This window comes from Poromitra crassiceps (genome assembly GCF_964638095.1).
Source record: "Poromitra crassiceps genome assembly, chromosome: 12".
Classification (NCBI taxonomy): Eukaryota; Metazoa; Chordata; class Actinopteri; order Beryciformes; family Melamphaidae; genus Poromitra; species Poromitra crassiceps.
The window spans coordinates 23,877,331-24,021,509 of record NC_139632.1 but is presented as its reverse complement, the minus strand read 5'-3'; the positions used below and the strand labels follow the sequence as shown (position 1 = coordinate 24,021,509).

The window sequence follows — 144,179 nt, the reverse complement described above, 5'->3', positions numbered from 1 at the left end:
TTAGCTTGTTGGCTTGTTGGTTTGATTTTCTGACAAAATAGCACGTGAATGCAACGCTGTTCAGCAGCCGACTTGGAAGTCCCAGATGTGGGACCTTCCCAGATGTGGGACCTTCCCAGATGTGGGACCTTCCCAGATGTGGGACCTTCCCAGCAGCATGTGGATGTCCAATCAGACTCTGCCCTTGGAAGAGATGTTGCATTTATCTTATCCAAGTAAAGCCTGAAGGCGCTGTTTGTGTAGTCATGGCTGAGCTCATCCTTTATCTACTGTGAGCTTTTGGATGGCTCATATTCTCAGATAATATCGTGACCGCTCTTCCTCCCACAGCTTTCCCCCTAGATAGTGTTTAGTATTCAGCCATACCTCCACACTCAAACACACACTGTTATTATGTCACCCACTCAGCAAAAGCAGGCAGGATGCAAGCAGGAGAAGGGAACGTGACTTACAGTTAGTGTGTTTTATTACTTTGCATGTGTCCTAAATATTTTAGAAACATACATTTCAGCTAAGATATTCCTTCCCATTTCAAGCTCAATATATTTGATCTGTTTGATCTCTTTTTGAGTGGAAAGTACAAAGTGAACCTAAATGGTCTGCATCATGTCTAAAATAATCCTGAACAAAACAGTTCATTGAAATATAAGTATGTGTATATGTGCATTCAGTGTATGAATACAATAAACAGTTTTAGATGCAGTAACATACAGGCAAAATGAGGGATTTTTTTAATACCCATTTTTATACAACAAAGTTACAAGACACTTTCCAGTAGCTACAGTATATATACAGGTAATTGGCAAAGTAAATAAATGAGGGTTACAAAGTATATTGAAAGCAGGTGGGGTGCATTTTCCTTAGGTGGCAAGGATGCCAGCGATTCTGAATGTGCCTTCTCATCCTAGGTGATGTTTCCAGGATGACAATACAAACACTGGACCCAAGAGGGTCACCCAATGGTTTTATGAACATGTAAACCATATGGTCATCGCAGTTATGTCATCTCAACTGAGATATATTGGTGTGGTTTTCCACCATAAAGCAAAGTAACAAATAATGCAATGGAAAATTGCTGTCACATGTTTCCAAAAGACTTCAAGCTCTGAAGCTGACTGAAGCTGCCGAATGTGGCTTGTGGAGTCCCAATCCCCTGTAAGGACACCTCATGTAGAAGTTTGCTTTATTTTGACGGTTACCTTTATACAACAGTCATTGTGCATGGTCAACTGGTAACATTCAAACAACACTGATTGTATTGATATACTGTATATCAAAGCTGATACATTTATCAAAAACAAATGAAAAGTTCCCACAGGGTTATGCATAATGTCAGTAATTGTTTTTCCTCTAAATGGTTAGAACTGGCTAGGTGATGGTAAAAATGCTGCTGAAAAGTTTACGGATCTATAAATTCTCAAATTCACAGTCAAAGTCTGTCATTCTGCACAGGATGTACTTCCACTGCCGATCTCTGCAACAAAGCACAAGACAAGATTCAACAATCATGAATTAGTGGATTATTTTGTTTTCTTCCTCTGTCTTTGGTCTGCCAATAAATTCTAGTCCCACAGGCCTCGCTACTGTTGATCTTTTCCTCCAGCTCAGCCATGAGACCAGGAGGATTTCAACCATTTTGGCATCGATTTGATGTCTTCTACATCCAAACCGTTGCCACATGGGATCAGAATTTATTCAGAAAAAGCATGTTTAAGACTGTTGTCAGCAAACCTTAGCACTCCGCTGAAGGTGGTCTGGGCCCCTCTGATGAAGTAGCCATAACTAGGGACAACCAGCTCACCCTCTTCTCTGTAGTACTCCGGTATGTCAGTGGTTCTCCTGTAGAAAAGACACAAAGCTCATATCATTTTTGGGTGACTGCGGTAGGAACATAAAAACCCTTAAATTGTCCTTAGCTGTGTGGGAACAACGTACATGCAGGAGTAGGGGCAGCGGCGCTTGTAACGGCAGCAGTAGAATTGCCATTCCCGATCAAGAACGGCCTCAAAGTACTTGCTCTGTACTCCTGCTACCAGCCCATTAGAGGTGCATGTGGAAGTCCTGCAAGGAGACATGAGAGTAGTTCAGTCCAAAAAATATATGCTCATTTATGACAGGGAAAGGAAGTACATATAGTGAAAAGAGAGAGAGAGAAAAAAAAAGACCCAGTACACCTACTGTATTTCTATACATGTCTATGTTTGTCTCTTGTCTAATTGATATTCAATTCAAAGTCTAACTTAAATTGGTTTCTTGAGAGCTATTGGTCACATCAATTAAGAGACATTCAAAAAGACGTACATTGGCCAATAAGACAAACAGAAAGTGTGTCAATGTAGGTAGATCATTCAAGTGCAACAGTGAATCAGGTGGCTTGTGCAGAGCTTCTCAACAGATTTGTTGTAAATACTGGTTTGTTGTCGGTGCAGCTTGTTTACGGCCCATACAATTAGCTGTCATCACAACAGATCCACAAATACCAACCCCAAGCAGCAGGAGCTCATGGCTACATGGCCACAGCCCACGGCCATTGAGCCAATCAGGATAGGTTAGGTTGGTAGGTCTTAGCCAATCAGGATAGGTTAGGCTAGGTCTTTCCCAGCAGGGCAATCTCTCAGCCAGAGTCATTCAAATAGCCAGCTGTGTGTTAATAGGAGGTAAGTGGTGGTCAGAGTGTCCTGGGTTGGCTGCAGTAGATCTCAAGCACTCAAGTTTAACTTAATGTAAGTAAATCTGAAATGAATCTGAATCATGGATTACTGAAATAGCAATGTGCTGTATGAAGTAAATTAAAAAATGTATAATTTTGTTTTGTTATGGTGTAGAATAGCAAAATAAAAACAAAAAACACTCACCAGCATCAACTTACTTGACAATGCACATGCCATGGTAATCAAATGTAATTACTGTCTATTTTGCGAGAATATCAGTTGCTGAGTTCATCCTGACCATGCCAGTCCACAAAACCTTAATTCAATGAGTGTGTTTACATGCACACAATAATCTGATAACTGGGAATAATCAGGTAATGGCAATAATCTGATTTGACGTGTTTACATACGTACGCAGGAACGTGCCTCAAAGTGTGTGAGTGTGGACATTGAGACGATGCTGTTTACATGACCACTTGAATAATCTGGTAAATAAATCAGATAATGATGGGTTTAGTGTACATGTAAACACACTCAATGAAGACTTGACAGAAGAGTGTTCCTCTGATGCAAGTTGAATGAACACAACAAAAGATTGTCAAAACATGACCTACCATTAGAACCTGACCAGGTGAATGTGGCTGATACTGACCACAAAAAGGATTCTCCATTTAAACCAGTGCATAGCTGTTTACTGAGAGCTGACAGGCTGAACGTTTCCCTCTGAATAGGTTTTTAGAATGGTGATCCAAGTCCTTGGACCAACCTTTCAACACAATTGATGCTGGCCAGATTACTTTGGTCCTGTGAGGTTATGTCACTTGAATGGAGTAGTCATCTTACCAGAGCACCCTGGCTGCATGTAAAGGAAGTGACGCAAAGGAAATGCCAGGCAGAGATGTTTTTTCTCCTCCAGTGAATAAAACAGATCCATGTACTTACTATTTTGTGGATGTACTTTATTTTATTGCGCAGGTTTTATTGCACTTGCCTTCCCATCAAAGTTTTGTGAATTGCATGTTGCAAAAGTTCAGGAAACTGCTGGCCTATAAACGGCAAAGCCAATTCACACATTGGATGACGTTTGATCAAAAACACTGGAAAAAGTTTTATTCTCAACCAGGAACTGAAGACACATAAATAAACTGTGACATCCTGGTGAACTGGTGATCTGGACAATACAATACGTAATGCAGAAATTGGTCTTGACTGATTTTATAATTTTTTATGTTTGGAGAATGACACACAGCAGCCTGGACATCCTGATGATGCCTGGCCACCTAAAGTAAACACATTAATTCAATGAGTAGAGTTCTACATCTGGAAAATTGCAATCAACTCTTGCTACTGTGCAGAAAAAGTATACAGGATAAAAGTAAGAAATAAAGTGGGCAGAAAATAGTAGTAGGTTTATTGTGGTAATGAAATAATGGAAGAATGCAAAATGTGTTTGTTAGTCTGCTTTTGGATACAAATGTGGTTTGATTGTCACAGAACTGGATAAAAAGAGATGCTGGAGAAACAGTGGATAGAGCTCATATTTTATCCAAGTAAACAATGCACATGTTGCAAGTTTGATGTAAATATTTTAGTTTCAGACTGTTTTAGTGGAATCAATTACACAGATGTAATATATTATGAACATTAAATAAAATGTATGAGCTGTCTTGTCACACATGCAATTTACGAGTAGATGAAAGTAAAACCTGGAGCGGAAAAATATGGCATCCAGCTTGTTTTACACTGCACTCAGACAAAATCACCGTCTGATTGCAGCTGTCTCTGCTTTTATGTTGTAAATGTGGTCGGGAGGTGTCCCATCTGTGTGTGTGTGTGGGGTGTGCCAGCACAACACAGAAGACCTCTCTCTGCTTTTATGTTGTAAATGTGGTCGGGAGGTGTCCCATCTGTGTGTGTGTGTGGGGTGTGCCAGCACAACACAGAAGACCTCTCTCTGCTTTTATGTTGTAAATGTGGTCTGGAGGTGTCCCATCTGTGTGTGTGTGTGTGGTGTGTGCCAGCACAACACAGAAGACATCTTTGTTAACGCAACAGGATGAAGAGCAGAGTCCACACAGGTCTGCTATGGGCCTGTGTTGTGTGCTAATAGTGACCTGACCTTTCAGTGCCTGCATAGAGCAAAGTGTCTCACTAGGTCTGGGCAATATATCAATATTATATCGATATCGTGATATGAGACTAGATAAGGTCTTACATTTTGGATATGGTGATATGGCATAAGTGCTGTCTTTTCCTGGCTTTAAAGGCTGCATTACAGTAGAGTGGTGTAATTTTCTGAATTTACCAGAGTGTTCTAACTGTTCTATTATTTACCTTTACATACTTAATCATGATATTCACATTACTGATGACTATCCAAAACCTCTGAGTAAATATTTTGTGAAAGCACCAATAGTCGCAATAGTTGCAATATCAAAATTGTGGTATTTGGTCAAAATATTGTTTGATATAATATTTGATTTTGTCTATATCGCTCAGCGCTATCTGCCACAGTTGAGGATGAAGAAAATATGAATGATCATGTGCTCAGTAATTAGTTCAAGGTCGATTGTCTTTGATCCATACTTCCTCCTGTTCATTGGAACAATATCCCGATTCCCACCCACAACATGGGCCAAAGATGTTAGATGTGCATTCAATTCATCAGGGCATAAATATTCCACTGGGATACTGTGTGGGCTTTTCATGCATATTTTAATACTGTTATCTGGAATGAACAAATCCAAACTGTTTGGATTTATTCATTCTGCTTTGTTCATTCTGCTGCGACGATGTTTGAAACATCGTCACAGCTGATACTTACAAATCCTTACGGAAGAGAAAATAATCTTTACTAAAAAAAAATATATATATTTCACTGCAACATTTTACTGTACACATATAATTTGAGGGATTTTTCAAAATGACTGCTTGGCTTTTTGCTTTCTATGCATGTCAGGAGTAGTTTTATCATTCCATATCACTTATTCATATTCCTGGGGATCAAAAGCACAAATCCTTGTCAACCAGGACAGTCAGTAAGATGACAAACTGGAGGGAAACTTCTGAAGCTACACATCATTAGAGTAAAGTGTTTAAATTCTGCCACGCCACCAACACCACTGCAATGAAACGTGTCTGAATTACCGTACTCACTGGAGGGGAATGTATTGAAGTTTGCATCCTAATGCCTATTTGCTATTATTCCCTGTATATAAATGCAAGCATCATCACTCCCCAGTTTCACTCGACAACATTGGACACAATCCATTTGAAAGCAAGGCTGGGCAATATATCGATATATATATAATTTTCTGAACTCACCAGACTGTTCTAGCTGTTCTATTATTTGCCTTTACCCACTTTGTCATTATATCCACATTACTGATGATTATTTATCAAGAATCTCATTGTGTAAATATTTTGTGAACGCAACAAGTTACAACTGAACATTTAGCTCACTTGGTATAAAATACCAAGAGATCTATCGTGTATCGCCATTCAGCCTAAAAATACAGAGATACAGTATGTGCTTTTTAGTCCATATCGCCCAGCCCTATTTGTTGACTTTCAACATGCTTCAGTTCACATCTGTAAAAAGTGACAGAGTAGATAGCAGGTGGTTAGTAAGGAATAAGTAAGAATAGTGAGGAGCAGATCTCAGAGAAGACCTACCACTCCAGTCCGGCGCGGTTGATGTCATCCCACCAGCAGTCACTGGGCTCCCCCAGACCCTCAGGGGTAGGCTGGCACTCAAACGTCCACAAGCGGTCCGAGCCCTCCTTCTCACTGAAGTAGCTCCTTATGGCCACCAGCACCTCTCCATGGGGACACTGGAAGTTGAAGCCCTGCCGGTAGTTGTTGACCCAGTCCATGTCGTACATGTCACTGTCCATGTGCTGAGCCGCCACTGAGGCCAGCAGGGACACGGCCCACACAGCGAAAGCCCAGTTCATCTTGGAGACGTCTGTCCTGTCTTGTCCTGTCCGTGCGCTCTGCTCCGCTCACACACAGCTGCCTCACTTTAAACAACTCCAAGCCTTTTGTTGCCCAGATGTTTTATATCCAGAGGTGATGTGTAATTTGCTGCTCTCAGGACAACGCCAAAATTGGACCTCACTTGATATTTTAAGGTGGACTCTGAGACGGCGCCGTAGCAAAACCTCCCTACAGATAAGGTGCACCTTAAAAGACAACACTTTCAAATAAGAGGACCCATGTGCTATATCAAATATTTATGTGATGCTTTATTAGGCTCTGGAGAACACAATCAAGAGTTAAGGATGTGTCTGGTGCTAAGACAAATGTTTATCACATCGCAAAGGTCATTTGGCTATTTCCATAGAAAGGGTCATTTTGGACTGGGAAAAACAACTTTTTTGGTGTCATGAATCAGAATTTTACATTGCCTTCAGTTGTTTCAACAGATTAATTCTTCATGAATCAGAATTCTACATTGCCTTCAGCTGTTTCCACACATGCACGCACGCACGCACACACACGCACAGACACACGCGCACACACGCACACACGCACACACACACACACACACACACACACACACACACACACACACACACACACACACACACACACACACACACACACACACACACACACACAAACAAACAAACAAACACACGATTTAAAGTAGAGTTGGAAACATTTTTAGAGACATACAGATCCCACTGCTGCACTAGTGAGGACAATTATTCAAATGATTCAGGCCCGGCTCCAGGATGAAGTGACTGAGAGGGTAGTTAAAAATTGTGAGGGGGCAAATCTTTTTTTTATATATAGCTAGTAAAACAGTAGGTTATCAGCACTGTATATCAGTCTATTGGGCTTAGAACATTATGATGAGAAATATATGATGCTCAATTATGTCTGCTAAGTTGTTGCAGCAAATTTTGGGTTGATACCATTTGTTACACAGATTTGAGAATTATATTATTAAATCATATAGAATCAATACAAATATGGAATGAATATATAATAGAATAAGGAAATATCACATTAAGACACCAAGACCTTGAAGAACACCATAGAGTAATTCATGCTGTGATTTCTTATCAAAAAGCAATTGGGTGGCATTGTGGCAAGCATTTCTGTTCTGGAAATTGCTCAGAAACCCCGGTATTGTCAATGTACCTTTGAAAGCTATACATCCCCTGAATGCCCTATAGGCCTCTAGTTTGTGGTTGTAAAGTTTAAGAAGGCTGTGATCATCCTAGATGTCATAATAGGTCATTTTATACAGATGAAGTTTTAAAAAAATGGTCTCTGCGATTAAATAGCTCATTGAATCCACAAGTCTCAGCTTTCCAGTTATACCCATTTTATGCAATTCTAAGGCTGTTTATTAGGGGTGTCACGATACACTCAGTTCACGATACACTCAGTTCACGATACGATACGATACACGATATTGGGTTCAAGATAACGATACGATATTTTAACAATATTTTTTTGCGATCGATTTGTAAGTTGAGGGGGCATCCTCCACGCTAATTTGAGTAATTTCACCATTTTCATCCTCCATGTCTGTAACGTCCCTCGTCTGTTCAAACAAAGCAATGAAAAGGAGAGCGAGCATGCAATCAGATGCAGATCAGTGCCACCATGTTTAGCTTCTTTTTCTCACGATATGAGATTTCATCTCAACGACACATATTGTCACGTTTTGATATCGCGATATATTGTGGGACGATATATTGTGACATCCCTACTGTTTATGGACCCCAGTATGCAGAAATATTCAAATAGAATAGACGAAGATACAGCCCCCTCTTGCCGGGCTGAAATTATACAAAGGCATTTCAGAACATCAAGATAAATGATAGGTTAAAATGCCATCCTGCTCTGCTACAAGTAGAAAGGAACCCTGCAGAAACTGTCACGAGGAATAATTTATATTCCAATTAATGCCTGTAAAGGAAAGCTGTTGCACACAGGTACAACTGTTTTATAAATATGTGCTTCAGTGTTAACGATCTTATGCACACTGACATCCTTAAGAAGCGCCCCTCCGTTTTCTGCACCACACACTGTGACTTTCCACAGCATGTCCTGTTCTCGTGAAACAGTGTTCTTGTCAAAGTTGACTGGCAGACAAACACAGGAGCTAATATCCTGAAGCGTAGAGTTGGAAACCAATAAAGTTGATTCTGATTCTGACATTTTTTGGTTCAGACTAACACATTTCATTGTAAAAACACGTCTCAACAATAAAATATTTAATATAATGTTTGACAGGCTTATGTATCCCAATATTTGAATTTTAATTAAAATGGCAACGTGACATGATTGATTTGTTCAAGAGGTGTGTGTCTCCTTTTTGAGGAGAAAGTAGTTGTTCGTGAACAGGTGCTGGGGAGGTGACATGTGACATTAGCATATTTCAGTGGAAGAAGATGATAGAAACCTTTCTCATCAATGATACAACAAACACCTATCCCCATACTGTAGTATTCTGTTCACCGACCACATGGTCATCTTGATAGGAAAATAACAGGTGATTGTAAACAATTAACAGCTGATTACAATCAAATGCCAGCCACAGCCAATGAGCTGTGTTTATTGTAAAGCATCATATTGGTAGGAAATGTCACATCTTGGGAATATACTATGAATAATATAATGCAAATGTATGCAATGGGTATTGAAACCTCCATTTAGGGGACTGTTTGAAATTAATTTTGGAAATGACAATTAAGATGTACTTTATATACATTCTACATTATATACATGCATTTATGGCTGTTGCACCAAAATTACCTCTATTCTATACTAATACTACTAACTATTCAGAAACATTGGCTATACTACACAGATAATCATCCAGGAGAGTCATCTTTTGTGATTCATGTTCAAATACATCTAACTCAGATTAGGGATGTGGCAAACCCCTGTATTTTCTTTCTGGTTATAGTGGGTGGTCATGAATTAAAAACATTTGACATAAAGTAAACCATAGGGGGGAAATAAAAAATACAAACATGTATATAGATTCAGTGGTGTTCTAAGATTTCACAGAGATTACCTCCGCCAAGGATGTTTTTTGTGCCGTTTGTCTGTTTGTCAGTTTTGTGATGGTCGGATCCGTCAGGGGCATTTATGAGTTCTCGTTGGTTCGTTTAACTGTCAATCATAAGCTGGTAGGCACGTCAGTCATGGTCATGGGCGCCAGTTTGAGTAAATGGAGTAATGTTATTGGCGTGTTGTGTGTTTTGGGCTTGGATTGGCTGGCCTGGCTAGAGGGCGGCCCTTACCAAATAGCCATTTCACAGGCAGTTGGCTGTATGAGACAATGAGAAGCCAAGCGTGTGGACGCTCCATGCGAGTGCAAGGTAGAATGTTTGTTAAACGGACAAACTTGATCATGCATCAGAATTAAATGTTGGACTCTGAAGGAGATATTGCCTACCAAAACCATGAACTGCTAAAAGACTGCTTGACATTGAACTGAACCCAGTAGATTTATGTAGGCTACTATATAGCTCTATGTCTGTGGACCATTTCAATGGTCCCCCTGCACATTGGGGCATCGCATCGGCCCAACGCAACAACCGCTTGGATACGCCGAGACCCACAGAGGAGCTGGCAGGGAGCCAAGAAGCCCGCGACTCAACACTGAGAGATGGTGTGGTTCTAGCAGAGGCTGATACAAGCCAGAGCTACTTCCACGTAAGGGCCCAAAAGCCTTCACTAATTAGTCATGGTCATGCTGATGCTAATAATAGCCTAAACCGCTCGTTCACTTAAACTAGAAATTTTGCCCGCTCATTTCTAGGGTTGAGACTCTGGAGACGATGTGCCACGGGTGCACTTTTTAAACTCATCCCAGCTCATGCGCTTTTTCCAAAGTTTGCCTTCTTTTCTTCCTTGAGGTGGTCTGAAGGTGTCGGGATGAGCCGAGCCTGCAGGCCCTCCCTGCCTTGAGCTGAACTGAAGGTGTCAGGATGAGCTGAGCCTGCAGGCCCTCCCTGCCTTGAGCTGAACTGAAGGTGTCGGGATGAGCTGAGGCCACTGCCCCTCCCTGCCTTGAGCTGACCCGAAGGTGTCGGGATGAGCTGAGCCTGCAGGCCCTCCCTGCCTTGAGCTGACCTGAAGGTGTCGGGATGAGCTGAGCCTGCAGGCCCTCCCTGCCTTGAGCTGAACTGAAGGTGTCAGGATGAGCCGAGCCTGCAGGCCCTCCCTGCCTTGAGCTGAACTGAAGGTGTCAGGATGAGCTGAGCCTGCAGGCCCTCCCTGCCTTGAGCTGACCTGAAGGTGTCAGATGAGCTGAGCCTGCAGGCCCTCCCTGCCTTGAGCTGAACTGAAGGTGTAGGGATGAGCTGAGGCTGCTGCCCCTCCCTGCCTTGAGCTGAACTGAAGGTGTCGGGATGAGTTGAGGCCGCTGCCCCTCCCTGCCTTGAGCTGAACTGAAGGTCTCGGGTTGCACGAATCACTTACTCGCCCCGCTCGGCGAGTGAGCCGAGCCCGGAGCCCCTCCCTCTACTCTCCTCCTGTCACCAGTGATCTGAGCTCGAGCTGACTCTACCAAAGATGATTCTACCCATCTGCACGAAGCACTCGCTCACCCGCAAATTCCATGCCACAGTCAGTAACAGGCCATGAATGTTAATGGAAACAATAAAATAATTTTATATATATATATATATATATTTTTTGCCTACCTCAGAGTGTGTTGTTTGTTTGTTTGCTCCCCCTCACGGTGGAAAGTATTCGCAATATGCTTCACATTCATCTCATGTTCTTTTCTTTTCATATAGCTCAGTGGTTCAGGCTTGATTGGCTGGGCTGTGTGAGCAAGAGTCGTCCACATTCTAACCTCAGCAGGGAAACGGGCGCTGGTCCAGGTCTTCCATCCTCTTGAGGATAAGAGAGTAGTATGATATTAGATTAGAAAGCACTTCACTTCAAACGCCGGCACTGTAAGAGTTTGCCTGATGTCTGCTAGCAGGATTACAGGAAAGCTACTGGGCCTTCATCTATTTGTCTTGATTAGCGAGGCAAGGAATTGATTTTATAACTGTGGGCCTGTGACTTTGATCCTTCTGGAAAGATCATCCTCAAAGGATCTATAAATAAATAACAGCACATGTTCAGTCACTGCGTGAGGAATTCCACAAAAGTCCAAATGGAACAGAACTGGTGTATTTATAGACACACTTTAAAAATGTAGGGCTTGACACACAATGCATTTCAGTGGACTGTAACATATAGACCAAAGACCACACGATGGAGAGAGCATTCACCAACATCCTTGTCCACTGCACATCACTTGTTCGTTCATCTGCTGTGTTTTACAACCAGGTAGCTATCCCCTGAATCACTAGCCACACCCAATGATAAAATTTTCCTTTTCATTTAGGGAATATAATTGCAGCACGAGTGAAAGGTTTATCCAATTAAAGCAGATCAGCACTATTTTCCCCTATAAACGTTTATATATGGCTTCTAGATATTGAGTAGCATTAATCCTGTACTTAATTTCCACGTAAAAAAACAAAATCCTGCATCTGCTTAGTGCTTCTTTTGCCTTCGAATAAATGCTTTAGCATCAGAAAATTGTTACCACTCCCAAGTCGAGATGGGTGATCTGTTTTCAGAGCCAGGCACATCTCCCTATTGGCTCACACTCCCCACTGCCCCTTTTTTGCATATTTCAAAATTTAGCACTTTTTTTTAACCTTTATTTAACCAGGTCAGTCCCGTTGAGATACAAAGACCTCTTTTTCAAGGGAAGCCTGGCCAAGATAGCAGCATAAATGAGATATAAAGTTACAGCATTAAAAAAAGACAAAAATGGCACAAACATGCAATAAAACAAGCAAAGGCAATTACAACGTTCATTAAAAAAAAGCATGCAAGTAGGAATCTGCTTCTAAAATTAGATTTTTTGAAAGTTTCAAGTGGAATAATTTCCTTCAGTTGGTTGCTCGGAAGCGAGTTCCAGGTTGTAGGTGCAGAATACATGAAATCATGTTTGCCAAGATCAGTGCGGACTTTGGGGCCAGGTAATAGTCATTTGAACTTAAACAGTAATTAGATCTAGAAATACAACCACAGAGCTATGATGGAATTAATCCACTAAAGTAGTAGGTGAGGACTGGCTGTAAACAGTGTTTAAGCACGTTCTGATGAGTACAGTGTGTCTGAACCTGATCAATAACATCACTTCAGATGTTTATAGATGTTTATGATTACTTTGGGTAAGCTATGTGCACTAACAAAAGCCAGTCTCTGGTAAACAAATGGGGGCAACAGTGCACATCTGCTTTTCATTGTATCCAACCCCTGTTTGAGTGGATCTGTGGTCCTGGCTCCACATAAGAGTTTGTTACTGGCTGCTCTGGTTCAATAAGCCTATACTGTAGTGGTATCTGATGCCCATGGCAAGAGATATGTTTGACATTTCAGGCATTTAGATGACATGCTCTTGGCAGCTTACTCTAGCTGAGCAAGTGCGGGATCAGTATCTTGCTAGACTCTTCCACGTGACGCATGTCTGTTGCAGAGATTGATCCCGTGACATTTCAGTTAAGTGAATCTCTCTCTAGCCACACTGACCCCCAAACCCAGCCTGCAGAAAGAGCTGTCCAACTCTGTTTCCATCTCGTGTTTAGACGTCAGAGGGTAAATGGTAACAAAGCTCTCGTCTGGTGCAGTGCATGGCCGTTTCACTTAGAGATGTTCTTTGTTCCCACAGCAGAAATGTGCTGTGTATATTATTATGACGAGCCATGTATAGACTCATTCCAAAGGCATCCAGCTTATACAGCAGCATACACAGAGACATTGTTCATGAGCTCCGCCCCTTTCTCCAGTGCTGGTCTCTCAGCACCAGGACAGACTCGTTTTCCTGTTGGTCAGAACAGGTTTTGTATTCAAATCAGGGGGCATCAGCAGCTAGCCAGCTACTGTAGATAAAGTGTCCCATTCAGATTTTCTTTTCTGCACATGTGACTGTACTTTCTGTCTAGAGGCAGAATCTTTCCCAGTGTGTCGCTGTCGCCTACAGGGTTTGACCTGAGAGACAAATATCTGAATGTCTGAACATGATGCCCTCATTTTCCTAAATGACAAACAAAATTTTTTACATTTTAGTTCTACACGTTTACATTTGCAATACGAAGAGCAATCTGCCTGACACTCGTTATTCAGTCTGAAACTTATTCTCGAGTAGAATAGAGGGTCTTGTTCAAAATGAAGTGAAAGGTTTCCCTTGCCAAATAGAAAATTAGCAAATTAAATAGAACAAATTAGAACAATATCAAAGGGCTGTGAGAGGGCAACACCGCAAGTATCTCGTCTCTTGTCAAAACAGAAATGTGTCATGTTTAAATCATTATTATTATGTCAACAGCTGCCAGTCACCTTGGGCATAAACAAACATTTTACTTTACCTGTTTGGGAGTAACTGGTATTAGCCTATTTGCTATTTCACATGATCCCACCCAAATCTAGCCTAGGTAAACCCATCCCCCACGTGACCTGCTCTCAGACCTGTTCTCAGTCACTAGTGACTGGGAACTGAGAGAGCAGGTCACGTGGGGGCTGGGTTTACCTAGGGCCTAGGTGGCTGTCATTGATTGTGTTGCATAGTGGTTTTCTGTACTGTTGACAAATTGTGATATTGTAAGTCGCTTTGGATAAAACAAAAGTGTCTGCTAAATGACGTAATGTAAATGTAATGTAATTTTTTTTTTTTTTGCAAAATCTTCATAGTTCAACGAAAATAGTTTATGCTTTAAATCTAAAATGGTTCATGGATTACATTCTAATAACAAACCTATCAAATTAAAAGTCAAGCACGTTACCGTGGAAACAATTAAGCTTAGCCCAAAATCACAAATCAGAATGAGGGGGTCCCCGGTATATTTTCTATCTTGTAAGGGGTCCTTGGCTGAAAAACATTTGAGAACCTCTGACCTAGGCTAACCCAAATCAGCCATTTTGTGACTAAAAGGCAGAAAGTAAAACAGGTGGCAAGACATTGATTAGAGCCCGGGATGAATATGAGAAAGGAGCCAATAGGATCTTTAAGACATGTGGGTTTTAGACACAAAATGGCTGATTTGGGTGGGATGTGAAATAGGCGTATACAGAGAGGTAGTGACGTATAGATTTACAGATTGACACATTTTTATGTATAACATGCATAATGTTTACAATGTCTGTCAAAATCGTGTTTGTGTGCTTAATAATTGCACACTTTTCAGTTGCTGTTACAATGTAGACTCAGTATGACCCTTTACTGTAGTCTAGCACATTGTTGCCCATGTGCTTTATTGTATATATATTGTATATGCATAGGGTAGTGGAGAATATCTGTATCTTTCCATGTGTATCCATGAATCTCCCCATCCGACAATATGACGCAGATTACACCACTCTAATGTGATCTGTTTACTTTATGCTGTCTCAGACGCAATGGCCTTCAAAATGTCCAGGAATGTCAGAAACCAATAACACTCACATTCAAAAACATACTAAAAAGCAATTACAAAATATTTGGTTGGTAGTCTAAGGCCTACAAGATAACTAAACCCTGCAGCCGGAGGCAGAACTCGCCATCTTCGGCTGCTCGGAGTCCTCTCTGAATTTCCCTACAGCTGTGCAACAATCTCTGACACAGGGGACAACTGTCACCAAAAGACTCATTCTGAAGGAATGGAAGTCCTCCTCTTCACCTTCTTTTCAGGTGTGGCTGATGGACATGATGTCTGTTATACAGATAGAGAGACTCAGGTTCCTCAGAGCCAACTCGCTTAGAAGATTCTCAACTATCTGGGACCCGTTTTTGGCCTACTTTGACGAGGTTAAGAATGACTAGTGACTGATGTCGGGGGCGGAGGACTCGCCCGGCTGGTTTTTTATGGACCCCTTGCGTGGGATCCCATGCACAATTTCTCTTACAAGCCCATAAGCACCTTAGGCGGCTGGTAGCACCACGTTGTAATGTCAAATATCGATAATGTATGTATGTTTTTCTTCCCTTTCTTTTATTTTCCTGTGTCTGAGCCTGTTCATTTGTCTTGTTCGTGTATTGTTCGAGAAAAAAAAATGAAAATATGAAAAAAGCAATTGCTGGTACTATTTTAAACAAGTTTAATGCATGTCATCAGCAGTGTCCAAAATATACTTTCCAGGCCATTATGTCCATGTTGAATGTCAATATGGTGGTGTATAATTAGCAAAGTATTAAAATTGAGAGATGAGTTTGAAAAGGTTGTGCAAATATCCCCGAGACATCTCCACACCGCCATGATCCTAAATGTTTTGGAGAGCTTATCAAAGCACGCACAGAGTGGTGAATAATGGACTGGATCTTCATGACCATTTAAAGTCAACTAGAAGCAGACATGACGAACATGAACAAATCCCATCTCAAACAAACAAGGTGACCTTCCATTGGGATCTTCTTATCAGTGGTATCATTATGCTGTGCTGTGTCTGCTATCATTAAGTTGAAAATACCCCATGCTGAACTGAGGCTTAGCAGGAACATGCTTTTAACCCCAAGATTATAAAGATAGACATAGTTTAAAAATAGTTTAGAAATAACTTTGCAAGATTTATACCAGGATGGATTTTCCACAATTTAATATCAGAATGTTAGCTTCAGGATGTATGCAAAACCTATGCAAATAATAATGACCATTGTATTTTTATTGTTTTGTTAGTATATAAAAAAAAAAAATCGTCCCTGTTTTTTTGTTTTTTTTTACCCTTTTATACCTGTTCGAAATAAAGATGATCAAACAATCAATCAAACAAACATTAGCTTGGTTAGCTTCTTGCAATCACATGTGGGTTTTTGGCCATCTGTTTTGTTCACTGAGCTCTGTATCATCCGCTGTATCCTCCTTCTCCTCTCTCTAAGGGGGGGGGGGGGGGGGGTGATTTGCATAATCACCCTTAAACAAGAAAATGAGAATAACAAGAGCTCCCTCATTTTTTAATCAAAACAAACCATCAAAACCAATTCAATCAGGGCATCTAAGACACTAATTGCGCATGAATACTTCACCCCTAAAAACACAACCATCCATGGTATGCGGAGTTACGCAACTGCGCCACTGTGAGGATGTCAAAAGGTCCCTCCCCTCAGCCCATTCCCCCCTAAGACCTTTGCTGTTTAATAGTGCTTCACTGATGAAATTAAGAGGCCAGTCAAAAGGCCACCAGAATAACCCCTAAAAAACAAACCACTTTGCTTGGGGCTGCAGCCTCATTAAGACAATGCATGGTGCTTTCTAGGAGGATGTGTCTGAGCTGCAGCAGGGGAGACGGCCAGGCCGGCCGGCGATAAGCCTCACTGTCAGTACTGATAATGGGAATGCAGGAATGATTGCCTGGAAAGTAATCATGCCCCAAGAATTCCAGGCGCACGATGCCCTGCTCACTCGCTGTGCATGATGCCCCGCTCACTCGTTCTCACTTATACTGTATCGATGGCACAACCTCCCCCGTGAACTTCAAGGTTTTCTGTGAAGCGGTATGCAAGGTTACAAATGCTTGACTCAATCATAAAGTTGACAAAGATAAGGTGCATTCTTACAAACTTATATTATATCCCAATGGCATTTTCAGTGGACAGAAGTGTAAGTGCAAAAAACACACATAGCTCTTTATGGTCATTGTATCCACAGATTAGTAGGCCTATTTCACGTTTTGACTTTCTCTCTCAGATATTACTTCTGCTTGGGGAAACTTACTAGTGCAGTTCACCAACTCTGTCTCATTCCTTCAAATATAGGCTATCAAACAAGTCACCAACTTATTGCAGGTGGCCCAAATCCCCCAGTTCTATCAGTAAATATGACTGAGCTAACTATTTTGAAGGGGCTTATGTGATTTAGGTGTAACCGTGTTTGTCTTTTTCTGAACATGTTTGTTTGGTATTCTGTTTCATATGCTCTGGTTTGCCCTTGTCTCAGTCTCATTTTGTTGAATACACTACAGACCGGCATGGAATCCTTAATCATAACCAAAGCAGAGTGGTTTTGCTTAGTTAGTCAAATCACTGAAGTGAAATAACAATTTCACCAATCATCCTATTCATTTTCTTCCCTAGGCTCAGTTTGTAGGATATTGGAAATTCAAATCAACTATGCAGTTTACAGGGGGGTACGGTGGTGCAGTGGTAAGCGCTGTCGCCTCACAGCTCGAAGGTCCTGGGTTCGATTCTCACCTGGGACGCTGTGAACGCTGAAGGAATGCGTGCCCGTCCGCATGTCCTCGATTGCCCACCGCCCGGGTGGGGTCGTCAAAAGGGCCTTTCTTTGTGGAGTTTGCATGTTCTCCCCGTGCCTCCCGGGGGTTTCCTTCATATAGGAACCCCCTTCACCAAAACATGCAATATCCTGGTTGCTAATGTGGTTCCTCCTCTGGTCGTTAAGGGCGCCTGTTCGGAGGGAGGGGAACCGGTTGGAATAGCGTGAACCTCCCACGTGTTATGTCCTACCGGTGAAGCTTCCCCTGTCAGGTGAAAAGAAGCAGCTGGCTAACTGCCCATGTCTCGGAGGAAGCATGGAGCCAGTTTTGGCTCTCCCCAGATCGGCAGAGGGTGGAGTAGCAACCAGGATAAATAAAAGTAAATTAGCACTAAATAGGGGATAAAATGGGATAAAAAAATCGGGAAAACAATATTAAAAGAACTATGCAGTTTACTACTGTGCCCTGTGAAAATTAAAGGATTTAAATCCATCTATATTTTCCCCTTATGCAGCTTTGAAAGTGAAATATGTCTAAGGTCAATTTTCATGCACATTATTTATTTGCATAGCACTTTGAGCTACTGATATCTTGAGTAACCTGGTGTATCATTTTGTTAAAGCACCAAAGTTGAACATTTTAAGTCCCTTATTATCCACATTCCTTGATAACAACACATGGAAACATTCAAATATGTTGATTTATATTGGGACCTGGAAACATGAGGAAATCTTGTTTATTCAGATTCAATTATAAAACACCCTTTACATGCTACATAGGCCTACAGCACATGGAAGCAGTGTTGGAAGCAGTGTTGTAGAAGTCACTATATCTCGAGTCCAAGTTGAGTCTCGAGTCCCCAGTGTTCAAGTCAAAGTCCAAGTCCAAGTCCAAGTCCAGGGTGGGAAAGAAATTGAGGTAGGAAAGGCACTGCATGCCTTTCCTACCTCCATTTTATTGCTATTTCGATGCTGTTAAGAAGGTTCTGGTCAGATGCTTATATAGACAGGTGCTGCCTGTCGGCTTAAACGCGGTCACCTCATCACGGTTCCATTCCCACCCTGGGTCGCTGTTGGCACTGCGGTGGACAGTGACATCACCAGGTGATGCCATCATGCACAGATGATGGCAACAACTATTATGATGTCACATGATGTCTAATTACACAATGCTGCTTGATACATGTTTTTGTTTTTTTGTTTCTGGTAGCATTTTGCTCGCATTCACCTCTGCTTTCCCTGACATGCTTCGGTCAGTTTGGAAAATAGCGTGAGGTGCAACTGTCGGGAGAGAGTTTTATTGATTTTGCCATGTAACTCAGACAACTGCAGCTCCCCCATTCACCCTTCAGGGCATAGCTAGCTAACGTGACGCTCCATCAGCACGCTCCACTAGCACACATCCCCGGCCTCCCAGACTGCCTCAGACCCTCTGTAATTATCTATCGACTGTGTCTGCAGCAAATTCAAAGGGCCCTGCTAATGAAGCCTAACTTGGTCTTTTGTCTTTTCAGCTACAAATCATTTCTGCCTCTTCTTGATTCTATTTGATCTATGCCTACTTTAAAATGCACAGTAGAGTAACCCGAGAACAAGCTCTTCTTATAGTGTCCCATGCCAGGTGTTCTGCTTCTGATTGATTATTGCCTTTCATTTCCTCCACTGAGAGATAATCAATCAACAGGTGAAGCCATTGTGATATAGAGATTGTGTGTCTGTATTTCCAGTTGAGTATTATTATTAGAAATGTTGTTTTCTAAGTATGACTTTGTGATATTTAGTGAGGCTGACAGGTGTGAGATCTCTAGAAGGGAGAGAGAGAGGGGGCCAGTGGAATGCTGTGACCCAGAAAATTGGAAATTTCAGCAGGTTGATCATTTTTAAGCGGTGCAGCTGCTTCTATAAGTGACATGTGTGTCCGTCCGTTGGTAGCACAGGATGTCGGTATGCGCACGAGATCTGCAGCCTATAGGCCCCTCCCTCAGCTCCCCGGTCAGCACAGACACAGGTGTAGAGAGAGAGGATGGGGGCGTCTCGAGGTCGATAGCGGTTAAAAGTCGGTGAATCACGCACACACACACACACACACACACACACACATGCCCGCACCGCACACTTTAAGAAACGTCTGAAAATGAATCGAGAATTCACTTCCTCATGGGCAAGACTTTGACACACTATAGAGAGAGTGGCTCGAAACACGCGCACACACGCACGTGCATGCACACACAGTGCCAGAGGGAGTGGAGGGGGTGGGGCAGTAGGGTCCGACTTGTGCAGATCTGCACCGCTTACTTCAACACCTGGATGGGAATTTTTTTGTCTTTTCTTTTGTAAAATTGTAACTATATTGAGTCCAAAGTGAAAAACTGCCTTTGGGAAGACTGGTGATATTGAGAAAAGGTATTGATCTTTGCTGGTACATGCACATGTATCGGAGGAAGCATGCGCTATCTACGGCTCTCCCCAGATCATCAGAGGGGGTGGAGCAACAACCGGGACAGCAGGGGGAATTAGCCAAGTACAATTAAGGGAGGGGGGAGTGTAATTAGAAGAACATTTATGAAAGAAAATGCTGCTGCAATGCAGCCGGCAAGTGAGAATAGTAAGTTCCAGCGATTTAAAAGGTCTTCAGTTCAGTGGTTCTGAGGATTGGAGTGAAGTTTAGATGAAAGAGGTCTTGAGGAACATTGTAGGAAATATCAATGCTGAGATATTGGCTATTTCCTGTTGGGATTTTGCTTGAGAGCTTGGAGGTCACGGGATTCCACTGACCTTGTTTAGTGCTAAGATAATGGATTTGGACCAATTGTACAGAAGAGATAGACAACAGTAGATGGAAAAAGTGTTGATAGGACTGAAGATCGACATTAGAGGGTTTTGTATGTAACTGTCAATGTATAGGCTGACTTTATAAGAAGTGTTCAAACAAAGCAGGTGATACCAGTGATTTGGGTGTCGGTTGCAAGCATTTCAATGAAAACGCAAACAACAGTGAGAGTGCACATCCTAGTCAAGCACCTCTGTGGAGGCTGCATTTTTGTGTGAAACAAACCATTTGTGGTCACTGATACTGTGGGTGTGCTGATCCATTGGATTAATGGCTCCCCGAAAACAACCCTTTCTAATGTGGTGAATACAAATTTCCAATTTACACAATGAAATACTTTCTCAGCATTTAATGATATGCTGTTATCAGTCGCATATACTGATTAAGTGGAATAGGAGGTGCATGTCGCAGGAGGAGTGCCTGCCCTTAATGAAACCCGTTTGAGCCGGCTGTATTGTGGATTGAATGACTTTTCCTCATCTTAGGGCCACGGCCTTGCAGATGATTTTGAATGTTTGTGTTGTTGAGGGATAGTGGACAACAGCTTACACAGTCAGGGCTTTATTTGGTTTAAGAAGAAATGCTGTATTCAATAACAGCAAAGTGCCAAATGTCACTGGTCATTTTGAAAATATATATCGTTGGCCAGATGTCCGTAAAACCACTGGAAAAACCGCTGGCTCCAGGTGCTTTATTGTTTGGCATCGAGAAAAGTGCTTTCTTGAAGTCCTCTGGTCTGTTTAGGGCTGTTACTTGACTTTTTGTTAGCTTTGGAAGTTTAATACTGTTCATAAATGTTTTGATTGCGGAAGGGTCTGGTGTGCTGTCTGATTTATTAAGCTTACTATAAAAAGAATGGAATGTTGCTCTTCAGCGTGTCATGAGTTGACTTTCCTGGCCATAATTTGTTACAATTTCCAAGGTGGCTGTGTCTGTGTATGGTATATACATATATATACACACATATATATATATATATATATATATATATATATATATATATATATATATATATATATATATATATATATATACACACACACATACACACAGGTATATATAATATATTCTGTTGTGTATATATATATATATATATATATATATATATATATACACACACACACACACACATACACATACACACACACACACACACACACACCTGCATTTTTTAAATGGTTGTAATGAGTTCATATTTGAGTGTTGTGAGTTCTTTGTAGAGGTCCTCAGGTTGGTTTTCAGCTATACCAGCCATCTCTCTGTTCAAGCTTTAGTTCTAGTTTGAGATAATGTTTCCTCCTGGTACTGCCTCATGAGTTTTTCATAACAGTGTGGGTGTGGTTGTTGGGGAGTCATTCATCTTAATGAAGGATAACCACTTTATGATGAAATATGTATGGCATTCAGGATCTGTCACTAAGGATGTGTTAAAACGCCATCTAGTTTGTGTTTTGGGAAGGATGTTTGTGAGCGTAACAGAAGTGATAAACATCCTGGACTCAAGCACCCAGGATCCTCCACTCCCACAACTCTGACCTCTGCCCCACTTTCACCTCACCACACAGCTGCTAATCATCAGACTGATCACCTACCTAACACTTCACTACTAAATATTTAAACACCAATCAGTTTCATCCTTTGTTGAGAGTTGACCCACCCTGCTGTATACCTTCCTCCTTGTGTGCGTTAATGATAAAACATCGTTTCCTTTCTGTTGTAGAACCACACACCTTCATCTACCATCATCCACTACTTCACTCCACCACCATCCACTACTTCACTCCACCCTTGCAAATAAATGAATGACCACTGGACCCTGTGTTTCAATCTGCACCTAACATTAGATGTTCAGTGAGCCAATGCCACAACCAGCAAAAAGGGGGATAATTAATTTTCACTATAGCCTAATTCCATCCATAAGTAACACAATGACAGAATGTATGGCTCTTTTGGTCATGGGTTTCACACTTTCTGTAATACATCTAAAGGCAAACATTGTATTAGATGGGGGACCCTGGGACAAAATCTTATTAACTGGGGGTCCGTGGTATAAATTGTGTCAGTTTAGGCGTCCTTGAACATGAAAAGGTTTGAGAACCACTGATTTAGATGGTGTGCAGCACCTGTTTCAGAGACTGGTTTATTTAGACAGTAAGTAGCAGAGTTAATGGATATTGTAAAAAAAAATACTTGGAAGAGTTCCCGTACCTGCTGGTAAGACTGCAGTACTCCAAGGCCAGCGTCCCAGTGTTCCAGTTTCTGTTGGCCAACTCTTCAGGGAGCCGCCATACCATGGTGGCACAACCTACGCCGCTGCCACCCGTCCGGCCCATCCCTCGTCGTCTACTTCCTATGAGGCCCATCCTTTGACGCTGACCTCTTGTGGGGCCCTGCCTTCGTCGCCATCATCCAGGCCGACCTCCTGAAAGGTCTCGCCTGCATCGTCAACGTCCAGGCCATCGTCTGGGGTTGCTCCGCTCTTCCGCCGTGCCTCCAGGTCGCACCCCCAACCTGTTGTGCCGATTCCTCACTGTCCCAGGCCGTCCACCTGAGTTTTCCCGCTCCGCTCATCCCACATGCACTCTCTCACTTCCTTCATGGGGCGGCTCCTTAATTTTGAACTGTACATCAACTTGACACCTTGTGATTTGTGTAGCAGCAGCTGTTGAAAATGACAGCTAAACATCCAATCAATCAATTTCAATCAATCATCCTGGACTCAATCACCCAGAATCCTCCACTCCCGACCTCTGACTAACTTTTACCTCATCACACAGCTGCTAATTATCAGACTGATCACCTAGCTAGCACTAAATATTTAAACACCAATCAGTTTTATCCTTTGTTGAGAGTTGGCCCACCCTGCTGCATATACCTTGTGTGCATTAATGACAACACACCCATTGTTTTCTTTCTGTTGTAGGACCACACACCATCTACATCCACCATCATCCACTACTTCACTCCACCCTTGCAAATAAATGGTTGAACGACCACTGGATCCTGTGTTTCAATGTGCACCCCACCAGATTTACAGTAGTTATAGATAAAATTGTTTGAACTTGAACTAGATGTTCCTTCTGTAAACCAACACCACCACCATAGATTTTACAAGGAGCATGGTCAGATATTATAATGGGCAAATTACTGAATCTTGTGTGTCTCAGATATTGTTGTTGAATATATTTCAAATGAGGTTGAAATGAAATGGCTTCAAAGCATACAATTATAAGGTCAGATGGGATATCTTTTATTACTGATTGAAAACAGAATGGTAAATAGAAAAGTGCACTCAGTAGAGAGACCAGGCTCTGCTACGCCTAACTATGACCTCACCTAAACCAAAACCCAACTGCGAAGGGCACCGGGAAACACTATCTGATGGGGGAACAGACTTGGACACAACACCTGTTAACGCTGGCTCCCTTACAGTCAAAACGTACACACGTTACTGTTGGCGGGTTCTTTTGTTGGCATTCTCACCCAGATTTGCACACCAAGGTAAGACAATTGTGGTTTGTATTCATTCAATAATACATTACAGCATGGTAGTTTAAAACTTTCAAATAATGTCAGCCAGACAGTCAGTCGGCTATGGCTGTGCCCTGTGCACAGCCATGCTACTAATCCAGGGTGCAGCAGAGTAGGAACAACAGCATTCATGAACAAGTAATCCAGCGCACACCAAGAGTGTGCTGGATTACTTGTTCCTAAATCCCAGTTTCTGTTATCTTTGCTGCCATGTTGTCCTTTACGGATCACTTGTGCTCCTACCAGCCGAAAGAGTGATTTCAACAGTCAGTCGCAGTCATTGTAATGACACTAGTATAAACAGTCAATAAAACAGGTTTTTCAAAAAAGTGTGAATAACCACAACCACAAGAGGACATTGGCATGATACAGTGCACAAAAAATATTAGACTGATTGGTCCAGAATGACAGACAGACAAACAGACAGACAGACAGACAGATGCACTCACTCACTCACTCACTCATAGACACGATTGGACACACAATCTCCTCCAGGCTTCCGCCTGGCGGAGATAGCAACACAGTAGAAAACGTGTATGGAAATCTAGGCACAGCTAGTTTATAGTCAGGAAAACACCAGCATCTACATATGGTCTTACTTTTGACAGGAAGTTGACACTGTGAGTGTATTGGTTGATCGGTTGCTCTATTCCAGCGGTGTCCAACAGGTAGATCAGGTAGAGCTCGGTCCATCAATAAGTAACTCACCAAAGACATTTTTATTTTATTCTCTTTTTTCTATGCAACTTTTTTCAGCCGAGAAACAACCGAAAGAAACGAGTTTCCCTGCTCCATCAGTTCTATAGGAAATGAATGGACCTCCGGTGACTTGTTGATCATGGTGCTCGCAGTGTGAATGCACGGTAAGAGCTGCTTACTCACCTGTGTCTTGGCATAATAGGGCAGGACACCACAGAGAGAGAGAGAGCTATCCCATAACGCCGGAGGTCAGAGAATATGCTCAGATGGTCCACATGTGTTGTTTGAAAGGTAGGAGGTAAAGGATGTGCAGGCCTCTCTTGGAATGATCCTTGAAATGATTAGTTCAAAGGTCAAGTTTTCCCTGACAGTATCAAAACAAGACGTTTTGTTTGAAGGTTCATACCAAAGAGACGGCTGAGGCTCAATGTAAATCCAACACAGATGATGTATATACGGTATATACAGTCAACCCAGGTGAGCGGGTGCAAAATGACTTCACATCCAACAGACTTGGATACAATACATTCATGTAGTCGGATAATCATGCTTGGAATTTTCTCCCCTTTCACAAGTTAATTAATTTGATTACCAAAAGGATGTTAATATAAAAGTCAAACATCTGTATTTGAAGGAAGATGAAGTTACTTTAAAAGAAGACCTAACCCACAATAAGGATTATCGTCACGTAATCAGCATAACTCAAATTAAGAAGTCATTATTATGTATTATCTTTAGGGCATATGACAGCCCAAGCAGAAATGTGGCAAACTACGACAGTGTTGTTGTTGTTGTTGTTGTTGTTGTTGTTGTTGTTGTTGTTGTTGTTTTTTCAATTTTATCATATGAACAAAACAGACAAGCTCAGACACAGGAAAGGAAAAGAAAAACAAAGAAAAACACACATATAATATCAACAGTTATTACAATGTGCTACCATCCATATAGGGTGCTTATATGTGCTTGTAAGAGGTGTTGCGCATAGGGTCCCACACGAGGCGTCCAATAGGAACTAGAACTAAGACAGTGATTGCCAAAGCATGTTTGACAAGCCTAATGATATCTTAGAAGTGAGGACTATTCAATTCAGTTTTTCACCAACAAAAATTGGTGAATATCAAGACGATATCAAGATATCAATTGATATCAAGACACAAAAACTGCCACTGTGGAATGTTTAATCAATTAAATGCTGAGACTCTCTCTCTCATGTATTGCACTGCTCACTTTTTATGGTAGTCATATTATGCAGCTGCCACATAGGCTACAACTGCATTAAATGTATGTTATTGTTTTCATTCAAGTTCTGTGTGAACATCCCTTCAAGATAGAATGGGGACGCTAAAGTGTCACGTTATACCAATGGTACCACCTGGATGTGATTCAGTGACAATGCATAAGATCTATATCTATAGTACACCTGTATATTGTAATAGTGCTTTTACGAGTATGTAAATGCATTGTGATCATCCTAGTGTCACAAACACCATTATCATCAATAGACTCCCTGTGAAACTGAACATCTGTGTAGCATCAGAGATGTGGCGGGCTATGGTGAATGATCACTAAAATAGACATTTGACATAGAGATTAGGAATAAGATTATGTCAAACCTTAAATCTATTAGTATTCCCCTTTAAAGAATCCTAGCCTGATCCATGAACCTGTACATTCATATTTCTCTTTCACCAGGCACTCTGGGGAACTGAATTCCTTTCTTCTCCTTCCTCTAATGTAGCGTACGTACCAAACTAAAGAATCTGCAAGCAGACGGACATCATGGTGTAAATATGGCGATGAACGTACTATGTTTGTCAGTGGCTCAAGGATTTCCATTATTTAATTGAACTGACATACTTACATATACACACATGCACTTACATATACAGTTACCTCAGCAAGTATCCATACCCCTCATCCACATTTTGCTGTGATAAATTATTCACAAAATGTGTTCATTTGTGATATTTCTGATCTGATTTATATTTAATGTAGGCTACCAAGTACTGAGACTGAAATAACACGTCATTCCCCTTTGTTTTAATAGAGATAATTGTATTTTATTAGTTACACAATGATTTCAGTTTTCTTTGAAGTTTATTTATTTATTTGGATCCCCATTAGCCACTACCAAGGTAGCGACTACTCTTCCTGGGGTCCACAAACTTATTGTGAACCACTGAACCGCTGTTCAATGGTAGCTACTTGTGCTGTTAGATTAGAAAGTTTAGATTATGAAAACCCTTGTAGCAGCCAAAAGATGACGCCCAAACAATGTGACGTAAAACAATTTGAGAAGAGTTTTCAAAAAGGATCTTTGTGTTACTTCAAATAATGGCAGTTAGGCTGTCAGTCAAAACAATTCAAATTAACATCATGTTAAATGATTCTGTAGCACAACTAAATCTGTAGAACAGGGTTGGGGCAGCAACTGTTTGGCCAGCTATGCTTTCTCTCAAAAATGCTGCCAGAGGAAGTCTTGGCAGAAAAACAGACACCTCAATTAACACAAGAAAATATAGTTCAGTATTTGAACTCCCTTCTCTGTCGCCTGCTATATTTCATAACAGATTGTTTTGAACTGAAGTGTTTACTCTATGTGGGTACAGCACTGTGAAAGAGCCTGTCCATGGAAGCCGTCATCCTTCTGGATCACTGCATAGATATGCTATTGTTGATGATCACAGGTCCAGCCGCCATGCTGCATGCCAGACTCCATCCACAGCCCATCTCAGAATGCTGCACCTCCTGGTCATATTGGCCAATCCCTAGATCTGTGCAAACAGCCAGCTAGCTATGTTGTCCCTGCAGAGTCAATATAGGCTTACAAAGGAGTGCATTACATTGTTGACTTTTAATACTCGGAAAATGGAGGTGCACGTAACACTGGCTCTCTCTCACTCATTCAAAGAACCAACTAGAAGCACTGAAGTAAACAGAGGACAGCTGAGATGAATGCACCAAGGTCTTGTTACACGTTTTGGCATGCCCAGAACCCTGCTGGAGAATAAAAGAGGAACTGGACTTGAGGAGTTCTTGTTTTTTCATTGTAAATATGGTGTATGGAATTTACCCCCCCTTCCTCACCTGCCACTACAACTTCCATTTACTGATTCTCTTTTTCTCAATGTTTTGGCGTTTTGTCGAACACTGTTGTCAGAATCAGAATTATTTTATTTGGCCAAAGTATGTTTGCACATAGGAAATTGACTTGGTGTAGTTGGTGTACAGGTTACATAAGATACACAGACAACACAATAAATACAAATAAATGCACAACATACTGTATGTGGCGCAGTCGGTAGCTCTGTCGCCTCACAGCTAAAAGGTCCTGAGTTCGATCCTCGCCTGGGACGCTGTGGGCGCTGGGGTTGTGTTCCCCCCCATATCTTCAGTGCCTACTGCCCAGGTGGGTTATCTCGTCGAAAGGGCCTTTCTGTGTGGAGTTTGCATGTTCTCCCCGTGCTCCCCAGGGGGTTCCTCCGTACATAACCCCCCACTAAAAACATGCAGAAGATTGTCATCGTCATCTGACCAGTGACGTCAACATCCGAAGTTGGTCCCCGGGCGCTGGAAAGAAAAAGCGACCACTGCTCCTGGCCTGCCCCCCGGAGGAAAGGACAAGCCTGGATGGGTTAAATGCAGAGGACAAATTTAACCGGCCACCGTCAGCATGAGTGTGTGTTTGTGGCCGCATGCATGTGTTGGGTGTGTTCGTGTGACAATAAAAGACGGGCTTGTCCGTCTACTAACTGTTTAACATGTAAGATATGAAAAGAGTATTAGCAGTGTGGCAAAGTACAAAGTTAACAAGACAAAGTGACAGCTACAAACAAAGTTGGTAACAGTACAGTACATAAGTACATAACAATATATATACACGATACAGCAGAAATAGCAGAATATTAACAGGTTATACAGTATGCATGAATTGCATTGTATTGCACAAGTTAACTGTATGGGGAGGTGGGAGATGCAGGAACATCAGTGCAGGAGCACAGTGTATTGTTTGTTTGTTTGTTTGTGTGTGTGTGTGTGTGTGTGTGTGTGTGTGTGTGTGTGTGTCTGTGTGTGTGTGTCTGTGTGTGTGTGTGTGTGTGTGTGTGTGTGTGTGTGTGTGTGTGTGCATAAACATTCAGGAGTGTTACCAGAATGGTTCAATTATACTTGCAATGCCTTTGCCTGCATCCCCAATACACCCGACGTTGTTGATGTTGACACCAATCACAAGGAGGTCCTGATCCTAGAGGTAGGCTGTGTTTTTGATCTGTACATGGACCAGGCTTTCCAAGATAAATATTCCAAGTATCAACCACTACTTGAAATCATAACCAACTTTGGGTACTCTGTGTGCTCATTTTCGGAAGCCTAGGTAGGGCCATGTAGTACATAAATTAACCATTAGTGGTCTGAACATTGCATGTCTGGCAAAGCCAAACAGCTTGCCAAATATTGCTCTGTTTCAGCTGTCATAGGCAGCCTGGCTGTGTGGAGGAGAAGGTGCTATGTGTACCCATGAACTGTCTAACCTGTTATATTTGATTCCCTGTAATTTTAATATAATTTGTGGAAGCAAATAAATAATTCAAGTGTGTGTGTGTGTGGGGGGGGGGGGGTTCGCAGAGAGGGGGTGGTTGGAAGTGTCAGAATCAGTGGGGGGCAGGGGGCTTGTTTGTGAGCCTCACAGCCATGGGGGTAGAAACTACCTTAACAATGGCACCAACCATTGTAATGTAACAATGTATTTTGCAGTGCACAACCCAGAAGTCACTTGGCAATACAACAGTGTTACCAGCACTGTCACCAGCACTGTCACATCTTTTTCATTGGACTCATCTACTGATGAAGTAGTTTCAGTAGGTACCATTGTTTTCTGGTTTCATGCTGGCTATCACTGCATGATAACTAGCCAATATTTCAACTATCTTTGCCAAACAAACCGCTATTGCTGCTTCCAGTAACATCAAACATCACATCCTGGGCACCAGAGGACTTTTTTCATGGGAAAGATCTAACCTTTAACCTTTACCGGATGTTTAGAACATAGAAAATGTAAGAGCTTTCATGAAGTGAGTTGAATCACTATAGTGTTATAGCAATTGGCAATAGAGAGTAGCAAAGTGGAAATAATTGATGTGGAAATGTCAAATTACTATTTAATTGACCCCCAAAGGGAAGTTCTCTCTAGACCCCGGCCATAGGGAGATCAGACTGCAGGGTCAGCTACAGACTACGCCCATGGCGCTGGTTATAAAACAAGTGGGATTCATTGAAGCAAACTCTGTGTTTGTCAACTTCAACTTACAATTTGTAGTTATTATAACTCATAAGTTCATGACTCATAAGTTCATGACTTGGGACTTAAAATTATTAGCTGAAAGAACACTTACTAAGCATTCACTAAACTGATGACATATATTTGAAAGGGAAACACTGTTATTAGGTTATTAGCGCACTCCCCCAACATGCACTGCATTTGAATGAGGCCCTAATAGAAAGCCCTTGTTCTTCTAGTTGAGAGACAGTTACAGGCTAGACTCTTATGACCTAGGCTCTAAGAATTTTATTCTACAAGGTGGAATAGCAATTCGACATGACTAGTATCCCCTCCTCTGCATAGGCTACAGTAGGCCTAGCCTACTGCTGAGTCAGTATCTTACTTCCCAGCACATGGTGGTGTTATCATGTGACAGATATCCAACTGAACTGACACTGAAAAAAATCCTCCTTGCGTGACAGAATAAATAATACTGTAATGCAGTAAACCAATTAGTGAATCAACTTCACTAATAGTTGTAAATCAAATAGTGACTCAAGTGGTAGGCTAATTATAGTCTATGATTAGGCTGCCTATAGATACTTGCTGATTGAATTTACTGCATTGATTGATTGATTGATTTAATTTTGGATAAAGAATAACAAAATCAAAGGGATGACATGAAAAAGTGCAAACACTTCTTTCCATCATGGTTCCTGCAGTTCAGCAGTTCACTCTGAGTGGAGTTTTACAAACTAATGAACTTTGACCCGACTATTCAGTAGTGGCAAAAACGATTCAAGCAAGACGGCCCAACTCCAACTCACTTCCTGTCATTTTGTCACGTGGGGTTTGCCTAGCCTGGGTAAACCCATCCCCCACGTGACCTGCTCTCAGACCTGTTCTCAGTCACTAGTGACTGGGAACTGAGAGAGCAGGTCACGTGGGGGATGGGTTTACCTAGGCTAGGGTTTGCCCATCTATTCACCTTATTCTTTGCCCATACAAGGACGAATCAGCGTGACGTCACTTGCCACCCAGAAATGCGGAACCCCGCAGCAAGTTGTGCCAAACAAATGTTAATATCTCAAAAACTATACATCACATCGCTTATATTTTGACATTCTGAGTGAGAGCAGAGGTAGCTCAAGATGTCGTGTTAAAGTTGTGTGAACTGTCGCAGTTTTTTAAATGTAAACAGAGTTAACTGGCTAGAGTCAGACACTCACGCCTCGCGCCACTTGTGCTCCATAGGGTTCCATTGCCGTTGCCACCCAGTGAAGCAGTTTGTTTACCAAAATGCTGCTCGGCTGATCCCTCGTATAGTAATATAATATATATGGTAGTGGAGATAGTATTTCAGTTAACTTTACATGTATTTATGCAGGGGGAGTGTCACTGAGAGCAATGCTCTCTTTCAGGAGCGCCCTGTTCACATTCGCACCTCGTGTGATCTGCTGGCCAGTGGCCACTGAACACCTCCACTGGAGTGGTTGGGGTTGAGGGCCATGCTCAAGGGCACCTCAGTGGTTGTAATGAGGGAGGGCCAAGCAGATTTATCCTGCCGGTCCCGGGATCGAACAGTTGACCTTGCGGTCACAAGCTCGCTTCTCTAACCTTTAGGCCACCACTGCCCACTCCAGATGTTTGCCAGTAGCCCTGCCAGTAGCTTGAACCCAGGTCATGCAGTTGAAACATGTGTCTCTAGGGCAGCTTGCTGCCTCAATCATTTACTCATTTGATAAGTAGCCTACCATACAGGTAGCTAGGTGTCAGTATAGGCTACAGGAAGCAATAACCAGCTGTTGATAATGTGAGCACACACCCTGCGCATGTAAACTTAAGGGAAATAACATTTATGTGAGCAACACACACACACACACACACACACACACACACACACACACAGTCACACACACACACACACACACACACACACACACACACACACACACACACACACAGTCACACACACACACACACACACACACACACACACACACACACACACACACACACACACGCAGGGGTGTCTTATGACATCATCAGTGATATCACAATGCCTCCTATGACATCATCAGTGGAACAAAATTTGAAACATGACATCACTGATGGCATCATCAGTCTTATGACATCACTGATGACATCATCCGTCTTATGACATCACTGATGACATCATCAGTGATGTCACAATGCCTATGACATCATCAGTGGGACAAAAATGGAAACAAACGGAGAACAAACAAACATTGCCCACATGCTCCCGTTTATATATATAGATAGAAGATGGGGGTTGTCTGTCTGCCTTTGATCATACACCACTATTTATTACCCTCAGCAGACACTGCTGTTTCATCCCTCCAAGGATGAGGCAATGCTGGTAACTATGGCACCGCACCGGCATCATTTAAAATGGGTGTCGCAACATGTTGGATATTTTCTGTAGGCCCAACGGTCGACGTACATATGACCCGCCCCTTCCCTTCGCCTCTTACGCAAAAAGGGGCGAAAGGTTGTGATTTGCCAGATTCTCACCCCTCCCTCTGCCACACTCCCTCCCTCTTCGGGGGGCAACTTATTACGGGAGTTTGCGGGCGGAGCCGGCTTCTCAGAGGAGATAAATTGTGTGTGGTACAATAGGTGGAGTCGGGTACAAAACTGTCTTTTTACGTTTCCTCTTGAGGACAGGCAACAGCCGGTGTACCTAAACCAGGCCGTTAAATCAGTTAATTTGGAAAGAGAGCGGAACATTACCGGGGAGTGAATATGTCGGCTAATAAAGATGGTGACGGCGGCTGGAAGAGCTTTCTGTGGAATTCAGAGAAGAGAGAGTTTCTAGGACGGACCGGGAGCAGTTGGTGTAAGTAGCCCTCTCATTTTAAACCCATTCTAATGGAGACACGCGAAGAGCCGTTGGAAGAGGTTTACGCCGATAGAAATGAGTGGATTTGGCCGTGAGAGTGAAAGCTAAAACCGTCTCGGCGCGGATTTCTTTCAGGAGCCCCTCTCCATTTCCTGACTGCACAAACAGCACCTGTTAGATCTCACTGGCTTTGACATGCTGCCCGCTGCTGCGTCGTGACTTCGCGTTTCAATGGGACCTGTAGTGCAGAACGTAGAAGTTGGCCTGTTGACGAGGAGGGGGAAGGGGGGGATCATTTGTAAAATACAGAAGACTGACCAAGATAGCGCCTACTAGACAGGCTCCTGGTCGAAAGTCATCAAAATAAGCTTAATGATGTTAAAATCAATTAGCGCGCACGCGAAATCATTGATTAGCCTTGTAACGTACATTAGCTTAGTCTATTTGACGTTATATGATTCTGTAGAGTATCAAAATGTCGATTAGAGCACAGATTTACTGTCAAATCGAATAACACTGTAATAGCAAATGATTACCCTCGGTGGAGCCTATATCGGGCCATTCATTGATGAACGTCCTTTATCAAAAAGGTCATTTTGAAGGACAGCCTGTCTGTGCCATGCTAAGACACTTTTCTTTCCTAAACCAAATGGTGAAAGTTGGGGTTGGTTATGTCTCTCACTGCTAGTCCATCTCTTTTTTAGCCTCACACGGAGACTGACATTTTATTCCCCCGAAAAATAATGTGAATAGCTAATCTGGATCTGTCGGCTATAGGCCTGGTTTGATTATGCTTTCCTCCTTTCACTCAAACCACGGATTATGGATCCAGCTTTAATAGTTTTACTGCTACCTACGACTTGTGTTTTCCATATACTTTGGCTGTTCAGTTGGTACAATAACTAGATATAACCATAATAGCGCGCCTGTTGAGCTGTAGAAACCATTTTACAGTGACAATTAGTCATTTTTGTGTCAAACACAGCTGGGCTCGGCCAGAAAAACTGCTTGGTAACAACATGGTGCTGTGGCTCAGATCACGACTCACATGTCTCAAGGGCCGCCCCTCTCCCTCCCTCTCTCCATCCCCCAAGTTATTTTTTCCCCTCAACGAAAGAGAGGAAGGGGGAGAAACGGACGTTTTTGTCGGTATATCTTCGCTTCTAAGCCGGCATTAAGCCTCATAAACGGTTTCCGAGAAGGTCTAGCAATTATTTAAAGATAAATCACGATTGGTAACGTTAGTCAGTAACGTTAGCGATGTTGCGGTATATATTTCAACATCATATGACCGTATTATTCTTTTACAATTCACATAACATTAGTTATGCTGCTGTGAGTAAGCCCCTCAAATCGATGTGTGGGTTATATTATAGGTCTTTATCATACAGCGTGATGTCGACTCGCACTAAACGCAACAGGTCTGCCCTTGCTGAAACTTGTCTCGGTCTAGCTGTTATCAATGCTGGTCATTCAGGAAATGTTGATTTAATAAGGCTATGGTGTTTGAAGTCTCTTGTTTCTACATATTTTTTGTCAGTTCCGATAATAGACAAGGAAGAGCGTCGATCGCGTTTCTACTGCACGTTTTCTACCTGCTTTTGTATCGATTTGTTTCACACATCCGGGATCTGAGAGAGAGAAATGTTCAGGCAGTGTGTCGTGAACGTGAAGCAGCCATGGGGTAATGTGGTGATGCTGCCTGGCTTCCACACAACATGCTGCAGCAGACAGACAGACAGACAGGCAGAGAGACAGGCAGACAAGCAGACAGACAGAAGGCTAGTCGTGGGGGAGGTGCTTCCTTCAGACAGGTTGACAGAGCCATTCACCACCAGCAGTCTGCACCGTCTCCATTTATGAATTTTCATTTTCCATCCATCTAGGCTGGCTCGTGTTGTGCACCAATCACACACTAATGCGTGCTCACTCGCTCACACACACACACACACACACACACACACACACACGTGCACGCACAGACTCAAAAAGATGAGGCCTAGATCTGCTGTCCTACCTAAATCTCTGACAATTGGCTATAATTATAAACATTCCCATGCCTCAGATGCCCACATAGGCCCTAATCCTTGTTTTAGCCAGCAAACAAAACTGCTTGATCAATTTACAGGAAATGAATATTATTGAATCACAGGAATAGTCAAAGGAAACATTGGGTAACAGACTTCTCTTTAGACTAAAACTTCAGTCATCATAGATGCCCATGACACCGCCATTTGCCTGACATGGCAGTTGGAACTCACGTCACATGACACTAAAATAATTTGTTTTGCAAATGCTTGTTACCTAGACAACAGGGATTGATTGGAAGACTTGCGTTTTAAGGACGGACTGCTCTAAGAATAAACCACTGCACCTAATTGCAATCCTTCTGCAACGCCTTAGATGGAATAAATATCAGTCTCTGAAGAGGCAGTTAATTGCTTAATCTATTGCTGGTGCATCAGTGGGCGACTGATAGCATCGCAGACATGTGCTCATTAAAAAATAACTTGCCACACATTTGGTTGGGGGCGCTGTAACAGACAGGCTGTCAGAGGATCACTTGAAAGAGCGAAACCCAAAGCAGGCAGAGGAGGCATGTACACAGGCTGGCGCCAGAGCTCAGCATTAAAAGAAGAGAAGAAGAAGAAATAACATATTTTTTGTGTCTACTGAGATTTTGTGTAGCTGACTGTGATGGGAAAATGTGCTGCATAATGCCATCTATCACACACACCGCTGAACGGCTGTTGAGCGTACTGTATGTGGCGGGAACAGACCCAGTGGCGTGGCTGATTCTCCCGCCGCCTGCGTGTAAGGAAGGAGATAAGCTGAACCTGAGATCGACCTGCCTGGCTGGTTTTGTAGTGGCTGATCGGGACTTGTCCCTGCACTGGCAAGACACCTTGCAAACAGCCCACGCATCAGGAATGGAAACTTTTATGAAGGCCCACAGAGCGCAGTCTAAAGTCAACATATGACGTCAACACAATTCATACAATATGTACCCAATAAACAAAAACCAAGTATCTACATGTAGATAACAATCTTTAGACACCAGCAAGAACAGCTAGCTAACAATGATACAGTGAAAACAGTTAACATGAAAAGTGGTTAGATTGTCTTCATAGATTTCAAGGCCCTGAAAACACCTGTCACCTCTCGAACCTGTTGCGAAACGGTACGATCATAGTAATGATGTTCTTTGTCGGTGACATTCCTAGAAGTCTCATATAGTAAACTGGGAAGCACATCATTTTGGCAAGGTGCCAGGAGTAAGGTCACTGCTAAGAGATTGAGTCACCTCTGCCTTCATCCAACAGAGATGCACTGGAAATCCCAAATCTACATTTATATGTAAATAAATATAGGTTCATAAGGGTCCCAAAAGTGCAGTTAACATCAGCATAGGCATATTATTTCAAATGGAAGAGAAACATGCATTTCTGCTCTGTCTGCTGCTTTTATGGGAGGCAGAGGGCCTGATAAGATACATTTACTGCCTTTCATCTAAGCTTATATATTAAACCCACGTTGTAATGTAGTGTAGTATATTGCAGGTGAGTAAAACAATAACAATTGACCTAATCTAAAGGTGATAAAATAGTTATTGATTTATAACAATATAGCCAGAAGAAACATGAAAGCACCGGCGAAATAAAATAAACTAGACCGAAACCAAAGACTGAGCCCATTTATGATCTGTGTAACCCGCTAAAGTTCTCCGGGAGAACTTAAAATGCAAAGTACAAGTTTCTGTCAACAAAATGCGAATGGTGCGCCTGATGGATTTAACACTGTCGATAAAGCCAGAGCCAGAGGGGGAAAGGCATAACAGCCAGAGAGAGTGTGGTGTCTGCAGCGCCTCCACCGGCTCTTCTGCCAAACCTGTTGTCACTGCTGACAGAGGGGGGAGGGCTCTTCTGCCAAACCTGTTGTCACTGCTGACAGAGGGGGGAGGGTCTGACTGGAGGTGCCAGTGTTACTGACCAGAAAGACGAGTGACAATCTGACTCATCCTGATCTACTGGAACTGCAGCCCTCCTCCTATTTCACAATCAGAGTAGGCCAGTAGTTCTGAAACCTTCTTGGCTTCCTTCAGTAGCCCCTTCGCCCTGATTTCTGAATCCAAGTTCCCCCTTTAGCCGACTACAACATAGCTTAGAAAACGATTGCATAATGATGCAATGGATGAATGATAACCAACCTTTTGAAGAATATTACAAAATAAGACATGGAGTGAAAGCGTTGCAGTGTCTCCTGAGCATGATTTATTTTAACGTTTCATTTATTTTCATGATTTATTCTTACATTTTTACATTTTCACCTTTTTCTCAAGTACCCCCTGTAGTACCTGCACATACCCATAGGGGTACACGTACCCCGGTTTGGTAACCAGTGCCACTGGAGTAGGCTATCGTACAAAAATTGAGGGTGGGAAAAAACATGACAGCTGTTGGGTGAACCCTGCAGCTTTTCAGGAACTAAGAGAAACAGCCTTGTGTTCAGGTTGATGACTGTGCAGTTTGACTTGATCCAAAATGGTTTGGAAAGGACTTCCCCAGACAGAGAATGATAGAGTGCGATCTGTCGAATGACCATTGTTCTATAAAGGCTAATAAGATGGGAAGAGAAAGGAGATCATGCTGTACCATAATTCATGTATTACGTGCAATTCATTTGATTACGTTTCTTATACCAATTAGGAGATCTATACATAGCAGGGGTTTTCAAAGGCCTCCCCTCAGCCCCCCCCCTTCCCCCCCCCCCCCGGTTACTTGCTTAGTTTTATTATGTTATTTGATCCCATAGACGCTCGATAATTGAGCCTAGATAGCCTGATATTGCGGTTTGACTTCAGGCTACATCAAATAATAAAGGTCTGTCTGTCTGCAGGCATTTATTTGTTTCTGAATCTGGGTGTCACACACACTTAGACTATTCTATGGGATCTCATTTTGATAACTAATGCAAGAACTAATGTAATATTTTGTCACTTCCATTCACTGAAACTGTTTGAAGCCCCCCTGCATAGGCCCGCCCCCCACTTTGAAAACCTCTGATCTATTCACCTTATTCACCACGCCCACCTTTTCTCTCTTCCGCGTTACACGCAATTGTATTTGTTCTTCCGGTTCAGCGCTAGTTGGCGGCCAATTTCAAAACAAAACGTCACTATAATAATTAATGAAGTTTGGCAACATTCAGAATTAAGCTACACTGCGGCCAACTTCAGTGACATGTTCATAACGTTACTGCTGCGAGGAGCCGATGGCTGTACCTGGTCGGCATTTAACGTTAGTTACACAAGCACGTCGGCAGTGTTTTCTCACTGCCAGTAGCCTACAGTAGGGTTTGACAGATAGCTAGTCCGACCGGTGTCAGCACAGCCAGCGCTGCCAGTCCTCGCTGCTCGTTAAATATTTCCAAATAGGCGTTATTCTGATAAACTAGTCACATATATGTTACGTTCTCACCCGAAAAATATTAAAACTTTAAAACAGTCTGGTTTTTTTTTTGCTTGAAAACAGCTTTTTGGCAAGTCTAAAAATGACTACGGTAGACGTAATCTACTTCCCTGTCTAAAACCGGAAAGACGATTACAAAATGACATCATGCAGAAGCGTCCTTGTATGGGCAAAGAATAAGGTGCCTTTTTGTTGTTGTTGCTGAAATGTAATGGAATCAATCTTCCACTATTTGACTATGATGTATGTCACACATAGCAGTGTCACATATACATATATAAATAACAGCAGTGTCACCCTATACGTATATAAATAACAGCAGGGTTTTCAGGTGTCTAGAGATCCAAAATATATTTTTTGGGACACTCATTTATTCATTAACGCTGACATCATTCAACATTCAGTTAATCTATGGCATTTGATCGGTGACCTTTTTCTTCTTATGTTATGTTAGGTATGTTATGTTCACCCAAAAAGTTAATATCTATTTGTAATAAATATTAATATTTCCCCCCCACAGTTAAAATCTTCATGTTCTACCTGATATTCTATGGATGCTTGGCTGGAATTTTCATTGGGACCATCCAGGCCTTGCTGCTTACACTAAGTAACTACAAACCCACCTATCAGGACAGAGTGGCTCCCCCAGGTAACTATGCTCTTTGTGACACTTCTGCTTGTGCTTTTTCCACTCATCCATTGTTGCACTTGATTTGCTTCCTTGGAAAAGAGTTTTACAATGAAGCATTTTATACAACCGTAGTCCAAAGATCACAGTGTGGATTGGGCAATATCACACTAATCTTACAAATGTTGATTCATAATCAGAGGCAGTTATTAATGGCTACTAGCCTCTCCTGTTGTTGCCATGCGGCTATTAGTGGTGTGTTTTATAAACGTCTGTATGGGGTGTGCCTTTAGGCAGCTCCTCCTCACTCACTATTACAAGTCTGTCTGACCTTAGATAGGTTCAGCCATTTTGTCCTTCACTCTCTCAGCCAGTCAATGTTTCCCTTCAGGCTCCAGGGCAACTGTTTTACAGCTGCCATACACTTTACAACTCTCTGTCTTGTCACTGGACTGCTTCATGCGTGCTATAACTATACTGTATATTTAACAGGCAGCATGTTTGCATAATGTACATGAGTATGGCAGGTGAGTTTATAGTTCATTCTTAAAAGAAGAAGGGGGGGGGATTCTGTTTTACTTTTTCACTGCTGAGGCCTCTAAGCTTGTTTTGCTGGGGCAAATTCTTTCTGTAATCTTTCTGTAATCTGTACGCTGAACGACATCAAACACTGCAACATATTGTACTCGTAAGACTAGCACTGCTTTTACGTACTTTGCAGACAGTGCAGTGCCAAAGCGTTTCTCCCTAGCCTAGTCTTTTTGTGCCACTGTCTGTGTGCACAGCACATGCTGGCTGTCGCCTTGGGGTATTTTTAGAAGCCATTGTAAATGACGGCCTTCATGCACATGGGTTAGTTTGCCTGCCGTTTTGCCTGTCGGCCATTTCCTCTCTCAAAACTGTTGACAATCACAAAGACTGCCTCCGCGCAAAGCAACGGCATAAGTAGGTGCAGAGTGTTTTGAGTTGAAGTGAGTTTCCATTGGTGGCCCGATAAAGGAAGCAGAGAGTAGCTCGAGTTTTTTTTTTACAGCCAAAGCCCGCCTCTCACTCTGGGGCTAAAAGTTTCCATTGTGAGAGAGACACACGTGAGAGCGGGCGGGTGGGGGCAGGGGATTGGTAAACTTTCACAGGCCTCCATTGAAATTGAGATGTGACTAGATGTTAGTTCTCCCTCAGTTTTACACAAATAACTTGAATGTTGCTCACATGTAGGGCTGGGCGATATATCGAATATACTCGATGTATCGCGGCTTGTGCCACGTGAGATGTAGAAATGACTATATCGCGAACATTCGAGTATAATTGTCACGCATTGTTTATAACTTAAGCCGCCGGCATGACTCGCTTCACGTTTCCTCTTGTCAGCTCTCTCTCTCAAGGGAGAGCTCTGTCACACTCAAAAGGGAGGGGGAATCACATGGATACGTCAAACGCGTCAAACCGCGTCAGACACACCCGTCCTTAAAGGAACACTCCGCCGATTTTCAACCAGCTTTGTATCATTAGAACATCAGTAGTATATCAGAAAACTGTAAACGGTTTTTAAGTCTGTCATTTAATTTGACAGTTATTGAGTGTTAAAGTGTGGACCAGTGACATCACTGGTCCACACTAACTCAAATTAATAACTCATTAACTCAAATCAACTCTCAATAACTGTCAAACTATTCATCATTCATCTAGTTTGACAGTTATTGAGAGTTGATTTGACTTAATGAGTTATTAATTTGAGTTAGTGTGGACCAGTGATGTCACTGGTCCACACTGTAACACTCAATAACTGTCAAATTAAATGACAGACTTCAAAACCGTTTACAGTTTTCTGATATACTACTGATGTTCTAATGATACAAAGCTGGTTGAAAATGGGCAGAGTGTTCCTTTAACCTATGTGCGATTCAAAATCACGCGTCCGCACCATAGACTGGCGAAACATGGCCGCCCCCAGTGTGGCTGTTGACAGTTTCAAATTATTACAAAACAACCACTATTGCAATTTGCAATACATGTTCCGCAAGGTTTCTGAGATTAGGGGAAAGTCTGAGCTGGCGGAGGCAGCGGATTTGTTTTGGCATTAACGTTAGCTGTTGTGATGATGGCTTTAACGGGGCTAACGTTAGCTAGCTGGTTAGGCTACCTAGTTGCAGGGCAGCGCTCCACAAGCGAGACCAAAACCCCCGCATTTAAAGCATTTCCTACTCCCAGAGCTGGCATAAACCATAGAGAACCTCATGCATTAGCCTACTCAACATGAAACGTCCAGGGTTTGTGTCTCCAAAAGGAACTAACGCTAACGTTACATGCAAGCTAACGTAGCTGCGGGGCAGTCATGATCTATTAAGGAAAACGAATGCGCAAGTGAACATCACATACGTGTATTTTCTTTAATCTAGACTAGAGGCATCATTTTTCAGTCAAAAGTGAAACGACACAGATATGATGGCGTATAGTGAGGCTTTCCATGCCTCACTATAGAACTGGCCCCACAAAATTCAGACAGCATCTTGCCATCATGCCAATAAGAGTCTAAATTTAATTTTTTATGTTTTATCTGCAGACTAAGCAGCTAGGCTTTCGGTTCTATAAAAGCCATTATTTTTTGTATTGACTATTGAGTGATACACTTTACTAAAACGATCATATTATATCAGAAGTGTTGTTTGTGTTCACAGTAATGTCAGATTTGCTTAGGTCAGAGCTATGGGATATTAAATCATCCATCTTTGCTCACTACATCTGCCCTTTCTTCTTTTTTACCCCAGGTGTGCACTGTGCATAAAATACTGGTTAAGAACTTATGGAAAAGTCATGGAAATCCATTGGTCAAAATGTGTATGAACTCTGAAGGGTTAAATTGAGCATTTATGAGAGATTTCAAAAATATCGAGATATATGTCATGTATCGCGATATAGCCAAAAAATATCGCGATATTCTTTAGAGGCCATATCGCCCAGCCCTACTCACATGTAAAGATAGCAAATGAAGAGCTCCACACTAAACCTGGAAAAAAGAGAAATACATGTGGTGTTCCTGTTTACTCCTCTTACCCATCTCACTCTCGTCATGCCACGCCTCACTGAGGCCTTGTGGACAAAGTCTGTGGAAAATTACTGCTATACAGAGTTGACAGCGCCATCTGACCAAACCCCCAAGACCCCAAATTATCTATTGTCCCTAGATAATAGACTGTAGATCCTAATGTCTAATTGGGAGGGGGGGGGGGGGGGGTGGTAGAACTTTGAAATCTATTATGCCTACAGATAAGATAATCAAATTTAATGCTGAATTCTTAAAAAAAATACCTTGCATATTATTTTGAATAACCGTTTTTGACAGAATGCAGGAACATTTTGTGAATTTGGTACTTTTACCCCTCCTATAGTAATTAATTTCTGTATCAATGAACTTATGTTTTCCTTTTCTGTTCTTCAGGTTTATCACACACCCCACGCTCCGAAAAATCTGAAATTTCTTTCGATATCAATAAGCCGGCCTCGTATGAGAAGTACCTCAAACCCATGAGGGTGCTGCTTGAACCGTATGATCACAAAAATCAGACCAATGCCACGATCTTTGAAGAATGTGGAGGCAAGTATTAGCAACGTCTTTATTTTCAGAATTAACTTCTGATATTTCTGAAAAATCTGAATACTGCTATTTTTTTACATTTGTAAATACAGTAATATAATACAACTGCAGTAATAAGTAGTATTGTTGTGCTGTGTCAATTTTTTTTTTACCATATTTTTATTTATTTCTTCACTGTACAGTTGTCAACAGCATTATGCATTGTATTATAATACACTTTTCCCCCACCAAACAGATAATAAAACAAACAAGCAGACTAATAATACCCTCCCACACACATACATCCCTACTCTCTCTCCCTTTCATTGGGAACCAGAAATGAATATAAAGCGTATGGCAATACATGTTAGCCATACATTTCAATGGTACCTCTAATAAAGAAAATACATTTGTAAACAGAAAATAACATTAAAACAACATTTTCAAAAGAAACCGGCCTTCATCCCCTTCTGGGGTCTACCACACGTTCACACCGTCCTGTGTTCAGTTAGTATGCATGTATATTTGCAGGTCTAATGTGTCTTTTCTGCACCGGTTACAGATACCGCTGCAGGATACATGATGCGTGGAGATCTGGAAAGCGAGAAGGAAGGAGTGAGGAAAGCTTGCCGTTTCCGCAGGGAATGGCTGGAAACCTGCTCCGGACTGGATGATGTCAGTTTTGGCTTCAAGTCCGGACAGCCGTGCCTCATTGTCAGGCTAAACAGGATTGTCTTTTTCAAGCCAAGGGTAGGTTTTGATTGATTGATTGATTGATTGATTGATTGATTGATTGATTGTTTGATTGATTGATTGATGGATGGTAGGTTTACTGCACTCTTGTATCACATTAGTTTTTATGAATCATAATGCTAATAAACAGGGCTGGGTTCAGTCACACAGGACGTGTGTGTTGAAAAGTGAAACTGTTGCTTGAAAGTTGAAAAGACTTTTTCTACAGGAGTAAGAACAGTTGAATTGGCGAGTTGATGCAAATTTGGATTTCTCTCAAGTACATTTGAACTAGAGGGCGCTCGGTAGAGTACATACTGTACCTCCACCAAACTGTGTACAAAGTTTCATCGTGTTAAGGCTTTTTTGCACATCAAGTCCGTATTTTTCGACGAAAATTGTCGCACATTTTAAAATAAATACCACTTCATGTTGTGTCACTCACATTTACACGCTGACTCTGAAACTTTCGTCCGTCATTAAAGTTTCCGGAACAGGTTCGATTTTCTGTGTTTTTTTTGCATCAGTCAATAGCCCTGTGCGAGCTGTTTGACCCATCTGTGTTTTCCGATGACGGATAAAAAAAACGCATACCAGGAAAAAAAAGCACTGTGTGCAAAGACCTTTAACGTGAATCTGTTTGGTAGTTAGGTGCCTTTTGTGACTAGCCACGCCCATTGCCACGCCCATTTTAGCCAGTAGGCATGTAAATTTAATCAGTTCTAAGTTGGCCCATGACCTACTTTTCGACAAAGTTTTGTGCAAATCGGTTCATAACATTTTGAGATATCCTGCGGATGGACAGACACATGACCTCCCGGCTAACTGTTGGCTGCTGTTAATTACAAGCAGTTTAATTTGGTATCAAAATGTAACAGTAGCAATGTAACAGTATCAGTGTAACCGTATCAATGTAAAAGTATAAATGTAACGGTGGTTGGACATCTCCCATTATCATCCTGTGGGGTTGGTTCATTTGCCAGATTTCTATGAAAATTTAACTGCAAAGATCAAATGTTTGAACTAAAGCTTTAGATAAAGTTGAAACAAGTTTCAATTAAGTTACGGGGAAATTCAGGTAAAACTATTGTGCAACCAGTAAAAGTTGCATGCAAGTTGCATGGTGATGTCAAGCCACATTTTACAGCAGCGGCCTAAAGCTGATTTTATGGTTGTCGTAGTGAGCCAGGCACGAGCAAGCGTGCGCCAAACATGCCGTCATCGCGCTAGTCACGTCGGGTACGAGCCTCTGCAACCGCTGGCCGCATACCTGAAGATTTCTGTAACAGCGCGTGGGCGTGCCACACTTTGCAAGAGAGAAATTAAATGAAGTCACTCCACTGAGCCGATGTGTTGACCAAACTTCTCGAACCATGTGGTAAAACTTTGATTTGTAACTGTTAATTTTTAGCAATTTCAAGAAAACTAGAAACTAGCCTACCGTGCGTCGTCTTCCTCCTTCCCCTCCTCCTCCTTATTGCTCATTTCTGCCATCCCTCTTGCCCGTGCCGCTCCTTTCTAGCCTACCGTGCCTCTTCGGCGTCCTCCTTGCAACGCTGTTCTGTGTCCAGTCGCCACCATTACAGTTGCGGACGCTTCCGGTCCAACGTTGTCGAGTTTTTCGACAACGTACGAAACTCGACAACGCACGGCCATCTTGGTAGGAAAATAACAGGTGATTGTGTGATCAATTAACAGGTGATTACAATCAACTGACACAGCCAATGAGTTGTGTGTATTGTAGCACCATCTTGGTAGGAAAAAGGCTTGTGACATCATGGGAATACTATGGATTGGCTTTTCATTGTCACTTTTAATGGCCCGTTTCTCACTCATCACTGTACAATGTAACATGACGAGCACTTGGTTGCAACACTGACCCATAACAGCCTCGGTGCATGCAGGGAGCTTGCGTGGTCTGCTCAGGCATGCGCTGCGGTGCCTCGCTTGACTATACAGTATCTGAAGCTTAATTCTCCAGCCAGCCACAATGGACCCTTTTCACGGGGGCCATTTTGTGTCGAAAAGGCAGGGTAAACACAGGTGCAAGCAAAACACTAATGAGTTTCCAAATTCCAATCATGGAAGTTTGACCCCCTTATTAGTGTTTTGCTTGCACCTGTGTTTACCCTGCCTTTTCGAGCATGACATAAGCAACTGCTCAGGATGTTCATCAACCGCCTTCTCTTTTCAGGCTCCAACCAACAAGACACTCCAGACACTCCCGGGGCCTATCCAAACCAAAGCACAGCCCAACATGATCCCTATGCACTGCACTAATAAGGTACATATTCATATGACAGGATCGAGAAAGAATGTATTTGTACACAAATATATGCTGTTATAACTGTCAACACAGTATCAGAAAATGCTGTGAAATGGTCTGATTTTTACTCCGATACAACCGTTTTCCTTGCAGAGAGACGGGGATGTAATGAAGGTAAGAGATATCAAGTACTTTGGCTTTGAAGGCGGCTTCCCTCTTCAGTACTACCCATACTACGGCAAACTGTTGCAACCGCAGTACGTCCAGCCTCTGGTGGCCATCCAGTTTGCCGACATCGACCTGAACGAGGAGATCCGCATTGAGTGCAAAGCATATGGAGATAACATTGGCTACAGTGAGAAAGATCGCTACCAAGGACGCTTTGATGTTAAGCTCACCATCACTAACACCACTGGCACCTCATGACCTCAGCTGAGATGAGCACTTTCCTCTACGCCCCAAATTAAAAAAAAACAAATTAATTTAGAGAAAATAAGAGTACAAATAAATACGACTAGTCTTGGAACATTCATAATATACAGGACCTACACTTAATCTGTGTGCTTTACACTAGCTTTTCTGTGTTTGTCGAGGTTTAGAATGTAAAATACAAGAGTAGCAATAGCCAATATTTATTCTGTAAATGAAAATATTCCTTGAGCCATGGGACATGTTCATTTATTACTGTAAATTGCAATTCCACTACTGATGTGTAGCGAGCTGTGTTTCTGTCCCCAAAGTATTTCTTCCCTTTGTGGTTTCTATATATTTTTGGAGTGTCCAGTGCTGTAGTCTAGTCATGTTGTAATCTGTCGTCTCATGTCAGCTTTAGTGGTCCAAGGTGTGTGTGTGTACTCGTTTCTGCGTGCAAGTGTGTTAGTTAATATGTGTGTGTTAGTTAATGTGTGTGGATGTGTGTTGATGTGCTCTTACTAACTGAAATACTGGCATGGTACTCTGAACCTTTATGACCCATGTACGAGTAACTGACTGCGCTCCATGGAATCTTCTTTTCTTTTGTCTTTACGAAGTTGTTTAAGTTGATTGTGGAAGGCTACATTTGTAAACCGTTTCTTTATTGTTCACCTCAGCTGTGGGACATGGTTTAACGACATTTCTGTTTGATATCCATACTTCTGTTCATTCTTAATTCAGAGTGTAGACTGAGCTTTGTGGGTCCAGCCTGGAAGACTGTCACCTCCATGGAAACAGTGGCAACTCAGTGCTTTTAGAAATCTGTTTTGCTGGAGACATCACGTGATGTGGTGTAACTTTCTATTGAATGTTTTAGCCATTTTCATGGTGGAATAATTTTATATTTATGCAGTTGTACATTTTTTTTTCCACAGGAAAAAGCATAATGTTTGAATCCAATACCAAAGTCGCTGGTCAAAAGTTATATCAGAAGCAATGCAGTACCCCGTGTAATAAGATGTTTAGTTGGTGTTAAAGTGCTTAGTTCAATGTTGAAGATCAAAACACTTGTCAGGAGTCCATCTACTCTTGTCACTTTATTTAATCTGGTTAAGGCTGAAACAATAAACAGAAAAAGAAGCCGGTTGTGAAGTCTTTGAATACATGGTGAAACATTTGTTTAATTGTTATCCGTCCAATATCTTGAAGAAATACTGCACCTGCGAAAGGAAGAACATTTTTATTTATTACCTGGCTTTGAAAATAGGATTTTGCATTGTAGATAAAGATTCCAACCATAGAGTGGTCTACTTTAGTTCTATGTTAATACATCCAGACTATACACTTAATCAGGTATGATCTGTATTAAACTATGCTTGAAAATGTCAGACAGCCAGTTGTTTCCCCTTGATATTAGTCTAGTCAGGTTGGCTTCTGGAAGTGGAAGCAGAGTGAAAGCTCCATTCTTGGCTTCTGTGCACTAGCTTTGGGAAATGGCAGCCCAGCCAGTCAGGCTAATGGTTAACAAGGAGTCATTTGTCCACTCCACAGATCAGGAGCTTGCCTGAACAATGACGCCCCAGCGGGTCAGAACAATGACGCCCCAACGGGTCAGACCCACTCCCGACAAAACAATGGTTTTGTTTCAAATTCCTCTGCCATTCTTTCTCTCCTCAAACCCCGTGTGATCTAAAGGGTGCCCCAGCCCACACAGTGGAGTCATGAGACTTTGTTCTGGGCTAAATGTAACAGTTATTTGTGCACAGACTGAAACAGCCAATGAAACCCCTATTCCTAGGATCTGAAGAATTACACAGATGATTAATGTGGGCGTATTCTACTGTGCTTGTCAAGAATGAATGCATGGGGTCAACGGTCAATGAAAAACCACCTACCTCCAAAACGCCATCCTCAGGGAGGTCTGTACAGTGGACGGCATTTTGCACTTTGTCTTTACCATAGAGAGCTCGCAGCGTGGTTGGACGGAGATGTCTTGCAATTTCCTGTAGAATGAAAACATTTGTTTTCACTGACAATGCAACAAAACAGTGATTTTGACACACGCGCTGGGCATGCGGATTGCGGAAGTGAGAAACACACTCGCAATTCCTACGCAATTTCCAGTTTGAAATGGCACATTTCTTGACTTAATTTAAAGTTTGTTTTTTACTTTTAATCCAATTCTAAAAGGCAGTGATTTCAGGTTAGGAAAGCTCTTGACTGGAAAGCGCTCCACTCACTGAACAACATAGGAGGATGGGTCTTTGTAGAAAAATCAAACTTGCCCTGTTCATTGCATCCGTGGCGTCAGTGCTGATCTATGGCTCTGACACATGGACCCTGACGGTCCCTGAGTCAACAGATGGAGCACAGACTAAACAGATGCTACACACGGATGCTTACACACGCCCTCAACATCGACCCTGGCACCCCATGTCACAAACGTAGATCTTTATCAAGAGCTATACTCGGTGAGAAGATCTGACTCGGGCGGCTGAAGCTTGCCGGTCACTGCTATAGACATCACAGCACAGAAGCTGGTACTGTGAGAGCCGACACACACAACCAAAAGAAGATGAAGACTACACTTCACAGCGAGACACCGGACTGACTGCAGGAGAAATTGGAACGTGTATGCAGGCGAAGGAGGAATGGAGTGCCATCATTAATCGAGGAACCCACTCCACCTTATGATGATCTCAGGTGCCAAATATATATCGCATTTGTCCATTTCAAGCACAGGCTCTCCCAAGGTCACAGCCTAGCTCGTCTGCCCTCTGCTAATGTCTGCCTGAAAGAAATGCGATACCCCCACAGGGTCCACGGTCAGTGAGGGACCATAATGTAATCACTTTACAAACAAAACTATCATCTTCTCTGTGGAAGATAATGGAAAGTAGGTCTACAAACTATAGAGCATACAATACTCAAACCTACACTGATGTGAGCACATCAGACATTTTACAGGTCTGTTTACAAAAAAGGTCCCGTGCAAACGTTTTATCTTAGAGACTGTTAAGTAAATCAAAATGTCCAAGCTCCATATCATTCTGGGGTAGGCAAATAGCTACTTCAGTAATGTGGAGTGAATATAGCCCATGCCAAAATTACAAGTAACTTCGTGTTCCATCATTAGAGCAAATCATGACCACACATTTCAAACTAAGACCTACATTGTAACGGCAATGTTCCCTCTTTCTCTTCATTACAGATGAATCAAAAATAACAAGAACAAGGCACACAGTCATTTCCATAACACCACCAAGGGGTTGTCTTGTAGAGCAAGGGATTTGAGTCTGTCTTAGAGTAAACCACTTCCTATGACAAGTCCTATGTTACGCTCCAGTGCTTTAAGCATTCACACAAAAGACAGGAACCAGTTTCAAGGTCATCAACTTGCCTAGCCTTGAAGCCATTAATGTCTTAGAAAACAAAAACGACAAACAAAATAATTAGTCGCCTGGTTCAATTTGTTGCACGCTATAGTAAAAAACTGACTGTGAAAGGAATACGGGAAAAAACAAGGCAACTGGTATTTAGTTATACATTAAACAGGATGAGTAGACTTGGGTTTGTGTCTCAGGGAAGTACCGGTAGCTACAGTATATCCTGTGCATAGCTAGCTCGTCTGTACAGTGACCTTGACGAGGCCTGTTGTTTACATGCCCCACACTATGTGAAGCCAAAGATGGCAGAAAGGGAAATGGCAATGGAAGAATTCTTAGCTAAAGTCTGCTCTCTGTAATTACATTACTTACCCACGAGTGACCTGCTGTTAAGAGAGCTTAATTTCATTTTAATGAGTCCCATAGTGTGCTGGATTGATGCTCACATAGGGTCTGCTGGCCTTTGTGGAAAGGACAAGCCATGACAGCGGCCTGGTAGCTACAAGTCTATGCTATATATATATATGTGTGTGTGTGTGTGTGTGTGTGTGTGTGTGTGTGTGTGTGTGTGTGTGAATCTGCTACCCCTCCTATTCTAGTCACCTGAGGAAAGTGGATGGGTAGATGTAAACAAAAATTGGAGAAACCACAGTTAGAGATGTTCTAAAAACTACTTTTCACTGTGTAACTGATGCTTGGTGGCTGGTTCCAACATGATTAAAAGCACAGACATTGTGTTTTCTCACTTACCTCTCTGCCTTTCATGAATAAGAAAACAGCATAACAGAAGGTCATGCATATCTCTAGTGATGACAGGTGTCTTCAAAATTTATTCAGAGATACTAGTGAGGCCCCTATCGTTGCATCAGCGCTGTTTCTAGGCCGAGCGCCTGGCGCTGCGCAAATCAGTGGGCGTGGACCAGCGCACTTGCTATCTTGGTATCGGCGCTACACTCAGCCTCAACCATTATAACCACGCCTTTTAAGAGTAAAATTATGCATAGTCCGCTCATTGGAGAATTGCAGTAAAGAGACACACGCTTGCCTTTTAAGCTCCAATTCCTGGACAAATCCGGTAAAACCAGACAAAGCCAAGCGCTCTGCCGCCCCCCCCTCCCTTCATCCAGTCTGTCTATCTCCATATATAGGCTATTATTCCATATTATTATGCTTCTCAAACCAATCTAACTGCAGTTTAAATACTGCAAGCATGTAAATACCCTACACTATAGCAAGATCAAAGTGAAAAGAATGTTCTAAATGCATCAGCTAGAAAAATATAGCCTATTAGATTGGTGAAAGTTTGTCCAGAAAGATATCATTTTCTCTCGCCTGCTGCAGGAAGGATGATGCACATAAATATAGCCTACATTATGTAAAGTCATTGCATACATGTGTTTTTATTGTAAAACTAAATGTGAAGTAGGGCCAAGTTATTGGAGCGGACATCACAGTATAGCAGATGACAGTAGAAGCGCGTTCCGCTGTCACTTATCTAAATCACGTTAAATCGACAAGGGGTATAGGCCCAGGAGGACATATATGTTTCACATAGGGTGGTGTTTTCATTTCGATGTTTTATTTGGTCCAATATTGAAATGTTCTACAATTGGAGGTTGTGTTACCATTACACATTATTTAGATCCTCCCTTAATATAGGTTTTCGGCTCATTTGGTTGCTATTTAGTAGCAAAATGGAGAAGCACAATGCATGCTGGGACATTCACATTGCAGTGAACTTACAACTTATTTTTTCTATGGGACGTGTTGTGTCTGTCTGAGCGAGGGAGTCAGAGAGAGAGAGTCGTATTGTGCCTGTCAGACTGATATGAGCAAGAGAGAGGGAGTGACACAGAGAAGGGTGACAGAGGGGAGCCAGAGGAGTGCTCCGCGCAACCGGCGCACTGAATAGGCCTGCTTTTCAAAAGCGCAAAGCGCTAAATTTACGCCAGGTCGGAAGATATCAGTAGGCCGGTATTTAGCGCCGACACGCCTAGTCTCGCCCATTCTGGGACTGCGCCACACCCATTCGGCCTAAAGCGCATTTGGCAGCGTAAAGCCATGTTGATATCTTCCCGAGGCAGGCGCAAGGCATGTTTTTTTGCGTTTAAGGCCCGTTTTAGCGCCGAAGGCCTGTGGGAGAATAGGGGCCTAGTGTGGGCGACTGACTATTCAACCTTTGATGGGCATCGTGCTTCACAGGTTCTGGAATCCTAGCATTTGATAAATTGGACAAATTTAGACATACAATATTTCTTACGCTATTAAATTCACATTTTCAAAGTACTGATGTTTGGTCAATTGGTGCGTCTGCCCTCTGAGTGACATTGGGCAAAAAACTCATTCCATGCACTGTACAAATGATTGACAGGACATCATAATCATTACAGAGAGGTCAGAGCGGTTAAACAGACCGGGACAACTCGCCTTTTGTCTCACAGAACATTTCCATACTCAGGAAGAATCGTGATCCATTCCTATCACTGTGTTAGCACTGCTCATTTTTGCCCAAAGTGTTATTAGCGTATATACTGTATAAAGTGCCTGTCAGGTATCATACTAAGACATCTTTGTCCTACCTAGATGTATGCGTTACAGGTCATCCACAGATACGCTCTTCGTGAGATGAAGAGCAACAAAGGGTAATGTGCTGAGCTAAATCCAGCACAGTAGCCACCAGGGACAGCTACTATCTTTTCCACAAAAGCATTATGCCAGGCCTATTCAATTGGCGGCCCGCGGGCCACATCCGGCCCGGAAGCAACCTCTGTGTGGCCCAGTGAGCATGGCCATAGACAGCTATGACTCTGTGTGGCCCAGCGAGCAGCATGGCCACAGACAGCTATGACTCTGTGTGGCCCAGCGAGCAGCATGGCCATAGACAGCTATGACTCTGTGTGGCCCAGCGAGCAGCATGGCCATAGACAGCTATGACTCTGTGTGGCCCAGCGAGCAGCATGGCCACAGACAGCTATGACTCTGTGTGGCCCAGTGAGCATGGCCACAGACAGCTATGACTCTGTGTGGCCCAGCGAGCATGGCCACAGACAGCTATAACCTCTGTGTGGCCCAGCAAGCAGCATGGCCACAGACAGCTATGACTCTGTGTGGCCCAGCGAGCAGCATGGCCACAGACAGCTATGACTCTGTGTGGCCCAGCGAGCAGCATGGCCACAGACAGCTATGACTCTGTGTGGCCCAGCGAGCAGCATGGCCACAGACAGCTATAACTCTGTGTGGCCCAGCGAGCAGCATGGCCACAGACAGCTATGACTCTGTGTGGCCCAGCGAGCAGCATGGCCACAGACAGCTATGACTCTGTGTGGCCCAGCGAGCAGCATGGCCATAGACAGCTATGACTCTGTGTGGCCCAGCGAGCAGCATGGCCATAGACAGCTATGACTCTGTGTGGCCCAGCGAGCAGCATGGCCACAGACAGCTATAACTCTGTGTGGCCCAGCGAGCAGCATGGCCATATACAGCTATGACTCTGTGTGGCCCAGCGAGCAGCATGGCCACAGACAGCTATGACTCTGTGTGGCCCAGCAAGCAGCATGGCCACAGACAGCTATGACTCTGTGTGGCCCAGCGAGCAGCATGGCCATAGACAGCTATAACCTCTGTGTGGCCCAGTGAGCATGGCCATAGACAGCTATGACGTCATCAAGGTCCGGACCTCGGTAATTATGGGACAGTGCAGTCCATGTTTGACGAGCTCAGTTTTTAAGCTATAGCGGAGCTTCAGGCATCATCAGAAACTAGATATTCCAGATGTATACGTATCTCATGCTAGTTCGCTGGGAAGCGGGCGTAACATAGCTCCAAAGTCGGCAACGTTTTTGATACAGGTACATGTGTGTGTGTGTGTGTGTGTGTGTGTGTGTGTGTGTGTGTGTGTGTGTGTGTGTGTGTGTGTGTGTGTGTGGGTGGGGGTGGGGGGGGTGGTCGGGGAAGGTACTGTGTTATTGGTTAGTTACTGTTATTGTCACTTGTTATGATTCTATGCATTGATAGCTCTTTTTATTCTGTTTTTGCACTTTGTGATGTGCCTGGGTCAGATATGAGACAAAAATACATGTTTTTATTTCAAACATGAATTGTCATTACCAAAAGCTGCTGGTGGTGGTTGGTGTGGGTGTGGGTGTGTGTGTGTGGGTAAATGGGCTGCTGGAAATCCGAAAGTCTGGCCCATCTACTCCTGGTTTTAAATTGTGGCCCAATTGAATTTGTAATTGAATAGCCCTGCATTACACTAATGAAGATCAATATATATTATATTATAGCATACTTTTTAGCATACAAGATGGAAGGCTAATAGCTTTGTATATGTATATTTAATTCCTGTATTGTGTGAAAAACAAGCTAGGATATACAGTCACCGTTACAGTCACAGTTAGTCCGGTGCTTTATTATAGTCTAAGACGATGTAAGGCTCAGGCCACACTGTATGGTGTGATCACAGTGCAGTACGTATGTGTAAGCTGTTGGACTGATGCTTAAACAAACTGTTGAGTTCAATGGAAAGTGTATATTGGGAGGCCAAGAGACCCTGAGAAGAAAAGACAAAAGGGTGTGTAGAGTATGCAGGCTGGGTAAGACAGAAGACCGCTGTGTCTGTCCACTCTGATAACAGGACGCATCACAAGACACAGCACAGTCTCGTGACTGAGTGAGAGCAACACAAGGCAGCCGCGGGTGTGGAGGTGTGGAGGCCCTAGGATCCTTTTTGGAAAGACATCTGACACCTAGTTACAGGGCGGTGAATACAAACATTCACCGTCTACATTGGATGCCTCTGCTCTCTTCTGTAACAGGCAACTGTAATAAAATTGATACTGTCTGCCATCAAACCAGTTCTTACATGATAACGTGGGTTCAGAGTCCAGCGGTCCATCCAGGTCTACAGGTCATGTGTTTATCCACACAAGACCTGTGGCATTTATAGATCTTTAATGGCCTGACACTAATCAATAGTCTATTGTTCCCACAAACAACCGACCCCTAACTGTTGATAGAAACTCTAGCCTCTTCACACAGCCCGGTGTTACAATGTAACTGATACTGGACATATCAGTGTTTGTCTAGCCCCGTCCATCAATCTGATAACAAAGCCTGGAATGTCTCGACACACTGTATTTGAAAAGAGAACATGCCTGTACTTTGGCACTTGATATAATTATGTTTGTGAACATGTCACATCAAGCCACACCCACACAAATAGTGTTCAGCTAGATTAACTAGGCACATTCTCTGCAAAGCCCTCTGAGACATGCTTGTGAATTAGGGCTATACAAATAAACTTGACTTGACACCTAAGTACTCTGTTGGGTAACGTCATCAGATAGCTTACATGAGCAAGATCTACATCGCTTCTTCTCTGGGATGTCTCTGTCACTGTGCTCCAGTGCCTTTGCACTTTCTCACGTATCAAGTGGTTGAACTCCCCTGAGGAGCAGGGCAGGTAATGTGTTCGGGTTATTTTGTCAGACAATACTGGGGTCAGTCTAAGGTCACGCAGTGACAAAACAGCCTGACCTCACCGTTACCTCAGTCAACTCAGAAGCCAATCAGGACCTTAAGGAGGTAACCTACTGACTGCACAGAAAACAACCACAAGGCTTAGCTCACAGAGTTCTTAAAGGGACACTCCACTGAAAAACAATGCTGGTTTATTTTGCACATAATCTCACACATATCTGAAAACTGTAAATAGTTTTGCAGGTATTACTTTAGTTGGACAGTTATTGAGAGTTGATTTGAGTTAACTTGTGGACCAGTCATGTCATTTGTGCATGAATGACATCACTGGTCCACAACTTAACTCAAATCAACTCAACTCTCAATAATTGTCAAACAGTTTCGCAGGCATTGGTGTTTACAGTTTTCGGATGTGTGAGATTATGTGCAAAATAAATCTAAATCTTTTTTCTTTGGAAGATGACATCATCCTCTGTCCAAATGTGAATGGGCAGAAGTACAGACTGTCTCTGGAGCATTCAAAGATTGTGGAAGAGATAGACTGGCTTGAGAGACTATAATAGCTAGCTGTAATAAAGTGGTGTAAAAGTTGTAATTCATCAAATGTATGGCAAAAACATTTTTACAAGGCTTGTTAGACTTGTGCAGGTTGATGAATCGGCAGTTATTTTGACACCATGAGGCAATCATTGAACTGTGGGTGTATAGTGTCATGTGACCTGGAAAATATTAGCCATTTAGTCATAACACTTATCTTCCTGCTCTGTGGTGAGTGACACATCTTTAGTCATAGTAACGTTTTGACAGTGTGGACTGTAGGATTACAAGCTCAAACAATAAGTCATAAACTGAAGATACAAAATGATAACGGCCATTATTTCACACATGCTACAGTCAAAAACATTAAAAATACTATATAACTTGACATTTAAATCTATGTTGTTACTGCAGTCAAACAGTTGCTATCTCCAGCTCAGACAAGTTGCTGGGGTTTATAAACAGCCTCTCAGAACCAATCAGGACTGCTATTTCACATACCCCCGGGTTGGTCCCGCCTACGTTCGTTAACCCTTTACTGGATGTTTTTTGATTATTTTTATTGGGCGATTGTTTTTTATATATATATATATATATCTGCCGTGACTATTCGACTAATCGACTATTGTAAATTGGGACTAGTCGATAACTACTAAAATTCAGTAGTTGCTCTAGGGTGGAGACTCTGGAGACGATGCGCCATGGGCGCAACATGTTGTGGGATTTATGACATCACTGATGATTTGACATCACCGATGATTTGCGATTTGCACAAAATGTGACCAAAATCATGACGAACAGAAATGATTGGCAATTTATTAATGTGGTAGTCAAAACTATGCAAACAGAACAAACACCTGAATATCTGTTTCTGGAAATCTAACATAGCCATAAGACCCTCCCCTTTCCAGGCAGCACTCCACTGAATGAGTGGCGGCTGCAGGCATCATAGGGCCTGGCTGCCACATGTCCATTGCAATATGGTCCACATTTTGTTAACTTTGTTGAACTTGTCTAACTCAGCCGGAACTAACCCTTGCACCTGTCGCGACGCCAACTGTGGCTACTGCCACCTGCTGGACCAGCAAATAATAACCATTATGGTACACTGGAGGAAATGTCCGTTTCTGACTTCTGAGAGTGTTTTCTGTCTCACAAACACAAAATACCTAGAACCAGACATGGGACCAAGTCACTTTGGTCCAAGTCTCAAGTAAGTCCCAAGTCATTTGGTCCAAATCTCAAGCAAGTCCCAAGTAATTTTGTTTTGGGCAAGTCAAGTCAAGTCACAGGCTATGTCAAGTCCAGTCAAGTGTACAGGTTATGTCATGTCAAGTCAAGTCACAGGTTATGTCAAGTCAAGTCAAATCACAGATTATGTCAAGTGCTTAGTTAAGACAAGCCAAGTCCCACTCCCAATCAAGCCACTTTTTTCTGCCCTAAATACTGCAGTCTTACCTACCTTTATAAAGAAAAAAGACAAGGTACCAATAGTGATATTATTGGCCAATTTATCTAACCTGTTCAAAAAGTATGACAATGAATTAAATGTGTATTATAGTAGTAGAATATAATATTTTATTATTGATATTCTGTGAAATTAATCAAACAAAAATAAAATAACTTCATACTTGACTACTAATGTAAGTGCCTTCTCCTTGTGAGAAAAAAGAAAATCCAGTGAGAGTGTGACTGACAGCCAGTCATCCAATCATGACAATGTAATTTCCAGCTTGCATATCGCATACCGGATAACTATACACAGACACTTGACAACGTTGAACATGTTAATATGTTATATTTAAACTGGTTGAACACAAACAATTCATCCAAGTCATCACCTCTCGAGTCAATTCAAGTCAAGTCACGAGTCTTTAAATTCCAAGTCCAAGTCAAGTCTCAAGTCATTTATTTTTTGTCAAGTCAAGTCGCAAGTAATCAAAACAGGGACTCGAGTCGACTCGAGTCCAAGTCACCAAGTGTCAAGTCCCCATCTCTGCCTAGAACACACATCCATTCTTGAGGGGGCGTCTCTTTTACTTGTTGAACAATCGTCTAATCTAGAAAATGATAAGGAAATGGACAGTACTTTCTCATGATAAGCATTGACTCACTGGGTCAGCTGGCCCACAGAATTCCCGGAATGTCCTCGGTGTGTCGGTGCCACAGATCTCTAGGGCCATGCAGGGTCCAGAACACAGCTCAGTCACCATGCTCTGCCGGGGAAAGAGCGGGGATAGGTTTTCACATTACTGACTGCAGAATCTGTAGTAATCTGAAGACCAACATGTGTCTCAGCAGCTCAAAAACAAAATATAACAGTGGTGTAGGCGTGGGACCCCATGCACGACATCTCTTACAAGCACATAAGCACCCTATATGGATGGTAGCACCACATTATGATGACTGTTGATATTATATGTATGTTTCTCTTTCTTTTCATTTCCTTTGTCTGAGCTTGTTTTGTGTTTCGTTCATATATTGTTAAAAGTTTAAATAAAATATTAAAAAACAAACAGACAGTGGTGTAGGACCTTGACCACTGCACAAATAAGCAACTGGACAAACTTGAGTTTGAAAGCTCATAAGAATTTTGCTTTGAGGCCAGAATCATTCTATAAATCTTAAAGGCATCTTGAAGCATTGCAAATCTATACTATAATTCCAGGACTATCTGTATATGTCTGGACTTCAAACTTGGGGAGTGTGCTTAGGGCAGGGGTGGGCAACTATTTTTCATGGGGGGCCACATGAGAAATCCAGATTGTTGCCGGGGGCCGAACAAATATTGTCATGCCATAATGGATGGGCAACTTTGATGATAGAGAGGGCCACAAAAAAAGTCCTCGCTACCAGATTTTGCTGAGGGCTGAACGGCGCCAACGCGGAAAGATTGGGGCATTTGAAGCCAGGTTTAGAGGAATAACTAATTTTAAATTAACAGTTGTGATGTCATTATTCAGTCTTAACCACCAATATTTGATCCTTTTCTCACTCACTCCTATGTCACCACACTCTCCCTGCAGGGCTTGAAATTAACTTTTTTCACCACCTGCCAATATGGCTGCTAGATTTTAAAGTTACCAGCCAATTAGAATTTCCACTATCCAAAATGTTTTTCTTGAAATGAACCAGAATATGAGTGGGTTAATTTAAGCATAAGTATCAGTAAGTGGCCGGGATTCTCAAAGCCTGTGTTGAGGGTCACACGAACATGCACTCTTGAAGCTAAATAAATCCAAAACCAACAAGTTAATTATTTAAATTTCTACCTCAATGTAGAACAGCCATTTCTTACACATGAGATTACTTTTGGCCTTTTAGTCATAAAGATTATTGAAAGATATTCCATATTCCAGACTGAAATGCTATCACAGAAGAATATTGGCCAGAATGACATGAACATTTGGACACTTATTCAGCAGGTATCTTGCATGTTGCGTTCAGGTGCACTGTAAAAAAAAAAAAAAAAAAAAAAAAAAAACTTTTTTTGCAATTCCATCGCGGGCCACACAGGGGGCCGTATGTTGCCCATGTGTGCTTTATAGTAACGTTCAGTCAGAACTCATTTATAATTAAGCCCATAGTTAATGAACTAATCATGTACAAAACACACACACAGTCACATATTTTATATACTGTATATGTTGTAAGCCTAATTTTTGCCATCACAGCTGCTTTTTACATGTATGGGATAATACAGGCTAATATACAAGGTGTCCCAAGCTCTGAGTCATTATAAACTCAATTAGCTACAGAAGTCACATTCAGTCCTTGTATATTTCTCTCATGTGTTCATCATTCCTTTCCTCCTCTGTGTGTGTGTGATTGAGAAATGAGATGCAGGTGGTGTTCATCCTAATTGGCCTGGTCAGGTGTCAGATTGCTGCTGGCTGATTGGCTGGTGGAGAGCATTTAAGCCAGCTGATGCCATCCTGTCGCCCCTTGCTCTCCTCATTCCCAATGATGATGGCTGCTGTGTGACTGCTGTGTTCTGTCCGGTAGGAACTGTGTGTAGACCTACTTTAGTAGTTCTGCAGAACTTTATTAAGATGTGTCTTTATCTTGGTAGACCTGTGCAGTCTAAACTGTAAATAGTTACCTTCCAGATCTACACTTTTGTACACTGTAAATAACACTTACCCAAGTAGCAGAAAGTAGGGGGAGAAGCCCTTTAGTTTTTTGTAACATTTTCTGATGTTTATTTTGTAGGAGCTTATAGGTAAGACCTGTGTCTCATTTAATCCATCATTTTCTTTTCTTAGGTAAATTTAAGGTTGGGGATTAGTTTGATTGGTTAATTGTGTTGGGGCCATGCTGTGCTCTGAAACTAAACCTGCTACTTGTGAACTTGTGATGGTGGTTTGGCTGATCATCCTTGGGAGTGGGAAGAGTGGGGGCACTTTTGTGTTGCGGTCCGGTTCCCCGAGGCCGGTTCCTAACATAATTGGGTGCTCGTCTGCTTTTCTCATTCGTCAGCACGTCGTCTGTGTGTGTGTGTGTATATATATATTTTATGTTTGTCTGGTGGGCAGTTTTTGTGCAGGTGGTAAATGGTGTTAGTCAAGGTGCCTTTGCATGGAGCTGAGGAAGCTCATGGTGGTAAAGCTGGTGGAGAGGTTTGTTGGAGGAGGAGCCGGTCAGAGGGGACCAGTAAGACTGAGGAGGGGCGTGACGAGGCAGGGCTGTCAGTAGCACCGTTTCTCCTCTTTCTGTGTAGACTGCTACCCTACAAGAGTCTCCGTACATAGACTTGCCTGTTACTCTGACTCCCAAGCCGTCTAAATCAGCGATACAGACGTATTTACAAGTGTCACAGAAACATTTCAAAGCCACATATTGAGAAGAAGAGTTCATAGCTTCTCGACATGGGGGTTAGAAAGCTTGTCGCTGCTCATAAATGCCTCTTTTCATCTGAAGTCTGTGCTGGTGATATTTTTTACCGAGCTTTCGGCCAGAGTGGCGCTGTTGAGCGCTCTGACGGCTGGGAGCTCGAACCTGGAAAAAAATATCACCAGCACAGACTTCAGATGAAAAGAGGCATTTATGAGCAGCGTCGAGCTTTCTAACCCCGATGTCGAGAAGCGATGAACCCTTCTTCTCAATATGTGGCTTTGAAATGTTTCTGTGACACTTGTAAATACGTCTGTATCACTGATTTAGATGGCTTGGGAGTCAGAGTCACAGGCAAGTACGGAGACGGGACTCTTGTAGGGTAGCATAGTCTACACAGAAAGAGGAGAAACGGTGCTACTGACGTCCCTGCTTGTCACGCCCCTCCTCAGTCTTACTGGTCCCCTCTGACTGGCTCCACCTCCAACAAACATCTCCACCAGCTTTACCACCATGAGCTTCCTCAGCTCCATGCACACCATTTACCACCTGCACAAAGACTGCCCACCAGACAAACATATAAAATATATATATATATATATACGGTATATATATATATATATATATACACAGACGACGTGCTGACGAACGAGAAAAGCGGACGAGCCCCCAATTATGTTAGGAACCGGCCTCGGAACGGGACCACAACACAAAAGTGCCCCCACTCTTCCCACTCCCAAGGATGATCAGCCAAACCACCAACACAAGTTCACAAGTCGCAGGTTTAGTTTCAGAGGACAGCATGGCCCCAACAACAAACTAATCCCCAACCTAAAACTTAAGAAAAGGATGGATTAAATAAAAGACAGCTCTCACCTATAAGCTCCTACAAAATAAACATGAAAATGTTACAAAAAACTACCCTCCTACTTTACTTGGGTAAGATGTTAGTGTACAAAAGTGTAGAGCTGGAAGTAGCTATTTCCAGTTTAGACTGCACAGGTCCACCAAGATAACACATCTTAAAGTTCTGAAGAATGAAGTAGGCCTACACAGTTCCTACCTGACAGAACACAGCAAAGAGTACAATGAGTGGACTCATAGTTCAATTACACACTGAGGAAAGGAATGATGTGAACACATGACAGACCTTCACGCTAATAAAGTTTTGAATCACAGCCCCAAACTTTTATTTCATCAACTTCCTGTGTCTGCACTGTTAACTGGGTTTGGGGATGCCAGCCCTTGCAGTCATTGCCACCGATGATGGCTGCTCTGCTGACTCTTTCTTCTGTCAGGTAGGAACTGTGTGTAGGCCTACTTTGGTAGTTCTTTAGAACTTGAAGATCTGTCCTTGTCTAGGTAGACTTGTGCAGTCCAAACTGTAAATAGCTACCTTCCAAATCTATACTTTTTTTACACTAAATAACTCTTAGCCAAGTAGTAGGAGGGAGAAGCCCTTTAGTTTTGTAACATTCTCATGTTTATTTTGTAGGAGCTTACAGGTGAGAGCTGTGTCTATTTTTTTAATCCATCCTTTTCTTAGGTAAGTTTAAGGTTGGCGATTAGTTTGATTTGTTGATGTTGTGGCCATGCTGTGCTCTGAAACTAAACCCGCTACTTGTGAAGGTGGTTTGGCTGATCATCTTTGGGAGTGGGAAGAGTGGGGGCACTTTTGTGTTGCCGTCCCCTTCCCCGAGGCCGGTTCCTAACATAATTAGGGGGTCGCCCGCTTTTCTCGTTCGTCAGCACGTCGTCTGAGTATATATATATATTTTATATGTTTGTCTGGTGGGCAGTCTTTGTGCAGGTGGTAAATGGTGTGCATGGAGCTGAGGAAGCTCATGGTGGTAAAGCTGGTGGAGATGTTTGTTGGAGGAGGAGCCGGTCAGAGGGGACCAGTAAGACTGAGGAGGGGCGTGACAAGGCAGGGCCGTCAGTAGCACCGTTTCTCCTCTTTCTGTGTAGACTATGCTACCCTACAAGAGTCCCGTCTCCGTACATAGACTTGCCTGTGACTGACTCCCAAGCCGTCTAAATCAGTGATAGACGTATTTACAAGTGTCACAGAAACATTTCAAAGCCACATATTGAGAAGAAGGGTTCATCGCTTCTCGACGTCGGAGTTAGAAAGCTCGACGCTGCTCATAAATGCCTCTTTTCATCTGAAGTCTGTGCTGGTGATATTTTTTCCAGGTTAGAGCTCTCAGCCGTCACAGCGCCACTCTGGCCAACGGCTCGGTAAAAAATATCACCAGCACAGACTTCAGATGAAAAGAGGCATTTATGAGCAGCGTCGAGCTTTCTAACCCCGACGTCGAGAAGCTATGAACTCTTCTTCTCAATATGTGGCTTTGAAATGTTTCTGTGACACTTGTAAATACGTCTGTATCGCTGATTTAGACGGCTTGGGAGTCAGAGTGACAGGCAAGTCTATGTACGGAGACTCTTGTAGGGTAGCAGTCTACACAGAAAGGAGAAACGGTGCTACGACGGCCCTGCCTTGTCACGCCCCTCCTCAGTCTTACTGGTCCCCTCTGACCGGCTCCTCCTCCAACAAACATCTCCACCAGCTTTACCACCATGAGCTTCCTCAGCTCCATGCAAAGCCACCTTGACTAACACCATTTGCCACCTGCACAAAGACTGCCCACCAGACAAACATATAAAATATATATATATACACACACACACTCACAGACGACGTGGTGACGAATGAGAAAAGCAGACGAGCACCCAATTATGTTAGGAACCGGCCTCAGGGAACGGGACCGCAACACAAAAGTGCCCCCACTCTTCCCACTCCCAAGGATGATCAGCCAAACCACCATCACAAGTTCACAAGTAGCAGGTTTAGTTTCAGAGCACAGCATGGCCCCAACACAACTAACCAATCAAACTAATCCCCAACCTTAAATTTACCTAAGAAAAGAAAATGATGGATTAAATGAGACACAGGTCTTACCTATAAGCTCCTACAAAATAAACATCAGAAAATGTTACAAAAAACTAAAGGGCTTCTCCCCCTACTTTCTGCTACTTGGGTAAGTGTTATTTACAGTGTACAAAAGTGTAGATCTGGAAGGTAACTATTTACAGTTTAGACTGCATAGGTCTACCAAGATAAAGACACATCTTAATAAAGTTCTGCAGAACTACTAAAGTAGGTCTACACACAGTTCCAACCTGACAGAACACAGCAGTCAGCACAGCAGCCATCATCGTTGGGAATGAGGAGAGCAAGGGGCGACAGGATGGCATCAGCTGGCTTAAATGCTCTCCACCAGCCAATCAGCCAGCAGCAATCTGACACCTGACCAGGCCAATTAGGATGAACACCACCTGCAATTCATTTCTCAATCACACACACACAGAGGAGGAAAGGAATGATGAACACATGAGAGAAATATACAAGGACTGAATGTGAACATTAGCTTCTGTAGCTAATTGAGTTTATAATGACTCAGAGCTTGGGACACCTTGTATATTAGCCTGTATTATCCCATACATGTAAAAAGCAGCTGTGATGGCAAAAATTAGACTTACAACATATACAGTATATAAAATATGTGACTGTGTGTGTGTTTTGTACATGATTAGTTCATTAACTATGGGCTTAATTATAAATGAGTTCTGACTGAACGTTACTATAAAGCACACATGGGCAACATACGGCCCCCCTGTGTGGCGGGTATGTGTTAGAGGGTACACACAGGAAAATACTGTCACAGAGGACTAAGAGATGATTTACCATCTAAGGCAGGGGTGGGCAACTATTTTTCATGGGGGGCCACATGAGAAACCCAGATTGTTGCCGGGGGCCGAACAAATATTGTCATGCCGTAACCCATGGATGGGCAACTTTGATGATAGAGAGGGCCACAAAAAAATGTCCTCGCTACCAGATTTTGCTGAGGGCTGAACGGCGCCAGCACGAAAAATTTGGGGCATTTGAAGCCAGGTTTAGAGGAATAACTAATTTTAAATTAACAGTTGTGATGTCATTATTCAGTCTTAACCACCAATATTTGATCCTTTTCTCACTCACTCCTATGTCACCACACTCTCCCTGCAGGGCTTGAAATTAACTTTTTTCACCACCTGCCAATATGGCTGCTAGATTTTAAAGTTACCAGCCAATTAGAATTTCCACTAGCCGAAATGTTTTTCTTGAAATAAACCAGAATATGAGTGGGTTAATTTAAGCATAAGTATCAGTAAGTGGCCCGGGATTCTCAAAGCCTGTGTTGAGGGTCACACAAGAACAAAAATGCACTCTTGAAGCTAAATAAATCCAAAACCAACAAGTTAATTATTTAAATTTCTACTTCAATGTAGAACAGTCATTTCTTACACATGAGATTACTTTTAGCCTTTTAGTCATAAATATTATTGAAAGATATTCTATATTTCAGACTGAAATGCTATAACAGAAGAGTATTGCCCAGAATGACATGAACATTTGGACACTTATTCAGCGGGTATATTGCATGTTGCGTTCAAGTGCACTGTAAAAAAAAAAAAAAAAAAAAAAATTGCAATTCCATCGCGGGCCACACAGGGGGCGCCCGCGGGCCGTATGTTGCCCATGTATGGCTTAGGGGTACCTGACGGAGTGCAGTGCTTCATTTCGTGCAAATTAGGCATAGAACCACCTACTTCAATCCTGCCTCAAGACCCATCTCGTCTCCTCTGCCTTCTCTTGAGTCCCCCCACCCATTGCTGTGTGACTGTCTCATGTTTGTCCATTGTCTGTTGCACTATCAACATAAGTAAGAATTCTGAGTTTAATGTATTTTAATGGTTATGCGTTTATGCTCATGGCAGGTGGATTTCTCTGATAACCTTAGGCTATTGACATGATCAGTGACATCTTTCCTCACTCCTGTAAAATATACTTATAAACATAAATGTAAGTGAGGCATACAATTCAAGTTGAATGAAGAAATAATATCTGAATAAATTGCCATCTTAATACAGAACCAGAGCAAAAATAATGAGAGAAAAATGACTACACTATGAACAAGCATGGGTGCCTGGTTATGTCAGGAATATTATTTATTTTAGATATTTTAGATTTGTTTCCAGTGAGATATTACTGGGTTTATATAATGATTTTGTTGTTGTAAACATTACTGTTGCTGCTCTAGAAACATTTAGTTATATTTAATATATAAATAAATTCTAATCCTGTTCTGAATGTATTCTTTTTTATATATATAATTTTTAAAGCAATTATTTAGTCATGAAAAAGAACTGATAAGAGTATCGATAAAGCAAAACAGTAACGAGGGTTTCCAACTTCCACGATTGGAAGTTGAAAACCCTCATTACTGTTTTGCTTGCACCTGTGTTTATCCTGCCTTTTAGACACAAAATGGCCACTGTGAAAAGGGTCCATTAAGTCTACACTTTGATATATTGCACATGTGGGATGCAAACACAAACAGCCTGGACCATACCTGCCAACATTGGGCTGTGAAAAAGAGGGAGATTTTCTGGGGTATCGGTGAATGGCTTATCCTCAATGTACCCCCCCCCAGGGGGTACATTGAACTATTCATATTACTATGAACTATAGTAATAAGAATCATTAACTCTTTAATCACAACCAAATTGACCTTGGAATAGCAGTCTGAAGTACTCCTCTACCCGTCCAGCCCCTAACATGGGCTCAAAACAAAGTCGCTCATCCTGATCGCGACTCTTCTCGTCCCTGGTGCCACAATGGTGGAACGATCTCCCCCCTTCGGTCAGAACGTCCGAATCTCTGCCCATCTTTCGGCAGAGACTAAAAACTCACATTTTTAGGCTACACCTGGACCCTTCTTGAGCTAACATATTTCTCCCTCTTCTTAAAAAAAAGAAAACTAATGTTACTTATTCCTTCTCAAATTACTTTCTACAAAGTGTTACTCTAGTCCATCAAAAGGTCTTAGCTGTCAATGATTGTGTTGCATAGTTGCTTTCTGTACTGTTGACAAAATGTGATATCGTAAGTCGCTTTGGATAAAAGCGTCTGCTTAATGACATAATGTAATGTAATGTAATGAATGCATGCTAATTGTAGACTAGGCCAGGTAGCGGTCATAGATGACAGTTACTAGATGAGCCAGGATTCCATAACAATTAGAGGGCTTACGTCTAGGTGTTTTGCAACACCGGCCAAAACCTGTCCTTTGATTAAAAACAATAAAGTGAAACAACTGCAGTGCAGTTCAGTGGAGGTACTGTTTATGATGCCATAATAATGTAGTGTTCATACATGGTTCATACTCACAGGATACTCTGTTACAACCCCTTTGTAAACTTCGTAGAATTCTTCTGCATTGGCCCGGTCCATATTGAACTGTGGAAACAAAAATAGCAATCAAGAATAAAAAATTAGCAATTCAAAATTAAAGAATGGAATATGGAGATTGCACTTCTGGAAATTCATTCTGAAATAACAAAAGAGGACACAATGGAGGGAGAGCTCTTTAATCATCTCACTGTATGCATCTGTGCTTAGATTTGACAACAGCTCAATCATCATAAATGGCCTCATCCTTATATATTTTGTTTATACAAAATGAAAATGCCCATGAAAATGTATTACGTAATTTATTAAGAACATCAGGAAGATGAAGAATCACATCTTTGGAACCAAAGCACACTGGGGACTGCTGATATGCTGTAATTGTATCCATTATTAAACACACAATATACACTGCATGTGCTCACAGTGACAAAACTGTGATTGATTGATTTTTTCCTAGGGCCCACAATGTGCATCACATCCGATGTGGCAAAATGAATGGACATATTGTGCCACTCCACTAGCAGCACCAGGACAGATGCATTGACAATTGTGAAAGGTCACTCAGTGTTCGCAGCAGTGATGCTGAGTTCGATTATGAGGTCAGGTTAGATCAGATCAGAGAAGCCAATACCGTATGCCCTTTAGTTACAGAGTAAATCTAATTTGCATGGGGACAGCTATTACTACTATAGCGTCAATGGGGTGGCGTTCTGAGCATGCTCAGTTGAGCAATTGTGTGGCCACCACTCGACAATGACAATGACGTCATCGCTCTGGCCACCAATCGACGATTGTGGGCCTGGGGCCCACAGGAAGGAAGGAAGGGAGGAAGGAAGGAAGGAAGGAAGGAAGGAGGGAAGGAGGGACGGACGGACACACACACACACACACACACGCACACACTCACACACACTCACACACGGTGTTGCCTTTATGTCGGTGCTCATCCCGTGCCTGAATGGACATCCCGTGTCAGAACGGACACACATGTCGCTGCACCACTTTGAAAAAGGGTATGATACAGTTTCCACCATGCCAAAGCATGAGCAGAGAGGGATTCATCAATTATTTGTTAACCTCTTACCATCTGAAGGGCTGAGATTTCAAATCCAGCTGCAGATATTGAGTTCAGGATCTTGCCAGTCAGGCCTGTGAACACATCAAGTATAATGTCAGCTAACTGGACTGGGAGCATGACAATACAACAATTGACCTGGTTGACACAGATTGTAATAATTAACTATTAACTTAATTAATAACTATGAACTATAGTAATAAGAATCATTAACTCTTTAATCACAACCAAATTGACCTTGGAATAGCAGTCTGAAGTACCGGCCTGAATGAGTATGAATGATTGTGCTATGTAGTTGGTATGAAGCCGTTATAATGCTCTTATTCAGACATTAGGAATGCTATGTGTTCTATTGAAACGTTCCCAGGCTGTAGTGTCTCCTGTGGATGGACAAAAATACAGCGAGATTGCTTTTCAGATGGTTGTGCTATTAGAGGAGAGGAGACATTATTCCTGTACAGGGAGTCAAGGTTAGACTGTTGCAGACACACAAAACTGAAAGAGGGTGCTAGCCTCATACTCTTCTAATAAAATGTAGCCATATCTTTCAGGATATCGAGTCTACATTTTACATTATTGAATGAATTGATTTCGACATTTTCATTTTAAAAGTACAGCAGCTCCGCCAAGGCATGGCCTGCATATCAAAAGGAAACATGAGGATAACACAGTAAAGCCCAGAGCCATATTTCCATTGTGGTCCCTGTACATTCCTACATGCTGCTGTGTGTACATCATAATGTACAGTTTCTATATGAACCGGAACAGGTGCTACACCTGGTTCTCTATCAATCTCTCCATTTCTCTCTCAACCACATAAGCATTCTGTCACACTCCAGCTTTCTGTGTGTTAGGCCTAAGTTGCCCCCCCCCCCCTCCACCACCCACCCCCTTGTGTCCTCTCTGCCCTCCCAAGCAGCACCCAACTGCCTGCCCAGGCACACGCACTACAGCTCCCATAAGCAGCTGGTACTGTTGCTAGGAGATCTGGGTGCCTGGCAACAGATGCTTCTCTATTCCAGTCATTACCCAGCGCAATTTCAGCCATGATGTCACCGTTGTGGTGGTAGCTGTACATCCTAGACAGCACAAGCTCTCCTCACAATTGAACTTCAAGGTAAATCAAAGCAAGCTTTTGCTACAACTGGCATTTGAATTGATTGCCAATCCCAGTTTGTGTTCAATTGAGCGAGCACTTCAGGCTGGATTAGTATTCTCAGCTCAGCTCGAAGGTCAATATTGTATCGACAGATTGAAATAGTGAGACAGTACAGTAAGATGTAACCCCTCTTTAATCTTGATTTATAAGGACTGAGAGCAATGCTCACTTTTTCAGGAGTGCCCTGTTCACATTCAGTGTGAATTTCGCACACACGCACCCACACACACACACGCACGCGCGCGCACGCACACGCACACACACACACACACTCACACACACACACACACACACACACACACACACACACACACACACACACACACACACACACACACACACACACACACACACACACACACACACACCAGTACAACAACAATCTGATCTGCTGGACACTGCTCAGCTCCACTGGAGTAGAGCCATGCATAGAGCCTGAGGGGCCCCGGGGCCCGGCGGGCCGATTTTCACATCACTAGCTATGGCCGGGCCTGGGCCTGGGCCTGCCTGTTTTTTGACGTTTGAACTGAGACATTGTGGTATTTTAGTGTTTTAATGCACTTTCTTGTATAGTGTTGATTTGATAGGCTTAGGCTATCCGAAATTGATCAAACATAAGGTTTGGGGGTAGGGCCGGGGCCGGGCTTGGCCCCGAAATTCTGATAAGCCATAGGGCTCACATCGGGCTCGGGCCTAGATCTGGGGCCCGTGCAGTGCTCTACACTGGAGAGTTCGGGACTAAGGGCCTTGCTCAAGGGCACCTCAGTGGTGGTAATGAGCTGCTTTTTCACTTTCCCCACCCAGATTTATCCTGCCAACCATGGGGATTGAACCGACGACCTTCTGGTCACAAGCTCGCTTCTCTAACCTTGAGGCCACCATTGCCCCCTGCATCCAAATGCTAGTCATCATAAATTATTCCCCTAAAATTAGGCCAACTGTAAAATTGCATCACTCATTTACTTTGAATTTAAAAGAGAGAGACTGGAGCAGTTAACGGCAGTACTTAGATAAGATAAGAATACTAAAATAATAAATCTGCAATAAAAAGCTGAAAAGATGTGAATGTTTCCTTTGAACGAGTTGCAACCAGATTAGTCGGCTATGAGTTCTGGTCATAAAGGTAAACCAGATAACAATGGGGGACATGAGGACATGGCATGGTATCTCTGAATTCCATATCTTTGAAAAAAAAGGCATGTGTGCTACTTGGCTGACTCCTGTAAGGATTAAACCATAAACATGTTAATGAGTGGCCAAATTATCACACGGAATTCAATGCTAACTCTTTGGACTAACCCGAGTACCGACAAAGGAATTTACGGTACTCAAGTCAAATGACTTTGCTGTCATTTCTGGGTGGCAAAAGTATTAGGGCAGTTGTGTGAAACTGGTTCTTTTTGGAGTCTACTCATTGCGCACTGAGCTGAAAATATAAAACAATATTGTGCTTTCAAATATTTTTTTAATATTTGGCTACAAACCCGTAGTAATTCAATGTCAGATTGTTACAAAACCCCGTCCCTTAAGAACTGTCTTGGTCAGGAGTAAATTCCACACCAGTGTAAATCGTAAAAAGGTCAACTTTGAGCACCCAAGCAGTATTTTGGACTTCTTCTTTTTCAAGTAATCATAGAAAATACCTATACCTGTATCAGAGAGTCAGTGTGTCATGGAGGCTCATTAGAAAAATATATATAGCCAAGCCCTCCCCTAGCCTAAATGAACAACCCATTAAAAAAAGGTTCATAACTGCATGTGCAGCAAACCTTTATGGCTACTATTTTTCTAATTCCAAAACAATCTTAGTTTTCACTGAACAACTTTTATCCTGATTCTTGTACAAGAGCTTGTTTCTCACAAAAAATTCACTAACTTTCTTTTTAAATCACTGCCATCCTAATGGGAGAGCAGCCAGCCCTCTACCCTTGGATCCCCCACCCCCCCCCCCCACCACACACTTTATCGAGAAACACAGTGAGAAGGCTTAAAGCAATTTTCCACTTAGTTTTAACATGGGGTTATTTGGCTCTTGAGCACCATGAAAACCAGAACATAAAACTACTCAGCAAGATTAGATGCAGCTCGGATGAGTTTCTCACATTCAGATTTCTACTTCCCATTCATTTGAATGAGGAAAATATGAATGAAAACTTACATTTATCACGTTGGTGAACAGATTCAATCATTAATTTTGATGCCATCACTGTTTTGAAGGACCTTACTATTGCAGCTGATTGTGTGTTCAACAATTGCTCAATTATGTGCAGCATGCAAAATAAAGCATGGCTATGTTTAGGATAGTTTTACTGGGTCCTACAGTGATTCCCAAACTGTGGTCCGCGGACTGCCAGGGGCTCCGCCTGGTGGTCCAGCAGAGCATTGCATTTTTTTTTATAGAGCACCGCAGGAATGAGTCGGAAGTAGCCAATCGCCGCCATGCTGGTTGGTAAGGAGAAAAGGCAATGGGATTTTTGTATGGGGATTTTGGTTAAATGCATGAAATAAAGTCTGTGGTTAACACAAGCTTATGGGAGTGGAAATTTGAGTTCAGAAAGATACTCTTCACAAATGAGGACCACTTTCATGACTTTTGAAGCGTAAATGCGCAAAATGCTTCAAGCCAGGGTGAGTTTCTGGTATCATATGAAGCTAGAAGACCTAAGGCATCGATTGGTACCAACCATATCATGCTAGCTTCTCAGGAAGGTGGCTAAATAACACCCCAAAGTTAGGCTACATTTTGGCAAGGGGAGAAAAAATCATTTTCAGCCTAATGTGGGGCAGGTGTGTGTGTGTGTCCCTATTTTGTACCAGTAGCCTTTATATTGCCGTTTAGCCTTTCTGCTGCTATTGCATGGTTAAATCAGCAAATGTTATTTTATGGGGGGGGGGCTACTCTCATACACTGGGGATTACATAAGCTTGAAACAATTGGACAATATTAAGAACCCTAAAACCCACGACTACCATTTAATGGAATTAATGCCACTTAGACCTTTTAATGACTGTCCTTACTGCTGTTCTTGTTGAATGCACATTGCACACCAGGCTACACATTTCCTAATCAAAAATTGTCATCTCAGCTACAAGTGCTCTCGAGTTTATCTCTGCAGCTCGTTGGCTGAGCTGAGAAGATCACATGATGTGATGGAGATGTGTGTTCTTGAAAGAGAGAGATGGATAACAGACACATCCACTGGAGACCAACAATAAACTGAGTGTAAATGCCACACATACAGTGAAGAGAAGCACTAGAGATCAAATCTACAAAAAAGACCAGATCAAATATATATCTAAGGACACCATCTACCGCCGCTCTCATCAAACAGCTCAGTGAGCTTGGCGAGTCTAATGAACCAAGTTTGGGCTTATATCTCCTGGAACAACCACTCCAGGTCCCTCCTCAGTCAGCAGCTTGCTGTGTGTGTACTCCAGCTCTGTCCAGAGAACTTCACATTTCACAGGTCAGAGCCCCAGTGGCATGCTCCATGAGCAGGGATCAGGGGAGGATTTGGAAAAACCCAAAGGCAAGGTTGGCTACCGTGCAGTGGCTTTGTGTGACGCAAACACATTTACAGCCATAACTGGAAGGGGTGCAAGAGTTATATAACAGCAATGGTTTTACTACTTGGACGCTCAGACTTGTATACATATAATGGTGAGACTTTGGTCCGGACAGATTAAACAAAGCATAGTGAAATGGAAATAGCCATCATTCAGTGTATTGTAGTAGGGACATACATACAATATATAGGCTATAGCAGGGGTTTTCAAAGTCTGAGACTGTAGGCCTTCCCCCAGACAAAGCTTGGAATAAGGACCCCCCGCCCCCCCTCGCTCAATTCCTGGATGCCTATGGGATCATGATTAGTTATTTGATCACATAGATACACTCAACAATTGAGCCAAGATAGGCTGAAATTGCTTTTTGAGATAGTTCAGACGGCACCAAATGCATGAAAAAGGTCTGTCTGAAGGCATTAATTTGTGCTGACTCTGGGAAAGTGGGAAAAACTGTCAAATTCCCCAAAACTACTGTATCTCTGAACTATCTCTTTCTATGTGATCTCCTTTTGATAACTAATGTAATATTGCTTCACTTCCATCCAGTGAGCCTCCTCTGAAACTGTTTGGAGCCCCCCTGGGGAGGCCCGCCTCCCACTATAGGCTTCTTACCTTCTGATATGGCATGAGGTTTGATGATGCAGCATGTGCAGTCTGTATAGTTAGCTGTGTTTGAAGGACCATGACCCATTGTGGATGGAAAGAAAAATTCAAGTTCCTAAAAAGCAAAAACAAAAACACTGAACATATAGTACACAAATCTTACTGGAAATATGGAGTGGAAAAGCACACAACATCCTTACTCTCGCTGCTGCAGCGACTGAGTCAGGCCCGTGCCCAACATTTTTGATGCCATCTGTTCCAAACTGGGCCCGGACACTCTGCTGGGCCTCCCTCCGTGCCACAGCAGAGTCTGTAGGCCCCAGAAGCCTCCTCCAGGTAGATATGGCCTCGTCACCCATCAGCTCCATGGCAACCACAGGCCCCGAGGACACAAATTCCACCAGGTTACTGCAAAATTGATCAAATCCTGAATAACATTTGAATTATGCCAACACTTTTTGGCAAGCTATATCATATCTGTCCAAATGTCACTGAAATGTCATCGATGCCACATGCTAATGATAATGGCTGGTCATCAGAAACCAAGTTCAAGTTCAAGTTCAAGTTCAAGTTTATTCATATGTCCCAGAAGGGCACTTTGGGTTGCAGCAGAGCAAAAAACAAAACAGTCATAAAATCACACAAGACTCGAAATAAAAACATGAAAACAAAGTGCAGACACAAATAGACCATAAAACTATAAAAACCATAAAAGACCATAAAACCATAAAAACAAAATGGAGACACAATAGACCACGACCTAGTGCAAAGTAAGTTCAGTTCAAAAGTGCCAGTGTAGTTTAAAGTGCATTAGAGACCGATAAGTGCAAAATGCAAGGCAGTCTAAGAAGGAGACTTAGCCACACAGCGCTACATATTACAGAAAGTAAATGCTACAATATAACTATTGTATGGTAGAACATAAATAAATAAAAACATCAAATGGATGTTACATTACTGTATGTTCTCTTAAGTAGCATTTAAAGCTCGGATCGAAGCAGGCACAAAGGAATTCCTATATCTATTTTTCTTGGCCAAGGGAGCACGAAGACGAAGGCCAGATGGAAGCAGCTCATATTCAGAGCACAGCGGATGGGCATTGTCTGAGCAGATAGCCCTTGCTTTTTTCAGCAACTGCAGGTTGAAAATGTGGTCTAGGCTCCTAAAATGGATTCCGGCAATTTTAGAAGCCGTTTTCACGATTCTCCCTAGGGAGTTCCTATTCTTGATGTCGAGGCTGCCATACCAGCAAGCAATAGAGAAGGTGATCACCGATTCAATGAAAGCGCTGTAGAACCACCCCTGCTCTCTCACACCAACTCAAAACTGGCAAATCATTTACAATGGCACTTACTTGAAGAAAGGCTTTGACTGATGTTCCACGTATAGGTCTGCTGCTTGGCTCCTGTAAAGAAACCATAGACATGTTAATGAGTTGCCCAAATTATAATAGTTGGCTAGAACTTGTAGTAATTCAAGGTCATATTGTTACATAAGCCTGTCCCTTAAACTCACTTTCAACCTGCAGAACTGAGAACTTTTCCAAGGCTCAACACTTCTGTCAACTGAACTCACAATGATGAATGATGCCTCTCGGGGGCGATCACACCAAGAAGCGTGGTACAGGCGCATCCGCTTCGAAAAAGTCTAGGCAGACAGACAGCGCTGGACAAAACAAAACGTCTAGGCAGACAGACAGCGCTGGACAAAACAAAACGTCTAGGCAGACAGCGCTGGGCAAAACAGCTTGGTGCGCCTGAGGAGCAGGCCTGTGTGTGTGTGTGTGTGACGGGGTTAAAGACCGTTAATATCAGCTTTTCATCTGTGTTTTCCTCTGTCCCACAGTTCCCACCACATCAAACGGCATCAAAACAGGAAGGAAAGTCCGCCTTCTGCTTGATTTGACTGACCGCGTGGCCCAACTGACATTGACGAGCGGTGCGACTCCGTGCCTTGTGCTGAAAAGTTGAGAATATTTTAACTTTTACGCACATCTAAAAATCACCAAAAATCACTAGCGCCGCTTCTCGTGTGATCACCCCCTAAGCAGTGTTTTTGATGCTGTTAAGAATAGAATGGGAGCTTATAGCCTCTGCAAAATATGACTAGCAATACAAATTTGAGACAGAGGTGGTCTGAGTTTTTACTGAAGCCAAATGATTTTGGTAATGAGCCAAGAGAAAAATCTATACTGATGCTGTCCTTGAATGTGTCCCTTCATATTCTGTTACTTTGTTCTCAAGTCAAGTGCCTTTGTTATTATAAGTTAATGAAAAACAAAAATGGAGAATACCCAACACCTTTAACATACGCTATCTCCTTGTCCCAGTTATGCCATTGCCCTCGCATCTGTACAAATGCATTTTGTCACAGTTGATCGCTTCCTAACACCCCAGAATAATGTCTTCCTTGGGGGTTCTGACCAGTGGTTCTGACCTCCACAGCAAGTGAGCGAATGAAACTCTCATTACTGTGTCGAGTATTTTCAACTCACATTAACCGCAAGAACTTCTGCGTTACCAGATCTGCCATTCAAAAGATGTACATTTATTTACTCACTGGGAAAGGTAGATAATTTATATCAATTAATTAGCCAGCTAAAAGCTAGGTTATACTCTGTCAGCCAGTAGAAAAGAGAAAACAGTTAGAGCAATCAGTATAGTTGGATGACTGAGTAGATGTGTTTGTCATAGCAATTCATAAATGGATTGATACTTGCTGTGTCTGAGAATTTGGTTAGATAATATGATCATGTGATGAATACGATATAATGTAGCAAATAATCAGTTATAGTAATGATACAATATATTTAATGCTTTCAGTGCTACTGTTTTGCCTGAATGACCTGCAGGTAGTTAGTAAAATGCCAAACCCCTCTGCCCCTTGGCATGCCATATGTCCCTGACATGTGTGAGAAGGCAGAGCCATGCCACTGAGAATGTGAGGCTGTTGGTCTGTTAATAGTCTGTTTATCTCTTTAACAAGATTCTGTGTGAAACATTATCAGAGTGTGACTTTTAATATTAGAATAGCAGCAAAATACACTTGGCAATGCCCCCCCCTCCCCCCCATTACACTCTCACCAGTGATCTCACCATGTAAGCTTTGTCATTTTGGCTTTGGTCACAATCAGGTTGGCAGTGTTTATCAATTCAAGGACATCTCCAATCTTGGTAACTGCATCTGGCTTTATCATAGCGAGTGTTCTGGATAAAAGGGAGAGGAAAAGAAGGCACAGAAAGGAAGACAGACGGAGAAAATCGATGAGATGAGAGTGGAGTATGACGGTCATTCAGCAGGCTACAGCAGTGCTTGGCTAGAGAAGTGCTATTCATCACAGAAGCCTGGAGAGGCTTCTCACAGTAGGCGCCTCATCCAGATCAAACAGCACAGCCATGAACACAGATAACTCTTTGCCACCTTGCAGTCGAATGGAGATATAGGATGAGGAAAGCCATGTAGGATATTGAGTTTTTGCCAATCTCTATCAAATAGATTGCTGTGTTGTTAGATATGTAATTCAAAGTTGCATTACTCTCCAGTGCTTATGGGGAATCATTCAGTTTGAAACTAGAAGAAAATATCCTACTGACAGACAGGCATGCTCATCTAACCGTTCTGCGGGGAAATTGCTTGCTTTTCCTTTTCAGGCAATAAATGGCACTGTCAAGCTACTCGACAAGCAGGCGTGAAATCAAAGCATGCTGCAGGAACAGTATAGCTTGCGTTGTATTTGGTCACTGATAGCGGATGCTGCTCCACACACTTGCAAGCATTGGTGCTTTGACAAAATATATCAATTATGAAGGACCTTGCCTCACATTATAACAACAAATCCTCCATGCAACAGGATGTTGATGATGTAGCAAAGAAGAGCAGAAAAGGAAACAAAGCCAAATGGGAACACCAGTATTTCCCTTTAGCAGACTGAGGACTGAGCTCTTAAGCTAGGAGTGTATTTTCCCTGTAAGTAGCCTAATCGTGCACAAACAAATGACGATTAGCGCTAGCATCATCTCAAAATAATGTTGCATAAGTTACAGTATCATCTCAAAATAATGTTGCATAAGTTACAGTTAGTCTGTAAGGCTTGTAACTGCAGAGGATTATGTGGCCTTATCGCACCACCTACAGAATCATACCTTTCTTTTTTGCTGCCAAGTTTGTTTGCTGTATACTCATCTCCATAGCCAATCAGATTGAGCTGGCGAGAGAACACCTGCACTCGGTTCCCAACAAACAGATCCTCCTGATGAAGGTCATCGTATTTGGTCCTTCTCAGAAAGATTCGTTGGTTTTTAAGATCAAACTGCAAACAAAAACACATTTGTAGTTGATCAAAATTAGCTACTTGTAGACTTAATCAGTTCTTGAATTTTATGAGAAATATCTGACGGCATGTGCTACACAGAGCAGGTAACATGATCCTGTTTTTCCAAATGCCCCTACTGTATAACACTTGTGATAGCTGTAAAAAACTTAGCCTACCATTTCCACTGAGCCATCTTTGGGGAAGAAGAACAGTTGGTAGCGCCGCAAGAGAGCTGCAGCGGGGTCATACCACTCAGCGAGAAAGGCATAGCGATCCTCCTGACAGAAACATTGATAACGCCAAGGCACAGATCAAATTAGGAAAACAAAGGACGGCAGAAAAAGCCTTACTGAGCTAGAGAAAAACCATACAGCATGAAGCAGCTTTACCCTGTCTGTCATGCTTAGGTACTGCAACAGTCAATTTTCAAGATAATCAAGTCAAGTGTATTTGTATAGCCCTTAATCGTGGTTACAGTCTCAAAGGGATTCGCAACACGCACATTATGAAACAATAAATGAAAACAACATCCACAACCTACACCCTCAATGACAAGGAAACAAGGAAAATATTGGATAATAATGTATCTTAATTATCAAGGTTAAGTCTGTGGCTTTGTCTTTAGACTTGAGAACAGGCAAAGATGAGCATAGTATTTTCAATACATCAAAAATGTTTATAGGGGTTTGTTTATACTCCATGAGTTCAAAAATACTAACAAAACAGAGGTACAATTCAGAAAGTATTTTGAAATCAAAACCATCTAAAACAAATCAAAACATTGTTATTATCAAAACATTACATCAGAAGGATGTAGCCTACTCAATGAGATAGCGTTACAGTGCACAGGATACAGGTCTGTCTCTCTGATGCCTGTAACACTTAAACTAAAAAACAAACACTCTGAGTCTATTCATGCACTTAGAATGAGCAGGACAAATTGGTTTAACCCATTGTAGAGCCGATTTGACTCTTCCACTCCACGCCTCCCTTCCAGACACAAATGTGTGTCTTTTTTTAGGGGTGACAGGGGGATCTTTAGTATATAACAGTATATGCACATCATCTGAAAATTTGGGAACCTGAAGATTAGATTTGAGATGCAGCTCAGCACTGTGTCAAATTTTGCTCTTCATAAAAGGGTGGGGTCTGTCCTGGCGACAAGCCTGGAGCCTGTGCGTGCGGTGGCTGAGAGGAGAATGTTGTCCAAACTGCTGACCATCATGGACAACGCCTCTCACCCACTCCATGACCCTCTGGCCAGGCAGAGGAGCACGTTCCACTTCAGCAACAGGCTCATTCTGCCCTGGTGCATCACAGAGCGGCAGAGGAGGTCCTTCCTGCCCACAGCTATTAGACTCTACAATGCCTCCCTGGGCTAACCACCCACCCCCACCACCCCACACGGACTGGTTCACTTATTAGTATTATATGATTTACTTGTGTATATTGGTGTATATATATGTTCATTACTGTATATAATTGTGTAATATGTCAATCTGTTACATAAATATGTGTATTTATTACATATAATATGTAAAAGTGTTACATAAATATGTAGCTATATTTGTCAGATACATTTATGGATCTATATTGCTGCTAATGCTATATATAATTTAGTTCTTATTCCTATTCCTATTCTTATTCTATTGCTTGTGTGCTGTATTGCTGCTGCAACAAAGGAATTTCCCCTCGATGATTAATAAAAGTACCTACCTACCTACCTTTTGGTTAGGCGCCTATTCAAAAGTTGAAAGTTTGATATTGTGCACATTATGATGAGAAGTATGGCCATCCCAATGCCATTATGTCTCATAATTTGTTGCACACTCAGCAATAGCGAGCACACTCAATCCAATGAGAAAAGTTAGGTGCAGGGCCAACAAAGGCTGATTAAAAAAGAGAACAGGCCAGCACACTTAAATGTCCTTTCAAAAGTTTAATGTAAATTGGGACAGACAGCAGCAACGGACATTTCAGCCAAAACCTGTGCCAAAGTTTGATATTGGGCTTAGAACATTGAGAAGTATGGCCATCCCCATGCTCAATTATGTCTCATAATTTGCTGCAGCAATTTAGGTGCCAGATTTAACCATTTTGCAACAACAACAACAACAACAAATTGGAGGAGCGGAGACAGGTGGTGGGTTCCCTTTCCACAGCTCAAAATGTATCAGTGGCCCAGCTTACCACACTCTCCCGGTTACCCGTTAGAACTCTTTCAGCTAGCTAGCCGAAAGAGTTCTAACGGGGCTATCTCCCGGTACCACTAACAAAATATCTTATCATTACTACCAATGGCAAGCTAGCAAACTATTCATTTAGCTAACGTTAGCTGGTATTTTTCTGTTTGCCAACTAACGTTAGTTTGGCACTGCAGCTTTAGTTATAAAAGCTGTAAAGCGAGCGATAACATCAAGAAGCTAATGTAATAACAGCTCTTAAGCCTAAAGTTGCTACGACTGATGAGAAATGTTGTAATTGTTGGCAAAACAGTGTCGTTAGTTCGCAGATTTGAGCTAGCATTAGCTATGTTAGCAAACAAATAGCTGTCCCAGCACGTTTCAATTGATTTGAATGCGGTTCTACTACAATTACTAATTTACTTGGAACGTTATTGTAGTGGTTTGCTATTGGAGATTAAATGGCTGACTTACCATTTATGATAAATCGTCTGACTCTAGATAACTTTATGATTAGCGTTTCTTTGTCGCTAGCCAGCTAGCCACACCCAGATGCTTTGTTTCCATAGTAACTGGAGTGAAAAGTCAAGTTGCCTTCATCGAAAATTGGAAACGGCATATTTCGTCCAACAAGTTGTAAAAATGCAACGCTTGTTTTACATAAAGAGTTCATACATCCAATTTATTAATTAAAACGGTTTTTCCACATTTGAGATACCTCAATCGCGTGTTCAACGCATGTTCAGAGGTTCAAACACATGCAGACATGCTGCTGAGAAGAACCTTGCCAGGCAACCGGTGCTTTGCTAGATAAGACTGATTCTTCGCTTAAAGTCGAGCTGAACCCAAAATGACATTCATTTCATTTCACTGTAAGTCATAAAAGGGCTCCAGAAACGAATTATTTGTCATGAAATGCCACAATTGTGTAGAACTGGCTTTATGTTTTATTTTTAAATTCAAGTGGATATTCTACATTTCAGAGAAAGAAAATCAATAGTTACTGAATCATTCACGATTGGTTTATTACAAATTCATTGATTTATACGCTTTAATTTGCGCCATCTAGTGGGCCAGGGGGGTCTACATCTTAGTACGGTATGAAGATTGGAATCATCAAAAAACCTTCACATTTCCGAGGGGTTGTAAACGCAACTATCAACCGAACATGCTGGCCTGCTACCCCGGAACAATGTAGTCATATGTTTCAGTGTTGATGATGTTGCGTGTGATTATCTGAGTGAGTGCCTTTTGATCAGGTGTTTCTCATGTCTGCCGACTGCCGCTGAGTGAGTGTTACAAGAAAGATGGCCATACCTTTAATCTTGGATGGTGGACTAGCAACTGAACTCGAAGAGCAAGGTATCAAGTTGCAGGTATGGTAAATCATCAAGAAGTAAAGTTGCCTCTTTGCCTTTTCGGTGCATTAACGTTAGCTTAGCTGGTCTCCAACGGTCTACTTTTCATTTCACACGCTCACAGCTTTACGACCACTGCCAGTAATTTACAATAAGATCCATCCACACCAGGGTTAAGCAAGTCGGAATAAAAATACAACTTTCAACCGTTCCGAACTTTAAAAATACAATGGCCATCTGAATAAAAACTAAAATAGGTAGGCTACCTGAGTTTAACTGTCTCAATAATAAAGTCCGCTAGGTGGAGCCATAGATAGCGCGTTTCATAGGCTGCTCGGCAGGTTCCCTTTTTAATCTGGGACAAAGCTTCAGAGAGCTTCATTCATCATTACTCTTCTTACCTGCTCAGCTTTGATTGCATCACCTATTAATCATGTTTTATCAGCTAAGTGTATGCTTTTTCTGTGGATATTGCGATGGAATAATGTAAAAATAAAGGTGAAATTGATTGGATCGTATCGACTAAATTGCCACTCGTGCTCTTTAGATATAGATGTTGTTGTTTTTTTTAAACTAGGAAGTTACAAATGAAATGTAGAAAGACATCCCAACACTTACTTGGTGCGTGTAACTTATTTTGTGTGTTGTTGACCTAGGGCGATCCTTTGTGGAGTGCTAGGGTTTTGCATACTAATCCCCAGGCTATAAGAGATGCTCATTACAGGTAGGACTATGCAGCAAAAAGAGAAAAAAAAATCTGTGCATGAAGAAATTGCAAATGATGTGTTGTGAAATGTGTTGACCGCCATTAATAACATGTGATATTTCAATAGATTTCTCCTCAGTGGTGCTGACGTCATCACAACAGCCACATACCAGGCAAGCATTGAGGGATTCATCAATCACCTGGACATGACCTCCGAACTGGCCAGTGAGCTGCTGATGTCTGGCGTTCATCTGGCTAAAGAGACAGTCAAAAGATTTCTCTCTGACAAACATCCCATAGGTAACTATCCACTATGCATAATATATTAGCTATATACAGTGTGTATTGTGATAAGTTATGCAAACAGCTGACACTGTCTGAACTATCATGTTATTTCATTGTTTTCTTTTTTCTTTCTTTTCATTTTATATGCTTAGGACAAAAGGACCCTGTGGTTGCAGGCTCTGTTGGACCTTATGGGGCATTTCTGCACAATGGCTCTGAGTATACTGGGGCTTACGCACAGCAGATGAGTGTTGAGGTAGGTGGCTCTCAGTTCGCCCTAACACAATATGCTAAATGCACTTATTGGCAATACAAGTGCATGGTTTGAAAATAAATACATGGCATTTCTAGTAGGGCTACCCAGCTTGTTGACTTATTTAACTGAATTTAAATTATGATTATTATTATGGTGCTGACAATGATGTATTTGGATGTTTGGTTTGCTATCCAGTTAGTAGATTAATGTGGAGTTCATACGTGTGTGTCTGCACGGTCTGTCTGTCTGTCTGTCTGTACCAAGGAGCTTAAAGCGTGGCACCGGCCACAGATCAGCTGCTTGGCTGCAGCAGGAGCTGATCTCATTGCTTTTGAGACAATCCCAAGTATCAAAGAGGCAGAGGCTCTGCTGGAGCTGATCAGAGAATTCCCCAATTCTAAAGCCTGGCTCTCCTTCTCCTGTAAGGTAACCATTGCTTATGGACAGTAATCTCTCTCTCTCTATGTGTATGTGATTGCATGCTCCAACGGGGAACTAGTTAACTTTAAGACCTGTTTGCACCTTTTTCTTCTGTTCTTTTGGTTTCTAGTAGTTTGTGTTGTTCACCCCTGAGTTTAACACTATTGTTATAACTTTTACTTTGGCGTGACTCCCTCCATTGTTACTTCCTTGAGCCGGGTTGCAACAACTTTAACTAAACCTGTTTGTTTTCATCGACTAAATCTACTGTAGATTTACAGTAGTCAACTAGTGGATTAAGTCAATGAAAACTAGTCTAAAACTAAAGCAATCCAGATTAGTAAAATACATCAAAATAATTGGCATTTTATTTAAGACTATGACTAAAACTAAATCAAATTTCTCAAAAATCCGCTGTCAACATAACACTGATTTGCAGGATGTGAAGTGTATATCTGATGGCAGCCCATTTACTGAGGGAGTCCAGCTTGCCAACAGATCCAAACAACTGGTTGCAGTGGGGGTAAACTGCTGTGCACCGGCCTTGGTCAAACCGCTGCTGGACTCTGCTAAGTTAGTGCTGAGTCCAGACCTACGCTGGATTGTCTACCCCAACAGTGGAGAAGGCTGGGATGTCAGCACCGGGTGAGCCTTAAGAGTTTCAGAACCAAAAGATCACAGCTTCAATATCCCAGCAACAGCTGATGTTTTCATCAGCAGCCATGTGTTGTGTTAATGTGTATCTGACTGCTGCATGTGTCTTTTTATCACACAAAGGTGGCAAACATCTGGGAAAACATCAATTTCCGGACTAAGTGTTGAATGGATGAAGCAAGGTGCAACAATGATAGGTAAGGTGAAATATTTTCCCTCAACTTTGCCTGTTGTTATTTTCTTCATGGAGTCTCTTTTCATCCACTAGGGGGCTGCTGTCGCATCGGTCCAGCTCACATAGCAGAATTACGGCAACAACTACAAGGAAGCTGCACACCCAAGACTCAGCGGTGTGATTGACTGGACTGAGCATGAAAATAAGATATCCATTCATTGTATAAATAAACCTACTACTGCAAACTCTGCAGATAATAAAGTAATATATTTCTGTTGTCTGAATAAAAGCAATACTGAAAGTTGTGGCAACTGTTCTTTAGTTAAAAGGATGCACAAGAAAGATGATGGCTGATTCAGGAGTTTATTAAAAAAAATCATTTATTGGAAAGAAGGGAAAAAAACAAATTCACTTTTACACTGACGACAGTGTTGGGTCAAAGATAGATGGCGGTGCAAACAGTAAGAACACAAACATGGAAAGAAAGAAAACATGCAATCTTATCTTTCTGTGGTTCACATTTTGAATCAAAGTGACAGGGATTCCCATTGTCACCTCTATACAGCTCAGTTTTTTTCTTCCAAACTGACATTGTAACAAAATGTCAGCTGATTTCACAACAGCATGTTCACTGAATAGCATTCTATTGCACTAGTCACTATATGTCAGTCAAAAAACAACTTCACTGACCTGTACAATGATTTATGGAATCATGTTATATTTAAACTAGATTTAAAATGTATCAATGTCAGTCATTTTCCTAGACATTACTAATGGAATATAATGTACACACATTACTGTAGTGAGTTTAAGAAGTTGTGATATACCAATAAGTAAAGAGCAACTAAACCCCACAATGTAAAGCCTGACATCGGAAGATAAAAAGCATGCTACTGAAATGGCCGTCTGCTATTGGCTGATCTTTGTTCGCGTTCTGGCAACGCAGTAGTCTCACATTGCCAGACCCATCTCCAGACTTCATTTTAGCTCTGTGCCAGCACTGGAGAAAGGAATGCAGTAACTTGAAGTTGCATTAGTAACTGTAATAGAATCACTTTTTTGCTAAATGTAATCCCTTACATTACTAGTTACTGGGAAAGTAACAATTACAGGAAGGCGTTACTTTACTTTACTGCCCAACACTTTATTATTTACACAGATTTAGGTTTGGGGTTTAGTTCCTCTTTAAATCCAGAGAAATGTATGTGATTATTGTGAAAATAGAAGTTTGTAGTGTGGTTGTAACATGGAGTAACACTATTTTGGTTTAAATACTTATAAATATGTCCCCCGGCAGCGGTGAGCCTCTCAGTCTGTGATGTCTTCCTCGAGGTCGCTCTCCGGCGAGCTCCTCTGTCTGTACTCTGTAGTGTTGGACAGACGCTTCCAGGCAGTGTCTTTCTGACTTCCCATACTGTGCGAGCGTCCCAGGTGGGCCAGCCGCTTGGCCGAGGCCTTCTCCTCGGCATCCTCGGCCACGCTCCCGTGGGCCCGCTCCGCGTCGGAGTGCTGGAAGTCATACCGCAGGTTCTCCAGATTCAGAGCCCAGGGGCCTAGCTTCTGCCAGTTCACCCTCTGGAAGGCCATGATGCAGTGAAGATTTCCACCCACCTGCAAGCAAATGTAAATTCCTTCAGTTAGACAGTGTTAAGTCAATGTTTACATTAACACCAGACCCTTCAAAAGACACTCCAAATCATAAGAGGTAAGCGACGGGGCAACCTTTTTGGTTTTGCGGCACTGAATACCCCTCTCTGTGTGACGGATGTCTAGGTATTCTGGATTTTGTGTGTTGAGGTCAGTTACAATGTCCAACCATCTGAAAAGAAGAAGAAAAAAAAGGGGGGGCTTGTGTAAAAGTGCTAAATAAGAGTGTGATAAATTGGGGCATAGATTGAACTTTTAACAGCTTACTTTTTACAGTGAATAGCTGGGTGTTTTCTACTGGGTTCACCGATTAGGATCCAGTGCTCCATTTCATTTGTGGGCAGAGGCCCCCTTTGCACAAACGAGATCAATACTTCATTAGTTCATAAAATCTTGCAAGTAGGCTGCATACAATTAGACTACTTGGAAGAGAGTGATCTGTCAGAAAGCATTGGTAATGGCAAGTTATACATATCTAAAATAAGAATAATAAATACCTATAAGCCTTTGCTGCCTTGAATGGAGTGGCTTCAAAGCCCACTGGGCAGAAGTAGTGGTTCTGGCAGTGGTAAATATAGGCCATGGTCTCATCCTTCAGCCCTTGTGTCAGTTTCAGTAATGCCCCTTCAGCTGCAAGACATTTGAGTGGTTATTCCACTAATCATTTGCCACTTAAAGAGCCCATATTTGAGTGGTTATACCACTAATCGTTTACCACTTAAAGAGCCGGTATTTGATTGCATTTGACTACTGAGGAACTCACCTGTTTCTCCTGCTGTCTTGTGTTTCCCATGTGGTTTGTATAGAATGTAGGAACAACCTCGGACTCTAAAATTGTCATTGATTTGTCTGAACCATCTGTAAAGAAATGCAAAGATTCAATTGTAAGTTTCCAAAGTGTAGTGATTATTTCAAAAGATTATAGAGACATGGAAGCAAAAGTACCGCATAAGAGTGGCATTGCCAGTGAAAGGACCAAACTTGATATCTTCAAAAGGAGGCTGGAACCCCAGAACATGCAGCGCTTCCTCCTGAGAGATAGGTGGAAGACTAGCAATCCAAATAAAGACACTTATTAATTCATGTTCACAAAAGCAGTTCATGCAGTGTTTACCATAGTGGTTAGTGGTCTCAATATTTCATGAGCTGTATAGCATGAAGTCTGTGATGTGAGTGAATATCACTGTGCTGCACACCTCCCTGCACCCAGGGTGCTGTACAGGAAGTTCCAGCAGGACACCAAGGAAGAGATTCCACAGGACGTCTTGTACTGCGGCCGACTGATGCAGTACCTGAAGAAAATCATCCAGATATGTAAATCCAAAAGAAATAAATACAAATTTAATTTAAAAGGAAGATGCTACTAAATCTGATGTGATTATTAATGTATAACACCATAAAGAATGAACTGGGGGTGGGAGGGGGAAGTTGTTCATGTTCACAACTACTGTATATGGACTGTGCTAGACCAAGAGGATAACCTAAAATGGCATTTATCTTTAAGTTACTAAATGTATCATATCATTACCATCTTCTGAGGTCTAGGACTTTCCTCTGTTTGATCTCCTCTAGTGAGGCATGAGAAGGAAAGTCTTGCAGATTTCGGCTCATGACTGATGACTTCATCTTCTTGGAGCTGAATTTCTTTACATTGCCTAAAAGATTGTTTTAGTCAGTTACTTGTGCAGGCTACACCAGGAATCAAGACGTTAACCAAATTAAGAGCAGACAAATGATCAAAGCATTTCATAACACATTATGTTATTAAGGTAAAATGCCAGGTAGGTGTGTGTGTGTATGTGTGTGTGTGTGTGTGTGTGTGTGTGTGTGTGTGTGTGTGTGTGTGTGTGTGTGTGTGTGTGTGTGTGTGTGTGTGTGTGTGTGTGTGTGTGTGTGTGTGTGTGTGTGTGTGTGTGTGTGTGTGAAAATGCTCTTGCTCCCACTTACATTGTGATAATTTGTAATTAAATAAGACTAGGCAAGCCTAGTTAAACCGGATCCGGACTGCAGCACCCGGAACGGGCTGGCCAAGAAACGTCTCAGGGGCTTACTGGCTGACTCCATTGTTGAAACACACTGAGTGTTCAGCAGCAGCGGCAGCAGTATGGGTCCAGCTTAACTAGGCAGGCTTGCCTAGTCTGCAACTGCTACTCAACACTCACGTATGCATGTTTTAACAATGGAGTCAGTCAGTCAGTAAGCCCCTGCTCAACACACACCCATGCATGTTTTAACTATGGGGAGTTAGTCAGTCAGTAAGGCCCTGAGACCTTTCTTGGCCAACCTGTTTCGGGTCAGGCAAAATGGTAAGCCTCGAATGTATGGCCTATGCCAAATCAAACTACACGCTTATGTTTAAGTTGGGGTTAAGACTTGGCCATAATAATGACTGAAGCTCTGTATTGCTGATGTCACTGGCAGAATTAAATCCTCATGACGGGACACGAGTGAGTGAGTGGACAGACAGTGAATAATAATGTTTGACACATTTGAATATCAAACCCTTAAAGACAAGCTTGCTTACTGATTTTTCTGGTGAGCACAGCATCAAAGTCAGCTGTGTCAATCTCCCAGGCCAGAATAGGTTTAGTGTTGCTGGATGACGCCTCTTCCATATCACATTCCCCATCTGAAGCCACATCAACACCTGCAGGCTGACCTTGGGTGAAGCCGACAGAGGTTTTGGGCTTCACAAAAGCGGGCCCCTCGTCCTGCTTGCTGGGGACCATGTCCCTGGGTGTGTTCGGGGGACGGTACACAGAAGCAGCCTGGTTGAGAAGAGCATAGTCCGAGCATACTGTGTAGAACTTCTCATGGGAGTGTGTGACGGGACAGGTCCACGGGAGCTGCAGCTCAGCGCTTGAAGCCCGCCTGACTCTGGCAATGTCCCGGGCGAGGGAGCTGATCAGACTGCGGTCGTCCTCTCCATCGGTGGGCCTTTGTAGCCCAGCCTGCTCAGCTGGCCCAGATAGATTTTCTCCTTGACCTTCTGGAGTATTAGGCATTGAAATGCCACTTAGAAGAAGGGCGAGAGAATTAGAAAGAAACTTTTTTTAAGAAAGACAATGGAGAGAGCAGGGATGTGAAAAAGCAGGGATAGAGATGAAATACTAACGACAACACAGTGCAACTATAACAACCATGATTTTACCAAACACATTTGAAAATCATAACATTGAGTCACGTGTCATCAGCTCAACATACAACAAAAATGTGTGCAAGCTAGCTAGCTAACGTTACCTCAACATAAGATGACAGAAAGCTTCAGCGTTATTGTAAACACTCTCTAGGCTCTAACTTCTTCTTTTGACCTGCGAGATTTTGGCGTATCAACTACATCACCTGTGAATGCGTTGTGGTAGAGACGACGGCACACATACAACGGTCAATGCTGTGTGTTGTGACAGCAGCAGTAAACACGCCTAGCTACACTGTAAACATGTATCTATGGTTTATCATACCTTTTGCGCAGTGTCTCGGGAAACAAATGGGACTGGAGAAAAGGGAACTATCAAAATGTCAGGCTAGTCGCACATCAGACATCACCATCACTAACTGTAACGTTAGATGTAACGGGATAACAGGACGATATTCCATTCCTCCTGACGTATCTCTTCTTCCGCTGTACGCTCTGGACTGTACCATTCTGCGAACGGGGGTGTCGGTTTTTTATTCCTCTTCTAAATTGAAGCTGGCTTGTAAGACCAAACGACCAATACAAGTAAATAACCACGTTAACTCGATTTTAACTTCCCCGCATCTTATTTTATTAGGTAATGTTGCAATTATTTTAAAATTGTCGTATTTATTCTTACCCGTTGCCCTACTTCTGAAACTTCAGAGTTGGAGGTAAGAGTGCTCTTTGACTTTTCACTTTCGCTCAGTAAGTTTAACTCCAGTGTGAGATCAAAATTAGTGTACAATGCACATGCATACACATGATTTAATATGCTCAGTGTTTTAGGGCAATGGTTGATTGTTTAATCCCAAGGTTTTTAAAGCCAAGGCTAAAGTCCATTGAGGTGACTTCAGGCTTGCTAAACATTAACAGCAGTGGGGGTAACTGCGCAGTTGGGGGTATGCCTGATTGCCTTTCCACAAGCTTAGAAAGATTATCCAAGAATCCAGTTTGACTCTGCATGGGAATTTGAATTTTACAGAAAGCCATGGCAAAGAAGCTGGTGATTATCGACACAGACTGTGGCATAGACGATGCCCAGGCTATCATGATGGCCCTGGCAGCACCTAACCTTCACATCCTTGGTGTTACCTGTGTTTTTGGGAATGCAGCAGTTGAGAATGTCTGTCAGAATGTGTTGAGGGTGCTCTCCGTCTGCGAGCGTGAGCAAGTAAGTTTATGGAACCAATGTTTAGGTCAATTGTTGACTTCTGCTTGTCACTTTAAAGTTTAAAGCACTGTAACTGTGTGTGTGTGTGTGTGTGTGTGTGTAGGCCTATAATATATATATATATATATATATATATATATATATATATATATATATATATATATATATATATATACATACACATATACACACACACACACACACACACACACACACACACACACACACACACACACACACACACACACACACACACACACACACACACACACACAGCTTTGAGAAACATTTCTGGTATCCCATGATCCACTTTATCCAACCAAGAGAGAGAACTTCACAAAGTGGATTGAGTCTACACGGTTCTCATTCCCAAGAAGTCAAATACTGACGCTTTGGGTTGGTGTAACCTAGAGCCTCACTATTTGACCTTGAGAACAGTGTTGACTCAATCCAACTTGCATAATCGCTTACAGCTCCTTTAACATGGAAGAGGGTATATTCATCTGTTCTGTTGTTCTTTAACCAGCAGGGTGAGGCCATTCATGAACTGAATGCATGGCTAATTCTAATTTCATTCCTGTCTTGACTTGCCATTATATAAATAAAACATTATGAATCAAATAAGACAGTTAAACAATCAATTAAATTATATATTTGTGAATTACCTGTAAATTCTCTAGGTTTTTTCAAATTCAGTTGAATTGGAATTGAGTCCATTTATGAATTGACCCCAACCAACCCTGCTAACCAGACTCCTTTAATGATAATCTCATGCATATGGCTACTGTACTTTATCAACAAACCCTAGTAAAAACTGCACTAAGCAGAGGCACATTTCCTCAGATTCCAGTGTTTCAAGGCTCTGCTGGTCCTCTTGTTGGAGCCCATAAACCCTTGAGTGACCACTTTGGGACCGACGGACTTGGGGATGTTATTGAAGACAGAGATTCACAGTGGAAGGAGAAGATCCAGAAAGAGCATGCCGTCAACGCAATGATTAGACTGGTGTCTGAAAACCAGAACCAGGTCAAATACTTCTATTGTCACTCGTGAACCAAATCCTGGGTGCCATCTGGTGTTGTAGTGCTGACATGTGCTTACTTGTTACAGGTCTCCCTGGTGGCTCTTGGCCCACTCACAAATCTCGCTCTGGCTGTCAGACTGGATCCACAGTTTCCTCAAAAGCTCAAAGACCTATTCATTATGGGTGGCAACATGGAAGGTAATATACCAGTGTAGAATTACAGCATTTATATGCCGGGGGGAAAGTATTATGCCTTTGTAACTTTTTTTTTGCAGGAAAAGGGAATGTGACCTTATGTGGAGAGTTTAACTTTGTAATGGATCCCGAATCTGCCTATATTGTGCTGGAAGAGTTCCTCTGCCCTACACACCTGGCAACATGGGAATATTCTTGCAGAAACTCACTAACATGGGTAAGATGTCTACTTGTGACCACCTAATCTTCTTCTTAGTTAAAATTGTGATGTCATCAGTGATGTCACTTGAGCAACGGAAGTGATGTCTCTCTAACAATTCGGTTGTTAAGACTGACGACAGATGTTCACCCTGTGTCACCTCCGGGGCCAAGCGGCACCGCTCCACATTCGCCTCATTCAAAACAACTATGGCGTGGCGGAACCTGTGAATCTTTCTATAAATAATTTTTTAACTTAACATAACTTTTTAATAATTTATAGATCATCTTTCTAGACTTAGCGCCAAACTTTGTCTTTCTACGTACTTTCTCCGAATTGTAACGTAGGCCATTTCCTGTTCTCTTTCTCATTGCAAGGAAAGCGGTAGAATGACAGTTGAATCATTTTTTTAAGTCTCGGATCTATTCCAACAATGAGGGCCACAGCACTGTGGCACATTGACAACATAGAGAGGCTTGGCGCTTGGAGCCGCAAGTTGTATTGTCGGGAGGTCATACGTCACAGCTGGTGATGTGATCAATCTTTCCTGGTATGAGCCGATGGTGCCTAGGTGGTGTCTGTCAGTCCAGATTCTCCACCCTAGTTACCTAAACCTGCAGAGTTCTGCAGCCACACTTTAATAATGGTTTTGCCTGATCTTGATTATACAGGAATTCTTTGAAGAATTGATCAATCAGGATGCTTCTGCTGCCCGCTTCATGAAGATGATAACATCTAAATGCTGGGCCTACTCCAAGACGGCCATGATGACTAAGAGGGATGTGTACTTCGGACCCGGCTTTGTCTCTTACGACGCCTACGCGATGGCAGCCTGCATCGACGGCAGCGTAGTAACGGAGCACATTGAATGTCCTGTCCGCGTTGAGCTGCAGGGGGAAATTGGTCGCGGCATGATGGCAGTGGACCGCACAAATCAGCTGAAAAAGAACCACCGTATATTTGTTATGAATAAATGTGATGTTGCCAAGTTCAGTCGGTTACTCATGGAGTCCCTCAGACAACCTTGTGCAAAGTAATGTTTTGTGCCTAGGTGGAAAATATAACCATGTCTAATTCTAGTCAGGAAAAATATGAAAGTTAATGTTACACCTTGAATCAAGTCATTCTTTCACATGTAGAATTAGCTAGCAATTACTTCTGGAAATAAAATAAAATGATTCGCTGTATCTGCCTTTTATTTCAGTTTGCTGACAAAGAGGCAATGTACAATACAAACCTCAAACTTAAATATTCCTGGATCACTTGACCAATTAAAATTTATTCTAAATGGAGGGCTTTGTTACATTTAGAGCAGAGCCCAATTTTAAAAAGGGGATTATGAACATTCATGAAACTTTTATGGCCATTGCTGTTACCAGTGTACCAGTGTGTATGAAATATCCCTGCTGCCAAACGATAACCAAGGGCAATAATTCTCACTGGTGCTATTGAGGCCATACAGAATGTGCAGATTTTCTTTCCAACCAAAACACTACAGCAACTGATTTCACTGACAGCACCTTCAACCAGAGAGAAGGGATGGGATGGGTGAAAGTGTTCTGTTGGGATGAAAACCTGCATACTCTTGGATAGTGAATGCACATGGTTGAGAATCACTGCTAGTGAAGGGGGTTGTAATTATTGATAAGATGCAATGACCTGTGTAACCAACTTTCATAATACAGCTTGGCCAATAAGAAGAACAAAAATGGCAATGATCCTCAAAATAGAAGACACATGGCTGAACACAAGAGGCCTATTCCAACATAGTAACACTGAACTTTAGATAAGCTGTGCTGCTGTACCAAACCCCCACAAGGAATGCAGCATTACCAAATGGGATTTTCTATAATTGAGCAAAACATCTGCACTGGCATAACATGCCATGCCATCAAAATGTTTAAATTTGAGGGCACATGTTAAAATGATTCCAAATAAAATCTGCATCCCCCCTGAAATTAAAAGCAGCAGAGAACTAAATAGGGGGTTGGTAACCTAAAGCATTGGGCTACCAAACGTGTTACACTTGATGTAACATTGCTTTCTCTTGGGATTCATAATTCATTGATTAAAAATAATTTGCTTTAGCGTACAAAGTACATCAAACCCATGACGTGCTTTTGTAAAGTGATGTGCTGTTCAGTTGCAATTGTCAGAGGAGTTGGGCCAGGGCTCGGAGCTCCGCCTGCTCAGAGTGGGGCGCCACATGCTCCAAGGGTTGTAGGTCCAACTCATCTCAGTGGGCGCTGGTGCGGCTGGGGCTGGACTGCTGACCAGATCTGGTAGAGTTGTGGAGTTGGTAGATGGCACAAAGGAGTGTAAGGCAGAATCTCCACTTGTGGACCAAATGGAGCTGCCAAAGGGAGTCGTCGTGGACCACGGGTTGCGAGAGTTTCCCAAGATTGACTACACAAGAGAGCAGAATACTTTACAATGATATCAAGAATCGACGTACGTTAGAGCTGCAGTAACAGCACATAAGGAGTCTTACTGCGGTTGGGGCAGTCGGTGAGCCAGAGCTGCTGGGCCAGGAGTGCAGAGAGTCGCTGCTTGGGACATCCCAGATGGAGGAGGGCACAGCACTGAACTCGGGCCAGCTCTGCTGAGGCTCCGAGGACTTTGGGAAATTCATACCGCTAAAAACTAAAACAAAAACATACTTGTTACAAAGAATCCAGCTAGTCAACCATAATGTGATGCAGCAGTATTTCATTCTTCATCCTCATCTTCTTTCTTAAACAGCCTGTAAGACTCATGGGTTACCTCCTGTCAGATTGAAAGAATTGTTGGGTCCAAATGCAGAGAAGGAATTGGCAGAATTGAAGTGTGGACTATTTGCTGTGTCAATGGGACTCCATAATCCAGAGCTGTGGGAAAATAAAATAAAAATTCAGTCGGAATTGAATTTTGATGTTGTCATTTGGTGATTTTCCAAGAGCTGAATTACCTGTCAGAGCTGTCACTCTCCACTGATGTCATGTGTGCAAGAGTCTTTCCTTGGCTATCGGTTTTACTTGGGCCATTGCCACCTGACAAGAACACAAGGCAGAGTGCATACTTTTCCCAAAACAAAACAATCTTATGGCTAGTGTACACACATTGATCAAGTATTAGGTCTTTATTATATATTTACCTGGGCTTCTATCATAACCAGCAGCCACAGCAGCAAAAGTGGGATTCCCATTTTTGCCCGGGAGTGAAGCGGCTACAGACAACTTGTTCCCTGGGGCCTTCTTCAAGCTTCCCTCACTACGAAAAGCATCTTGATTAGTTATCGGCGTTGTGACAATATGGTGTAATGAAAGTAGTCAGGGTTCCCACAGGGGCCAATTTCCTCAAATTAAAGGAACCTACAGGGCATAGTTTGAGCCACAGATCAAGGTGAATTACTGTTTGTGCTTGCAGCAGTTTAACCTTCATCATGCTCATGCACGTGACCGCCGCACTTTCTCCAGGCAGCTGGCACGTGAAACGAGGACGCACAGACGGCACGACACATGCAGTCAGTGGAACGTAGCCTATTTACTAACGTAAAGTAAAAAAAAAAATCAAAAGAACTTCAATTTCTATTGTTGCAAAGAACCATGTCTATTTGTCTATTTTCAAAAACTTTCAAGGCCTTGATCTCTCCCCTCAAATTCATAAACTTTCAAGGATTTCAAGGACCCGTGGGAACCCTGTTAACTGTGTTTTGCTGGTGCATTTTGTTCTGTGAATTTTGGCAAGTGGATACCTGTTAGTGTTGAGAACACTGCTGTATGTGCCTCGGGACACTAAGCTGGGGGAAGACGGCGGAGGGGAACAGGTCCTGGCTGAGATGGATCTCTTCAGGAAGGGGTCTGCATTCATCGTCTGGATGGAGATCTGCTGAAGACTATCTGCTTCTGCGCGTTTAGAGAACAGGAGAGTGGCAGCTGCTCAAGAGGGCTGACCAAAAGGGTTTGGAAATGGCAGGATGGCGTCGGGTCATGACTTACGGTTGCAGAGTTTGGGGAGAGGGAGATCCCATTCCGGAGCGGGGAACTCCTTCTCGCCTTCCGAGCTGCTGCTGTGGCCCAGCTCTGGGACAGAGCCACTGGACAACAACTTCACCAGCAGAGAAGGACGCCCATCTTCAAGCTTCCCAGCCACTGCAAAAATAAACCGGTCAGAAATAATCTTGTACTGAAGCAAACGACAAAGTGGCAGAATTTAATTGAAGAAACTCACATCTCTGTTTCTGCAGGGTTCTCGTCTTTGGGATGTTGGTAAGAGGGTGAAGAGCTTTGGATGTGAAGCTCTTGCGTTGTTTGTTCTCCAGAGGTGTTACATATGGCAGCTCAAGAGAACTGAGAATAAAGATTATATACAATGTCAAGAGAGGACAAATGTCAAAGGAAATTGATGGCTGTCACCTAGATGGACATTTACACACCTGGATTTTTCCGCTTGGTTCTCTTTCTTTATGGTTCCTTGTTTCTTGTTTTTGGGTTTTATTAGGAAGTTTGAAGTCTCCTCTTTCCCTTTGGCTACTGTCCGCCCTTTCTTTTTTGCTGGCTCCTGGCAGGGGGGATGGGAAAAGACATTACAGCATACTGGTAGAATAATAATCTCTACTTTAAGGATTATTTTTACATTTACATTTCTGTAGTATTAGAAAGTTGAGACAGTTGAAAGCGAGGGAAAATTGGAGGGACATGTACCAGAAATGATGCACCGAACAGGATGTGAGCTTGTTACATCATACTGTTCGTAAATACAATGTGTCTCTGGATAATTAAGCCATGAGCATGCCCCAAACCACACGCAAAGATAGACATACACTACATACAGTACCTAGTTATTGTATCATTTTGCCTTGAGTATAAGTATGTGTACCTCTTTGATGCTAGCCTCCACATCTGGATTGGAGGTCTCTGTAGTAGTTGAGGAGCTGTCATCATTGTCGGCCAGAGTATCTTTCAGCTCATCTCCCTGAGTCTTTACCTTTGTCTTTTTCTCTTTCTCCTCCTTCTTCTTCTGGGCTTTTGTTTTGGCCCGCAGCTTCCCTTTAGATTCCAACACTGCAGGCAAGACAGAGAATGAGTCAAGATCGTTGTAAAAGTGAGTGAATGTACACAACTCCTTTCAAAACATGGAAATTATTACAAAAGCCTTCTGCCATTCTACTCCAAACAGACCCTCAACACCTCTTTACTTGCCACAGGTCAAATAAAAGTGGATACCTTTGTTTTGTATAGACTGAGAGCTCTGCTCCTGTGAAGCCTCCGCGCTAAGTGTGTCTGGACGGTCAAGGTCATTGTCCATGGCCCCTAGCAGGTTGGCATATTCTGCATCCTCGGGGCAGAGGACTCTGTGAGGCAGCGATGACCCGGCTAAACCTCGGCCCGGGAGGTCCAGGAGGCCCGCTGCCTGCTGTTGCTTGCCATTCCGAGTCTTCCGATTGGTTAGCTGGCATGCAGCCTGAGGGCCTTCTTGGCCTGAGGTGGTACTTCCTTTGGCCAGCTGGGAGGAAGCAGTTTGCATAGATGGTCGGCTAAAGCTTGGCCTGGGCCTCTTATCCTGGCTGTCTGGTTCCGATACGGTACGGCCGTTAGCCGAACGGCCTCCAACCCTCGGCGCTCCACTGCTGGGCCCATACAGTCCTCTCGAGTTCTGATGCGAGTCGCTGTAATCATTCAAGCTGAACGGTGTAAGAAACGTAAACATAACTGAACTCATTAAGAACACGTCTCCCAGAAAATATGTGAGTGGTTACACCAGTAATATTGTTTTTGTAAGGGTCATTTAAACTATTAATCAAATTGGTCAAATATTTCAGCCATTATTCTCTAAAAACACAGTTTTAGTTTGCTTCCCTATCAGTCAAGCTGACATATTACTTCTCATATTGGATTCAGAAATCAGGGAAGCCAAAAAAGTTTGAGAACCACTGCTCTAGGACCAAATGGAGGTATGCTGCTTTACGCTATAATGTAAACATGTCTACTCTAGTTTTCCCTATAGGTTCAACCATAACAAAAATGTTTCTGGATAATATGAATATGATAAATTTGGTACCAAATTACTGTAATATTGGTCATTTTCCTTATTAGAGTCAATTATATCATACTGTGTATTGATGATGTCATAGGTTCAACAGCAAGAAACACCTACACACATTTCGGTCCCCTCACAGCAGCTACAAAATTATTTGGCCCCAGATGTAAGTCGCAGATCCCAATGTTAGACTTACTTTGAATCACTGTGAATTTGCACTATTTCCCTGAGATCAAATGGTCTCCCAGTCTCCAAGGTAGAGTTGGTTTCCACAAACAGACGTCTCTTGAAAGGCTCCCATATGCCCTGAGCCTCCAGGTAGGCTGTGGCAATCACCAACAGGAACATGGAGCTAAACAGAAAAAAGCGAATGTAAATACAACACTGTTACTTGGATTGGAAAGATGTTAACAAGACACAGGGGCACAGTGTTCTTTCTCAAGGATACACTTCATCAGGGAAGATGCTTGCTGTCATAGAGGCAAGGACAGTCTCTCTCTGTGCTGCCCAAAATTTCCCACAGAAGGTGATAAGAGTACAAGGCCAAACAGTGGAACTGCCCAAATGCTACGCGGCTGTACAGAGCGATGCTAACCTCATAATGAGAGCAACAATGATGTAGAGCTCCAGCTCCCAGCTGGGTCTGGGTAAGGTCTCTGCACATGCAGCCAACATGTGGTAGGGCAAGGAGGCGTTCAGGACAAACACAAACTCAGAGCCTCCACACGTCACCAATTTTAGCTCGCGGATCACTCGAGAAGAGGTGAAATCCGGTGTAAACCTGTAAGAAAGGAAAATTTGATGATTTGATTAAAATACCTCACTCCTCACCTGATAAAATGTTTGTGTATATGCACACATACAGTATATAGTCTATTGCCCTGTGGTCTGTCAATGTGACCACAAAGTAGGTCGTCCATTCATTGCCAGTGGACATACATACACATGGTGACTAATTGGAAGAACCAGGAGGAAGAAATCTCGGTGGACCAGGAAGTAGGGAGTATATGAGGCAGCTGGATTTATCAGGATGTACTAATGTTATAAATGGACCACCTTGACATGCTGCATGAACTGACCGGTGGCGGTCCGTGTGCTCGTCTTCCTGTGCCCGCTTTCTCTTTTTTTCTATGCATCAGGCTGGCAGTCACACACATTTGCATGGCTACTGAAATACCCATTCCAAAAACAACAAACTCCACCTGAAGGCCCACGCAAATGGTTTCTCCCTACCTTGTCAAACCGGTTGCATGAGCCGATGAGGCGCTTGCCGAAGATGTGCTGGCTAGTGGCTATCGCCAGTGGTGTATTGTGGAAGGCCACCGTTTTATTTTAAACAAACAACTTAATAAGTTGTGTATAACATTAAAAATGGCAAGGCAGAAGTTACTTGTGGGTGGGGGGCCAGATCGTTTTTTTCATCTTCATTTTAACAGATGCAGGGGGAGGGCAGAGAGAAAATAATATAAATGTCAGGGAGGCACTAGATTTTCTTAAAGTGATATATCATATTTTACCCCACCCCACCCCATGTAAATACCAGACTAAGATTGAAAGATTGTAAACATAATGGAGAATAGAAAGACCATATAACTAATGAATCATCAGGTTGCCTCTCACTCCCTGATCTGCACACAGCCAAGAGTGTCGTCCCTCTTGTCCTGCAGATGCTCCTGGACTTCAAGCATTAAGAGAAGAGCAAGATGTAAGTGAAAAAGTGATACTTATTCAAACCACTCTGGGCTTTTGCCCAAGGACATCATGCTTTGCCTCCGATTGATCTTTTTGTGGGGGTAGGAAGCGTACTGTAGGTAGGCTGTAAGATGTCAAACAACAGACTTTGTGCAGAGCTTTTCATGCGGTACCTCTATAATGATTCTCACTTGTTGCAACAATCAAATATTTTATTAATTTGAGTTTCAAGTGTCCCGAGTAGTTTTGTCTAAAGTGCTGAGTTCCCAGCAGACTAACCCGTGAGGGATTCTCTCAAATGCTGAGCAATATTAATTATATCAATACTGTGAGCTAACGGCAATGAAGTTCAGTTCAGTTTAACGTGTGCTTTTCCATATGGAAAATTTGCATAGTCTAAATTATGACAGGTTAGGTGTCATTTGGGGTGGGGGGGGGGGCATGACTGTGGCGAGTCTAAACGTACTGTCCAAGATCGTAGGAATAATACAAGTTAATTCTTCTTTAGGGTGGATTTTCCTTTTAAATGAAGAAGGGAAATGAGAATGCAGGGCAGCAAGGAGAGGCCACAGAGGGACAGAGAGCCGATTCATCCTCTTACTGGAGGCTTTACTCACCAAGACAAGTATTAATAGAGCTTGTGGGAGATGAGGATAGCACACACCACATGCACACGTGAAATACATACAGACGTGCACACTCTCTCTCTCCAAACGATGTGTATACTTAGTGACTTGAGTTACGATCACTGACCTAAAAGATATGGACAGAGCTATCCCATTGATTTTGGGCTCCCGTTTTGAGTTGAAGTGGTGGCCGTCGCCATCTTGATTTTTCGTCAGGAGAGCGGGTGGGAATGGTTTGAGTCCTTGCGCAGCTCACGTGAGATGGCGGTTTCCCAGAGCCGCAGCTCCGCCTGCTATTGGTCCGTGATCGGCAAGCTGCACGATCACTAGACAGGCGACCTGTCAATCACCCCTTTTCTATCGTCTATTTTACTGCAAACGAGCGAGTTATATAAAAAATTACCCCCATACAGTTGTTATGAAAAGGTGAAATTAGCTATATAGACCAAAACCATATTAAGCACCAGGCTATAAAGATGATTAATCACTGTTACAAAGTGGGGCATTTTAACATGGGGGTGAACGGGAAAGACGGGACTTCTGAGCCCTGCCTCAAGTGGCCAGTCGAACAATTACAGCTTTCAGGGTTACTTCCTGGTCCTCGTGGGAAAACCTTGTGCCTTGCCCACTGGTTATGATGCAATACCCGCATTCTTATACTGACCTAGTTCTAAGACCACAGATCCAATTAGGACTAAAAGGTAACAAGTCTGCAAAATACTCATGGAGAAACGGGATCGAAACACACGGCAGTTTTGTCCACTTACAGTATGATGAGGTCTTTTGAAGCATTTGGCTTAAGTGCAAATTCTTGACAGTTGAGAACCTTGAATCCATATCCTTCACAAGCTTGTCCGTTGATTTCTGCTGATTTGATGTTGATCGGGAGCAAGCCTGTGTTTTCCACTCTGAAGGTCCGTCTGAGAGTGAAGTTTGGCTCCTTCACCTTTGTCTCTGAAACAAACGAGGAGGGGAGGTTCAATCAAAAACAATTAGAAAACTTAACACAATGGGGTTTGAATAGGTTGTAAATGGAATCCAAAATCATGTGAATCCCTTCAAGGAAAAATAAAGTACACTGAACTGGATACTGTGGGCAACCTCAAATCACATTACCAATGTACAGGACAGCACAAAATCTCAGCAACTTGTTCGCATTTGTTTGTAGCATGCATATATTGAACGTTACTAGTATGTTTGGTCTGGTTTTATCTCAGTTGCAGTCCAAATATGCATATGGCAATCCCTCCAATATGGCAAAAACCGAACCCTAACCTGATGAAGAGGAGTGAAGCAATCACTTTGAAAAGACGATGAAACTGGTCCATTCACTAATCTTCTCCCAAAGTTATTATGGCAATGCACTCCTCTCTGGTCTCCCAGCCAAATCTATCAACCGCCTACAACTCATCCAGAACATGCTGCCAGAGTCCTCACCGAGTCAACGGTTCAAAAAAGTCAGCCCACATAACCCCCATACTCGCCCAAATCCACTGGCTCAGGCACAGGCAAGTTACATCAATTACCTCCTCATCATCCACAAAGCCTCACGTTCCCTCCACTCCAGCCAGTCCCCTCTGCTCCACATCCCTCCTCCATGTCTCGGGACAATAGAGTAGAGCCCGACCGATATTATCGGCCCGCCGATATTATCGGCCGATATTGGCGATTATCGATATATCGGTATCGGTAATATTTGGCACCGATTTTTTTTTTTTTTTTTAAATATATATATATATTTAAGTTATAGACAGCATGGACAGCATGTTGTGTATATTTGATATTTTTTCTTAACTATTTGTTCTATTGTGTTTTTGTATTTCTAGTTATTTATAATTATTAAATTCCCAGTTAAGTTTACTGTTTCATTGCATTGAGTTTATTAATAAGCTGTAAAATATCCTGCCTACATCACATATTTCAATTCATGTCAACTCAATCATATCTTTGTCAAGTGTTTGATATTTGAGGGTTGCTGATGTGGTGCCTCCTCTGGTCGTTAAGGGCACCTGTTCGGAGGGAGGGGAACTCGTTGGAATAGCGTGATCCTCCCACGTGCTATGTCCTACCGGTGAAGCTTCCCCTGTCAGGTGAAAAGAAGCGGCTGGCTAACTGCCCATGTGGAAGCATGGAGCCAGTTTTCGGCTCTCCCCAGATCGGCAGAGGGTGGAGCAGCAACCAGGATAAATAAATAAAAAATTAGCACTAATGGGGGATTAGCACTAATGGGGGATAAACATTTGATGATGATAAAAAATATATATATATCGGCCGATATTATCGGTATCGGTAATTTTTTATTCCCTGGTATCGGTATCGGTTTCAAAAATCCCATATCGGTCGGGCTCTACAATAGAGTGCCAAAGTCACGCTTCTTCACATTTTGTAAAATGCTTATAAAAATCTATAAAATCTATATAAATCTATATAAATCTATATAAATCTATATATATAAAAAAAAAAAATCAATGTTTTTATTTTTGCCAGGCAGCCTAAATCTGGCTCTGCCTAACTCACAATCCTGAGGACAAATGACATTCATCAGTGATGTCATCAGTAACACACATGCTGCCTGGCATATACTAGGTTTTGCCTAGTCTTGTTTAGATTTAGTCCGAGTGAAATGTTATATGGTCTATCATTCTGAATATAGCTGAATCGTTTGCTTTATTTTGATTTATGTATTCTTCTTATCGCGCTTACTGAATTATTATCCCAGTTATTTAATTCCAGTACTTTTCCCTTTTATCGCCATGTGATTTAATTTTCTTATTTTTCTATTTTGTTATTTCGTAAACTGTTGTTGTTGTTGTTGTTATTATTAGATCATATGGGAGTGTAGCTATGACAGCTAGAGGGTATAGTTGTCATAATTGGCATAATTGTCTTACATAACTAAAGTCACCAGTTGCTGAAACAATGTGTTTTCTGAACTGATGAGTAGGCCAACTGAATCCAACAGGGCCACCTGTCCTACCTTTTATTAATTATTAACCTATTATCGTTCAGACCAATTATGAGACTATAAATTATTAGATAATGCTGAGAGCTAGGGTTAGAGTTAGTTGAGGTGACTATAGACCCTTTTCACAGCCACCATTTTGTGTCTAAAAGGCAGGAAGTAACACAGGTGCACCGAATCCTTAATTAGGGTTTCCAACTTCCAGTCCATTTAGGTGTTCCAGTGCTGGGGCCCTAATTAGTGAGTTGGTTGCACCTGTGTTTACCCTGCCTTTTAGACACAAAATGGCAGCTGTGAAAAGGGCCCATTGCTGTGTTTGGTATTGAGAGCACGTGTGGAGGAGGATGGCTCTGGGATATGCCAGAAATCACTGTTGAGCCTTCTGGAGGTGTAGTGGGGCTAATTCAATGACACATCTGTGATGGGAGGGGCCCACTTAATATCCCAATGACATACGCACATGACATGTGTTAGGTGGTTAGTGAACTGGTACTTGTGACTTGGAGTAAAACAGACTTGATGACAAACTCACTCTCTGTGCAGTCTTTCAGCAGGGCTTCAGTCATCTTAAACCTCAGAGAACTCCCTTGTCCCGGAGGCTTCCCTGCCACTTTCAGGGTCTCCGTCGTACCCCGGCCTTGCAGCACGATCGTGTCGATCACGGTCAGGTTATTCCTAAATAGATTGCCAATAATGCAATCAATTTCAAAACTGGAATGCATATAAACTAATGGGAATTTTTCTGTTGGTTGTGTTGAAAACGTAAATATGGCTTTAAACGCATACCTGACAATGAGAAGGGAAGAGACACTGTGGTTGCTGGTAGGTGTGAACCTCACACTGAAGGACTTGACCTCTCCAGGCAGGAGGAGGAGATTGTACACAAAGGGTCTAGTTGATCCCTCTACAAACCCTGTACTGCTCTTCATTACGGAGGTCTGCCAAACGAACAAAAGGGCCTGTTAAGGATAAACAACTTCCCCATGTTGACTCAATTATGGACAAGAGGACTGCGGTTAGTAATTGAATGATATGCCAAGCAGCTGATTCCTTGAATTCTCGAGTGACTGCTGCATCGTAACATTGAAGTCAACAGTCTATCCTGTAGTACTCACTTGATTTCTATGGACCTGGAATTCCAAAGTATTCGTGTTGATGTTGATGTTGGACAAATTTCCTAAAGGGAGCCTGGAAAATAAAGTCAGTGAAGATCACTATTTCTCTTTTTTATGCAATGTGAAGAGAGCAGGAAGATTTTAAAAAGCAAAAAAAAACACTTGTGGGTTGTGGGGAATTCCAACCTGTCAGCTAGCTTTCCAGAAAACACAGAGGGATTGGGTAACAGAGCCAAGGGGAGGACCTGGACAAAGACAGGGACGTCGGCAGGGTTCTCCAGAATTACCTCCTCCTCCTGCAAAGAGACAGACCGTCGTCCCGCCACGTTACACACACTAGTTCACAACTCTACTCGTTTGTGTGTGTGTGTGTGTGTGTGTGTGTGTGTGTGTGTGTGTGTGCGCGCATCTGTGCATGCATGAATTAGAGTGAGGTTGTTTCTACTCACAGAGGAGCTGTTTGTATTGGTGAGAGGGAACATAATTCGTTGTGAGGAGTTGACCAGTGACGGCCAGGTCATCTGTGCTGTTATTTTAGCTTGCACGTTTTTCTGAAGGTCTGTGTTGACTTCAAAGATGGCTTCAACTCTTCAGTAAAAAAATGAAAAAGAACTCATGTTTTATAAAGTAGTCCTCAAGTATGATGCTAATCCAAGCCCAAAGATGCTGTAAGCAGTATATGACTTACTCGTGGCCTGAGCGCTCTTTCAGCTCTTTCCATCGTCGGAGAAGTTTTTGGTGCAGATCCACATCAGCATCCCAAATATCCTCCTGCAAGGCCAGGCCGTGAGGCTTGGACTCGGCTATGAAAGAAAAATATATATATTAGCAATTGAATATTGATTGTTAGTTGTTGCGATTTTCATATGACTCCGATTTAAAAACGTGACTGTCTAGAACACACTTACATTTAAGGACAAATGGCAGTCCAACATAGCAGTGATCACCACAATGCAAGCTGGCATCAAAGTAAATATTTGCCACCTGTAAAAGAGAGGAAGTCGATGGGTGAAATGTACATCAATTGTAATATTTTCGGTTGGTTTGTAAGAACCACTTTGGCTCACAAATGTGGCTCTGTGAGACGAGCCGCTACCTTGGACTTGCGTCTGGGCTCCAACTCGTCCTTATTGTTGCGGAGCCGTTTGTAATAGAAGCGCACATCTTCAGTGAGAGAGCGGATCTGCTGTAGCCTCACTCTCTGTGTGAAAGAGCTTTGTATGCTGAAGCTCTGGTGAACAACTTTCCCCTGAGGGCAAATAGCACACATACAGACAGGTCAAAAGCCTGTTAGCTCACGTGTTCGCGAGCAGGAGTGAAGAGCCTTTGTGTTTGACAGTGTTCGGTTGCATCAGGATATGTCTGCGATCTAATCTTTTTTCCTGCCAATGCAGGTCACATGTGAAATACTCTCAGCCAATTAGAAGAAGAAGAAAAAAACATTAGATGGTGTAGCATGACCATTCATTACAAGGATGAGAGAGAGATCGACTCATTTCCTGCAGTAATGACATGTAGTTCTATGAATATTTGGAGTCTTGTCATTAAGGTGACTTACTGGAAAGGAGGGTGGCAGAACGATGTGTTTGGGGGAGCTGTTTAATGTCCCCACTGCGATGAGAGCTTTCACTGGAATGGTTAATATCTGAGGGAAAGACATATTCACACACAGCAATATAAAGAACAGACTGAACTGGGCTTGTGCATTTCTTTCAACAATAGAGCTGCACAAAAAGAGGACTTGACTGACTACCTACCTCATAGTCTGTGGTGACTACCTACACCTACCTCATAGTCTGTGTTGATGTGTGACTGACTACCTACCTCATAGTCTGTGGTGACTACCTACACCTACCTCATAGTCTGTGGTGATGTGTGACTGACTACCTACCTCATAGTCTGTGGTGATGTGTGACTGACTACCTACCTCATAGTCTGTGGTGATGTGTGACGGACTACCTACCTCATAGTCTGTGGTGATGTGTGACTGACTACCTACCTCATAGTCTGTGGTGATGTGTGACGGACTACCTACCTCATAGTCTGTGGTGATGTGTGACTGACTACCTACCTCATAGTCTGTGGTGACTACCTACCTCATAGTCTGTGGTGATGCGTTACTGACTACCTACCTCATAGTCTGTGGTGATGTGTGACTGACTACCTACCTCATAGTCTGTGGTGATGTGTGACTGATTACCTATCTCATAGTCTGTGGTGATGTGTGACTGACTACCTACCTCATAGTCTGTGGTGATGTGTGACTGATTACCTACCTCATAGTCTGTGGTGATGTGTGACTGACTACCTACCTCATAGTCTGTGGTGATGTGTGACTGACTACCTACCTCATAGTCTGTGGTGATGTGTGACGGACTACCTACCTCATAGTCTGTGGTGACTACCTACCTCATAGTCTGTGGTGATGTGTGACGGACTACCTACCTCATAGTCTGTGGTGATGTGTGACTGACTACCTACCTCATAGTCTGTGGTGATGTGTGACGGACTACCTACCTCATAGTCTGTGGTGATGTGTGATGGACTACCTACCTCATAGTCTGTGGTGATGTGTGACGGACTACCTACCTCATAGTCTGTGGTGATGTGTACGGCTCCGTCATACGTGCCCTCCAGCGCCTTGGCCACCAATGTCACTCTGAATGCTGCGTAATAGCCAGAGGCTAATATCACCTTTACAGAGACACAGAAACATGCATTAGATTTATTTTCCATTTAAGGCAACTGACACTACTATCCGAAGAAACATTCCATGTGCTTCATATATTTTCATATTGAAAGCTCAATTTATTTTTACTTTTACATAACAATATTTGGGGCCAAGAGTATTCCCTGAGCGTTGTTGTCTCTGCTATTGTTACTACGAGGATGTTGGCGATTGTGTAAAATTTAGTGGCATCCTGCTCACAACATTAAGTCAGAAGTAAGTTATGGCATGTGGCTGTTGACTCAAGCTTTCCACGGATAAGGTGGTCTTACCGTTCTGTGATGGGAGGCAGAAGTGTTCTGCAGCTCCCGCATGCGACTCAGAGCCACTGTCCTGTTCCCTTTCTCCGTTTTCAATAGCTCCATGGAAAGACTGTCACCTGTGACCAGCCAGGACTTGATCTCCAGCTGCAGGACAGCAAGCGACAAGGAAAGGTGTGTGAGAATCTACGTTTAGTCTTCAGTTTGCTCGACTTCAAATCACACACACCATATCTACTACCAATGTGAATGAATGGGATAGCATTATAGGCTTATGTGGCAACATGATCTTGATAAGGTCTACTCAATAAAGACCAGCCTATTCTAAAGATGAAACAGATATGGCTTGCACAATGAGCTGAATTGGTGAATTGCACAATAAATTGGAAAGATACAGTATTCACAAACACAAAATTGTGGTCAGTTACGAGTTGGCATCAGATTTCTTTTTACTTCTTGGAAAAAACGGCAAAGAAAATATGACAGGTAATTAGCCAGTGGTGTGTGTGTGTGTGTGTGTGTGTGTGTGTGTGTGTGTGTGTGTGTGTGTGTGTGTGTGTGTGTGTGTGTGTGCAGTATGCATTCTCACCTCTATGGGATTACTGTTGACCACCACAAATGTGATGCTGCTGGTGTCTGTTGCACTGCGGATCCCAAAGTCCAGGAGGTTCTCCTTCAGGCTGGGCGACAGGACCAGGGGCTGTTCAGACCAGGAAGCATGGAACAAACACCACATTACACAGACACATTCCACCAGAAATCTTGGCATCTACTAACAAATATACACTACCAACACAAAAGGCTGAGAACATTCACTCATAAGTTGCATAACCTCCTAACTCAATACCGCCTTGAGGGTAAGCATGTGACCTAAAGAATCTTGTACCTCAAGCAGCACAACAGGATTTGCTAGTATTCAAGATATACATTTTTAAACAAACCATACGGCCATCGTGTACCTCTAAGAAGCCTGTGTACGCCCGCACAGGCAGGTGGAACTTCGAGGCATTCGTGATGAGCAAGATATTGCTGTCTATGTGAATGGAGGGTCGGACAGGCCGGAAGAGAAGGGAGAAGATGTAACGGGACTCGTGTGGCGGGATGAGGATGGGGGCACTGAAGTTCTGCACCTAAAATGAAGAGAACTGGTGATGTGACTTTGCTCTCTATTAGTATATAACAGATCAGAATGAGTATTCAGTAACCCGTAATCTGGTGACACTCACGTTAAACATGGTTTTGGCCTCTTCAGGCAGGGACACATTGTGTATTCGGATAGCAAAGTTGAAGGTGTTTGTGAGAAATATGGGTCGTTCCACTGGGTCGACGGGACTGTCCCGGATATGGAACAAGGTAGCTGTGTGGTCAAAGCCCAGGTAGCTGCAAGAGGAGACACACCAGAGGAACCTTAATGATTCAATCTATGATACAGGATGTAGACTGTATTATAGATTCTTTTTTTACTCATATGCAGGCTGACATTTATGCCTCTATATCAAACGATCAACTCTCCATATTATTGATGGTAAGACATGTTTATCAAACAAAAATAACTTACCCGTCTAAAACCTCTGCTTGGTATGGGATTTCAAGCTTGGAGTAACTCTTCTCTTTTGCCTTTACTGTTATTTTACCAGAAAACTGGTATGGTCTTCTTGCTTTTGAAGCTGTAATGAAAAGCAAAGATCACAGAGAATATATTGAAGTGCAGTGCATGGGGATACCACGCTCCACAAGAAGAGGCGGTACAATTAAAAACTCAAATAATGAATGGAATCGCTGAAATCCGAAGCAACTTTAGGTAAGCTGCCCTCTCATCTTCAAGTTGTTGTTTTAATATTTCCATATTTGGTTGGAGAGATGAAAAGACAAATCTGTGCTTAATTGTGAATGACAGTGAGAGCAAGCCTAACATGTCCCGTATATTCAATTCAATTTATTGTCATTAACAATGTGCAGGAACATACTATCGAAAAGGCACAAGGACTCTGACACAGTAGTAATAACAACAATAATAATAGGAGAAAAACAGTACGTCCCTTTAAATTCAGCCATAACTTTTCTAAGTTCACCCTTTAAGTTATGCCAGTTTTGTTTAATTCTCCTTTAAGTGAGAATTACTATTGCTGTATTATTACATCCGGTATATCAATTGTGATTTACTTCGGCATCCATTAAGGAAGTTACTGAATTCAAGAACCATATTCGGCAGGACAAATAACCTTTGAAACAAATGTGTTCCTTCCATGTGTTTTCAGTATTGTTTTCATAGTATGCTTTCAATCACGGAGAAAATATATAAAATTTGTTCAATTTAATAATTGGAATAGGGGCACAGTAGGCATTTTGTGGTGTAGAAGGGTTTGGTGTCAATGCTATATTTGATGGCATTCAACACAGAAGAAAATGTCACTTTGAATTACATGCCATGATACACTGTATACAAAGAACAGTCTATTTGGATCTGAGCAGGAGAAAACCCAACAACAGAGGCATATTCCTTTAAGATCTTAATGTGATTTCCATCAATTGTTTGTCACAAGTTTTGCAGTTTACAAATCAAATTGCCTTGGGGGGAGGGGGGGGAGAAAGGCCTATCTTTCATGGTACAAGGTTGTTTTAACGAAGAAGAAAAAAAGACTTTCAAATCAGAAGTTAATGAATGAAATATTATTGGATATATTTTTAACGAAACAAGCACCCACTATCACCATATAAATATCAACAAATAAAACAAATAAACGTTTTCCAGAAATGCTTGGTACAGGACTTACCATCAAAACTAATACTTGCAACTTTGGTATATCTACTCTCTCCAGCTTTCAGCGTGATTGCTTTGAAGTCTATTGTGATCGCTTCATTTGATGGTGTTGTCCGGACACTCTGTAAAGCATACGTAAAGAATCCCGTCAAGATAAGGATTCAGACAGCATGTTAAATATATGGCTTTAAAAAGCACAAGGCAACCTACTGTAATCGGAACATCTTTTGCTCCCGAATTTAAAAGATGTAGATTCAACTGTTTTGGTCGATCTGTAACACAAACCAGTTGAGAGAGAGAGTGCGAGAGAGCACACGAGAGAGAGAGCGTGAGAGAGAGAGAGAGAGCAGAGGATTACTCAAAATAGAATAACTGCAGAATGGAACCCTTATTCATGTTGCCCTAAGTCTTGTAAGACTCCATACCTTGTGACCGTAGCGTACCAAAGTCAAGCATCTCTGTGGAGGAGTATATACCAGGGGCTACACCAAGAAAAACAAAAAACAGAGAAAATATATAGGCTGAAGGCAAGTATCACAACGGTTTATCATGTTAAATGTTTAGCTGAAAGACACGTGGACACCGAGTCGTACAGTAAATTGTAGGTCATGAAAATTCATAAGGATTTAGTGACACACCTGAGGTGACCTCCACCTCTACAGGGAGGATGATCAACTGGTCTTCATTGGGGGCATTGGTTTTGATTCTGATGAAAGCGGTGTGGTTGTCTACATCTCTGGACGAGAAGCTGGCTCTCATCACTCCCTTTGTCTCAAAGGGGGGAATCTCCTGGAGGGAAAAGATCAGCACGGGGTGACTATGATTCAACTCATATGGCCGTGCAGTAAATGTCTGTTATTCCGTGTTGTTTTAGAAAGCGGTGAACTTTACATAGGAAAGAAACTAACCCATAATTTTCCAGTGCCTCCTTGTTGACCCGTGGGCAGCTCTAGATGTAAATCCCCACCACTGGAGTACATCTCCACAACCTGGGAACACACACACACACACACACACACACACACACACACACACACACACACACACACACACACACACACACACACACACACACACACACACACACACACACAAGTTTCACACATAAATGAATCCAACAAGGGCAAATGTAATGGTTTGGGGTGATCTAAATGACCACTTACCTGCAGTGGTTCACTGTGTGGGTTGTGGATGTTTATTAGTGGTGAGAAGCTGCTATTTACTGGGACTCTAGCCCCTATGAAGGGCCGCAGTCTGTAGGGATTTGGGATGCCAACCCCGAAAACCTTCAGGACGGAGATGGAGACACAATATTAGGCGTCAATATCAGTCACACTTTCCCGACACTAAACGTTCCGCTCAGAAAGAAAAAGTAGAGATGTTTATTTTGGTCTCTACCTGGTATGTAAACACTCCATGATGTGATGTATTAATAAATAAAGTGTTTTCTACATTCCCTACTACACGGGCAAGAAACACAACATCAAATGACGTGTTCCCCCCTGGTGGAATTATCTGTTGAAGAAAAGGATGGGGAGAAAGAATTAGCACATTTGGTACAACAAACAGCTTCTTCTATAACAAAACTAGATATTTTAACAGGCCAAGCAGATTACAACTTCTCAGCCCACTGTAACTCTACTGACCCTCAAGATCTCAACACATTTCCCAGTTGGGTATTGTTTTATTTGACAAAGGCCATTTTGAAGCTGCACTCTGTCTGTAAACTGTGTCCGCTAAAGCGTGGTGAACTTTTTGTGGACCAACCAACCAACGGACCAACAGAGTGACTTATAGAGCTGCTGGCTGCAGCTAAAAATTCACCCCCCGTACAGTTGTCATGAAAGGGGAAATTAACTACAGATGCCAGTTTATAGCCTGGTTCTAAAAATGGTCGTGGTCCCATTTTTAGAACCAGGCTATAAACTGGCATTTTTGCTGTAAACATGGGCATTTTAACATGGGGGTGAATGGGGATTGACTCCTTTTTGGAGCCAGCCTCAAGTGGCCATTCGAAGAACAGTTTTTTTTTTGCATTTCCGCATTGGTCTCAATGCGACGAACTGAGACTGCCCCCACGATTTTGCCTCCAATTCCCATGGTGACATCAACAGTCTACAGTAACATACCGAAACAAAGGGAAATGCTATTATTCATCTATCTATCTCTATACTATAATAAGAGAACCCTCTGTATGTATACATTAGATGGTTCTCTTATTATAATATAGAGATAGTCAATGTGACATTATCAGTGATGTCATAGACAGACGCCATCGCTCGAGTGTGGTGACTGATGATGTCATACCCACTGATAATGTCATGTCCCAAAATCATAAAATTCCGCCCACGGGGGCGGGGGGCACTACAGCAATATCACAGTTAATTTGACAACAATATATTGATGTCTCTAAATACACATAACAACAAACTATTCAATATAAATATATTAAGGGGAAATACAGCATTTCTACAGTTCTTGTTTCTACATGCACCTGATAACTACTTACCCTATTCTGGAAAAAGGATGCATGGAAATGCGCTGTTGTTGCTGATATTGATATCAAACTAATTTCTTCTGAACTAGGATTATGTAAATAAACTTTCTCCATTTTTGGCATTCCCACAGGCCTATAGATGAAGAAAAAAAGTGATGAATCAACAACTGACTAGAACAGCTCAAAATCACAATATAGAGTACAATATGCTACACATTTCCTAAGCCCATAGATCTAATGACAATTATTATCAGTTGTATAAATATTCAAATTTGTTATGAATTTGTATGGCAGTTTTTTCTAGAGGGGCTTCTTTAACTTATTGTAGAAGACACTTTTTGCATGCATGTGGGTTAAAATATGGAGCTCCAATAACATTATCACATAAAACAGACCAATAAGGTCAAAGAATGCTTTAAAAGATGAGATAGTAAAACAGAAATACAAAAGAAAGACAGGAAATGCAATTAAATACAGTTTTATTCACTTGAAGAAGGGTTGAGAACGTTCCTTTCAAAGTCTAAGGGTGCTTTCTCACTGGGGACCCGGGAGCGGAAACCGAGCACACTTGTCCCCAAATTGACCCCATATGCGTTTCGTTGAATGAGTGTGAACGTTGCGTTGCGTGCCCAGGCGCGGAACAGAGTACCGTGACAGGGTCCACTACTCCACTTGAAAAGGTGGTTTGGGGAGCGCTTTGGTGTGCTTGGGGAAGGAACACTTGCGAATGTGAACACCAACGGTACCGAACCACATAGACAACCCACGCGCAAGGATACACTCCAGGCATAGTTGATGACGCAAGTGTACTCTGCAAGTGTGATGTTCTGTTCCCCAAGCACAGAAGAAATGTTGTAGTTTGAAAGCTGACCCACGGGGGAGAGGGGAGGGGGCCAATCGTCCTCGGGCACGGAACGGGACGGAACAGGACAAAAGCAATCGTTCCCAGTGAGAAAGCGGTCTGAGTCAAGTGACAGATGACATCATGTAACCTGTCTGTGTAGTCAGTCAATCAGGTGGTTAGCGGAGGATTGATACAGTAAAATTTACAAATTTCCATATCTCCAAATGAACCGTTTGTCTTAAGTGAAGCAACTGAAGAAGCAAGTAAGGTAGCTCCAACACAATGGAGATAAAATGGAAATGGACCAACCCCCTTTCCCTTCAGTTTAGACAAGAACGGGCTTGTCCAATATCTGAATGTTTTCTACACTGTATTCGGAGTTGAGCTCATATGGGCTGATTTATAATTGGTCAGTAATCAGATCAGAATCAGAATACCTTTATTAATCCTCAAGGGGAAATTGAGTTCAATCCTGCCTTCATATTTGCAGTGTGTTAGAGACAGGGTTTTCAAGGTTACATTTTGATTCCTTACAAACATACAAAGCTGATAAGGTAGTTTGTTGAGAAAGTAGGCCAGGGGAGCGCAGGCTGAGACAGCTAGTGAAGCACCTAATGTACTGTCTTACTGTAAGCTGTGGCTCACACTGCATGATGGCTGCTACACCCATTGTCAGTGTGGAATGTCATAGTATAAATCTAGCCATGAGCCTGGGTGTCACCTGCAAAACTCAAACTAATGGCTTTGTTAAGCGCATACCATAAATTGCTCAAATTCACCACTCTCAGGTATCCATTCATTCTTGCAAGGTTATGTACATTTTTAATTTTACACTGGAACATATTGGGTGTGCATCAGTTTGTAAACTATCCATATAGGGTATAGGAAACATTATTTAAGCTAACAAAATACTGGACATAGCTCCTGAATCTTTAATATGTCCAGTGAGTGGTTTTATAAGTGAGACAGCGTGTGGCCCTTCACCTCAAAAAAGATGGGTAACCTTATAGTAAATACAATCTTACACCCTTTAATATAACTACTTTCATGTGAGTAGGGTAATTGCTTGTTTACTTAAACCACATAAATAATAGAAAGTGTGACAAAGAGTGTGTAATGTAATCAAGAATAGAAAAGCTTGTAGCACACTCACTGTTCGTGGAAGTCCAGCATGGGAGGTTCAAAACGTATAGGTCGGCAGTTCCCACGGTGTTGGGACGTGCTGCAACAGACAGGAAGACGTGACAGGAGCAAAAGCAGCAGGCTAAGAACAATGCTATCCATGCTCGCGTGCATTTCTCAAACAAACGCCGCATTAAACACACAGCCGAGACATCAGTAATCTCTGTCCAGGCTCTCTTAACAATGTATACGATGATCCAGGGAACAGTGCTGTTCCCATCTGTGGGAGACAACTTTCATACTGAAAATCTCTATGAAAATCCATCGGCTGAAGAGGAACCGGGGGGGAAAGCGCGTCTCTTCTTGTCACACTGGGACTAGAAGAAGCTCGAGTGTTGTGTTTCTCTCTCGCATGAAGGCAAGCAGAAAACAATACAGAGCATCAGTTTCACAGGTGTGATCTCAGTCAGGGCACAGCACAGCACAGTCAGGCAGGCGTAGGGTTAAAACAGGTGTGATCGCAGTCAGGGCACAGCACAGCACAGTCAGGCAGGCGTAGGGTTCAAAACTCACCAAACCCGCTTAGCAACAGGTGTATCTTAATAATAGACAAGGCCCTCCTCAAAGGGAAGCAAATCGTCTATGGGCTCAACTAAACGGCCCGGCGACTGTACGACAGCGCCGTGTGTTATGGGAGCCCTTATGTAAATCTCATGGAAATAGAAGTTGACATTGATGCAGGTGTGGTACACAACGCAGCTTCAAGTCATTTGACATTTGAAGGCGTTTGCCTCTTAATCATGTAATACTCAATTTACAAAAAGGACCACACAGAGCCAGATCAGAAAAGTTCAAAATACAGCTATAAGGTTGCCACCAAGCTATTATATGCAAGGAGGGAGAAAAAAACTATTGTTGAAATACTTGATCCTCCCAAGTCTGACTGTGTACCATTATAGTGCCGGTAGCTAAGATCGTCCCCCAGTGAGTCACTCAAATGCAATTACTTGAACATTACCTTGGGGGTCAGACAATTTACCTGAGATCAATTTCACCCGTTTTACTACCAAGACTATGTGTACAGGAGGAGACAATGGCAATACCACGGGCCTCCATGAGCTGCGCTGGCTGGAGACGGGAGTGGATTTCCATCCCCTGGGGTTGATAGTAATCCACACAGTGACCCAACCATGCAAGGCTATAATGTTTCTGAGGCGTGCTTTGTTATCTACTGTCCGTCCTCACTTCCCTCATCAATATAATAACTACCAAAAGTCATCCAGCGGGATGCTTGTTCACAGAATTCTTATGCGATTTAAGGATTCAAGTATATTCTGACAGTGAATCCTGTGTGGCCTTTGCTGAGCACCTCAGAACTTAATGTGTTGAATGTCAGTGAGTAATATGAGTAGCGCGTGGGGGGGGGGGGGGGGGGGGGGGGATCACAGGGAGGGTGCTGCCTCTTGGCCTGGGACCTGCAGATGTCTCCAGTCCGTAGTGTGAGGCTAACCTTCAGCTGGGGGTGCCAAAAACAAGCCAGAATGATTCCTATGGAAGTGGCTAGTCTGTTGACAACCTCCCCACACGATCGCGACGCTACACAGAAGCTCAAGCTCGACAGACAGGAGGGGATGTTGTACTGATTCGGGCCGAGCAGGCGATAGGCTGTTTTGTTCTGTGGTAAAGCAGGAAGTAAAGCAGGTGTGTAACCAATTACATTAATGAGGGCCCTGGCACTGGAACATGGGACCATCATTAATGTTATATTGGGCACACCTGCTTTACTTCCTGCTTTACCACCTCAAAGCGGTTGCTGTGAAACGAGTCTATAAACAACCAACAGACGCGACAGACACACACCAAAGCCCGGGATGATGAAAGCCAGGGAAAAAGGGAAGCTCAGGGGTTGGAAAACCGCTGAAGCAACACAGCAGAACAGTAAAAAGAGCCTTCCCCCAGGCTCTGCCATGACCATGCAAGATAATGTCATGGAATAAAAATCCTCCTTATATACATTTGAATCATTTTGCTCTCATAATGACCCCCTGCATGGATTAGAACAGGGCTGCCCAATAGGTAGATTGTGATCTACCGGTAGATCTCGAGCAATCAATAAGTAGCTCGCCAAAGAAATTCAAAATGTATATATTATATATATCTTTTTTTATGCATGAGCTATAGCCCACTCATGTATAGCTAACTCAGTATACAGTATTTAACATTATAACATTATTAAATAATGTTAAATAAATAATATAATAGTGTTAAAATTAGGGCTGCATGATTAACCGTATTATCATCGTCATCGCGATATGAACATGCGCGAAGAAACACATCGCAAAAGTCACGTGACATCGCGATGGGGGGGGGAGTTACTTACAGAAGCAAATGCTCTTTCATGTCTTTCATGTCTAGTGTCAAACTCTGCACATTAGGGTTGCCAACCCCCATCAACCGCTGAGCCTTTTACATCGGATCATCGTGATTAACTAACTACCTGATTGAATTTACAATTTGCAGATTGAATCATAAAAGAGGCCCAGTTCAGAGAAGCAGAGTAGAGTGGAGGGGAGGCGGAGTAGATGAGGAGCAGAAGTAATTTGTGTTGTGAAAATGTTAAGAGAAAGACGAAACTTCACATTATATCCTGTTTTATATGCAGACTGACGTGATCTCTCACAACACTCCACCTTTGATCAGACCTTTGAATGATCAGACCTCAAAAACAGCATCTATATGTGAAGTCTAATTGCAGCCAGTCCTGAAGCTCCTTGTATGTGCTTGTTTAACATATGTGTAAAAGTTGTACAAGCAACTGCTTGACTAGACCCACACTAATACTTATAGTTGCATGTAACAAAACACGCATCACAGGCCTAAGTAATATAAACTACATACTGCAAATAGTTTGCAGTAATTGCTGCTAGTGATCACAACTATTTCACAATGTTGTGGTAAAGAGAATATTTTCATGTAGGGTCTTTAACTGTAAACTGAGTTTACCTTGGGAGAGGACATTATGAACTAAAGACAATACGATTGAGATTAAAAAAAACAAAAAAACAAAGACTTACCTTTGTTGATGATATAAACTAAAATCAATGTCAGATTCTGCCTGTAAAAAAGTAGAACAGAGACGAGCCATCAGCCCAAATATATGTATTTATTTATTTAGTAACTTAACATAATTGTATTACAATATATAAAAATGTATACATTTAATCTAAATTACATTTTCTAATTGTGTAATAGTCTAAATGTTAATATCCCTTATGAGAAATGGGAGTGTTTTAGATGATAATGAAAAATGTAATCAATATATCTCTTACCTGTAAGAGGCTTCCCTCGCCAAAGTGTAGAACTTCTAGAATTGTGTCTGACTGAATGAATGCTGTGAAAATAAGCAAAGATGTTATTAATTTTATCATCAGCATTAAATGGCACCTATGTAAAAGGGGAAAACGTAAAAACCTAGTCAATACTCAAAGCTCTGTAGGTAAAACATAGGTAAACACAATGAAACAGAATTCAAAGAGAAATGCAGTGGTTTGCCTGTCAATGAATGGGCTACTGAAGGCTGCTACTGTATATTTAAACTGATTTGCCTGGCAAATCATCTTTCCTGCAAAAGTCAGACTCAGAGGCCAATTTAAGACAGAGTGGTACAAGGCCTTATGTTGGGTACTGGCAGCCAATTCAAATTGCCAGCTGGAAATCAGCAAGAAAGTGGTGTGTATATCAGAATCAGTTCTAAAATGTTTTCTGTCCTCAGAGGAAAGTCCCCATAGGGACACATAGGGATTCTTAACTCCTTGTGTGTGGCGCAAATAAATAATGCCTATATCAACTATGGCCTCTATAAATAAAGAGTATTCTTCACAACAAACAAAAAAAACATGTAAGAAGGGATGAGTCTGCAACCGTATAGATAAAATGTGTGTTGTCAACTCTTATAGTATACCGCGCGGGACTAAACAGCTTTTTTTCTTTGTCTGTTTTCAGGCTTTTTGTGCAGTTCTCAAAATGATCAAGACTTGGAGAATTATCACATAATTTTCAAAACACCAGAGCTACTTGGGAATCTTGTCACTCATACAGTAAGCTCAGCTGCATGCAAATATTGTACATCACACCTATCTTTCCACAAGGTGAAAACACATAAATCATAAATCTCAGATAGCACTACTGTGCTGCAACTTTTCACCTAAGTTTTGCGAGCAAATACAAACCACTATTCAGTTAGGAAGGGAAGAGGGAAAGCGTCCACTCAGCCTGTGCCTAGATCTACTCACAGACGTGGTATAAAATAATCAGGACCACAACCTGGAACTGAAACACGAAGGCAAAGGTAACCCTACCCCACAACCCTGTTGAATCTTGTATACCCCATTCACACTGGAATAGTGACTGGGGAAATACATGGGTTGACTCTCAGTTGTAAAGGGCCGACCTGGGTAAGGTGACCCCATGAAACGACCCTGGTACAGATCAGGGTTGAAATGTGGTCACTCTGCTCCACTTATGGTGTTAAAGTTCAGTGTTTAACTGACGCCGTGCCCTGACTGCAGCATCATGTCATCTGCCACTGAGCACAGCATGTGAACTTGTCTGCTATTGATGTTAGAAGGTGACAGTCCACAGAGATACTGTAATATTCACAGGGCATATGTGAAAAGGATATTAACAGTCCTCAGTGTTCTAATTAGCATATTATCAAAGGAAATACTGTTTGGACAAATATAAAGGACCCTTTAGCATTGGCTCTCATTTTACTCACTCATATAATATGAATCTACAGGCTTAGGAATCCAAGCATTCAGTTCATTACTCAGCATGTATAATGCTTTCACTATACAGAGAAGCTTTTCACCTGACACCATCTGAAATGCCAAAGTTGGTGCTAGAAGATCAACCTCTGCGGATCTTATTCATGACTTTGAGCAGGGAAAGTATTACAAATGACAAATCTTCCAATGGAATGATTGGTCGTTACTCAGTCTGGTTATCCAGCACACGCTTTAATTAGAGGTAGATTAATTTTCAGATAAATACACAAATGGCATTATTGAGGCAGAGGTGAATAGTGTCTTTGTGATAAGGTGCAGAAAAGTAGTAGACTATGCTCAAAGTGGAATGGGTTGCAGTAGTGTCATGCATTGCAATCTATTAGCTAATAATCTGCCGAACATTGTGCTACATGGAAATAAACAAATTTACTACAAACTCCATTATGTACAATATGTCATTGCTAAGCACCTAATCACATTAAAAATGAAGACAATATTCTAACAGTAACAGATGTACCTGGGATTCCCTTCCATTCAATCCTACTACTGATTACAGTGATTAGATGTGACACCTAATGGTCGCTTGATGAGTCCCAAACCTATACTCTTTAGTTGCATGGTAGGCCCCCATGTCAAAACAAAAGATGCCTGTGAGTACTGCGTCAATCATACATGGTCAACATTGGGTAGACAGAGGCTACAATAGAAGAGAGAATGTTTCAAAAACCTTTAGGATCTTTCTGCCTATCCTATATAATTGGTCCTCAAGCAACTATGGTCAAGCAACTTAACAATAATGGTCACATGGTTATATGGTGACTGACCATTTCAAAATATTAAAGGGAGCAGCAAATTAACCTGGATTCTTTCCATTAAATCACAAGTCATCCTTTCTGTAATTTAGGCCGGTCTTAGTAAGTTTCAATAGTCCAACTCAACACCACTGGCACTTACTCTGAGCATAGAAATAAAGAGATGACAATACAACAGCGAATTAGTTGTTACATCTGCCAAAAACACAACACTGTGTTGGGGAACACTGCGTCCTTGAATGGTATTTCCTGGAAGATAAAGACTTGGAACGTATGTGACTTTTTGGAAGCAACATTGTTATCAATTCAGGCACGTCTCAAAATGGGCACAGCGGTTCTTGAACGTGAACTATAGCTACACCCTCACTAAGTTACTACTGGTAAGCTAAGGACAACATAACCCGTTGTATAGGTGGATCTGACAGCTGACATGGTCTTCAGTCATATTATTTGGCCCGTTAGGACAGCAGGGTGGATTGATCACTGCCTCGCTGGAACCATGTACGCTAACGTTATCAAACGCTCCTTCAGCCACGTTTACAAGTAACAGCCATCTGAGCAATTACAAAATACATTCATCTGACAGTACTACGAGGAAGTAATGTTAACGTTAGTTTGTCTGTCTACGCAATAGAGGCTTCGCTATTATTTAACCTTATGTTGCCAATCTGCCATGTCTTCATTCCAATGCATTAAGATCATAGCTAGTGTTAGCTAAGCTAATGCTAACAAGCTACCTTTCCTGTTCCCATTTCTTAAGATAAAGCGTCTTGCTACTAGCAGCTAGCTAGCAAGCATTAGCCTGCTTAGCAAATGGTATGGTACTATGGGTATGGGTGACAACATTAAGTGCCACAGCACTTTCATTTTTGGAGAATGACTTGCATCATTCCAAAGCACCAATTCATTCCAACAATAAAATTACATTAACGTTAAACAGAAAGCAGATAGGTTACAGCGGGCAGGGTTAGCAAGCTAGCTAGCACGCTAACTGTACGATAAAGTTGGCCCGTATAGGACAACCTCAACCTACACTTCGGATAGAAATGTCTAACATCGTTAGGTAGTTGGCGCTAGCCCGTGTAACGTTATGTAGCCAGCTAAGTTACATACCTTGTTTATTCGCCCGCGACGTGTGAATGAAAGCAATAAATAACATCCTCAGGAATCCGATATATGATGTTTTTGTTCTTGATGATGGGTGGTGAACTCTTTCTTGACTCGCCATACTGTAGATCTTTGTTTTACAATAACCGAGCGAGTCTGCGGACATGCCAATATAAACCTCTGCTGACTCTGTCAATCATAGCCTTGAAGAAGAAACTCGAACTCAACTAGAGTGAATAGGACGCTGGCCGCACTTCTTCTTTCTCTTCCGTTTCATTTGGGCGCGTCACAGATTGACACAGCTGTATACTGCTACCTACTGTAGCGGAGTGAGTTTACCTTTATCGATTGGTAAGCTGGGTCTTCTGCCGTGTGCAAGGTCATTATAGTGTTTCCCTGGTTTCCCTCCACTATTTGTTTTGAATCTCAGTCTTTTTGGTAATGCTAATACCAAACAACAAAACAACAACAACTACAACAACAACAACAACAACAACAACAACAACAACAACAACAACAACAACAACAACAACAACAACAACAACATATTAACATCTGTAACTACATGGTAACTATTGGCTACCGGTACTGGCTTTATTCTAAAGCAGTGTTACCCCCCCATGCCCCCCTAGTTACATAGTAACTACATGGTAACAGAGGCTCGGGTTGTATTCTAAAGCAGTGTTAATTCCCTCGTAGTTACATAGTGTTAGTACATAAACTAGTGTAACTACAGGATGCTGTAAAGTCACATCTTATTTGGTACCCTGTACTTACCCTGTAAGTAGGCAGATTTTGTATGTGAGTACCTGTAGGCCTGTAGGCCTACAGATTTTGTTACCTTGTACTTGATTTTGTACCTGTTCTACAGATTCTGTTACCCTGCACTTACTCTGTAAGTTGCAGGCTGTATTCTAAAGCGTTACAGTCTTCTTTCATATGGCACACATTGGGTCAAATAGCAGTCCTCACAAACACACACATAAACACATAACACACACACACACACACACACACACACACACACACACACACACACACACACACACACACACACACACACACACACACACACACACACACACTTACACTTTGTAGGCCTATTTATTTTGAAGTCGCCAATCCCTACTAGTCACTATATAGTTGCTATTGTAATATTAGGCAAATGTTACTAGTTTTAGCTACTAGTTCTAAATTAACATTATAACTATTTTTGTTTTCACTAGTCACTTTTAAGGATGTGATAGTATTTATTTATAGTCACAAGTAACTAATTTCATCACGTTTATGTTCTCACTAGTAAAAAAAAATATATAATAATAATAACAACAACCTGCTGCTTTTTACCTGAATTATCAATCAATTATCAACCTGTCACTTACAGTCACTGGTCACTATTTTCATTTACTAGTCTCTCTAATCAATTTCTATGCTATTACTAGGTGTTATATGTAGGTTATTTGTTGCTAGTACTGACTAAACACTATTCAGAGGTGTCACTGTTCAACTGTTACAAGTAGTGGTATTTTGGTAACATCTTTTATTCGAAAATTAAGAGCACTAATGCAGTGCCCGTTCCCCTCCCTCCAATTCCCCCCATTCACTCATGCGCTCCGACTCTTCACCCCCCTCCCCCGATTGATCGAATTGCACGAAAAACGTTGTACTTACTCGGGTTCCAGCAGTGCACCTGCCAAGTTTGAAGTCAATTGGACAAACGGTTCTCGAGGTAAACCACTTTTAGTGTTGCCAGTATGTGGCACTATATGCGTGTCCGAATTGCAGGAAAACCGGCACTGCACTCCGTTGGGCACCCAGCAGCGCACTCCCCAAGTTTGAAGTCGATCAGATGAACAGTTCTCGAGATAAACCGCTTTTTGTGCTGCCAGTAGGTGGAGCTATGCCGAATTGCATGAAATTTGGCACTGCCCTCTATCTGTTCTGAACAGCACACTCCCCAAGTTAGAAATCAATCGGATGAGCGGTTCTCGAGATAAACCGATTTTTATGTTGCAATAGGTGGCGCTAATATGCCGAATTGCACGAAATTCTGCACTGCCCTCTGTCGGCTTCCCAACACCGCACTCCCCAAGTTTGAAGTCACAAGTCATTGCCATTAGAGCTACATACAAATATCTTACAAAAGTTACTTAATATTGCTGAGCTCTATTGATTATGTCCCCTTGATTTTATTCATGACAGACTTGATGACACACTGACATTGACACTGCTTATTCAGCTTCCAATTACATGTTCTCCTATATTCTCTGCTCTTTTCATGCTGCCCCCTCTCCACTGTTCTGCTCTCCACTGTTCTGCTCTGCGCTCCACTGCTCTGCTCTCCACTGTTCTGCTCTGCTCTCCACTGTTCTGCTCTGCGCTCCACTGCTCTGCTCTCCACTGTTCTGCCCTGCACTCCACTGCTCTGCTCTCCACTGTTCTGATCTGCTCTCCACTGATCTGCTCTCCACTGTTCTGCTCTGCTCTCCACTGTCTGCTCTGCGCTCCACTGCTCTGCTCTCCACTCTTCTGCTCTGCTCTCCACTGATCTGCTCTCCACTGTTCTGCGCTCCACTGCTCTGCTCTCCACTGTTCTGCTCTGCTCTCCACTCTTCTGCTCTGCTCTCCACTGATCTGCTCTCCACTGTTCTGCACTCCACTGCTCTGCTCTCCACTGTTCTGCTCTGCTCTCCACTGACCACTTTTTAGGGGGAACCTGAGGAGGAATGTTGTTCCCTCTTCTCGCGGTTCCTTCTCAACGTTTACTCTGGGAACTCCATTCCCAGGTGCCCCCCCCCCCCATTTCCACCACTGCCCCTAGTATTTCTCTGTTTACAGGAGTGACACATGTAGAAAAAAAGATTCTAGTTTGTTGGATTACACAATTTATTATACATATTCATTACTAACTCTTGTTATTTCATTCTTGTTTCATTAATTCTTGTTATTTTCCATTACTGACACAGGAGGAATTGGGCTGAGAGGAAGGAATACAAATAAGGGGAAATTCAGGGGAGAATACTCTGTAGGGATGTAATGGTAAGTCAGGACAGGGACACATTAAGGTTTCTGATCCATCGTTACATGCCCAACACAGTCAAGGATTTACTGACAGCAATTTGTTAAGCTTCCTGCAGAGGGCAGAGATGGAATAAATTATTGCAAAATTCTTCACCATTGACTTATAGGAAGGGAAGTTATACAGGCACTATTCTTTTATTTTCAATAACATGGTAGAAAAACATTTATGTAGTTTTTTGGTTAGCAAATTGAAATCAATCAAAAAAGTAATGATCATTTTATTGTGTTGAGGTAAATTATTTGTATTTCAATTCAAATGTAATCTTTGTCCAGGATGCAATTAATGCTGACATGCCGTGTGCACACACACGCACGCGCACGCGCACGCACACACACACACACACACACACACACACACACACACACACACACACACACACACACACACACACACACACACACACACACACACACACACACACTCACACTCACACTCACACTCACACTCACACTCACACTCACACTCACTCACTCACTTACTCACTCATGCACTTGTGCAATCAACTGATGATTGGGATTGGGAAGAGGTGCTTAAGGTGCGTAGGAGGCCAGAGAGGGAAAGGTCACATCACAGAGGAATGGCAGGTGTCGGATCCTCTCTGGTGAATATTTATACAGGAGAGGAGAGGAGTCAGATCTTGACCTGTATTTAAATTGTGATATCTCTCTGTGATTGTTACTTGCACAATGAATGTGAAATTCGGAAAGTGTTGTTTTTATTTCTTATTTCTATTCTTATTTTTACTGCTTGTGTGCTGTATTGCTGTTGTAACGAAGGAATTTCCCCTCTGGGATTAATAAAAGTACCTACCTACCTACCATCCTACCGGCAAATTTGTTTGTAACTGCATTTTTGTACAAATTTACCGGTTAATCTGCGCTGCCTCATTTATGCAGTGCCTGGAGAGATTCAGTTTGTATTTTTTCCTCATGTTGGGCATTTTGTTTTTGCAGTCTCTAGAACAGGGGAGGCAAATAATCACTTTGTCCTTGAGGTTGTTATAGCAACCCTATTTGAGTGTTTGGCCACAGATAAATTGTCTTCGCTGCTTGAATAAAATAATGACAATCTGATGAACAGGGTACAACTCATCAGGACAAGAGCACTCACAGCAGTGCCAGGGCCACTTAAATTTAAATTGGCTGCCAAGACACATCTGTGAGCCTCTCTGGCTCGGTTGCATTCTAATTTCTCATACTGTTCATATACGTATGTATGCTGTCCGTTTCTTTGATCAGAACCGATTTTCAGTGTTTTAGCTACTTTAATAATCACTTTGTATTTTCCCTTCAGTAGACAGATTGGAGAGACATAATATTTAAGTATCTAGTGTGTACATTGTGCTCTCAATTTATGGACTTTTCAAATCCATATAGATTTTATCTAAACTAATCAGAGGTCCCTGTTTCATTTGACTATTTAGTCACTGAGTTCCAATTTCTTCAACAATATTCATAACTGTATGAAGACAAGCAAAACTCACAGAAGGGGCTGTACAAAGGTTTCTGAGTGTTTTATGTTACATGTATCTGCAGTGTCAGCACTTTGATGCAATGGTAGGAGGATTATTACAGATATTCATTTTGAAAATGTGTTCAGTTACGGCTCTCCAAATGAAAGTCCACATTGTTCAAACTTATTACTGCAGGCTCGTCACATCAGTTTGGACTCAGATCATTCGCCTTTTTCACTTCCCACCCAATTCACCCATTTTGTGTCTAAAAGGCAGGAAATAACAGAGGTGCAAGCAAAACATTAATGAGGGTTTCCAACTTCTAATCCATTTAGGTGATCCAGTGCCGGGTCCTCGTTAAGGCTTTGCTTCCACCTGTGTTACTTCCTGCCTTTTAGACACACAAAAAATGGGTGAATTGGATGGGAAGTGAAAAAGGCTAATTATAGACTATAATGATCTTGCTCTATAATATAGTGACTGAGGCTATATAAAGGAATATAAATGAAGCAGTGAGTCTTATTGAAAACACACACAGAGGCCCACATGTGGGGGACAATGTCAAGATGCACTTTAAGCCAGGCTTTAGAATGTAGTAATTACCATATGGCTTCTGGCAGAGATGTAAAGAGGCTTTCAATAGATCTCTATGCACCTGGACACAATCCTTAAACTAATGAGGTTTGGAACAGAGTGATTGATTCGTCACTGCACAATTTATGCATGGCAACATTCAATATAACCAATGTACAATAGGCTAGCAATCAAGCATTATTAGGAAATTTAAAGTGGTAATAGTGTGGATTGTCAGTGACAATTTGGTTTGAGGGTATCTAGGCCTTGAATAAATTCCCAGAACATTGCCTCTGTATGGAGAAAGCTGTTAATCCAAAACAAACACCTGTGCTGCTGAATGTTTCAGTTGCTTTAGTCCACTGTGATCAAAGTGCCGTCTAATTGCAAGTGATTATGAACTAAGCTAAGAATACAGGAAATAGTGATTGCATGTTATTGATCTCTATAGCATCTTGCATAATGGGTATGTCCTGGTGATTGGTACACCTGACTCTGACTGTCCATGCATGTGCATTTTCATTTTTTCACACTAATTTTCTCTCAAAGGTAGACTACAGGTTTTAAGAATGTGTTTGGCCCAGTGATGCTATTGTAGTTTTAAACACAGTAACCTAACAATTATCCAGCATTGCTGCAAAGAACTTGTAATAACAGATGGGTTACAAGGTTTACACAATTGCTTTGAGATAGCACTTAAATTGAATTGAGGATTATACACAAATATTGAAAAATCTTAAGGGAATGTTAGTTAATATCATTGTTTGTGTCAGGGTCCATTCAAGCAGCTTTTCTGTGTGTCCAATACACTGTTTATATTCATGGATTGCGTGAACCCACTCCCAACTGAGGACAATCAAAGTCTATTACAGCAGTGGTTCTCAAAGTGTGGTCCAGGGACCCCAGGGGTCATTGAGGGGGTTCCAGGGGGGTCCCCAGCAAAAAAAGGGTAAAAAAAAAAAGGGTATTTCCACTAGAATTCCAACCATATCACAATAGCAGAATGTATGACTATTTCCATGTGTTTCATACACGTTCTGTAATAAAACTAAGTGTGATGACCCTCCCACTCTCCATGGTGTCGTTAGGCACCTGGGTCCGGTGCACGCAATCAGAAGACCTTCAGACCAGTCTCTCTCCTCACTGATGCACCTTTTATTCTGTTTGTTTGGAATAAGTTTTCCCCTCATATGTCTGTCTATGTGAGCCTTTGTGATGTCACCAGTGATGCCATCAGTGATGTCACTCGAGCAATTGTGACATCATCAGTGATGTCACTTGAGCAATTGTGATGTCATCATCAGTGATGTTATTCAAACAATTGTGATGTCATCAGTGACATCACTCGAGCAATTGTGCGCCGCGCCACGGAACCGAGCAGAACCGGGCCACTTTATTATACCGGTCGTAGTATAGGTAGTATAGTATCCTAGTAGTATTCTCAAAACACCTGTAAGTGAATTGACACAACAATCCCTAAAGCCAGTGATGATGACATCACTGGAGCAACTGACTCGACTTTTCATAAATGTATGAAAATATTCATGCAAGAAAAGGGACAATGTTCTAGCAGAGTGAAATATTGCTCTAGGGCGCATTAGGTGGCTCAAAAAGGGTCAAGTCTACTGAATTCTAATCTGGGATTAGTGGTGCAACTCCGCCAAGGGATTTCTCTCTTAACCTGCTTTAGGATGATGTAAGGGGGCAGGGCTACATCGGTGTAGAGACAGGTGAAACGTGATCTAGGACCTCAGCCAGACGCTGCTTTTCTCGTCCTAATCACCCAAATTGCTTGCTCATCAAGTATTTGACTGCCAAATCAGAAAACTACAGGTAGGACTGCATAGTCCCCTAACATAAGACTTCTACCTCAAATCCCTCATATAGGCTATATCTTCACTTGAACTGAGTGGTGCATTTGCACATGCATTTGCATTTTCATTTGCATGTTGTTGTTTTTTTGCCTGGCATGCTTTTATCTAGAAAGTGCAACCAGTTGTATTGGCACCACCAATTGGTTGAAGGGAGACTTGTAATTCATTAAATTTCCACCTCAGGACGTTTGCATCATAGGATGATTTTCCTATGTGCCCGCTTTTCTATTTTCTAACCTACCCGTCCCTGTGACTGGCCATTTAGTCAGGCCTTGCTCAGTTGGCATGCAGCCTTTCCTCTCTTTCCGTAGAGGTCCTCCACTCTGGAGCTCTCCATGGTGCTGATGCTGTGTTGAGTCATTTTTGCCATTTTTGCCCATTTTAGTCGGCCCTAATTACCTAATTCAAAAATCCCGCTCTTATAGGTCACCCGCTCTTCTCTCTCTCTCTCTCTCTCTCTCTCTCTCTCTCTCTCTCTCTCTCTCTCTCTCTCTCTCTCTCTCTCTCTCTCTCACACACACTACACACACACTTTGCATTCTTAGGCTAATGCTATATATCACCTTATGTAGCCCCGCTCACTTGACCCAGTTGTTATGATGACTTCCTGTTCAAAACACTGTTTTACCATGGTCACTAGTACTGTACTGTTACAGGAAGTGTAAACACAAGTAACTGGGCTGGCTGACCCCTGTGTTGGTTGGAACAGGTGAATACCATATTTTTTTAAAGGCTAACAACTGTCCCCATTATTATATGATCAACTGCTGTAAATATATTTTGACAATGATAATGTCAGATAATGCCTACATAAATAAAATAGATACTATTTATTCTACTAAATAAATCACCCTGCAGGAGCTTGTATTTGCAGGTCTTTTTCTTCTTTTTCTTTTAAACCAAAATGCCAGTTATTCCTGTCTAGTTCCAAGCCTAAGCTGTTAACAAATTTACTCTGAATTGAATTGAGGCAAACCAAACCAAACCAAACCTTACCAAACTGAACTGAATGTATGGATGTTTTTGGTGATTTCTTCACCCTGATTGCCTTATGACATCATGACATGACTTGAAAGTGATTACCCCTATCATAAGCATGCACATGGTGTGAAAAACATTATGTCAAAAATAGGCTAGCTAATTGCATAATGACTATTTCAGATATTGGTTGTTTAGCTAACAAATAACGTTTTTAGTTTTGTTTGAGGTGTTTCTGTGTGTGTGTGCTTTTTCTCTCTCAATTCATTTAACTATGGTGCTTTTTTAAATGTAGGCTATCATTAATCAAAAATAGTTTGGCTATAGAGAGGACATATTGGTGGGGACAGTGATGATCGGGCTCCACCCCTTGGCTGATATGGGATCTGCCCGCTGGCCACGGAGCTTAATCCCCATGATCCAGGATCGTCGCTGTCACTAACAACAATTTTCGTGACTTTTTGCTCGGAAAGAGGAAATCCGGAATATTTCACGATACAAAAAGAATATTGTTGTTCTATGTTGAAAATGGGATTAAGAAGCGATCTGATGATGGGAATTAACGCTACTTGTTCGATGCTCGACTCGCAAACAGTGTGAGGAGCGTCACCCAGGTGAGTTGATAGCCGACTACATTTATCTTGTCTTCAGAAACTTTGCAATAGTTTCAGTTTCAGATAACATGCAATAGTTAAATGTAGTCAAACAAATATCGCTGTAATCAACTCCTAATCTTCGATTGTATTCACAGTGGGATTTAGGGAGATGGGGATTTTCAATTTCGTATTTTTTATTTGGGGCTATTTATTCCTCTGTTTTGATTTTTTTTAATTGGGTTGCAGCCTGTCAAAGCGGCTTGTAATTTGTAAAGATGCTCAAATACTGTATCAATATTCATCAATTAACGTTATAGTGGTTTTGCACTCGGCATCAGGGAAGCAGAGGCTACACTGGTAAAAGGGTCCTGATGGCTGCCTTTACCTTGGCAGTGTAGAGTGCACAACACATAGGCTACTGTAGCCACAGTTATGATGTGGTGTTTCACTGGGAAGTGAACCAGTAGGATAGGCCAAGTAGGCAGGCCTATGGTTTTCTCAGATGACATGGAAATATGTCCTACCAATAATGTATCAACAATAGATTTCAGTCTGTGTGTTTGTATGCACACACACACACACACACACACACACACACACACACACACACACACACACACACAGACAGACACAGACACACACACACACACAATATAATTCTCATTGCAGTGAGCTTTCCGGTGTATAAGGACAGGAAAGTGAGAGGGGGTGGCACCGTGGCATGATGAAGGCTGTGAGCTTTGAATAGACAACCAAGTGAGAAGCTTTCACGTTTCCAACAGAAAACACTTCTATAGAAAATGTCCATCAATCACTCTACCATAGGGAAAAAAATGCTTATCAACAGATCAATCACCACAACCAAACATCAGATATGAATTGGGCTCATGTTTTGTTACATCACTAAGAGGCCATTTACACCTGGCGCTAACATGCGTTTTCTGTGATCAGATTGCAATCAGATTGTGTTTTATCACTTGAAATGCCAGGTGTAAACACCCCCAAAACGCATTGAAGAAGGATTGCAATCTGATCGGCAAAACCACCTCGGGAGGTGGTCAGGGATGAAGTGTGTACATGAACACAAGTGTAAATGCAATGTGTCCTCTCAATCTGGATACAGCAACTTTATGCGGATTGAGAGGACAACCATTTCTGCAATCAGATTGCAATCTGATGGCAGAAAACGCATGTTAACGCCAGGTGTAAATGGCCTCTAAGATTCTGAAACTGCATGCAATGTGCATATAATGACTGTTATAGAATGGAATTTAACAGCCAAAAGGTCAACAGTGAACCACTTGAAGAAAACCACTTGAGATAAAAGATGGAGCCAGGAGTCAGAAGTCGTCTTAAATGATGTATTAATATACAGTATATCTTGGCCAAGAGATGCACTCTTGTATATTCACGAATGGATACACAGGCTTACATACAATGAACAGAAAAGTCAAAGATACTTATAGGACACACATTACACACAGATTACATCTGTCTTGATGCACATTTGAACATTTTGAAGGCTACTCTGCAGACAACATATCTGTTATTCTGGCCCTGTAGAGGGCACAGTGACAGGGCACAGTGTGAGATAGAGAGGAGCTGCAAATGTAAGCTACAGGTTATCTGAATATGGCGTCTGTCTGTCTATGTACAATAACTGTGTAGCTTAAATGAAAATGTATATGAATACATTAACTATGATTGTCCAAATAAAGCTAATATGATTTAAATTGTACCTATCAATGAATAAGTGGGTAAAGAGTTTGAGTTTCTATTAGCATCTCTTTTAGCCAAAGGCTACTCTTCCAAGAGTCCTGACATTAAACATACAACACATCATATCAAATACCATAAAACATAACAACATAGTATGATAGTACCCTACACAACATTACAAATCCAACATATCAGTACATGTCTGTGTGCACAATTGTAGTATAAAAGATACAAAATTGTATACAAACACCTTATCTAATTACCCTAAGTACATTAATACAGTATAACCTACCCTATACCATCCTACATGAGTTAGTCCCAATGCCCATCTAAAAAAGTTGTGATATACTTCTTAAAATCTCTTCTAGATAAAATTCTGATAGATGCCGGTAGCCTATTGCACAGAGTTATTGCTCGATAGGAGAATTTACGTTGACCACTAAAGTGCTTAAAGTTTGGAGTAACATAGTCAAAGACAAATAATATAACAGCTAGAACAGTCTGGTAAGTAAAAAAGAAAATACATCATTTTACTGTAAAGCAGCCTTTAAAACCAGGAAAACACACTTATGCAATATCACGATATCCAAAATCTAAGACGCTATCTAGTCATATCACAATATCGATATAATATTGATATATTGTCCAACCCTATGTATGTATTTCTTCTTCTTCTTCCAGCCCTATGTAGGGCATAATTAGTTACAACAATATACAATCTTGTTTTGGTAGAGTGAACAGAACAGCTGGTATCATTACAGTAGCTGATTCTACTCTGTGCCCAAATGCAGTTGCTAAACATATGTTACCTATTTGAAAGCCAGGAAATAAAGAAGAGTGTCAGCATATATCAGATTCATGTTTTATGTGGATAAAAAAAGGACTTGTGATTTTTTTTTCAAAGACTGAAATATTATATGATAATTATATATACTGTAGATATATTATATGATTGTTACATTCAACCAAACTGTTTAGTGTTTCAGGTGTTGTCACCCTGCAAGCCCTCAGCCTCCTGGTGTTTCCAACCTCCCTGTGACAGCGTGATTTAATTTAGTGGGGGTTGCTTAACTCCCTGGTATTAGCACTAATCTACATGTGTGTAGCCTATGTGTCGTGTGGCAGCCGTAGGTCTACCCCATAGATCAGTGACTCATTATTTACCAGCAAAATACTGTGTCTTAATAGAAAATATATTCCAGAGTCTAAAAATTGTTTTTCATAGCCTAATGCAATTCCTGGCAATTTGACGTGACTGTATATGCAAGTCCTGGCTGTTTTTCCATAGCCTGGTAAACCATCCGGTCACAAACGGAATGTGACTTCCCGGATCCGGCTAGTTTTTCCAAACTGTACACACCTTGAAGGGAAACCCTGACAGCGGCCCCACAGTACACCTGCATGGGCCTAATGGACTTAACATGCTGTATAGTCCACATGTCCAAACATAGGAACTTACACTGGCTGCCCATAAGCCATAGCTTAGTTATTTAAAAAAGCCATCTGATCTTTCACAGTGACAGGGCACTGATCCTGTTTAGTGTTAACGCCATAATCAGGATGTATTTTAGGCGCTACGCTCAGACAATAAAAATAGGTCTTCAGTAAACACAGCAGCGACAATGAGGGACGTCCCAATGGTGTAGTGCACTGTGCAGGGTATACACAGGTATACAGAGTAGCCCATACCGACTTATTTTTCAGTCGGCATTGAGTATACCCACTTCTAAATCCTCTCTGTTGTGCAGGGCAAGGAAAGCGAAGGAATGTAGCCATCTATTGTTTGATTAACTGTAACTAAATATTAGCTTCAGCCAAATAATTTGCAGTGGTGCAGCGTATCATATGATCTTTGAGTTAGACTGAATATAGTAATTTAAAAAGTCTCCTATAGACAGCCATCAGTCCTGTAACTTCTGAATCACAGATTAGAGAAGACAGACCAGCAGAGTTCAGGTGACTCGTGTACAAATGAATAAAGCTAAAATAAGTGTATTCCTGGTTTTGCTAAAGATGTTGTCGATGCCATAAAAGTGGTGCCCATCTCCTAACTGGCATCATTGTGATCAGGAGCTATGTCAGAGCCACGTGGTTATCTGAAATAACCAACACCCCTCCAGGTTAGGTAATAATCCTTACTCCCTGAAGTCAAGCAGGAGAAGTTAAGTGACAATCTACAAATACTACTGGCCCACAATTGGGTGAACTAAATATGCAAGGGTAGTCTACTAGTCTTACATGTCACTGTTTATAATACAGGGAGTTTATCCTTTGCTGGACTGGCCGCGTACAAATACATATGGGGGCATAAATTAAGAGTAGGCTATACCCACTTCTCCAGGCACCGCTTCAGTGCCTCATCTCAATGCATCATCCCATGCATCTTTGTGGACCAAATAACATTTGTGATGCTAAAACCGCCCATGATGAGGGCACTTGAGGGAGCTGGTTGAGAATGATTAGAGGCCAGCATCATTTATTTTCAAAGTCACGTAACACTTCACACAAACACATTCAAGTGGGTGAATAGGAGGTTGTGTTTTGACGTAGACTTTCTAGCTTGACAAACACTTATCTTGTGGTTGTGACTCATCTACCGCGTTTCTCTTTACCTGTGTGCACCAAGTAAAGAGGAGAGCCGGGCAGGAGAACATGGAAAAAATCTGCACCACGCAATCCTATTCAAGCAGACAGCGGTTGTCCACCTGCACCCCCGATGATGGTCTGGCTGTCATTGAAAACGGGGACAGCAGGTAATGAGCTCACATAAAACTCTCAAGATTCCAGCCATGTTCCACTATTTCATTATGTGCTGCTTTTGATGTGTTTGTGCATTATGTGTGTGGTACCATGTCCTGCCCAGATTGTTTTTGCACAGTAGCCTCTGAGGTGGCCCTGTAATAGTCAGTGGGTAGTAGAGCATGTCATTAACATTACTAACGCTAGGAGTTGAGTGGAAGCCCACTGCAACCACCCACTAAAAATGTACGCACTCATAGTCCTGTAAAGTGCTCTTAATAATAGCATCCACCAAATGGTTGTGTTAGTTCTGTTGTCTAGTATTTAGGAGTATGTTGGAGAAAACGAGAAGTGTATTGCACACTCCATAGAAAGATATTTGTTATTTGATTATACATTTATGCCTGTTACCTCATTCAAGCTTTTTGCAACACACTCTTCCGTCACCTGTCTACTTCCAGTAATCCAGAGCTCTCAACAATTTTTGGTGTGTGTTACCTCCCTATTATAGAACTTGTGTGGTGTCATTACTGTCACTTTCTCCCCACCTGCTGTCTTCCAGGGCTCACTCTCTCTGTGAAGATGCCCCTGACATGCAGGGGGTGTCTTTAGCCACCTGCAGACCTTTGCAGTCCCCCAGAGATTCATTTGCCGGAGCTGGGGCGATGGCCAGGTACACTACTGTCACAATTTTAGGTTTTTAGTGGCTGTTTGGGAGTTACAGCTTAACGTTGCCTAGACAGGTGTCACCGTGTGCTCTTTTGCCTCCCGCTGATCCTCTAGGGTGTCTTACTTCCTATTCATGCTGCGGACCTGGGCATCTCACAGAATGAACCATGAGGCAGAGAGGCCTGACTCTTTCCTGGAGCGTTTTAGAGGTCCAGATCTCCAAGACGTTTCCAGTCGTCAGAGCAATGCCCAGTCTGTGGGTCACCATGACAGCCTCCGTAAGAGAAAGTAAGTCATGTCTGATTGTCTGGTAACACTGGAGATGATCAATGCAAATAAATCAAACTGTCTGGACTCTAGCGGACCTCATCGCCTCCCAGAGTGACCTTGAATACAAACTAGCATCATTTTCGTACTCCCCAGTTATGAGGTTGCTCTGCTTATAGAGTAGGCAGCACATCGCTGTCCTTTACAGCCACACTCCAGTGATTTCACCAACAATATCAAAACTTTCAAACAAGCCGAACAAGTTCAACAATCAGTTTACACCACAGAACAGCAATAACAACTGTTTCCTGTCAACTGGAGCAATTACAGCTTTGCCGAACTGAATGGGACTAAAATGGGATCCTGATTGATTCTGTTGAGAGCTTTAGATTTCTGATATTTTGAGTATTAATAGTGCAAATATATATATTTTTCTCCAACCCTTTTCAGTAAGTGGCCACTAGCTGCTTACAACATGAATAACTGCAACAACACAGATGAGTAAGTGTATGCAGATCTTTGTCAGAGAATAGAGCTAGAGCTGCTAACTAGATTTCTAGATGAAAAAAGTTGTAGAATGAAGTTATAAAGTATAAAGCAGTAGTATAAAGTAAATATATATACAGTAGTTGTAGAATTATATCTATATATATAGATATACTGTATATATATATATATATATATATATATATATATATATATATATATATATATATAGCTTTTTATGTTATTTTGTAGATGTAGTCTAATGTGGTATTTTCTACAGTATATGGCTTTTTTTTTTAATAGCACAGAAGTTTTTAAATCAATCTGTCAATTGATTCCCTGATTAGGTCCTCATGATAGATAGTGTAAACCTCCCTGCTCCTTCTTCCTGCTGGTGGAGAATTTGATGCTGGCTGTGCAAATGCAATCATCGGCATTGATGTTGGGGACTATGTGGATGTGATCGGCCCCTCTTATGAATCATAATAATCTTATTCATCTTAGTGGCATATTTTTATATTGACCAAATACATATTTGTAAGTGGCCAAATTTGAAGAGCAACTATTGCAAGCAGCTGTGTAATGATGCCCTCTGATGGACAAAAGTATAACCTGCACCAGTTCTTCCAACAAAGTCCTGATTCAAAGAACTGTGAATCCTCCACCAGACAGACCCCTTTCAAGTTCACGGCTCCATTGTTGGATAGTCATGTAGCCCTCTGATAGTTCCTCCTAGACCCCCTCCGTCCCTCTCAACAACAAACATAAACATGAAATTTGTGATCCATAGCAAAAAAGATGAGAAAAAAGAGGAAGTAAAAAAAGATGAGAAAAAGGATGAGGAGAAAAAAGATGAGAAGAAAGACGCTGACAAGAAGGATGAGAAGAAAGATGAGAAGAAGGATGAGAAGAAAGATGAGAAGAAAGATGAGAAGAAGGATGAGAAGAAAGATGAGAAAAAGGATGAGAAGAAAGATGAGAAGAAAGATGAGAAGAAGGATGAGAAGAAAGATGAGAAAAAGGATGAGAAGAAAGATGAGAAAAAGGATGAGAAGAAAGATGACAAGAAAGATGCTAAGAAGGACGATAAGAAAGACGACAAAAAGAAAGAGGAGCCGCCGTAAGTACCCCTTCATATAGGACGGTCAGTGCTTGTGTGGCTAACATGGAGCTCACTGGGCAATTAAAGAACAGAAAACAGACATGTTTCACACTTTTTTTTTCTTTTTTTTTACAAAAATGTAAACTTAAGACATAACCTAATGCTGAGTTGTTTTCTAGGAAAGAAATTTGGATTATGGATTCAGCAACAGACCTGTACTACAGATGGCTTACCATCATTGCAATCCCAGTATTTTATAACATGATAATCATTGTGACAAGGTATTTTCCACTCTATGTGCATGTAACTTATTCTTTGCTTGGTGGGATGATCACAGGGTTTAATGGTTGTTCTTCCTGTCCTCTAGAGCCTGTTTTAACGAACTCCAGGACACGTATACGTATTTGTGGATAGCGCTTGACTACACTGCAGATGCCATCTACTACATGGACACATTTGTCAGAGCAAGAACAGGTTTGAAATTGCAGTAATTGCAGTAACTGAAGTCATTACGACAGCTAAAACTATCAATGCAATCATCACTTAGGATTTTTCTGTAGGCTACTGCTATTTTTTTGTTGGCATTGTATTTTCTAATCGGGTTACTAATGTTATGCTTGTTCAACAGGTTACTTGGAGCAAGGCCTGCTTGTGAAAGATTCCAAGAAACTGAGAGATAAATACAGAACAACATCTCAGTTCAAATATGATATAATTTCAATGATACCTACAGATCTATTGTTTCTGAAATTTGGCTACAACAACCCAGAGTTCAGATTTAATCGACTTTGTAAATTGCCGCGGCTGTTTGAGTTCTCTGACCGCACAGAAACCAGAACCAGCTTCCCAAATATGTTTCGTATTAGTAACCTTGTGCTTTATATCCTCGTCATTATCCACTGGAATGCTTGCATGTTCTTTGCCCTCTCTAAAACCATTGGTTTTGGAACTGACACCTGGGTATATCCCAACATCAGTCACCCAGAGCATGGCCGCTTGGCCAGAAAGTACATCTACTCCCTGTACTGGTCGACTCTGACCCTCACGACCATCGGAGAGACCCCTCCTCCAGTCAGGGACGTGGAGTTTGTCTTTGTCATCGCCGACTTCCTCACCGGTGTGCTGATTTTTGCTAGTATTGTCGGTAACGTCGGTGCCATGATCTCCAATATGAACAAGACTCGTGCCGATTTCCAGGCCAAGATTGACTCCATAAAGCAGTACATGCAGTTTCGAAAGGTCACCAAAGACCTGGAAGCTAGGGTCATCAAGTGGTTTGACTACCTGTGGACTGAGAAGAAAACCTGCGATGAGAAGGAAGTGTTGAAGAACCTCCCCGACAAGCTCAAGGCAGAGATTGCCATCAACGTCCATTTGGATACGCTGAAAAAAGTGCGCATTTTCCAGGACTGTGAAGCCGGCCTGCTGATTGAATTGGTGCTCAAGCTGCAGCCACAAGTGTTCAGTCCTGGAGATTACATCTGTAAGAAGGGTGATATCGGCAGGGAGATGTACATTATCAAGGAGGGGAAGCTAGCTGTGGTGGCAGATGATGGAGTTACTCAGTTTGTCGTGCTTAGTGATGGAGCGTACTTTGGAGAAATCAGTATCTTAGGTATCAAGGGCAGCAAGGCGGGCAACAGGAGAACAGCCAACATCAGAAGTGTAGGTTACTCGGATCTCTTCGCCCTGTCAAAAGATGACTTGATGGAAGCGCTCACCGAATATCCAGAGGGCAAGAGGGTGCTGGAGGAGAAGGGGAAAGCCATCCTGATGAAAGACAACCTGATCGATGAAGCCATCGCGAACGCCGGCGCCGACCCCAAGGACCTGGAGGAGAAGATGGTCAAACTGGAGAGCAACCTGGACGCCATGCAGACCAAGTTTGCCAAAATGATAGCAGAGTTCAGCTCAAGCCAGTCAAAAATGAAACAGAGAGTCACTGAGATGGAGGCAAAAGTGAAATCTGTGCGACCCGAGGACCTATCTGAAGTCGTAGCTGACAAAGACAAAAAGGTCCAGTAATTTTAAAAGTGTTTAAAAATTTACCTGGGGACTTCACAGGAAATGAAGGGATTTGGTAGAATGGAGTGTCACTTTTTAACGGCTCGTGTTTATACCTATTTATACATCTCTATGTTTATTATCATCATTGATCATGTACAAGATGTGTCAAAAATGTGTAGTGTATGCAGCAAATATACATATATACTGTGTGTGTGTGTGTGTGTGTGTGTGTGTGTGTGTGTGTGTGTGTGTGTGTGTGTGTGTAATATGTGTGTGTGTATTTGTCTGCATGGTGTATATTCATCTGCATGCTATGATTGACATGCAATCTGCATTTCAGGATTCTTGTCTTGAAAATATCTTGTTCAGAGAAACTTGTGTCAGCAATAGAAAAATTGAGCACGATGGGCATTTTATCAAGATGGCTTTTGTTAGCCCTAGTGTTGTGAGGAATTTGTTCTCTGTCCTTCAAACTCGTATCTGATTTGTTATCATCATACAATATCATTTGTGAACCTGCAATGTTATGTACGATATAGGAATATTCCCAACTAAAGAAAATAAATAAAAATAAATAAATAAAAGATTTTTTTTTATGAAATTAACATACCGGTATGTGCCTATTTTGTCATTTTGTAGGGAAGGGGATAGTAAAATCCTCACCTAAAGTATTATGAATATTTCAATATGATACACAAACTGGTTTGGTTTCCTGGTGCTACAAGGTTAATTTCGGTTTGTTTCTCAATAACCAATTAGATTGTGTTGCTACTAGCGACACTGTTTTAACATTAATGTGGCTTTTGATTAAAAGATTGAGTAGCAAATTACATAAACGCAATCAATCAGCAATACTGAAACACTTTGCCTTGAAGTTGCCTGTGTCACTGACTGGGCATGCAGGACACATGCCCCAGGGCCTCAGACCACCAGGGGGCACAAATATTGTAAGTACCGTGTTATTTTACAACGTTTGACAGATTTCAATTGGAATGTGCAGTCAGGCGGCACCCTGACAGATAGGCCTGTAGGCCAATTTATGATTACTAGCAATCTGAACCTGTAAAACGTTTACATTTGTATTGTTTGTGCGTACTGAGAGGTGGGGGGCCCAATAGGACATGTGCTGTGGTTAATCCAACCCTGAGTTGTCTACACCAGAGGTTTTCAAAGTCGGTGGCGGGCCTCCCCAGGGGGCCTCCAAACAGTTTCAAGGGAGGCTCAGTGAATGGAAGTGAAAAAAAAAATACATTAGACTAATACATGCCTTCAGACTTTTTTTTTTTTATTTGTATGTATTTGGTGTAGTGTGATGTATGTCAAACAGCAATTTCAGGCTATTTTGGCTCAATTGTTGAGTATCTATGGAATCAAATAAGATAATCACGATCCATAGGCATCCAAGCACTTAGCGAAACTAACCAAGTAAACTTGGGGGTGGCACCTTTTTCAAGCTTTGCCTGAGGGGAGACCCAGTCTCAGACTTTGAAAAACCCCTTGTCCACCACATGTGGGCAGTGCTACTTTCTTATTATGTCGAATTACAACAAGGTTTTACAGATTCAATCACCTTTATTTGACCGGTTTGCATAATAGTTGGTTTACATAAGAGTTTCACAATCTTGTTTGCACATTTGTTATTTACCTGAGAAATCATTTGGCCAAATAAAACAATAAAAAACAGTGATTCTCAAACATGTGTAGGCATTGCACATTTTTGTCTAGGGACTGCACTTTCGGATGTGCAATCAGCAATAACACTTTACTGCAAACAAAACATCAAACAAATGAGAAACACTGACCTTTTTCATGATGTGTGAAGCTGGATTGTTAAGTCCGTAAATACATTCTGAAATCCACCACACACCAAAACCACACATATCTGGTCAATTGACACACACATACCGTATTCATTTTAAATGTTACAGAAGAAGCACAACCCATGAATACTGAAAATACTTAGCTTCTAGGATCTTGCTGAGAGTATTTTCACCCTTAAAGAAAAATAGTATAAAGCTAGTCAATGGGGGGATTTGGCTTAGCGGTAATATGCAGGGCTCCACCCCAATACCTCGGTTTACCATAATGACAATCATTAGTCTCTAGCCATGGATAACCATATAGCCAAGGAGCACCATTATGCCCAGTCCAGTGACTTCTGGATGAGTGCTTGTGTATCAAACAACACTCCTGTGCTGTGGACAACTGGGGGGAAATGAGAAAATTCAAACTGCGCACAAAAAAAAAAAAAAAAAAAGTCAGCATTCACTAATCTGTGTATAAGTGCACTTTCACAGTTTCACAAATCAAATGTAATTAACACACTAATATATGCACATAAACACAGCACACTTGTAAAAAGAGACATCACTATCTACTTGCAGTATTAAACTCTTTGGGAAATCTAGCCCGGGTGAACCCAGCCTTCAACGTGACGTCACAGACTATGCCTGTAACGTCTTTGTGACTGATAGTACATAGAGGTCATATGGAGGCTGGGTTTACCCAGGCTATGGAAAACCTACAGTATATTAGTTACATTCCAGGAAAATGATACCTAGATGTGAAAGGGCAATAGTGGAGTGTGACTGAATGGGGTGTTTAGGCACATTTTCAATGCAGCATTTTGTTTCATTGCATTTCCCTCTGTAATTTTGTAAAATTCCCTTTTTAACTAAGTTAAAAAACAAACAATTGCAGTCAGAAAATTTTCTTTGTAAACCGATGTGTTTCACAGCATCCCAAACCCTTTGGCATAAGTGATGGCTTTGAGAAGTCTCTCTCGCAGTTTTTCCTTGGAGGAGTATTCTGGAAGCAGCAGTGCGTTAAAGCAGGTGTGAGAGGTTGGTAGCCTGGAAGAGAGAATGGAAAGTAATGGCACTGCCTGGCTTGGCAAGTAAAACACTATCACACAGGACACAACTGATCCCAGACAAGCTTATGAATAGTGTGTTCCCCAAGTATTTGAACCGTGACAGAATGTTTGGTGTTGTGATTCTTTACTTTTCTGACTTTGACTGTGAAATGACAAAGAAGCGCCGATTGTCAGTTTGGGGCGTATTTATATTGGATGAAATATTGGCATTTACAAAAGGGCTTATTTACCTGATCAGCTAATAAGACTTAAAATACCCAAATTAAATCTCAAATTAAAGCCAACCATGTGTAGTTTTTTTACCTTGTAATTATTATCTTTTTACAGCCAAAGGAACCAAACCTTCAAACGTGTGTGCCCTGTCCAAATATTTAATGGAGCTCACTGTACTGTACCTATCTGTGTCTGGCCCATTCTTGGCAATGATCATCTTTAATTTGCCCAGGCCACCAACTGGTGCTCTGTCTGTGCCTGTGGTGAACTGAAGAAACAATCTCTTCTGCTCCTCTCCAAACGAGTGAATAGTTTCCCAGAAATCTCTGTGTCAAAAATAAAGGAAGACAGAGTGTTAGCATCAATGTCAGCTTTGTACTGCTACTTAAAATTATTTATAATCAAACTGATGTCCTTTGTATGAGTAAAGAAATGAAGGAAGATCAATCCGATTTACTTGATAATTTGAGAGTCTTTGCTGTAACCTCCATCATACTCTGTTGTTCCTTGAAGTGCTTCAAAGTCAAGATTCTGTGAAATCAGAAAACAGATGACATAGGAAAACGTAACACTGGAAACAAAAACGTAACGAGAATCAAATGTAAGTTTTGTTCCCTTACCCTGCTTCCACAGATAAGGAGCTCAACTTCCTCAGGTCTAAACAAATACTTCAGTGGCGACTCGTTTGTGACCATGTGGAAACCTTTTTTGAAGGCCCTGAATTGTCTCTCCACGCTCTTGTTCAGTATGTAGTCTGTATACAGATCCACAAATTCCTGTGGATGACAGGTGAATAAGACATCTGAGCCCATCAATGTATGAGTGTACATTTAGTGTCAGGGAAATATCAGTGATATTGCTTATGTGTCAATTATTTGATATACATGGAAATAAGTTATTGTTGGCGTTTTAGATTTAATTTAGATTTCTGATAAAAATATGAATATGTGTAAGCTATCGAGCTATCTATAGGCATTTGAAAATTGAGGAAAACTAAAAACAATATCTCAGTTACATAAAAAACAACAACATATAAATACAAAAGACCATCATCAATTATTGAGAGCTGACGAAGGTCTTGTGACCAAAACGCCCCCCTCCCCCCCTTGTCACAAAATGATTTTTTTGGTTGTTTTTTTGCATCTGCTGGCCTTTTTTAACCTTTATAATTTTGTTTAGTTGATACATTCTATCCTATTGATTATGACATTTATGACTGTTGAAATATGGCAGTTGTGCAGTAACTTTTTGTTTTGTTCGTGACCTATCAGCATATTCAGACCCAATATCCAGCCCCTGACTAGTGCACTTAAAACCTAAAACCATCATCAACCAGCACCATGCCTAGCATACAGAAACCGTAGCTCTGTCACTTCAGTTTGTCAAAGTTGAATATGAACATCCTATTCTGACTATGAGAGAGTTCTACCAATATTTCAGAAATCCATTCACCTGTCTGTTCTCGTTAGTAACCGGGATCTCGTCTCCCTGTTCCTTCAAGTCGTATGTGATGGGGTTTCCAAAAAGGTCTCTCTGTGATATCTGGAAGGTGATCATCATGTCTTCCTCCACATTGCCAGTGTGTCCCAGCAACTCCTTCAGACTCTGGTAGAGAGCCTGAAATTGGAGACACATCTGCAGTAAGGTCTACTGTCTGCTTCTTCAGAGAGCCACTTACTGTACATGTAAAGCTCTAACTTAGCCAAATATACAAGTGTTTGCTTTCCACCACGGCTATAAAACATTTTTTAAACTGAGACAATGCTGTGACTGACATAAAAATGTTTTAAGAATATGCTATACATGTAAAAGTGTTTGTCACTTCACCACACCTGTAAACACCCTTCATTTTCAATAGCAAACCTTGTAACCCTCACTTTTACGAAAACAATGTTTGTTTAGTTGTTTTGTTAATTTTTTGCTTATCTGTCTGATACAGTGGGGGAAAAAAATTCTTTGTTCCTGCTACCACAAAACTTGAGAAACATGATTTTCCTGATTTTACCCCGGAACATATTACAATAATAATGTACAAATCTGCAAAACATGTTCAGAAATGTGGGACTGTATTGCTTTCACTGTTATTAACTGAGAAAGTTACTGTACTGGATGAGAATCTGCCAGGTCCACGTAGGCCCCTTTCTTGCCCATGAGTTTCCTATAGACGACCATCGGGAAATGTACGTCCAGGATGCAGTTATTGTAAATGGCAAGCCCCAGGACAATTCCAATAAGGGTATACTGGGCTACATTCTCCAGTGAGGTTGAATTAAACCAAAAAAGATTTGTCTCGTCATCATAGGTAAACATTCCTGTTCAGAAAAATAAACAAAGAAAATAATACAAAAACAGTACATTTACACAATCGAATGAATATGACACAAAACAGGGATAAACAGGCATCGACCATTAAACAAAAAAGTGACTTCTTCACTCACCAATGTCAGCATTGAAGATTTCCTCCAAGACCAACTGAAAGAACTCCTTTGACACCCCTCCCTCATCTACACCTTGCTCCCCCTCAAATTCAACAAACAGCTGTTTCTTCAAGTCAGATGGGTTCTCCATGGAAATCATCTCCAGCTGAAACACATAGGGACTCATTGAGAAGCAGGAGTTGGACTGAGCCAGTTCACCTTAATGTGACACCCCATGCTCATTCATGCTACAGTATGGTTATGTGTTGTGCTGCGACTCACTCTGACGAGGGCGTCGTCGATGATGTGGTCTCTGCGTACTTTGAGCTTCAGGTAGGGGTTGGGTTGCTGGCCCTGGACCATGCTGTAGAGCGCAGTGATGCGCCGCTCGCTGTACATGCGGATCCTGTTGTCGTAGTACAGCCCTTGGTTCTTGGTGATGGCGTTGAGGATGAAGGGGCAACTCTGGAACGAAAACTTGCTTTCGGCGTCCACCTTGAAGAAGGTGAAATCCTTGTCCATCTCCACCACCTCGTTTACGGACTCGTTGATGAAATCCTCGAAGGGAATGAGGGGCTTTCTGCAGTCTATGGTTCTAACACCCAGTTCCTTTTCCAGAGGGTCAATGCGGGGGCCCTTCTTGTACAGCCGCTCCTCGCCTAGCAGTTCCTGCAGGGTGATCTCATCAGAGTCCGATTCGTCATCATCCTCCTCGTTGTGCTCTACGTCCAGGTCCCCACCCAGGAGACTCGCATAGAAGACCACTTTTAAACACTTAGTAGCAGCCACCACAGTCTCATCCTCATTTACCAGATTATCGCTGTCATATTCATTGCTGATTATCGTGAAAGTGATGAGCTGCTGGAAGGTCTCCATCATGCGGCGGATCCGTTCAAGACTGTACTGGGACCACAGCTTTGACAACTTGGCAAGTGCAGGCACCGGTAGTTTGCTCATGGCCT

General features: G+C 42.1%; 9 protein-coding genes across 9 annotated transcripts in view; 4 read left to right on the top strand and 5 right to left on the bottom strand.

Moving 5' to 3' along the window:
* Positions 1-724: 724 nt before the first annotated feature.
* On the bottom strand, positions 725-6,628 carry dpt (dermatopontin). Its single transcript, XM_083647912.1, has 4 exons — positions 6,327-6,628; positions 1,936-2,061; positions 1,732-1,839; positions 725-1,474 (listed from the first exon to the last, which is right to left on the bottom strand). The coding sequence occupies exons 1-4, from the start codon at positions 6,605-6,607 to the stop codon at positions 1,408-1,410; spliced, it is 582 nt and encodes a 193-aa protein (XP_083504038.1). The 5' UTR covers positions 6,608-6,628; the 3' UTR covers positions 725-1,407.
* A 26,169-nt stretch (positions 6,629-32,797) lies between these two features.
* atp1b1a (ATPase Na+/K+ transporting subunit beta 1a) lies at positions 32,798-46,259 on the top strand. Its single transcript, XM_083647910.1, has 6 exons — positions 32,798-33,052; positions 39,044-39,172; positions 42,588-42,743; positions 43,285-43,472; positions 45,649-45,738; positions 45,874-46,259. The coding sequence occupies exons 1-6, from the start codon at positions 32,959-32,961 to the stop codon at positions 46,144-46,146; spliced, it is 930 nt and encodes a 309-aa protein (XP_083504036.1). The 5' UTR covers positions 32,798-32,958; the 3' UTR covers positions 46,147-46,259.
* A 243-nt stretch (positions 46,260-46,502) lies between these two features.
* On the bottom strand, positions 46,503-80,124 carry nme7 (NME/NM23 family member 7). Its single transcript, XM_083647906.1, has 12 exons — positions 80,043-80,124; positions 77,562-77,663; positions 77,216-77,382; positions 76,169-76,279; positions 74,428-74,478; positions 73,274-73,481; positions 73,083-73,188; positions 67,754-67,818; positions 66,649-66,717; positions 57,650-57,751; positions 48,030-48,137; positions 46,503-47,354 (listed from the first exon to the last, which is right to left on the bottom strand). Exons 1-12 carry the CDS (start codon positions 80,043-80,045, stop codon positions 47,322-47,324), a joined length of 1,125 nt encoding a protein of 374 aa, XP_083504032.1. The 5' UTR covers positions 80,046-80,124; the 3' UTR covers positions 46,503-47,321.
* A 636-nt stretch (positions 80,125-80,760) lies between these two features.
* LOC310786655 (homocysteine S-methyltransferase YbgG) lies at positions 80,761-83,642 on the top strand. Its single transcript, XM_083647909.1, has 8 exons — positions 80,761-80,944; positions 81,583-81,650; positions 81,760-81,932; positions 82,070-82,173; positions 82,438-82,599; positions 83,033-83,238; positions 83,371-83,444; positions 83,516-83,642. Exons 1-8 carry the CDS (start codon positions 80,876-80,878, stop codon positions 83,605-83,607), a joined length of 948 nt encoding a protein of 315 aa, XP_083504035.1. The 5' UTR covers positions 80,761-80,875; the 3' UTR covers positions 83,608-83,642.
* A 202-nt stretch (positions 83,643-83,844) lies between these two features.
* LOC310786660 (basic immunoglobulin-like variable motif-containing protein) lies at positions 83,845-88,083 on the bottom strand. Its single transcript, XM_083647914.1, has 9 exons — positions 87,594-88,083; positions 86,598-86,724; positions 86,266-86,361; positions 86,015-86,119; positions 85,833-85,927; positions 85,567-85,699; positions 85,337-85,420; positions 85,145-85,241; positions 83,845-85,033 (listed from the first exon to the last, which is right to left on the bottom strand). The coding sequence occupies exons 1-9, from the start codon at positions 88,072-88,074 to the stop codon at positions 84,731-84,733; spliced, it is 1,521 nt and encodes a 506-aa protein (XP_083504040.1). The 5' UTR covers positions 88,075-88,083; the 3' UTR covers positions 83,845-84,730.
* A 1,152-nt stretch (positions 88,084-89,235) lies between these two features.
* Positions 89,236-92,013, top strand: LOC310786654 (inosine-uridine preferring nucleoside hydrolase; the record flags this gene model as incomplete). The annotated part of the gene is made up of 5 exons (XM_083647908.1): positions 89,236-89,418; positions 90,262-90,444; positions 90,529-90,640; positions 90,718-90,854; positions 91,508-92,013. 5 exons carry the CDS (start codon positions 89,236-89,238, stop codon positions 91,871-91,873), a joined length of 981 nt encoding a protein of 326 aa, XP_083504034.1. The 3' UTR covers positions 91,874-92,013.
* A 7-nt stretch (positions 92,014-92,020) lies between these two features.
* tmem131 (transmembrane protein 131) lies at positions 92,021-116,848 on the bottom strand. Its single transcript, XM_083647888.1, has 40 exons — positions 116,791-116,848; positions 116,536-116,576; positions 113,493-113,561; positions 111,508-111,628; positions 110,397-110,513; positions 110,162-110,284; positions 109,907-109,987; positions 109,637-109,787; positions 109,424-109,480; positions 109,209-109,270; positions 109,012-109,120; positions 107,796-107,904; positions 107,464-107,617; positions 107,197-107,367; positions 106,827-106,937; positions 106,250-106,384; positions 105,839-105,943; positions 104,808-104,894; positions 104,346-104,498; positions 104,158-104,233; positions 103,938-104,052; positions 103,699-103,837; positions 103,436-103,545; positions 103,250-103,322; positions 102,921-103,072; positions 102,667-102,809; positions 99,940-100,126; positions 97,450-97,635; positions 97,051-97,206; positions 96,041-96,498; positions 95,694-95,878; positions 95,251-95,375; positions 95,046-95,164; positions 94,814-94,966; positions 94,570-94,720; positions 93,970-94,085; positions 93,784-93,865; positions 93,600-93,703; positions 93,328-93,479; positions 92,021-93,242 (listed from the first exon to the last, which is right to left on the bottom strand). The coding sequence occupies exons 3-40, from the start codon at positions 113,510-113,512 to the stop codon at positions 92,976-92,978; spliced, it is 5,115 nt and encodes a 1,704-aa protein (XP_083504014.1). The 5' UTR covers positions 113,513-113,561; positions 116,536-116,576; positions 116,791-116,848; the 3' UTR covers positions 92,021-92,975.
* Positions 116,849-133,774: 16,926 nt separating this feature from the next.
* Positions 133,775-137,730, top strand: cnga3a (cyclic nucleotide gated channel subunit alpha 3a; the record flags this gene model as incomplete). Its single annotated transcript, XM_083647898.1, has 7 exons — positions 133,775-133,854; positions 133,965-134,138; positions 134,568-134,616; positions 135,506-135,723; positions 135,885-135,986; positions 136,073-136,179; positions 136,334-137,730. 7 exons carry the CDS (start codon positions 133,775-133,777, stop codon positions 137,728-137,730), a joined length of 2,127 nt encoding a protein of 708 aa, XP_083504024.1.
* A 1,621-nt stretch (positions 137,731-139,351) lies between these two features.
* Positions 139,352-144,179, bottom strand: part of ube3a (ubiquitin protein ligase E3A) — a 6,797-nt gene continuing 1,969 nt past the window's right edge. Inside the window, exons 4-11 of the mRNA XM_083647157.1 lie at positions 143,500-144,179; positions 143,239-143,383; positions 142,907-143,112; positions 142,253-142,417; positions 141,421-141,576; positions 141,258-141,331; positions 140,983-141,126; positions 139,352-140,564 (exon numbers count right to left, since the gene is read on the bottom strand). The exon at positions 143,500-144,179 is cut by the window's right edge and continues 498 nt beyond it. Coding sequence (XP_083503283.1) covers positions 140,444-140,564; positions 140,983-141,126; positions 141,258-141,331; positions 141,421-141,576; positions 142,253-142,417; positions 142,907-143,112; positions 143,239-143,383; positions 143,500-144,179 — 1,691 coding nt within the window. The 3' untranslated portion in view covers positions 139,352-140,443. The remainder of the gene's footprint in view (positions 140,565-140,982; positions 141,127-141,257; positions 141,332-141,420; positions 141,577-142,252; positions 142,418-142,906; positions 143,113-143,238; positions 143,384-143,499) is intronic.

What these genes read in the sequence shown, in the direction of transcription:
- dpt (XM_083647912.1), bottom strand. Translation starts at nt 6,607, where the DNA reads ATGAACTGGGCTTTCGCTGTGTGGGCCGTGTCCCTGCTGGCCTCAGTG. An exon ending in AACCGCGCCGGACTGGAGTG is followed by an intron (nt 2,062 to 6,326) that starts GTAGGTCTTCTC and finishes GTCTCCTTGCAG; the next exon opens with GACTTCCACATGCACCTCTA. An exon ending in ACCTTCAGCGGAGTGCTAAG is followed by an intron (nt 1,475 to 1,731) that starts GTTTGCTGACAA and finishes GCTTTGTTGCAG; the next exon opens with AGATCGGCAGTGGAAGTACA.
- atp1b1a (XM_083647910.1), top strand. Translation starts at nt 32,959, where the DNA reads ATGTCGGCTAATAAAGATGGTGACGGCGGCTGGAAGAGCTTTCTGTGG. An exon ending in ACGGACCGGGAGCAGTTGGT is followed by an intron (nt 33,053 to 39,043) that starts GTAAGTAGCCCT and finishes TCCCCCCCACAG; the next exon opens with TTAAAATCTTCATGTTCTAC. An exon ending in GATCTTTGAAGAATGTGGAG is followed by an intron (nt 42,744 to 43,284) that starts GCAAGTATTAGC and finishes CACCGGTTACAG; the next exon opens with ATACCGCTGCAGGATACATG.
- nme7 (XM_083647906.1), bottom strand. An exon ending in CAGTCAAAGCCTTTCTTCAA is followed by an intron (nt 73,482 to 74,427) that starts GTAAGTGCCATT and finishes TCAATTTTGCAG; the next exon opens with TAACCTGGTGGAATTTGTGT. An exon ending in CAGTCGCTGCAGCAGCGAGA is followed by an intron (nt 73,189 to 73,273) that starts GTAAGGATGTTG and finishes TTTGCTTTTTAG; the next exon opens with GAACTTGAATTTTTCTTTCC.
- LOC310786655 (XM_083647909.1), top strand. Translation starts at nt 80,876, where the DNA reads ATGGCCATACCTTTAATCTTGGATGGTGGACTAGCAACTGAACTCGAA. An exon ending in AGCAAGGTATCAAGTTGCAG is followed by an intron (nt 80,945 to 81,582) that starts GTATGGTAAATC and finishes TTGTTGACCTAG; the next exon opens with GGCGATCCTTTGTGGAGTGC. An exon ending in CACAGCAGATGAGTGTTGAG is followed by an intron (nt 82,174 to 82,437) that starts GTAGGTGGCTCT and finishes GTCTGTACCAAG; the next exon opens with GAGCTTAAAGCGTGGCACCG.
- LOC310786660 (XM_083647914.1), bottom strand. Translation starts at nt 88,074, where the DNA reads ATGCCTAATACTCCAGAAGGTCAAGGAGAAAATCTATCTGGGCCAGCT. An exon ending in GGCAATGCCACTCTTATGCG is followed by an intron (nt 85,928 to 86,014) that starts GTACTTTTGCTT and finishes ATTTCTTTACAG; the next exon opens with ATGGTTCAGACAAATCAATG. An exon ending in CCAGCTATTCACTGTAAAAA is followed by an intron (nt 85,242 to 85,336) that starts GTAAGCTGTTAA and finishes TCTTCTTTTCAG; the next exon opens with ATGGTTGGACATTGTAACTG.
- tmem131 (XM_083647888.1), bottom strand. Translation starts at nt 113,512, where the DNA reads ATGCTGGACTTCCACGAACA. An exon ending in AGCCCAGACGCAAGTCCAAG is followed by an intron (nt 104,234 to 104,345) that starts GTAGCGGCTCGT and finishes TCTCTTTTACAG; the next exon opens with GTGGCAAATATTTACTTTGA. An exon ending in TCTGGAAAGCTAGCTGACAG is followed by an intron (nt 103,323 to 103,435) that starts GTTGGAATTCCC and finishes TTTATTTTCCAG; the next exon opens with GCTCCCTTTAGGAAATTTGT.